We start from the raw sequence: 121,896 nt of genomic DNA on the forward strand, positions 1-121,896 counted from the left end.
GTAGCTACCTGAAGGAGAGAGGATTTGAGTTCCACCTTTTATTTGCTACTCAGAAATAAGTAAGCCGTACAAAACTCCCACTCTTTTCCCTCATTTAAATTGTAGCCACGCTCGGTCTCCCTAGGCCTGAATTTAGTTAGACTCAACATCTTACCCAGGCTAACCCCTTATTTACAGGTGAGAAAATGTAGACGTAGAGTGGTTAAAAGTTTTCACCAAAGCTGTGAGCCCTACAGCTGACCAGAGAACTGGATCTCTGAACTGTCCCCCAAGAGTTTTTTCCAAGTTGGTAGGGACCTCATTCCACAGGGATAAGTAATACCTTCTTATTCCACAAAGGGTGGTAATCTCTGTGCCTGCACTGGGAGAGGGCAGAGGTACCCGTGACCTAGGAGTGAGTGATGGGCTGACGGTGGGCGGGGCCTGGGCCTTGGGGTTAGATCAGGGCTGCAGTTCTGGCCCAGACACTTCCAACAGAGCAGACAGGTTACCTTTGCACCTCCTTTTCCTGTTGTGTAGCATAGGGATCGCGATGGTACCTGTGGGGGTTGTTGGGAAATTAAATGGGATAACATTTGTAAAGAGCCTAATGGAGTGTCTACTCTGTAATAGTAGGTATTCGATAGCGTGTACCTCTCACAACCAGTGAGAATTGGCCTTCTGGGGAAAGAATCCTTTCCTAAAATCGTGCCATCAGGTGCTGCCGAGGATTCAGTGAGATTATGTATGATATTTAGCATAGTGCTTGGCAGATGGTCACTACTCGGTACTTCATAATGGTAGCAATTACGCTGTTACAACGAAAACTGCTCATCGCTGTGGAACAAATTATACAGCTGATTAAAAACATGGACAAATCTGGTGTGCATCCAGTTTTGGAAGTCACTATTTTAAATGGCATTTCCTACCTACATTTAAAAAACTTTTAAAACCACAGTCACCGGTTTATTCATAAAGAACTGCTTAATTTTATAATTAATGTTACATTTTTCCATTTAGTCCTGGCTCTTAGTCTTTTATACTTGTAGAGTAACACCAAATTTATTCAACATTGTCATGTATGCCATTAATTCTTAAGAAAAACTTATTTTTTAGAATAGTGTAGATTTAGAGACAGTTGCAAAAATAGTATAGAATTTCCCTGTATCCTGACGTGTCCAGTTTCTCCTATCGTTAAACGTTACCGGGTACATTTGTCACAGCTAATGAAGGAATATTGATACTTTATTGCTTACTCACCTCTGAGCTTTATTCCTCTGTGTTCTTTTCCTGTTCCCAGACCCGCCCAGGACACCACATTACGTTTAGTCCCCATGTCTCCGCAGCTGCCCTGTGGCTGTTGCTCCGACTTTGTTAGAGCCCCGGCCAGGCGTTTTGCCGACTGTTCCTTCGTGTGGGTTGTCTGCTTTTGCATCATGGGTTGACTGGACTGATGGATTTTGGAGGGACGACCACGGAGGTAGTCGTGGTGTGACGGGCACTTTTTTTCTCCTCCTCTTCAAAACTGAGTCACTCAAGGCACAGCCCACACGCAAGTGGCGGGGAGTTCAGCTCCGCCACCTCGAGGAGCCTCGCAGAAATCCCGGGGCTTTTCCTCCACAGGAGAGCCGCCTCTTCTCCCGGTGTGCATTATGTAGTAAGTGTTTCTGTCCACAGGCACTCATGGGTTCATGCTTATAATCCAGGGCTGTGTCGTTTATTTTTTTGCTCAGATAGTTCCAAGCTTTGGCCAGCAGGAACTCTGCCCCTCTGTCCTTCTAGCATGCTCCCATTGTGGGTATGTGTGTGTGTGTGTGTGTGTGTGTGTGTGTGTATAGTACTTCCTCATTTGCTGGCTCCAGGCTCATATTACATCTTTTTGCCCAAGTCCTGGAGTCAATCAGCCATTTCTCCGTGGAGCCCTGGTTTTTTTATTGGAGCATAGTATTGGAAAACGAGATCTGGTTCCCAGATAAATGAGCTCTTTCTGTGCTAATGTCAGAGCAGGAATGAGAGGTTTAATGTCCAAATTGCCCTAATTGCTTTTCCCACTTTTCTTTTTATTCTCATATGCTGTATTTCCTAGATTTGTCTTTCTAATATGTGGAGTTCATCTTTTGAATGCATATGTGTGTCATAGGGCATATTTATAGTTAACTGTTTTATTTATTTACTAGAGGCCTGGTGCACGAATTCGTGCACAGGTGGTGTTCCGCCGGCCTGCCCTGATTGGGGCTGATCGTGGCCAGGGGGAGGGGCTGTGGGAGGTTGGCCACCAGCTCCGCCCCTGATTGGGGCCCAGCTGGCCGGAAGGGGGGGGGGGCTGTGGGAGGTGGGCCGGCCGCCCCCACCCCCGATTGGGATGGGGAGGCCAGTCGGGGGTGGGGCCGGCTGGGGGGAGGGACCGCGGGAGGTTGGCTGGTTGGTCCCGCCCCCTATTGGGCCAGTTGGCTGACTGCAGTGGGCTTCATAGCTACCGTTTGTTCTGATCGCTGGCTTTTTATATATGTAGATTATTTTTTGTTTATCCTTACCCGAGGATATTTTCCCGTTGATTTTTTCCCCCCCCATTGATTTTTAAGAGAGTGGAAGAAAGGGAGAGAAGGCAGAAGGGAGTGAGGGAGTCACCAAGAAACATCAATGTGAGAGAGATACATCGATTTAATAGCAATCAAACCTGCAACCCAGGTATGTGCCTTTGACTAGGAATTGAACCCATGACCCTTAGGTGTGTGGGCCAACGCTCCAACCACTGAGCCACACTTGCCAGAGCAACACTTTAAAAAAATTATTTTTATTTGAGGGGGTAGGGGAGGGAGAAAGAAAGAGAGACTGAGACATCGATTTGTTCCACTTATTCATGCATCCATTGGTTGATTCTTGTTTGTGCCCTGAGGGAGATGGAACTCTCAACCTTGGAGTGTCAGGACAGCTCTAACCCTTTCAGGTGCCTGGCCAGTTAATGCTAATTTTAAAATCCAAATTAGGAAAAAAGATAACATGAGCCAAGGAGAGTAAAACAACTCATGTGTTTGTTACAAAGTAGCTCTTCAGTTCCTTGATTTTTAAGAACGACAGGAAAGTAATTCATGATCTAAAGTGTTTTTTCCACAAATAAATTATAATTAGAATAAGGGAATTAAAAATATTCTTATTCATAAGAAGAGTAGGTAAAGGGAGATCATAATTCTTTTTTACTACCTCTAAAGTTTTACACATTTTTCTTGTTTCTCTTTAAACTCTAAGGTTTGGTATGCACTTGGCATAATATAAGACTCTTTGTGTTTCCATATTCAAATTTTCCTACCTTAGACCCATCGTTCTCTTTAGATAAGCCTCGAACAACCTTTTGAATGAATCATCACTTTTATGTTATGTTGTTTCTTTTTGAAGTATTTTTTGTTGTTGGCATTTCATTTCAAAATGCATCCACAGTGAGACCAAACTGGTGTGTATTTTCACTCCTTGCATTGAAAGGACACCCCTCACCTTTGCTCCCTGCCTCACTTCATCTGGACCACCAAGTGCATCTGGGAAGGTGGTTCATTCCATCTGATTGTCTCCTTGGACTCTGTTACACAGACCATCTAGGATTGGCTTGCAAAGCTTTGAACATAGTATAGATATACTCACACCGTTTTTGGAGGTGTAAGACTAAGAAAGCACAACTGAAAAATGTCTTATTTTTTGTCCATTTGTTTTTAGGTCCTCAACTGTTTGCAGCAAGATTGCAGAGATAGCAGAAATAATATGTCTTTCTTCTGTAACATGACTTGTGTATTTAAATTTCCAGAGCATTTCTCCCTCTCTCTCTTTTTGTTTTAGTTCTTTTTGGGTAGTCTTTTGGTTAACCAAAAGTGAAAAATAATATGAAGTCTTGAAAGTATTTTGTTACATTTATATATGGTTTTATGTTTATTTTCCGTAAGCCTTTATCTGGAAATATTTTATAAATAGCTTGCAATTATTTCTATTTCTAATGGTGAGCAACATTTTTCCATTTGGGGTAATTTTTCTCTCTATATTGGTTTTCTATCTTTATGTATTCCTTTTGTTCTCCTTAATTCAGGCTGAAAAAGTATATTTTGTGAGCAAAATAAATGACTTCCACCAGAAGGTCTAAGTCAGGCAGGCCTTATCCACTCATTTACCTACACCTTTCCAAGACACAACCTGTCAACTTCTTCTGTAAAACATGCACCTGATCACAGCATCTTGAGTGCTTCTGACCTAGAATGCCTGTGATTTTCTGTTCCCACCAGTTGAACTATATGTTTATCAAGAGTCCCTGGTTTGTCCCTATATCTGTTTAGATTTAGTATACATTTTAGTTGTAATTACATAATTGAGTAAACTAGATATAAAATCTAAAGAGGCTTGTCGTTTCTACATAAACTAATTTGGAATGCTTTGGAACGTCTATAGATAGGTCACAAAAAGAAAATTGCCATCAAATTAGGGATAGGAGAGAACTGTTAAAGTTTAGGAAGAAAAACCATACAAATCCTAAAAAATTGCTTCACAAAAGTCTTTACATTCTTGTTCTATTTTAAAGAAATAGAGAGTGGACTCTTTGGTTATGGTGTATGTGACGAAGTTGACTTGTGACTTGTTTCAGGGACTCACTGAAAGGCAAGGCTGTGTCCGTCATCAAAACAGTGATGGATTTAAACCCACTCGTAGGCTTAAAGTGAAAATAAAATGTTTAAGTTTGTATGTGTGTTGGTTATCCTATCTAATAAAAGCCTAATATGCAAATTGTCCCCTCAACTGGGAGTTCGACCAGGAATTTGACCAGGGGGCAGTGCTGGTGGTGGCAGCAGCAGTGGTGGCAGGTGCTGGGGGAAGGGAGGTGCCTTCGGCCGGCAGCCGCTAGGTCCCTACCTGTGCATGAATTTCATGCCCTGGGCCTCCAGTCTATTATAAATTAACAAACCATACCAAAGCTTAGTGGCTTAAAATAAAAGTCACTTATTATCTGTTATGATATTGAGTGGTTCTTCTGCTTCTCATGGTTTTGGCTTGGGCTCCGGGGCAGCTGGAAGGTCCAAAATAGTCTCACTGGCCAGCTGGTGAGTAGGTGGTGGCTGTCAGCTGGAGCTCCCCGAGGCTCGAGTTAGCTGGGCTGCCCTTTCTGCGGCCTCTCCACCGGGCTGGTTGGCTTTGAAGACCATGGCAGCCGCAGGGTGGTTGGACTTCTGACATGGTGGCCAGTTTCCTCGGGACTACAGAGGTGGCCTTCCTCAGGCTCAGGCCCAGAACTGGCCAGAGTCACTTTGGCTGCATTCCATTGGTTAAAGCGGTCACAGGGTCAACCTAGATTCAAGAGCAGGTGATAGTACAAAGGGTGTGAATACTAGAAAGCCTTTTTTAAATGAACGCACTACAAATTCTTGTGACATTTAATAAAGCGGCTTCTAATAAATGAAAGTGTTTACAAGCAAACTTGTAATAGTTTGATTAAAAGTTGAATTCTTACTAATAAGCATGGGAATATAGGGGTTTCAGCCCATGTTAATCTGATTCCAAAATCTTCATTCCTTAGCCCATTCCCCATTGCTGTTGTTTTGGTCAGTTGGCACCTAGGGTTGCAGTATCACTTAACATTGTCAGACATAAACCTTTCATTCTTGTAGCCTTTAAATATTACATTCTTCAAATAATTAAATGCGATTGTATTTCAATAGAACTTAGGCAATGATTAAGCCTCAGTAAGATACATTATTTACCTCTCAAGTTAATTGACTCCGCAGGTAGTTATTGGGCACAGAATCTGCACCAGGCACTGTTTCCGTCACAGGAGAAACAGACAGTGGCATGGAACTTCCAGTCAATTTGGGATCATTTCTTGTTCCTTTTCATAGGAAATCTTTTAAAAGAATATCTACCTTTGCTTTAAAAAAAGATGAATTTTAGCCCTGGCTGGTGTGGCTCAGTTGGTTGAGTGTTGTCCCGTGCACCGAAAGGTCTTTGGTTCCATTCGCGGTCAGGGCACATACCCACGTTATGGATTTGATCCCTGGTTGGGGTGTGTATGGGATGCAGCTGTTCAGTGCTTCTCAAATCCCTTACCCGCCCTCGCCCTCGCCCTCGCCCTCGCCCTCGCCCTCTCCCCCTCCTCTTCCCCCTCCCCCTCCCCTTCTCCCCTCCCTCTCTCTCTCTCCGTCCCACTTCCTCTCTCAAAAAAATTTCAATAAAAACATATTTTTTTAAAAGGATGAATTTCAGTAAAAAAACAAGAACACAAAGTCTGAGTGTCTGTCTATCCTGAAAAATAACAAGACTCACTAGGTAGGTTTGTAAAGACCCTACCCAGTGATGGCGAACCTTTTGAGCTCGGCGTGTCAGCATTTTGGAAAACCCTAACTTAACTCTGGTGCCGTGTCACATACAGAAATTTTTGGATATTTGCAACCATAGTAAAACAAAGACTTATATTTTTGATATTTATTTTATATATTTAAATGCCATTTAACAAAGAAAAATCACCCAAAAAAATGAGTACGCGTGTCATAGGTTCGCCATCACTGCCCTACACTCTGAATCAGTGCGAAAGTTTAACAGGGAATGTTGGAGAAGCTTAAGGTTTGACAGCAGCTCACCTGGAGGTTAACTGATAACTGTTCAACTTAAGGCTGATGTGAAGATGAACTGGCTGATTTATTAATTGGCACTTACACTACGAACCAACCATGCAACCTCAGCGTTAGCTAAGCTCCCTTGATTTACATTGCAGCCAGGCAAACTATACATGTTCTTACAAAAAGAAACCTTGAAACCCCACCCCTTCTACCTTCCTTCCTCTCCTTTTGTTTCCCCCCAAAGCAGAAGTCTCCCTTTAATGATTGCTTAATAGAGACTAGGTTAATGGGGAGGTGGAAGAGCAGAGAGAATCTTACCCAGGTGAGGACTGTACTGTACTTCATAAGTGCATAACATATTTTATTTGTAAGGAGCTTTTAATGAAGTTAATTTTAAGGGCTTTTGCAAAACCACAGATATTTTCAAACCCAGCTAATCCGACTTCATTTTATAGACGATCTATTTCAGTCGCCATGCGGTTTACCTGCTATGTCAGAACAGAACTATTTAACCCCCCCCCCCCCCAGCTTGAATTTTTGTCTTGTCACCACACTTTTTTTTTTAATTTGAAAACTACACCAGCCCCCCTTGGGTTAAGTTCAGGACATACTTTTCTTAGGTTTTATGTCAAGTGAATAATTCTTTAGCAAAGTTTTGTTAGAAGAGTGAAATATTGTTTTATGTGACTGTCAGAAGTTTGGTACCAGAAAGACATTTCACCTTTGTATGTTTTTAAACACAAGTAAGGCAAATGTCACAGCTAACTGATGTAGACCATGTACCACTTTCCTCATCCAAAGTAATTGGCATCCATGGAAACATTTTGGACCAGTCACCTGACCACATTAGCTCAGCTCACATGAGTTAATACCAAATGAGGTTTTGGATGCTTTTGGTTAGTTAATTGAAATGATGCAAGTTCTTTTGAACTTACCACTAGTATTTATTTTCCTAGATTTTGTGTGTAAATGGTTTTGTTTTTTTAAAAGAAGAAAGAATAAACTTTTGCTTGATTTTTCCCCTCCCACTTCTCATTATGTATTGCTTCTTAGCTAAGGCTCCCGAACTATGTTGTGTTTCTCTGGCTGTTTTTAGGATTTTTTTCTCTTCACTGGTTTTCAGCTATTTGATTATGCATAATAAAAAACTGGTAGTTTTCTTATAGTTCTGCTTGGAGTTTGTTGAGCTTCTTGGATCTGTGAGCTTAATGGTTTTCTTTAAATTGGGAAATTATTCAGCCCTTATTTCTTCACAGATTATTTTTTCTATGCCTTCCTTTCCTTGTTGTAGACGCCAGTAACATACATTACGTTGCTTCATATGGCCCATAGATTACTGATGCTCTGTTCTCTTCCAGCTGAATCTTTTTCTCTGTTTTTTTTAAGACAGTTTCTGTTGCTATGTCTTCAAGGTGACTGGTCTTTTTTCCTGCTGTGTCTAATCTGTTTTAATCCCATACAGCGTGTTTTTTTTATTTCAGGTATATTTTTCATGTCTATAGTTTCCACTTGAGTCATTCCTGGTATATTTCTTTGGGTTTTTCTCCTGGTTTGGGCCATATCTTCCTGTTTCTTTGGTAATTTTTGATAGGATGTCAGACTTTGTGAATTTAATTAATAGGGTGCTAGACTTTTCTTTTTTAAAATTCCTTTAAGTAATGTTGGCCTTTGTTCTGACATGTAATTAAGTTACTAAGTTACTTCGATGGAATGTAAGCTAATATTTCCAACAAGGTGAATACCGTCTTGACTGATTTAAGTAAATCCTAAGAAAGCTTTAAATATATAGCCTCACCTTTGTGTAATGCCTATCCTAAAATTCTTTTTAATTATGAATTATAAGTGAAGAGGCTGGCAGTACCGCATGGCAGTTTTCCTACCTCCTTTTCTGTGATGCATAATGAATAAGGAAGGATGAAATGCATTATACTTTATCTGTTTTAATGTGTTCTTATTACTGCGTTCATCGTCACTTCCATGCAATTCTTTTTTTTAACTTTGCACCAAATTTTTTTTGTTCCTATTAAATATCATTTCTTTGAAAAATAAAAGAAAAGACCTAAAATTTTATTAAATTTTTAAAAAATGTTTATTTTATTTACTGGGATGACACTGGTTAAGAAAATTATATGTTTCAGGTGTACAATTCTATAACACATCGCCTATATTTTATTGTGTTCTCTATCTCAAGTCTCCTTCCATCACCATTCAGCCCCTTTACCCTCTTTTCCCTCCCCACCCCCTTTTTCTTCTAGTAATCACCAGCCTGGCGTCTGTGTCTATGAGTGTGTTATTTTTTGCTTAATCCCGTTACCTTTTCACCCAGCCCCCCAACCCCCTTCCTCTCTGACAGGTATCAGCCTGTTCTCTGCATCTATGAGTCTGTTTCTTTTTTCTTTTTTTTAACCTTTTTCCCCCTCACCAGAGGATATGTTTATGGATTTTAGAGAGAGAGGAACGGAGAGGGGGGTGAGAGGGAGAGAGGGAGAGAGGAAACTCAACGTGAGAGAGAAACATCAGTCAGTTGCCCTTGCACATGCTATAGCTGGGGCTCAAATGCAGCCTTTTGGTGTATGGGATGACGCTTCAACCAGTTGAACTCCAGGCCAGGGCAGCAAACTTCTCTCTTCATGTCAAGCAGATGCTTAAAGAACTTGGGCTCTCAGTGGGTGGTGAGTGAGTGCAGTGATTTCTAAGGCCTGTAATATGAGTAGTAGCAATCATTTAGTGAAGCCTCATCTATTACTCCTATAATTAAGCATGCATTATTGGATTTCATCCTTCTGGTCTGGAGTCTAAGTATTTATTCTTATTTTGTAAATGTGCAATGTGGAGATTTTAAATAATTTGACCAAAGCCCACACAGCTAGTAAGCCAGACGCGCAGGATTTGACCCAAGTCCCTCACACTACAAAGTCTTTGCTGTTCATCATTCCAAAACCTGTGCTGGTAACCAATGGGAAGGAAGTGAGCGACCTTGTATCAATTATAGCACAGCGGTTCTCAACCTTCTGGCCCTTTAAATACAGTTCCTCATGTTGTGACTCAACCATAAAATTATTTTCGTTGCTACTTCATAACTGTCATGTTGCTACTCTTATGAATCGTCATGTAAATATCTGATATGCAGGATGGTCTTAGGCGACCCCTGCCAAAGGGGTCGCGGCCCACAGGTTGAGAACCACTGATTTATAGCAGGTCCTTTCATCAGCTGAGTCAGCTGTTGTGGTGCGTGTAGAAGCCATGGGTATAGAGAATTTTAAGATAATCTGTATTATATTGTTTTTTTGTATGACTTTGTGAGACTTAAATAATAGGTTAGCCTGGGGAGTAGATGCATTTAACTTATTTCTAATTTTTCTCATGGTTTACTTTGTTTTAGTTAGCTTTCAGGGTATTTCACTTGTGTGTCTTATTGTGGGTGCACATGTGTGGTATGAATACTGAAGTGTTTAGAGCAATCTTACCTGATTAAAAATCAAGTTTTGACCCATCAAAGTGATTCTTTACAGATTTCAGTACTGTAAATTTGTATATTTCTGCAGCATTTTTATGGTTGAAAGATAATTTATTTTCTGAAGTTTTGTCAGTCCAATTCAATAATAATGGTATCATACACTTTAGAGTGGTTTTTATTTTTTTCTCATGATTTTGAAATAGATTTGATTTTATATCAGGATATAAACTGCCAGGAAAATAAAACCACTGGATATTTTGGATAGTTGAGAGTTATGTTTACAAAATAGAAAACATTTTATAAAGAATACTCAGAGTGGTGTAGACTGATGATACTATGTTTGAAAGGAACGTGATGACTGATTCCTTGTAGTTTGCTGTTTGGGAATTGTATTTGTACTCAGTTTATTTTGTTAGCTTTGCAGGAATAGAACTTTATTATTATTTGAGAAGTTGGCTGGACAGAGGAGAGGCAGGAAGTGTTTGCAGAGAACAGGTTAGTGAGGAATTGCATTTGAAGGTGAAGACAAGCTCATTCCTTTTTCCTCATCCACAGCAGCCTGTCCCCCACCCCTCGCCCGCCGGGCACGGGGTGCGGTCGGGACATGGAAGGGTGGCTTGCCGTGTGATCAGGGCTGTTGGCTGGAAGTGCCTCGGCTCCCGTGTGTGCTGTGCTCTTTGCTCTTTGCTGTTTCTTCCTGAATCTGTAAGTTTTAGTTTTAAACTTGATTTATGTTAGAAAGAGTTCTACAGACAACAGAAACGGCACATGGTTTCCGCCCGCGTGGCCAGTCCTTGCTTCCTGGGAGTGCGAGAGCTCTGGTGAGCTCCACCAGCGGGGGACACAGAGCTGAGGAGCACAGCGGGCGGCTGAGAGCTCTTACCGGCAAGTTTAAGTGGCTTCCGTTCGCCTTCTGCGCCTGAATATCTTCTCTGCTGCTTGTCTTTCACAGGCCAGAGTGCACACTGGGAGATTCGGCTAGCAAGAATTCGGACTCTGACGTGGAGGACTTTTCCGATGAAACTAATACAGAGAACCTTTTTGGCGCCTCTCCCCCCAGTACACCTCGGCAGATGAAACGCCTGTCCACCAAACACCAGAGGAATAATGTAGGGAGGCCTGTCAGTCGCTCCAATTTGAAAGGTAAGTCTTGTACTTGAAAGATCCACATGAGAGGGCATGGCCCTTCTGGTACATAACTGTCCTTATTGATTGATTGATTGATTGACCGATTTATATTTCTTTATTGAAGGTATTGTAAATACCTTCTTAAATTAGTCCTCACCTGCACATACGTTTTTATTGATTTTAGAGAGAGGGAGAGAGAGAGGGAGAGGGAGAAACATTGATGTGACAGAGAAACATCAAGCAGTTGTTTCCCATATGCTCCCTGACCATTAGCTGCCTTGTTAGTAAAGGAGAAACTGAGTCTCCTCAGGTAGAAAGGTTTTTGCTGAGTAATTGCTAAAGTCATTTGTATTTTTTTGAGTACAAAGGAATACAACAGTTATGGAAGAGGCCAAGCATGGATGGATCCACATACTCATGCAGGACGGCCTCGGGCGAATGAGATAGATGGCCTTCCTGTCCTCTGCCCCTCCCAGGCTGAAGGACTAGATTCTGTCTTCCAGACATGACAGGCGCAGTGGGCCATGGGGAGGGACAGAGCCAGGCTTTCTTCCCCAGGATTCCTGGCCGCCTGCGACCTGAGTTCTCATCCGTGACAGTGCAGCTACCTTAGGACGTGGGGCCCTCCTGGCCACGCAGCGCAGCGCCTGGCTGGCACACCACCCTCATACCATGGACAGACCCTGCGCTCTTCGTTTCTCCTAGAAGCTGAGTGTTCTCTGTTTCCATTTCTTCCTTCCTCCTGGCCCTTCCTTCCTGAGGTAGATGGTCAAACCATGCCGGCCTGCTGCTTCCTGAGCCCGACTTCTCACAGCAGCCTCAGGTCACCGAAGCCTAGACATGAGAATTTCCCTGTGAATTTCAGCGAACCACTGGTCCTGAAACTGACTGTGCAGCCCCCTGGCTTTCATCCATCTGTTACTGCACAGGACAGGGTTTCACTTTCTTCTCATCTGAGAAGCTTCCCCATCGCATGTTCTCCTTGCTGGGACCAGACCCTTCCCATTCCTCTTTCTTCAGTGTCTTCCTCTCTCTTCGGCCGGACTCCCTCTCTGTCTGCCACACAGCCCCTCACAGGGGCGAGTATCCCTGTCACAGCCCCTCCTTGAGAAAGAAGGAGGGCAAGAGAAATGGGCTTGATTGTATTGGTTTGCTTGAGTAAATCATATCCAAGGAGGAATTCCTAAGTGTAACTTGTCTTTCTTTCCCTTAGGGAAGATGATTTTTTACTTTCTTTAAAACTTTATTTGCCATAGGATGTTAAACTGTCCTTATCCCCTTTGGAAATGAGAATAGCTTTCTATTGCAGTTTCTCATCTTTAAATTTAATCCTTACCCATTTTCTGAAAAGAAAATTTTCAGATGCCTGGAGAAATTCCTTATCTCAAATAGTATCATTGAAGCAGCATCTAATGAAGCAGAATTAAGACATACTTGCTTTGTGGTAGGAAAGTGAGAAGATGGCAATAGCACGTCTACTTTTTCTTCACTCGTTGGTTCATGCTATTTTAGGATAGGAGTTGCGAGCACAATTTTCCCATTTCGTAGATTGAGAGACTGAGAGAAATGTTAAATGTCTTTTGGTTCTTTTAATTTTCAGCATATGGTATGATTTTTTTTTTCTCTAATAACAGCCTGAAAATATAAGTGCATGTGAAGATCAGTTTTATTGAAAGTATTGAGAGTAACTTCATATTTAGAATAATATAATGTTGTTTATTTTTTTTAATAGAAAAAACAAATGCATTGAACCAGCCTTCACATAAAGACACTGGGAAAATCGGGGAGAAAAAGATCCGAGCGGCCATTAGGACGACAGAGCGCGATCATAAGAAAAACGTGCAGTGCTCCTTCATGTTGGACTCGGTGAGCGGCTCTCTGCCCAAAAAGCCGATTCCAGATGTGGATCTCAATAAGCCTTACCTCAGCCTCGGCTGCAGCAACGCCAAGCTTCCCGTGTCTGTGCCCATGCCGATCGCAAGAACTGCACGCCAGACTTCCAGGACCGACTGTCCAGCAGATCGCTTGAAGTTTTTTGAAACTTTACGACTTTTGCTAAAGCTTACCTCAGTCTCAAAGAAGAAGGACAGGGAGCAAAGAGGACAGGAAAATACATCTGCTTTCTCATTCAACCGGTCGAATGAGCTCATCTGGTTAGAGCTACAAGCCTGGCATGCGGGACGGACCATTAACGACCAGGACCTCTTTTTATATACAGCCCGTCAAGCCATACCAGATATTATCAACGAAATCCTTACTTTCAAAGTCAATTATGGGAGCATTGCCTGTGTTAGAAACGGAGCTGGTTGCAATGGTGCCCCGGTGGAAGGACAGTGCCCGGCCCCTCACGGAACGAGGATTGTGGGTTATCCCACTTACCATGAGCATCTCCAGCGCCAGAGGGTGTCATTTGAGCAGGTAAAGCGGATAATGGAGCTGCTAGAGTACATAGAAGCACTTTATCCATCGTTGCAGGCTCTTCAGAAGGACTATGAAAAATATGCTGCAAGGGACTTCCAGGACAGAGTGCAGGCACTCTGCTTGTGGTTAAACATCACAAAAGACTTAAATCAGAAATTAAGGATTATGGGCACTGTTTTGGGCATCCAGAACTTATCAGACATTGGCTGGCCAGTGTTTGAAATCTCTTCCCCTAGATCGTCCAAAGGCAATGAGCCAGAAGATGAGGGAGATGACACAGAAGGAGAACTGAGAGAGTTGGGAAGCAGCTCGGATGAGAGTGAAGAACAGACCTCTGAGCCAAGGGCGCCACCAACCAGGCAGCCCCTCGACAACACTTTCTGCTTCCCGCCGCAGGACGGCCCCGCCAGGCGGCTGGAGCGGCTCGAATCGGAGGAGGACGCTGTTGGCTGGGGAACGCCGGACTGCAGCACCGAGGCCGGCTGTAGCAGACATTGTCTGACTTCTATTTATCGACCATTTGTAGACAAAGCGCTGAAGCAGATGGGGCTGAGAAAGTTAATTTTGAGACTTCACAAGCTGATGGATGGTTCCTTGCAAAGGGCACGGATCGCGCTGGGAAAGAGTGACCGTCCAGTGGAGGTAGGTTTCCAGCAGGCATTCGTGTGGTCTTCTCTTTAGTGCCGTTATTAGTTGTAAATTGCAATGTATGTTGGGTTGACTATTACATCATAGTCATGATATTTTTAAGGCATAAGTGGTAGTTATCATAAATTGCAGATTTAAACATTTCTATAAAGTACTGTGATAAATGAGGAAATGGATCTATGAAAACTACAAAATTTAGGGAATTAAATATAAGGTGGTGTGTGGAGGGAAAAATGCAACCATGTAAATATAGGATGGAGAAGGACAGGCTAGGTATAAATAAAGAGGGAGGGAAGCCACAATCATGGGTGACCACAAGCCGAATATGAGTCAGTCAAAAGTCAACATGATGCTAAAATATTTTTAAATGAATACGGCATCCAAGGTCATGGATATAGTTTTTTCTCTATTCTTTGCAGTAGCTTTCTCCTTTTTTGAGTAGCATGTCCAGTTTTGGTCACTGGATGTTAAAGAGATGTGAATTGTAGAGAACTGTGAGAATGATGAAAGGAAAAAGAGTACACTGCTTGGTGAGGTTTACCATAGGTGACGCAGGTCTAAGGGAAGTCTTAATTATTGTCACATGCGTGCTTCAGTTGGTGAAGTTTTTGTGAAAGGAGTATGCCTGTTAGAGGAAGTGGTTGAAATTGGGTTTTGTACACATTTAGTTTTGACAGCTTGATATCTCAAATTCTTTGTTTGCTGCTAAGGGTGGGAGAACAGAAGGGCCGTAGTGTTGGGTATTTTTCTTCAGCGATTGTCCTGTGGTGAGGTGAGTGTGCATGTTCCTGTGGCTGAAGGCAAGAGGGCCCGGACCTATGGGATCCCTTCTGCCTGTGTGAGGTGGTGGTTCCAAATTTTAGTAGCTCTATGAACCTTTTTAAAAAACTGCAGTTTATGGCATCATCTGGAAAAATAATTTACTTTTAAACTGATGATCAGGTCATGACACTTAGGAAGAGTGGTCAAGCATTCACATAATATAGCAGGATGTTTGCAAAATGAGTCGATACTTGGTAGCTATCTGAGGTTAGTTTACTTTGAGTATTATTTTGATTAGAACTCTTAAAAATGAATCTATATTGTGATTTGCTTTGAACAGTATTTTAACTCTGAATGATTTTTATGTATAGCTTGTTTTAGAGCGCGTGAGGGTTATCCCCCCCCCCTCCCCCCATGAATAACTATTTTATAATAAGATTTTAGTATAGTGCAGGTTTCTTTCTTCTTTTTTTTAAATCCTCACCCAAGGATATTTTTCCATTGATTTTTAGAGAGAGTGGAAGAGAGGGGGAAAGACAGGAGAAACATCGATTAGTTGCCTCTTGCACGCGCCCCGACCAGGGCTTGGGCTGAGAAGAAGCCTGCAACCCAGATATGTGCTCTTGACCGGAATTGAACCCGGGACCCTTCAGTCCGCAGGCCAATGCTCTATCCACTGAGCCAAACCGGCAAAGGCATGTTACAGTGCAGGTTTCAAAGTCAGTAGAGCAAAACTAGATCTGTAGTGAGGATTTGCCACATGTTCCAGATGGGGAAGAGCTTACTCTGGTCTAGGTTTTTGCCTGGAATGTTTCAATTCCAGTGAGCAAAGTGTGGGCAAGCCAGGGTTGATGATTCATATTTATTGTGAAGCACTAGGGTTGAAGTAATATGAATGAAAAGGCTCTGGCAGTATTACCGCTTCTCTGAATCAGTGCTTCTTGGCGGAGAGGGGCAGGTGGTGTGATGGTGAGGGCTCGGGGAGGTGTGTCCAGGCTTCATAAAACTGCTTTCCATGCTGCCACCCACGTTGTCTCTCTCCCCCAGACCCTCTTTGGCAATGAGCCATCGCTACTAGCAGGAGTGCTTTGCATCCTTAGATATGTTGGAACAGGATATCATTGCATTTTGTGTTAGAATTTATGTTGAAAACACACAGTAGTAGGTAGCCATAGTTTTGGATTGCCATCAAAGTTGTGTTCCTTTGGTTTGACCAAGTGAGATTTAAATGAATATGTTATCCTTGTTGTAGAAAAAAAGAAACATACAAATTCAAAGCTTAATAAGTGTGATTAAAGATTTGTTAATTAAAATTAAAATTATCTGTACATAGTTTGCTTCACAGAAGCCCCTGTTGTTTTAAATTTTGGTTTATAAAACATTATGTTTGTCAAATAATGAAAGAGTAACCGAGTGCCAAAGTAGAAACTTTTCTGTATTGGAGATTAATCCAAATTAATAAAAGACAAGGCTCTGAAATAATTAGCTTGGTTGGAAAGAAAGACTATTTTTATTCCCATTTCAGGGACATAATTCTGTAAGGGGAGGTATAGTACATGAATACACGTACACTCCCATCTGGGTTTGTTTTGCTTAAGTGTTTTTACTAAGTATCTTGGGGAAAGATGCACAGTTTTGAAGTCAAATAACTGGATTCTATTCCTTGATGTGGCTCTTTCTCACCACATAACTTTGTAAATGACTTAATCTTTCTGATCCTAGGTCTTCACATCTGTAAAATGGGTATAATGACTTCCTACCTACCTCACAGGGTTGTTGTGAGGCTTAAAACAACATTTGTATAAATAGTAAAATACTACAGAAGTAAGTTTTGTTATAATTTTTCCTCTTTTGAAGCTAACTCTAAGTTAGTATGGGCTAGACTATTCTATATTTTTTTAAAGTACGTATTTAACCTTTATTTACCAAATAATTGTGTATTTTACGTGTGTAAATTAGTTTCAGAATTGCTCCCTAGTACCTTGTGAGGAATAAAGTTACCAACTAGAGTACAGTGTATAATTCCATTCTTTTGTCTTCAGCCTTATAGAACACAGTGTTCCAAAGTTAGTTAGGTTAGCACCTTTTTCCTTTACCCTGTTCAGTAAGGTTATGTCATACATTTATAGTGTAGTTAGATTCATTTATCTCATCTGCACTCTGTCCTGGGATTTCCCAGTGTCCCAGTTGATTTTAAACTTGCCAACTGTGTGAAGTTCACTCTTTGTGTTGTACAGACTGTGGGTTTTGTACATTTAATATGTTAAAAACCCCTAGCATATTTGAGCCATAGATTGTGATATGGTTAATTTGTGCTTCTTCCTTTTTCTTTAACTTATGAAATATATATATTTTCAGAGGAAGAGAAAGATAAAATGAAAACTTATATTTTAATGTAATATCCAAAAAAATTAGCTGTCTGACTTTGTAGATTACCATGCATATTACCTCAAATTCTAGGAGGATTTTTGGTAACTCCAACAATTTCTTTCATTTGAATGAGAACTGATTATATAATTACTAGAGGCCTGGCACACAAATTCATGCACCGGTTGGAGTCCCTAGGCATGGCCGCGATCAGGGCTGGGAGGGGCGAGGGGCCGTGGGAGGTTGGCTGCGGGAGTGCACTGACCACCAGGGGGCAGCTCCTGTGTTGAGCATCTGCCCTGTGGTGGTCAGTGTGAGTCATAGCGACTGGTGCACTGGTCGTTCGGTCATAATGGTCGCTTAGGCTTTTATATACAGGCAGTCCTTGGGTTATGTCAGACTCGACGTACGTCATTTCATGGTTACATCGCCATCTCCCATTTACAGTATTTATTTTTAAAAAAAGTTCCATCATTTCGATGTATGTACATATGTGCTTTATGTTTTTTATTACTTATTTACCACAAGTAAAGGTCAGGAATTATCTTTTAAATTTTTTATTAAATCTTTATTGTTCAGAGTATTACCGTTGTTCCTCTTTTTTCCCCCCATAGCTCCCCGCCACCCGGTTCCCACCCCACCCCATGCCCTTACCCTCCCCGCCCACTGTCCTCATCCATAGGTGTACGATTTTTGTCCAGTCTCTTCCCGCACCCCCATACCTCCTCCCCATCGAGAATTGTCAGTCCACTCCCTTTCTATGCCTCTGATTTCTCTTATTTTCACCAGTTCATTCTGTTCATCAGATTTTTTATTCACTTGATTTTTAGATTCACTTGTTGATAGATATGTATTTGTTGTTCATAATTTTTATCTTTACCTTTTTCTTCTTCTTCCTCTTCTTAAAGAATACCTTTCAGCATTTCATATAATACTGTGCTTAAGCACAAATTTGGTGGTGATGAACTCCTTTAGCTTTTTCTTATCTGTAAAGCTGTTTGTCTGACCTTCAATTCTAAATTATAGCTTTGCTAGGTAAAGTAATCTTGGTTGTAGGTTCTTGCTATTCATCACTTTGAATATTTCTTGCCACTCCCTTCTGGCCTGCATAGTTTCCATTGAGAAATCAGCTAACAGTCGTATGGGTACTCCCTTGTAGGTAACTAACTGTTTTTCTCTTGCTGCTTTTAAGATTCTCTCTTTGTCTTTTGCCCTTGGCATTTTAATTATGATGTGTCTTGGTGTGGTCCTCTTTGGATTCCTCTTGATTGGGGTTCTCTGTGCTTCCTGGACTTGTAAGTCTATTTCTTTCACCAGGTAGGGGAAGTTTTCTGTCATTATTTCTTTTTTTCTTTTTCTTTTTAAAAAAAATATATTTTATTGATTTTTTTACAGAGAGGAAGGGAGAGAGAGATAGAGAGTTAGAAACATCGATGAGAGAGAAACATCGATCAGCTGCCTCCTGCACATCTCCCACTGGGGATATGCCCGCAACCCAGGTACATGCCCCTGACCGGAATCGAACCTGGGACCCTTCAGTCCGCAAGCCGACGCTCTATCCACTGAGCCAAACCGGTTTCGGCCTGTCATTATTTCTTCAAATAGGTTTTCAATATCTTGCTCTCTCTCTTCTTCTGGCACCCCCATAATTCGGATGTTGGTACGCTTGAAGTTGTCCCAGAGGCTCCTTGCACTATCTTCATATTTTTGGATTCTTTTTTCATTTTGCTTTTCTGGTTGGGTGTTTTTTGCTTCTTTGTATTTCAAATCTTTGACTTGATTCTTAGGATCCTCTAGTCTTCTGTTGGATCTCTGTATATTCTTTATTTCAGTCAGTGTATGCTTAATTTCTAGTTGGTCCTTTTTCATATCCTTGAGGGTCTCACTAAATATCTCGGATGTTTCTAGAAGATTCTTGAGTAACCTTATAACTGTGGTTTTGAACTCTATATCCAGTATTTTGCTTTCACCCATTTCTTTCATTTGTGACTTGTTTCTTTGTCTCCACATTTTGGCTGCTTCCCTGTGTTTGTTTCTATGTACTGGGTAGCTGCTAAGTCTCCTTGAGTTGATAGAGTGGCCTTGTGTGGTTGGTGTCCTATAGGGCCCAGTGGCTCAGCTTCCCCAGTCACCTGAGTTGGATGCTCTTGATGCACCCCTTTGTGGGCTGTGTGCACAGTCTTGTTGTAGTTAACCCTTGATTGCTGTTGGTATCACTGGGAGGAATTGACCTCCAGGCCAATTGGCTGTGATGACCAGCTGTGTCTACACTGGGAGATCTATTGCGCAGAAGACATCCTTATGGGGCAGGACTTGCTTCAGTGGGGCTTAGGTGCTCATTGAGTCTGCCCCGTGATTGTGTCTCTTATGGGTCTGAGGAGTTGTAATCTGGATGGTCTCACTCTGACCACTGGGTACACTGGCTCTTGGATCTCCAAGGAGGTGCAAGGTCAGCCACTGTCTGGGGCTGCCCAGCAGGAGCTACAGAGACATCTGCAGATTCCTCCTCTTTGTATGGGGTTTGGAAGTGCCCAGACGGCCCAGCTGTGAAGCAAGGCAGGCTGCTGCTGCTGGGCCTTGGGCCTTCTTTTGGAAGCTCTGGAGCTCTCTGACCCAGCTGCAGTTTGACAAGTTTTAGGTGAAAGAACAGGCCATTCATATGCAAAAGCTGATGCGCACAGCCTGGGTGGAGTTGTAAATTGGGTGGGGCAGGGACTCTAGGAATCACCAGGGTGGAGCAAACAGCTATGGCTGCCAGTCAGCCCTGAACCGGAGAAGTCCCTGGTCCTCTGCGTCCCATGTACCCGTGCAGGAACAATGATTGCTGCGAGCACCTCTGAGAGAAAGCCACCTTCGCGTTCCTGTCCCGATGCCAGACAGTCCAGTTCCTCCCCATATGTGCCTGTGTCCCCCAGAGTCTCACCCGGAACAGGAGTTCAGAGCAAGCGGGAGCTTGTATCTCCCTCCTGGTTAAAAGAGCAGCACATCCAGGTGCCAGCACTTTCCGCACCTCTGCACCTCCTACCAGTCTCAGTGTGCCTTCTTCACCTCTCTGGTTGTGGAACTTCCACTCAGCGAGGCTTCCCGCGGTTCTGGGTGGTAGTTGTTCTGCCATTTAGTTGTGGTGTTGATGTGGTTGTGAGAGGCAGCAAGTACAGGTGCTTACCTGTGCTGCCATCTTGGTTCTCTTCTCTTTTAAACTTTTTTTTACTGTTTCACTTCATTACTGCTGTGTATATGCTCCATGTGAGTGACGTAAGTGCTTATGTAGGTACGTTCCGACTTATGGCGAAAATCACATTACATTGAACCATAAGAACGGATCTCTGACGTAACCTGAGAACTTACTGTATATAGATTGTAAGTTTAGTGGCCAATGAAATATCATTTAGGATCTAATAATAATTATGCTGATTTTTCCTGAAGAGGTTGCCTTTTATATTCAGAGTGGACAAAGGCTATAGAAACGAGGATATGCATTTATAATAAACTACCATTTAGTGAGCCTTAGCATGTGCTAGACACAGTAGCTAAATGAAGTGGCATTTTTATTTCTGTATTTTTCATATATGGAGAGTAGATAACTAGGCCCAAATCACAGAAGCTATAGATTGTTAGAGAGATTCAAACCTAGGATTTGGGGATAGCAGACTTTAAGCTATACTCATGGTTTCCAAACCTGACTGCACATGTGCATCTCCTGGAGAGCTCTGACAGATACAGATACACACAGCCGTCCTTCTGGTTGTAGGCAATTCTGAGTCTCCCAGGTAGGGTAGGAGCACTGCCATTTTTCTTTTTATTAAATATATTTTTATTGATTTCAGAGAGAAAAGGAGAGGGAGAGGGAGAGGGAGAGAGATAGAAACACCAGTGATGAGAGAGAATCATTGATAGGCTGCTTCCTGCACACCCCACACTGGGGATTGAGCCCGCAACCTGGACATATGCCCTGACTGGGAATCGAACCCTGACCTCCTGGTTTACAGGTTGATGCTCAACCACTGAACTACACTGCCTGGGCAGAGGAGCACTGGCATTTTTAACCTGCCTGCGTAGCCAGACCAATCAGCACCAGTGCAGCTGCAAGTGAGCCCACTGGGAGCAGTAGGGAGGTGACAGTATTCCCCACCTCCACTCTCACAACCAGTGCTCGTTCATGCAGTGTTTATAGGTCACTTTTTATTTGTGTCAAGCATCCCCTGTCTGATTTCATTCGTGAAGTTACATAACTTTTTAATTGAGGTGTCAAGCTAATAAGCACCTACTCGCTCATTGCCTGTAGGTTTTGTTTTTCTTAAAGAGGCACACTGATGTGTGGGCCAGTAGGAAGTAGTGCTCCGGTTTGTAGCAGAGAGCGGGTCCGTGACAGCAGCAGCAGCTCCAGACCCGTGGCGAGTGGGCACTGAATACGGACCATGTGGAGGGTCAAGGTTGCACACAGTGAGTGCTGGAGCAGGACGCGAGCCCGGGACTGGCTGCAAGGCCTTGCGCTTAGCCAGTACACATCCTGCCTCATGCAGTAGGGTCACCGCACCAACTGGAGCATCTACAGGCCTGGCCAGGAATGTGGCGCGTGTGGGAGAAAGAGGGCAAGTGGCCGTGAAGAGTGAGAAACGACGGGCACTGTGGTAAACTGAGCCGGCCAGGTGCTGTCACGTGGGCACTATGAGTCCAGTGTGTCAAACAGAACAAAAAGATCCAAATTTTCGTGTAAAATCTTCTAACTTTTAAATGCTGGCCCCTAAGTACAAAATATTTAAAGCACCGCATGGAACACTTAGAGGCAGAATACCTATTGATTGGTGATGTTTTAAGTTGAAGAAAAGTTGAGATTTTCAAATTTTGATGGCTTCAGTGTTCTCAAAAGTAGAAGGCAAGGTCTTTGAATATGGTTGGTCAGCATGATGTTGCCAGAGGTTTAAAAACAGTGGGGAAGCTCCAAACCCCATGTTTTATGGGGGGAAATACAATGGTGAGCAACATTAGGGGCCCCAGGAAACATTAAATAACAGATATTTGAGTGAGACTAGCCAGGTCAGTTTTATGAATTCTTCCTGATTTTTCTTCCAGTGTCATTCAGTATAGGTCAGGAGGAAAAATGGACAAAAGAATGTGTTGAATGCACTGGTTTTTACGTTTACACTAGAGGCCCAGTGCACGAAATTCGTGCAAGAATAGGCCTTCTTTCTCCTGGCTGCCGGTACTGGCTTCCCTCTGGGACCTGGGACCCAGGACCCAGGCTTCCCTTGCAGCCCCAGCTTCGCCTGGAAGGTCGTCCAGGAGGACGTCCGGTCTAATTAGCATATTACACTTTTATTATTATAGATAAATGGCTATCTGGTTTTATAGTCTTTTCTCGAATATTTTCTAGTTCTCAATGTAGAGGTAGTTGTGGGTAATACTATAACCTTAAATATAAGTGTTCTGACCATTTTAATAAAAAATACATGATGAAAAAGATGAACTTGATTCTATTTCTACTATTTTTTTTCCTTGACAAAAATACTGCAGTTTGGTTTTAGTTCTTGTTACGGTTTCCTAATACTTTTAGAACTTTTTGCTTTAGAAAACATTAAAATTGAAATGTTAAATTATTCTCAAGATAACTTTTCCTGTAAAATGATGGTTTTTGTAGATTTGTCAGCAAATGATAGAGAATAATAGTTTATGACTACACCCTCATGCACACTCTTTCGCCTGTGTTGAATGTTGCTACAGTTTTCTGAGTTTCCAGACCCCATGTGGGGCTCCGACTACGTGCAGCTGTCCCGGTCGCCCGCTACTTCCGAGCAGAACTGCAGCGCTGTGTCCTGGGCCGAGCTCGAGGCCATGGACTTACCCTCCTTCGAACCTGCCTTCCTGGTCCTCTGCCGGGTCCTCCTGAATGTCATCCACGAATGCCTCAAGTTGAGATTGGAGCAGAGACCTGCGGGAGAGCCGTCTCTCTTGAGTATTAAGCAGGTTTGTTTCAGAGACTGTTTACAAACATCTAGCAATCATTATATTACTCCAGAGGCTTATGATTTTTATTTTGAGGATTTTTTCTGTAATTGTTGCAAATAGTGAAAACTGAGTAGTGTTTTCAAAGCTGCTCTTTGTAGGGTGATTGAAATGTTCTTTACATGCCGTCCTCAAATACAGGGTTGCGGTGCAGCCTTCCTCTTATTCACTTCCTTGTCAAAAAGGATATAAAAGTAGGATGATGATATGACCTATATCCTATTAATATCAGTCTTTAAAGACTGGAAACTTAAAATTAGATATTTTAAGTTCTTTAAATTTAGTTTTTTCATTCCTTTTAAGCTACATGTAAACGTCTAATTTCCTCAGATTAATCTTGGGTTTGTTTGTGGATTAGTATAGTTTTTTGATAGTGAATGCCATAAACCCCTGTAGGTAAATTATGCTAAGCTATTACAAAGGTCCCATGCTCTGTGGTAAGTACATTTGAATCTTTATTATGATTAAAAGGGATGAGATTTTTCTCTTCTGTACCTTGTCTTATAATGTAAAGTAGTAGAAAAATATATCTTTCTATGGGTTTTATTTTCTATGTAAATTTCTTTGTAGGAGGGTATATTTTAGCAAATCAGTTTTTGTTTATGTGACATTTTCGCTCTGCACCCATACTTTATTTTTACTGTTTTGTTCTCATCCAATTGAGACTAAGATATTGTGTAAGAATCTGGAAAATATCTTAGGTTTTTCAGAGGTAAGGATTCGTTTGGGGAGGGGGTGTTGGAGTTCTTTGAGGATTCAAGCGGGACTGAAAATCGATACCTAACCTGGTCAGGATGTGTGAGATGACGGAGCTGTGACTGTCCCCGCAGCTGGTCCGAGAGTGTAAGGAGGTGCTGAAGGGCGGCCTTCTGATGAAGCAGTACTACCAGTTCATGCTGCACGGCGTCCGGCACGGCCTGGAGAAGGCCGACTGCAACATGGACGCCTTCGAGGAGGACCTGCAGGAGATGCTGATGGTGAGGCGCGGGGGCGTGTCCCCCAGGTCTGTCTGGCTGTGTGTGTGAGGGCTATTTTTTAACCGATTGTTTTATAACCTATTCTACTTCACTGTTTCATTGTGGGTCTGTAGCAGATGGCCCCGAAATAGAATCATAGCCTGGTCGTATTTTATTGAGCCATCTGTCATCAGCTGTATTTCTAGTACCTCGGATGCACGAGGGACCTTGCCCGGCTCTGGGTATATAGTTAACAAGTCCTACGAAACTCAGTCTGAAGAATTGGGCAAAATTGATATTCTTCCCTGAGGAGGAAGTGCTGAGGTAGCCTTGTGCCGAGATGCCAGGAAGAGTTAGGGATGGGACACCTACACTGGACGGTGAGGCAGCTGAGTCTTGAGGAGTCAGGAGTTACGTGAGGAACCTGGCACATGCACGGGATTGTAAACAACGTGAGCAGACTTACTTGTATTTCTTTCCAAAAAGAGCCCCTGGTCTCCTCCCATGCATTGTACGTACCTGTGCCTTCTAACCGCTGGACTTTTGCTCATATTATTTCTTCCTGCTCAAAACGTCCCTTCTCTTTATTTTCCCACCTGAGACTTACTTTCAAGTTTTATTTTTTTCTAGAAAGCTTATTTGACAGTTTTAACCTTTAATGGGCTTTATCTAAACCTTCTTTGAACTCTCAGCAGTTATAATTACAACTGTACTACTTAATACATAATGACACAGCAAGTCTCTGTTCTCAGGTTCCCCTAATTAGACTGAAAGCTTTACAAGCCACGGGCTATGCCTTGAAGTTCTTTTGTCTTCCGTAATGTCTGGTAGAGTCTTAATGTGCAGTAAATACATGTTAGATTCAATAGAGAGAGAGACACAGCTGATTGCATAATATGACAGGTTGATGAAATAATATAGAAAACAACCTCGCTGGTAGGTATATTGTTTTTGCAATGCTTTCATCCTTGCTTGATGCCTCACTGTGCTGCCTCAGGATGGCTCCGCACGTCCAGCTACCACCCCCTTTCTAGGCTGAGAGAAAAGAGAAGGGTAGACGGGAAAGTGTGCTTGCAGCTAAGTCCAGAGCAGGGCGCTCCTGGAAGCCCTGCCCAGCAGCTGCCCCTGGTCCGCTGGCCAGGCTGGGCTTCCACACACTCAGTGCCAGCCTCTTGAGTGGAAGGCGCGCAGGAAGACGTGACTGGGAAGGGACTGGCCACATCCGCCATGTTACGGAAATAATTTTGATTTTGAAATTGTTTCCTGGTTGTTTGGGAGAATACATAAAAGACCAGTACGTCTAAAATATGGCTGTGTTTTAAAGTACTGTGCTAGTATATTTCTTATGTCGGAAACGTCTTTATCATTGAAAATTTATGGTATAAAGCCATAAGCGAACTAATTTTTCTCTCTCTGTGGATGACTCAACAGAAGTTTAAAAAGAGAAAATGTGCTTTGCTTTGCCTAGGATTTAGTTTGAGCTTTGCTACTAATGATCTGTGTAATGCACAATTTCCCTTCGTTTCTCTCCATCGTCTCACAGATGAAGAACTAGCAATTACCATGTTTTTAAAATTGTGCCCCAAAGAGTGCTAGATGCGTAAGTGCAGGGGCATGCTTTCAGAACTGAGGAAGCCCAGACCAAATCAGTGTTTTTATGAGGAAGGAAGGAGAGAGTGGCCTTTGGATTGGCCGTCAGATTATGTTTACTTGAAGCTCACCAAAAACAGCAAAAGGAAGGAAGAGTAAAGAGAAACATTTCATGTTCAGTAAAGGAGGATACTGATCACAGTATTCACCCCCCCACCCCCCACCCCCCAAAAAGACTATTACAATTATTTACTTTAACATTTAGACTAAAATGAGGGTGACCAGATATGGAGGGCCCGTCCATTGATTAATAGCGTTGTGAATGTAGGGGTGTGGACAGTCAGGAGAGAAGCAGGGTGTCCCCGTGAGGTCCTGTTGTAGATGGCATTCTGCAGGACAGACGGGGAAGGAGAGGGACACTTCTGTGTCTGCAGCTCCCCCTCTGAGCAGGACGACTGCTGCCTGAGAGCCGGGTGGGAGGGTGAGGGCAGCAGTGATTGGCAAGACGTGATGCGGACCAAATGCGACTTCGAGGGCTGCTCTGTGCTGGTCATCTCTGACTTGAAAACCGAGGGATGTGTGCGTGCAGGCCAAGGAAGTAACTGGTGTTTGAGGCAGCAAGTCCATGTGGAAGCGGTCAACGTGCTAACTCATGCCCTGGCCTCAGAGGTAACCACGACAACACACAGAAGGTGTGATGTAGGAACATATGACAGATGTAAGGAACCATGTAAAGAGTTTAAAAGGTGTGATATTTGCCCGGCTGGTTTGGCTCAGTGGTTGTGTGTTGACCTATGAACCAGGAGGTCACAGTTCAAATCCCAGTCAGGGCACATGCCCAGGTTGCGGGCTGGATCACCGGGGTGGGGGGTGGGGGGACGTGGAGGAGACAGCCAATCAGTGATTCTCTCTCATCATGATGTTTCTGTCTCCCGTCCCTCTCCCTTCCTCTCTGAAATCAATAAAAGTATATTTAAAAAAGAAAAAGGAAAAGATTGATATTTGATAACAAGGTGTGATATTGTTAGAAGACACAAGGGAGGGCCAGACACTCACAATTAGTGTTCCCAGAGTAGCAACATTCAGCCTTTTCCATCTCATGGCACATAACTAATTACTAAAATTCCACGGCACATCAAAGGCTGTGTTATATTTTTTGCTGATCTAACAAAAAATAATAGGTATAATTTTGATTCATTCACACTGGATGGCTATTGTTGTGTTGGCTGTTGTTATTTATTTTTTTTTGACAGTCTTAAGGGAGAATAGGTTAGTGCCCCTGTCTTAATAATCAGGTATTGCATGTTTAAAAATTCTTGTGGCACACGGTTGACAATCACTGTTCTAGAAATCTCAAGGGCAAGCAAAAGAGCAGAGAGGGAGCTCCTGGGAGCTGCTCGCTTTCCGTGCTCATTTGGAGAGGATGGTGGTAGACCCATGCTTGCAGGTTCCACACACACAGCTGGGCCCAGGACTGGAGACTGATGGCGCACAGCGTGGATGGAGGAGGGCCCAGAGCACCCAAGATTCAACAGAAGACACGGCTCTGGAGATGAAGAAAAGACCTGAAACTTGCCTACTGACAGTTGTGATGGTCGCAGAAAACATTCGCTCCAGTGAGCCAAAGCCATAACCTGATGAAAATACAGGAATCCAAGACTAGAGGAGGCATCCTGTAAACACCCAGCAAAGATAATAGTCATCAGGGCGGGAGGTGGGGACAGCCAGGTTGGGCTGGCATCATATTTCTTCATCCTGGCAACAGCGCAGGGGCAGTGCAGTGGTATCGAACAGTTCTCAGGGAGAGAACGTGTGACCCAGATATTTTCTACGTAGTCAACTTACCCTTTCGTAAAAGGATCGGTAGGCGGTGATTTTTTTGTGATAGACAATTGTGAACCCGTCTTGAGAAAAACTCTTTGATAGTGAAACCCTACTAAGCAACAGGTAAGTCAAAATAAGAATTTAGGGATGGAAAAGCTTAATAGACTTATGTGACCATAAACCCCACTTCAAAAAAATTGGGTATTTTAGTTACAGATCATAATTTATATGTCATAAGCCTTGAAAAATTATAGCACAAAAATCTGGATATTGGGAAGGGATGGTGAGAAGTGTGCTCATTTCCTGTCAACATGTAAGCTACTGTCTAAAGTTAAACAAGTGAAGATCCCCGCCTCCTGCAGGAGGAGTGTCTGCAGGACATTAATCATAACATTTCTGGTTGCTATTCTTTTTAATTTTTAAAACTTGATTGTACTTTTTTCTGCATTGTGAACATTTTAGTCATTTTCTCCATAATTTGAAGGGATTGTGGATACAATGTTACACTGTGAGGGCTAAGCTACACAATTTAAGAGAAGTCCTCACTGGTAGCACAGTGCCATGCCCAGCGGCCCTCTCCCATGGCTCTCTGATGCGTAGCTTTCATGTTGACAGTTGAATGTCGTGAGTTGCCAAAGTCTGTTCTCAAATACCACCCTTTACATTTTTGTATTTTAAGGTATATTTTGATTACATGAGAAGCTGGATCCAAATGCTACAGCAGTTACCTCAAGCATCCCACAGTTTAAAAAATCTGTTAGAAGAAGAATGGAATTTCACCAAAGAAATAACCCATTACATCCGGGGAGGAGAGGCCCAGGCTGGGAAACTTTTCTGGTAGGAACCCTGGTGCTCCCGAGGGCACCCGTCTGCCTTCCTCACTCCCACTCCCAGTCTGCTGCCCAGTTCCCTTCTGTGCCCTGGAGCGTTGAGTTCCTATCTGTGTGCCCCTCTCCCAAGCTCGTTAGCTCTGAAGCAGTGGTTCTCACCAAGGTGCTTGCCCGTTCCCACCCCACCCCCACCCCTCGGGGACAGTTGGCAATGTCTGGAAGCAGCTTTGATTGTAGGACTGGGAGGTTCCACTGACATCTAGTGAGCAGAGGCCCCGGACGCTGCCAGACATCCTCCGGTGACAGGACGGCCCCCAGAACCAAAGTTATTCTCCCCAAGTGTCAGTCTTGCGGTGGAGAAGCCCTGCCTTGGGTTCATGTGACCAGGAGCAGACTCTCAGCCTCTGAGGGGGCCTGTGCGGCAGTCCTCGGGATGCTTGGCCGAGGAAGGACTCACCCCCAGCACTGCTTTGGGACTGTCACGCTGACGGCGGAATCCCTGCGAAAGGGGCATACGGTGGAGGGTTAGAAATGCAGACAGTAAGCCATCCGGGGAGTGGTCCCTGGTCTGTTGTTGTAGAAAGTGAATGTGTCTTGAGTGCAGGTACCTGATGTGGATTTGGCACATCAGTGGCCTGTGCTCACCACTGAGGTTCCCTCCCTGGGCTCCAGGCTGCTGCTGTTGGGGGCTGCCTCGCTCAGCTGCTCAGCAGCCATGTCACTGCTGTCTCCTTCCTGAGGGCCTTTGCACCAGCTCCTTGGCCTTCCCTCCCTGGGCCTTCCCTCCCTCAGCCTCCCCTCCCTGGGCAGTCCTCAGGACCTCAGCTCCCACAGAGCCATCTTCTGACCTCGAAGGTCATCGTTCGCAGCTCTATCGCCTCCATCTGTGCTCGGTATCTCGGAATCTGGCATGCACGCCTCTCCCCTAACCTCCAGTTTGTATCAAGTCTTCTCTGTGTTGTGTGTGAGCAGTGAGCGCGCTCCGTCTCAGAGCTCTCCAGTCCCTCAGCTGTGGGCCCCCTCTGTCGGGTGCTGTCCTGTGCAGATGGGCTCACCTCAGCAGCCTAAGGACACACTCCCTGCCATGGTCACCATCTCGCCATTCTTCCGCTCTCCTGTCATTCATGGCTTCTGTTTGCGTTATGTTTCCAGGCTGTCAAGCTCAGCTGAAGAAATTTTTTGAAAGGGTTACCGTTGCGTGTCACTGCCAGCCCATGCTGATTTCCCTGTGTGCGCCCTCATTCCCCTGCAGTGCTTTTGTCTGTATCTTTCACTTGACCCTGAAACTGCAGCGCAGCTTCTGGCCCTGCGCTCACGGTGTGCCTCCCGAGAAGCTCCGGGCCCTCCATTGCCCATGGGCCCGCCCCTCGGACTGTCGTGATCCTGGTTCTGATGCATCCCTTGTGTTGGCACGGCCTCTGCCTCATGTGCTGGGTCTCCCAGCCCTGACTGCTCTCATCTCTCACAGGCCCCTCACCCATGTGGCCGTCCCGCGGGAGCGGCCCAGACCCTCCCCTGCTCACGGCTCCCCGGTTCCGCTCAGCTGGGGCCTGATGTTTCCTGTTGCGTTGTTGCCGCAGCTCGGAGCTCTAGTCTCTGCTGCCCCCTTCACCCCTTGTAGTTCCCTCAGCACCATAGATGCCTTGTTAAGTGTGCGTCCGTCCGGTGGCTCCGGTGGCTCCCCTCTTACTCAGGAAAGGGAGAGCAGGTGCTTGCGGTGGCCAGTGAGGCTGCCAGTGCTTTTCGTTAAGCCGCCTCCTCCTGACTGGGCCTCCTGTGCAGCGCAGCGGCTCCCTCCCTGCCTCGCTCAGGCCGCGCAGGCTCCACGTCCCCCCTCAGCTCTCACCTGCTGTCCCTCTGCTGGGACTGCTCTCCCTCAGCCATTTTCAAGACTCGTGTGTCTGCTTCCTTTACATCTCTGTCCAGATGTAAAGTTGGAATTCCTACCCACAAGTCCTCCTTAGCTGTCTTTCCCCTTGGACTTCGCTCCATATAACGCTGACCTGTAACGCTCCGTAGTTCCCTTTTTATTCCCATTCGGTGGCGGGATAGGGTCTGTTTTGGCCGCTGCTGTGTAGTATAGAACAGATACTCAGTGTTGGTGGCGTAAGTCCGTCCTGAGCATCCTGTGCACTGCTGTGGTCGTGCCTGTTCCTCGTCGCTTCCCACTCAGGCGGGTGTCCAGCCATCCGCGGTCCTCCACACGCAGGCCTGCGCTTTCCTGTCCTGTCCCCGCCAGCTCCTTGCAGGTGGACGGTTCATCCACAGCCGTGCCTCCTGCTTTACACGTCTTCACGCTGGTGATCGTGTTTCTTGTCCTCCCTGGACACTGACTGACCCCTCTCCCCGGCCATTCTGTTCTTCTAACCCGCCCTGCCCGCGAGGCCCACTGACACCTCGCCTTCCTCCAGGTTCCACCTGCTCCTCTCATAGCTCCCCTCCCACTGACCGCCGGCCGCCCCTGGTGCTGGCCGCGCCCGGCTGCTTTCTCTGACCAGGTCCTAAGCCTCTTCCCTGAGTGTCACAGCAGCCGAGCTGCTGTTGGACTTGTACTGCACTCAGGTTTATGTATCTACTTGCATTTGCCTTTAACCCTAGTATTTAGACTTCATCCTCAGAGAGCACCATCAGCGAAATATAATATCTGATGTTTAATGACCTTGAAGAGCTAATTGTGAGGGAAAATTTAAAAACAGTTACATTTAAGGAATTCACTTTATTGCTTTATATTATTGTTTAGTTTATTAAGCTTTTTAAAAAAATCTTGTCATAGATATATATTTAAGGCCATTTTATCATTTTGGACATTTGTTTAAGAGAAAAATAACATTTGTGAGTAATTACACAGCTACTATGAAAGTAACCTAAAATTTACGGTTTATCACGAAAACCATGGTAATAGGAAAAGGTAGATACATGCACAACCAGTGTTGGCACGGTTTCGCATTAATCATGAGTTTCTACTGGAAAACTCCCGGTCGTTTTCTAAATGGTTGAAACACGAGCTGGAACATGACCCCTGGGCCCCTCGTTTAGGAGCGGTAGTGCAATGAGCACGGTCCTCCCGGCTGACTCTTGTTGCTCTTCGTCCTCAGCGACATTGCAGGGATGCTGCTGAAATCCACGGGCAGCTTCCTGGAGGTCGGCCTGCAGGAGAGCTGCGCTGAGTTCTGGACCAGTGCCGATGACAGCAGTGCTTCGGATGAAATCAGGTGATGAAATCAGTCCAAATTGTTTTGCACTTTCTGAACTTGGTAGTAGACCTAGCGGGATTGACTTCTATGCTCTTTCATATGGTCTCTAGGGATGAGTCTGTGCCGTTTCCGTTGGAAGTGAGTTCATGTAGCCTGGTGAAATGGTGTCCTTGGGGAAAGGAATAGGTAGTGTCAGTGGGTGAAAATGAGTAGAGCAGAACCCCACCCCCCCTCCCCATGTTCTGGAATGTCCTCAGCTCAGGGAGGGTGCCCCTGTGGCCGTCCTTCAGCGCCTTTCATCGACCCTTGCTGCGTTGGTATTGTTTTCATGCTCAGCGTATCCCTTCTGTGGAACTTGAAGCTGAAGGGGGTGGAATCGTGGCTCACTCACCTATTGCATTTCTTCAGTTCCGTGCAGGTGGTATTTAGACTGAATCATGTGAACTCGCTGTTTTATGGCCTGAACATCAGTCATGTAGCCGTTGTGCAGCCAGCGATCAGTCAGGGCGCGGTAGGACACACCCTCCGGCCGTGCTCGGGGGAGTGGCTTCTGTAGAGCTGAACTGTGCGCTCACCATCCAGAGCTGGTGCGAACGCAGTTTGGATTTCAGAGCCCGAGGCTGTCCTTATGCCACAGATACACAAAGTAGTTACCACCTGGATTCTCACCCGGGGGAATATTGAGTGGCTGAGAGGTGGGAGAATCCATTTGTAGGGCTTGCAGTTTTGAGAGCTAATAGGGAGGATTAAATCAAAAATGGGAACTCAAGCACTAAGGTGTGAGCTAGTGCAGAGAGTGACCCTCTGGTGGTTTTTTAGGGGTGCATCTGAACGTGGTTCAGGTGCAGTGGGCGCTGGGGCTGGCTTTTCCTGGGTCAGAGAGCCGATGGCGATAGACGGTCCATTCTCTTCCCAGTCACCGCTCAGCACCGTGGGGCTGGCAGCCTGAACTCGGCTGGGGTGGGGGTCTTGGTCTGTACACAGGAACATTGACAAACACCACATAAGACAGTGTTTTGGGTGAAGCCCGTCGTTAACCATTTACTGGCTTACCTCTGGATATGTGCCTTTTTGTGTGCTTTTTTAAAATCCTTACCCAAGGCTATGGGGTTGTTTTATTGATGTTAGAGAGAGAAAGACGGGGGAGGACATCAGTGTGAGAGAGAAACATCAACCCATTGCTTCCTGTATGCGCCCCAACCAGGGGTCGAACCCTGGACCTTTCGGTGTACGGGACAATGCTCCAGGCACCTGACTCACCCGCCAGGGTTGGATATATGCCTTTTTAGTTAGATGATGAGCTGGGAGTTAAGAGCTTGTCTCAAACTCCAGGAAATTATTGTAATGAAGTCTTAGGAAAGTTGAGCTTACTGTTGTTTGAAGGTGATGGAGTGTACCCTACTTACTTAAAGAACACAGTGCTTTCTGGAAAACGGGGGAGAAAGCTCCTGAACATCTGGAATACGTTTCCATTTATAACGCCTCCAGTTGTATGACTGTGGTCTGGAACTTGCTTCATCTTCTCTCTGCATTTCCCCGGCTGTAGCTCCTGTGCCCTCACTGTCTCCATCCCCGCAGGCGGTCTGTGGTGGAGATCAGCCGGGCCCTCAAGGAGCTCTTCCACGAGGCCCGGGAGCGAGCCTCCAAGGCACTCGGCTTCGCCAAGATGCTGAGGAAGGTGAGTGCGCGGTCCGGCTGGTTACTGTTACTTTCTTTCTTTTTCTTACGTTTAAAAAAGCCAGCTCTAAAGAAGTGTCGTTGTGTCTGTGACCCTAGGACCTGGAAATAGCTGCCGAGTTCATCCTTTCAGCCCCCATTAGAGACCTTCTGGAGGTCCTGAAATCAAAGCAGTACGTCAAAGTAAGTAGCACACGTTACATGCCAAAGGAAGTAGTCATGTGTTACATGCCAAAGTAGTCACGTGTTACACATCAAAGTAAGTAGTCACATGTTACATGCCAAAGTAAGTAGTCACGTGTTACATGTCAACGTAAGTAGTCGCGTGTTACATGTCAAAGTAAGTATTCTCATGGTATTATGTTAAAGTAAGTAGTCTGATGGTGTAATTGAAATATTTGTCTTTCTTACTTTTACTCCAAAACAGGAAAGCTTTTCTTAAAGGTCCAGAGAGTAAAACTTTTAGGCTTTGCCGGCCGCATGTTGACCCCAGTTATAGGACTATTCCATAATCTCCCCCAAATCAAGTTTTTCATACTTGACTTATTGACTTGTATTACAGATAAAATAATTAAATATTCAATATATTTATTTTATTAAATTACACATATGTGTTTAACCCCTAGAGTGCCAGGGAGCGCAATCACGCTCCTCCTGTCTTTTGCCAAAAGTGCCGGGAGCGCTATCATAATTTTTTCCCTAAACTGCTGTAAAATCAGCAAAAATGCTTAGGGAATTTTAGCATAGTTCCTAGGATATTGGTTGGCACTCAAAGGGTTAAAATAATGTATACACTATAATATATTGAATTTAAAATAGTTGTTTTTTACCCTCACAATTCAGACTTTCTACATAAATCTTCGACATCCTGGACATCACTAGAGCCTCTTTTTGAGTTTTCATCTTTTCTCCCCTTTAGGTCCTTTGAGCTGTGACATTTGGAATCTGTGTGTGATATTGTTACTAGAAATTTTATTCCACCCACGTGTATGTGACTTGTACGGCAGTCACGTGTGTGTGTGTTTCTTGTTAAAATGATCTTTAAAAGGCTCTTTAGGGTCCCTCCCCAGGAGTAGCTTGTGAACCTGCGCTGACACTTTTGCCTTTTCACCGAGTCAGGTGACGTCCTGTTTCAGACGTCATCCGCACAGACTCAGGCTTCTTTGCCGCCCGCCCGCCCCCGGCAGGCTTTGCTGTCGGGAGCGGCTTTGCTTAATAATGGCGTCACAGACCAGCACTGGTTGAGGCTGTCTCAGGCTGACCTTCCTCCTGAGGAGTCTTTCCTTTGCTGTTGAAACGGAGAAGGTCGAGGCTGCGCTGAGTGGACACAGCGTGGGGGTCTCCGCCGGTCAGTCACGGCCCCGTCACTGGCCTGAGCCGCTTGCCCCCATGGCTCTGGCTCATGCCTTTCCCACATTGCCTTCCTCAGGCCTGCTTGTCTTTTTAAGTAACATTTCTTTAATTTATGGCATTTCTTAATTCAAGGAAAAACCTTCTTCAAGTGGCTAAAATTTAACTTTATTTTTAGAGCTTTATTAAGGTATAACTGGCAAATAAAAAACTGCACCTACCTAGAGTATACACCATGGTGAGTTTGGACATAGAGACACTGCTGCAATCACCACAGTCAAGGTCATCAGGCTGTGGGTGGTCTCTTTTCCAGGTGCAGATTCCTGGCTTAGAGAACCTGCAGGTGTTTGTCCCAGACACTGTCGCCAAGGAGAAGAGTTTTATCCTGGCGTTACTTAACGCCGCCGCAGGAGGAAAGGACTGCTTAAAGGACACGGACTACGTGCTGCTGCTCGACACCCATCTCCTCCTCACCAAGCACAGCGACCCTGCAGGCGACAGCTGGGCCACGTGGGGGGCGCAGCCTGTGAAAATCGTGCCTCAGGTGGAGACGGTGGAGACCCTGAGAAGCATGCAGGTATGTCCCCTCCCAGGCCTCACACCGCCCGCCGCCTTCCCCTGACTTGAAGCAGCATTTCTTACTGAAGATACTTTTAGGAAAAATGAATCATTAGGGAACTTTGTAGCAATGCTTGTACTGAACTATTCCATCAAAGTCTATAAGTATGTTAAATTACACTGGGCTACTTGAAATATTTATATCTTTTCTGTTTCAGCCACGTCATTAGCTCTGTATAGCCATGATCTACAAGGAATTGCCTTACAAGGAATTTGTAGCTCCAGAAGTCCAAGTTCTCCAGAACCTCTGGTTTGCTGGCTGCTTGGTTTTTGTTTTTGTAGTGTAGGCTGTCGCTTGCCTACCTAGCAGGGACCCCGTCGTCTATGTAACGTGTTCACTAAAACCCTAAGACGCTCCCTCGTGTTCTCCATATTCAGTGAGGGGCAGTGGTGGTGAGTGTCATGTGCACCTGGAGCCCAGCCTGAGCAGAGCTGAGTCCCTCCTCCTGTCCCGTGACTCTGCAGACGGGTTCCTCCTCTGCGCTCCGTCTCCGGGAACGGTGCTCCGTCCACTCAGGTGTTCGAACCAGGGCGGGACAGTTACCGTCAGTCCACACAGCCCCAGGGAGCCCAGGCACTGCCAGTCAGTGACGTTCCTCCGTGTGCCGCCGTTCCCACGGTCAGGCCTCCTCTCTTTCCTGGACCACGGCAGGGACCCCAACCGCCCTTTAGCTCCTCTGCTGCAGACCTCACGTTCTCTCCCTACGCTGCTGCATTCGTTTGCTCTGGTACTTCCAGATGATCATTCTAATAAATACATCAGGTCACATCACAGATCTACTCAAACTACTTAAAAAATAAAGATAATAAGGTCTGGTTTTTCACTGTTTCATACAAGGCCCTGAGCTCATCCCACTTTTATTCTTGTGTTTTCCACCTACAGTACTGCTCCTACACACACGCACATGCACATGCACACATGCACACGCACACATGCACACACAAACAGCACCCAGAGTGTGGAGTTCCCTGGAGTTCTGGGACATTTCCGGGACATCATGTGACACCGTCCCCTGGGATTCTTCACACTGTGCTGAAGGTCCTGGCCGTCAGTGCCCACTGCAGCCCTTGCTCTTGGGAGCAGCTTTGCTGGACAGCAGCTTCCTCAGCAGGTGGCTGCTGGCCCGGGAACCCTGAGGTGGCACTGATTCCCGACGGGGTTGACTGGAACGGGGAGGCAGGAACGGGGCCTGCTGTCAGCTGTGCTTGCCTTTCCTCGCAGGTGGAGAACCTTCTACTAGTTGTCATGCAGTCTGCACAGCTCCTCATCCAGAGGAAAGCCTTCCAGCAGTCCATCGAGGGGCTCCTGACGCTGCGCCAGGAGCAGACGTCCAGCCAGCCCATCATCGCCAAGGCTCTGCAGCAGCTCAAGGTATTCCCGTCAGCGCAGCCCTAGCCGGTTTATGTATATTTGGATGTCGCCCTATAGCACAAGGGGTGTAACGGAGTATTATCCAGTTGTCCTCCCATTTGCCCTCTGCGCAGTTCACATTTCCTCATGGCTAAGCCAAAGGGCTTCTGGATCTTTCCTGGAACTGTAGAAGGGATGGAAATACGAACAGTCACATGACTCATAATGGTCACGTGGTTGATTAGCAGCAAAGGTGATACTGGAATTTAGGTCTCTTCATTCCTAGCCCAACGTTTTTGTTCCTTAGCGGCCTTTACTGGAGCTACTCCAGGTCAGTAATGTGTAGTCTAAGAGACTTGCTGACCTCATTTAACAGATAGGTCAGCCAAGATGACTAGGCAGAGCCAGTGCGGACAGGCACACAGGCCTCAGAGAGTTCACCACCAGCCAGAGCCGTGCCTGCTCTTATTTCCTGTTTTCACCACTTTCTCTGTCGTACTCCATTTATCATCCTGGTCTTGTCCACCCTTCCCCCCCCGGCCACCAGCTATGTCCTCTCTGTAGGCTGAGGCTTGGCTTGTGGTGGAAGCGGCACTGAGATGACAAGGAGTTCAATAAGCATGGGTTTCTCTCCAGCCTGCCCCGCCTGCCTCATCTTCCTCATCCCTCTGTGAACACCCCCTTCAGACGGTCACCCCACTCTAATGCCAGGGCAGGGGCTTTGTCTTTTCTTGTAGTTTGAGTCAGTGAGAGTGTAAAACTACTTAAGACACTAATTATTCTTGAGCTGAAGGGATTCGTAGCCTAAGGACTGGAGCTGCCACACTGACCACAGAGGAGGGAGAGTCCGGCTCGTAGCATCTGGGAAGAGCCGGCACGGAGGCCTTCCGGCTTGGGGGCTTTCAGAACCTGCACACTGAGAGGGCTCACAGAGGAGCGTGCGGGCACCGGTCTGGGCCAGGCTGCGGGGTGCTCACTGGATGTCAGAGTCGGGTGTGTCTGCTCGGCTGGCTCCTGGTGCGTGCAGCGGGAGGCAGTGGCGCTAAGGCTGGGCAGGTCAGGCTGGGGAGAGAGCCTCGCTTTATTTTCTAAGCCTCGGGGAGTTGTTAGGATTTAGGAGGCAGAGTCTGGGGAAGGGGTTGGTCTGGAGACCATGTGTACATAGGGGTGTGTTTCAAGGTGAGTGGGAAGGGAGCCCAATTTGGAGCACTATGGTCGTGTTGCTTAACGAGACAACAAGGCTTGAACTGTTGGTGTCCTGGGTCTGTAATTGTTTGGGGAGCTTTCCTGTGCGCTGTGGGGTGTTTCGCAGTATTCCTGACCTCTACCCAATAGATGCCAGTAGATTTTACTCCTCCTCCAGTTGTGACAACCAAAAATACCCCTAGCCATTGCCAGTGTCGCGTCGGGGGAGGGGATAAAATCTAGTTGAGAACCCTGAACTGAAGTGCAGGGGGGTGAGACGGATGGCATGACTTGGTAGCATTGTGGAGGTCATACAGAAATACACTGGGAGTTCACTCTGGAATTTGAGCAACCACCCAGGGGAAAACTACTGGCGGTTGACATGTAAAAACATTGATGCTGTAAGCATCTGTTCCAAGGCCGCATTGTCATTAGACGTTACCATTTTATGGATATGTCCCTCTTATATTTCATAAGATATCGAAGAACACTTAATACAGACAAAAATGAAAGTCATATAATTTCCTCTATTTTTGGTCTGTCCTTTTGACTAACCAAAAAAATGTGGCTGAGAAATATTGCACTGGTTTATGTCTGTGATGATGAAAGAAATCTTCCACTAAAATACATAAGTATTGTGTGATTTTCTTCTTTTTGGATTAATTATGGTTTGGGACTCTTTAGAATGATGCATTAGAACTTTGCAACAGAATAAGTGATGCCATTGACCGAGTGGACCACATGTTCACTTCAGAATTTGATGCTGAAGTCGACGAATCAGAATCTGTCACGCTGCAGCAGTACCACCGCGAGGCCATGATTCAGGGCTACAATTTTGGGTTCGAGGTAGGTACAGAGTAAGAAAAAAGACACAGTGCAATCGGCAATTGCTTTGTAACTTATAAGAAGTGTCATGAGTCTTGTATGCAAATCTGATTATTGATTGTAATCACAACTTAATCAAGAATGTCTTCTTATGCCATTGCTAAATGTTGGAAATATTGGTTTACTTTTAAACTGTCAGATAGTTGCCCAGTTTTTATTTTATGTGAACAGCTATCTACTTACATTTAAAAACCTTCTTTTAAGAGTTGTTTAATATCATAAGAGCACATTCTTAATTTAAACTATGAGTAAAACATTTGTGAAACTGCATTAAGGCATTATTTTCTAACTCTCCATGCTGTAAATTTTCATTGGATTTTTGTTTTAATTTATTTACTAAAGGCCCGATGCACAAAATTCGTGCAAGAGTAGGCCTTCCTTCCCCCAGCTGCTGGCACCAGCTTCCCTCTGGCACCCGGGACCCAGGCTTTCCTCTGGCCGCCAGCAGGCACCCAGGCCCCGGGCTTCCCTCTGGTCACTGGCAGGCACCCAGGACCCAGGCTTCCCTCGCAGCCTTGGCTTTGTCCGGAAGGACGTCTGGCCTAATTAGCATATTATGCTTTTATTATTATAGATTTTTAAAATATTTTGATTTTAGGGAGGAAGGAAGAGGGAGAGAGAGAAAGAGAAACATCCATGATGAGAGAGAATCATTGATCGGCTGCCTCCTGCACACCGCCTTCTGGGGATTGAGCCCGAAACCTGGGCATGTGCCTTTGCCTGAAATCTAACCCAGGACCCTTCAGTCTGCAGGTCAGTGCTCTATCCATTAAGCCAAACCAGCTAAGGCTGGATTTTTGTTTTTAGAAAAAAGTCATTTTAAACAGATATGGTATTATAGTGTTTAGGTATTTGTATAATCATTTTCTTCTTAACTTTGATGTAAATGAAATCTTACAGTATCATAAAGAAGTTGTTCGTCTGATGTCTGGAGAGTTTAGACAGAAGATTGGAGACAAATATATAAGCTTTGCCCGGAAATGGATGAATTATGTCCTGACTAAGTGTGAGAGTGGGAGAGGCACCAGACCCAGGTAAGGACCAGGTAGGATGTGTCCATCATAAGTTGTGTGGGATTGGTAGTACTTCCTCCTTGTACTTCATATGGGACTCTGATCAGAGAACACAAAAGGGAGCATTTTGAACTCTGCAGTGATCAGTTGTGTGTGTGTCTATATTTTTGTCTGTTTTTTAGTGTTCCCAAATGAGTTTTCTTTAAGGGAGTCCACATTCTCCCTGGACAGGCCTTCCTGATTGCTAATCTCTCCTCCCTCATGAAAGTTAAGCCGGTTATTAGAAAAAATGGAAAACAAATTGGTAACCAGTTACTTTGCTAAGAAGCCATATTGTCTTTCTTTCCCAAAACATGCTGTAAACATAGTCCCTGGCATTTATATAAAGACAGAAAATGTGTTTTGTCCTAGATAGTAATTTTCCAGTTACATCACTTTTCAGTGTTGTATAGACTAAAATTGCTATAGCATTTTCTTGGTTCTTTTGTGATTATTGACACTTTTCATTGCAGGTGGGCAACTCAAGGTTTTGACTTTCTGCAAGCCATTGAACCTGCCTTCATTTCAGCTTTACCAGAAGATGACTTCTTGGTATGGACTATTCTGAAGTTTTTTCTGTTAAAAAACAAACAAGTTGATCACTGTCTATTCTTGATTGTGTGTTTTTCATGTTGAATAGTGATTTTAAAATATGTTTAACATAATTGTCATGACAAAGCTGAGAACGGAGTTGTTAAGGCGCTGAGTCGTTAGTGGCTACTCAGCTGCAGGACCAGTGTGGCTCAGCAGCCACGCAGCGCGTTTGCAGCTGGCGCTTCTGAGTATTTGTCAGGTTCGTGTTTACTGACTGCTGACCTAGTTGCTGCTTTTTAGCAGTTTAATGAAGAACAAGGATTAGCTATTTCATTTCACTGTGTGTCATTTGAGAGCATGATATCAAATGTTAAATATTATCATTTATTCCGATAAATTCCATCAGATTGAAAAGATGTTCAGAATATAAATTTATTTAACTCCAAATAGTGGAGATGATGGCAGGTCCTCACTTGTGCACGTCATTATTAGGGTGCTGAGTGCACATCTGCTTTACTAATGAAAAGGGAATTGTACGACATTTTAAATTACGTACAGTATGTCGTTAATTCTTGTTCATACCCATTTTATTTTAAACTAACGTTGAGAACATTTACTAAGGATAGCATGTTCTTTTAAATACCTAAAGCTTAATTTGTGCTAATTATCTAAGTGAGAGAGTATTCATTCTTTCTTCTCCTTTCCCATTTCCTGTGGGTGCTAGAGTTTACAAGCCTTGATGAACGAATGCATTGGCCACGTGATAGGAAAGCCGCACAGTCCTGTTACAGGTTTGTACCTTGGTAAGACGCCAGCTGCAGCGTTAACGCTCCACCCACTGGCTCCAGCGAGCGCCTCCCTCGTCGTCGCCTGCCTTTCCCGTGATTAGAACGTCTTTTTTTTTTTTTTTTTTTTTCAAAAATATTTTTTTATTGATTTTAGAGAGGAAGGGAGAGGAAGAGAGAAAAATATCAGTGATGAGAGAGAATCATTGACTGGCTGCCTCCTGCACGCTCCCTACTGGGGATGAGCCCACAGCGCAGGCATGTGCCCTTGACCAGAATCGAACCCAGGACTCTTCAGTCCGCAGGCCGATGCTCTATCCACTGAGCGACACCGGCCACAGCTAGAGCGTCTTTAAGAATATTCAGCAAAGGGACAACGAAAGTCAGGAGTGACGTGTGCGCGTAGAGAACTCCCAGTGAGCGAGCGGTCTCCACCGGCAGGAAGATGAGCGTGCCGCACAGGCGTCAGGGCCTGCCCGCAGCACTGCTTTTGCTCACCAGCTCTCCCATCTGCTCTCCCCGGAGTCTTTTCTCTGGGAGGAGACCTGGAGGGAGGGGCTTTTGGGGCGAAGAGCCTTTCCTGTGGAGGTGGGCGAGTGTCGGGCCTGCCCGCCGTCACTGTTAACGGTTTTCTTCTCCACCACTTCCCTATGCACCCTTTTCCTGCTAATCTAGTCCGTTCCTGTTGGTTTTACTAAAAAAAAAAAAAAATCAAGTTATGCTATAATATACTTTAATTACAGTTAATGTACAGCTTTGCAATGTATGTTGAAGTTTTAAAATAAGTCTCAGAAAAGTTTGTGTCTAACCCCAGTCTTAAAATAGTAAATAAGAGCAAAACTATTTATATGTAATAAATACCCAAATAGGAAAACTTAGAAATTTTAAACAATTTGTTACACAAAATAAAGTAACTCATAAATGGTAACTTTATTGAGCAGCAGCTATATCTCAAAGGGTATTTGCTAGCTACAGAAAGGTTAGTAGACCCCACCCCCAGTTTTAATGTTTGGTTTCTTTATCTTTAAAATTTACTGAGTTTATTTATACCTCTTTTTCTCCCAAGGCTACTATGAAATGATAGTTATCGTTTACTATTTGAATATTTTATATAAAACATACTATACTCTTATCAAACTTTGGTTAAGCATATTGTCATAAATGATTTCATGGTCTCCTAAATTATTTCTCTAAGAATACATGACCAATAAATAATTCAGTAAAAATTACATCTCTAAAATATTTTATTATATAAGGAGTCATTTTGATTGTAGAAAATTACAATGTAGAAAATGTATGTAACAAATGTGGAAAATGTACATGTAGGAGAATTTGTAGTGTAGAAAGATATTACAAATCCTCAGGCAGTCGCTGTTAACGTGTGAGTCACTAATGGTTCACTCTGCCTCTCTCCAAACTGTTGGCGGGACAGTTGGCTCATAGCTCCTGTGAGTTCCAGGTGTCCTCTGTCCTCGCAGCCACGGGGGAATGGTGGGGCGGCCCTACCAGAGAGCCAGACTCCTCGCAGCCCCGTGCCCGGGGCTGCTCATTCCCCCGGGAACCTCCCCTTCTAGTGCCTAAAAGTGGGTGCTGACGAGGACTCAGTCCGACGGACACTGTCAACGGGAGTGTTCTACAGGAGGCCGCAGTCACTGGTTTTAGGTTCTTTTATTCTTAGAAATTAATGAAAGTGAGATCACATGGGCTGTCATGTTCCTTGTTGTTGTTGCTTCCCCCCCCCCGGCCACCCGGCCACCGGCCTACCCATGTAGCTTAATGGTAGCAACCTGGTACGTGACCTTCCTCATTTCTGTGCACGCACATGTTTCATTGCACAGCGTGTTCTACCGTACCTTTCTGCTCGTAACATCACACGGCATTTATAGGGGGACTCGCTTGCCGTTCACTGTGTAAAATTTGGATTACATTGAGTGTTCTTTTGCTTTTCTTTTCTTTTTTTCTTAATATATTCTATTGGTTTTTTACAGAGAGGAAGGGAGAGGGATAGAGAGTTAGAAACATCGATGAGAGAGAAACATCGATCAGCTGCCTCCTGCACACTCCCTACTGGGGATGTGCCCGCAACCCAGGTACATGCCCTTGACCGGAATCGAACCTGGGACCTTTCAGTCCGCAGGCCGACGCTCTATCCGCTGAGCCAAACCGGTTTCAGCATCTTTTGCTTTTCTTACCTGAAAGTTGTAGAAATTCCTGTGTCAACAGGTGTAGATCCAATTCATTCTTTCAGTGGCCTCATTGTCCATTATGGACAAACTGAGTCTTTCCACCATTTCCTAGTGGACACTTGCTTTGTTAGTTTTTTTTCCCATGAAAAACATCTCGATAGTTCACTGCTAGTGAAATTGAGCATCTATTTATGTTTATTGGCCATTAGGACTTTCTTTTCAGTGAAATATCACACATTTGCATCAGTTAGGTATACTTAGTCTTAAATGTTTTGCTTTATCTGTGAAGCATGTTAAACTTGTTAGTAGACCCCAGTGTGTTTCAGCAGAATGCCTCTTACCTTCATAGGAAAATATTGTAGTCATTTTTGACTCAGTAGTTACCAGTATGTTTGCAAATTAAAGATATCACCAAACGCACCAAATTGTACTTGTTGCTTTTTTTCTTTTCACCTTTGCTACTGGTGATTTATTCCATTTATTGTTGTAGTAGTTGAGATGATGAACCAGGGGTGCAAATTTCCCCAGTTTCTTAACAGTTGCTTCATTCTTGTTTTGCAAGTTTTCCCTTCAGATCGCTCCATTTGGGTACTCCTGTCTTTCCTGTGTAATGCTATTAAAAGCACACAGACAAAACCCATGAAGGGGTAGTATTTTCATTTCGGATAAAACATTTAGAATGAAACACGTAGACTAAAATTGGTAACATATAAAGAGAAAATATGACTTTAAAAAAACTAAGGAGGGTTAAAACCAAGTTAAAAGTAAGGAGAGACCGTGTTAGGGAGAAGTAGACAAAGTATAACCCGTCCATTTCTAGTTACATTTAGTTACTGGGAAAGTACAGTTGTCAGCATTTTTGTATCACTAGGGAAGGTCAGTTCTTAAAAATATTTTTTATTAAATTTTGTGTAAAATTTTACCTTCTACCAGACTGTTTAGAAGAGGAGAAAAAGAAAACCTGTTCTGAAAAAAAAAAATAAAAATAACCTCTTGGTTTGGTTTAAAGGAATGAGATAAAAGCCCTGGCACTCAGGAAAATGGCAGTGGCCGCCCACTCGGGACCTGCTGGGGTGTCCCACTGACCAGAGTCCTCTCCGAGTGCAGATGGCGTACGAGCCCTTTTCACTCGGGGATGCCGCACGTTGCCATCTGTCTGTAAAACAGGCTACATCGTTTGTTTTGCATAAGTTATGTGCATTTCGTCCGGGGATTTAAAAAATGTTTTTGATGGAGGAAAGTTGGAATGTGTCATGTAACTAAAAGTGACATTTCCCACAATATTTGTATATAATACGACTTTCTTTTAGAAAGGGTTTATTTTGGTCACCAGCAAAATTAAGTCCCATCCTGGTTCATTTACTCGCCTGGGTTGGCAGTTTTCTGTTGATCCCTTTAACATGTTGCATTTGTTGCCATTTTCACGGCAGCCATTCATCGGAACAGCCCCCGTCCTGTGAAGGTGCCGCGATGCCACAGCGACCCTCCTAACCCCCACCTCATCATCCCCACTCCGGAGGGATTCAGGTATTTGGTGCATTCTGGTCGTGTGCTTGGGGGGCCCCTTCTGCCGTGCATGCTAACACCTGAGAGCGCTGGCTGCTCACTCTTGCGCATACGATTCTCAAAGCTCCTGTCGCGTTATCTTGAAGACAATCACAGCCTTAGCTGCAAAAGAAAGAGATTGCCAATTCAAAACCGGCTCGGACCTTTCAAGATGGCTTAGTTCCTGAGCTTATTTACAACCTCAAGCTACTAAATGCTTCCCGCTTTGGAATAATTATTCCCTTTTCTCTGTGAAAAATGGCCTCAGGGAAGCACATTTGGGTGTTCATAACAAAAGAACATTCTAGAAACAACACTTAGCGTCAGTTTAGAAGTGGGAACACGTGGATGATCTTTCCAGCCTGGACTGTGAGGGTGTGTGACTCCAGGTGGACTTGCTATGTGAGCTCGGAATCGTTATTACATCCCAGTACCGACTGAACGTGGTGGCATTTCTGCATCTTCTCGCCCTGGACGATCACTTTCTAAAAGTGAATTTCACTTGTCAGTGTTTTCTAGGAGAGAGCACATCTGTTTTAAATACTGAGTTTGAAGTTAGGTGTGGGTTTTTTCTCCAAACCTAAACCTGAATCTCAGCGAGCGATGTACGTTTTGTGTTGTGAGGTGCTTTTCACTTGCCCGGTTGTATTTCTAACTGAAAACCACGTGCGCCGCTCCCTCGCCCCGTGTTCCTGACGCTCTTCTTCTCGTCTCAGCACTCGGAGCGTGCCGGACGCGCGCAGCCACGGCCCCGGTGCAGGCGGCGACTCCGCGCCACCCAGACCCAACAGCAGTGCCCATGACGCCAGGTAGTCTCCCTCTGCCAGAGCCCTGCCCCTGCCCCTCCTGTGCTGTTCCGCGCTGGCCTTGCCCTGGGTGTCCCAGGACACGGACCCGGGGTCCCTCCCCGTGGTGCGTGTGATGCTCCGGCCCTGCGGCGCCAGGACCCGCCAGCACAAGTAGATAACCTGCCTGATTTCAGTATTTCTTTGGAGCTGATATTAACCAGAAAGACCAGAGCTTCTGCCAGGAGTAACTCTAGGGAGAGTATCAGAGGAAAGAGCCTGGTCCCCGCCAGGAGGGGCGGGAGGAGTTTGGGAGCAGGGCCTGACGCAGGGATGGCTTCTATTAGTCCTTCAGGTGGTGACTCGTGTTTTTAAGAGGGTCACTTTTCTAACCAAGTTAATTTCTATGATGCTTGGTTAGTTTGCAAAGTAGAAAGTGAGTTCGTGGGGTGTGTACCTGGTGGAGACTAGGTCTTTGCCAGAGAGAACCCTCAGGTGTTTGGCAAGCTCCAGAAGATAAAACCAAGTCCTCTACCCGGAGTCTGGGAGAAGGGTCCCCGTCCTCACCTTCCAGTCAGGACGGGGATGGAGTCAGGCCCGACAGTCTGCTGGGCGATCGATGAGCAGGACCTCCGTGCGCTGTGTCGGCGGGAAGATGACCGAGTTCGCAGCTCACACAGACTAAACTGTGCTTAGACTTTGTAACAGTATAAAATTCCCATAGACATTTCCTTGTTCTCATTAAATCGTTAATATTCCTAATTTTAGCGATAAATGTCTATAACCTAAATGCCAATGTAGCTTACAGCTTAAGCAGTTAACTAAAGTTAAGTTGACTTTGAACAAGTTCCCATTTCCCCTCTTTATCTTTACGTTTAGAGCTTTTCCTGGCTAGTGTTTCCTTGTGCTTCCATGTCCCTGTGGGGCACGAGACTGTCTTGTCTCTACGTGCGTACAGAGTTACGGGGTGACGTGCCCTGAACGCAGTCACAGACGCGGAGGACGTGCCACCAGGACGAGCCTGGCCCCACTGCTGCTCCGAGTCCACACTATTTCTCCAGGACCCAGGGCGGGGAGGTGGGGGCGGCGTAAAGTCCCCCCTTTTCAGAGGCTCATGAACGGTGGCTTGAGGCATTTATAAAGGTGATAATGTGTACATTAAATGTATTTTAGTATCAAAGCTAAATGCCTTTTATGCCTTTAGTGTTAGGCCTTGGCTAGTAGATGTTTAGCATCTTATGAGTAGCATTTTGTGATTATGTCCACCCTCAGAATGATCCTTGATAGTTAGAAATTTGTAGTTAGAAAAATGGCCACCTTGCAAGGCCATTTTTCACAAAGGAATGACATTTCCTTTTTACAGTCGTGTGGACATGACAGGAGGTAGAGCAGCAAAGCCAAGTGGAGACATGTGGCCTGGGGTGGTGTTCCCTCTGCATTCCAGCCTGGCACGTGCAGTTTAACGTGTGCCTCCGCCCCTCTGCCGGGAACCTGTGGGGTGGGCCTTGGGAGACCGACCGCACATGCCCGCGAGCCGCAGTCTCCGTGCAGCCCTGGTTTGTGACTGTGCTGTGAGGCGGCAGGACGATGCCCGCGCCTCCCCGTTGGGTGCCCTGCCCGCCTGAGGTGCGGCCACAGTGCAGTGGTACTTTGCCCCACAGCGTCCATAAGTGTTTCCATGTGGTTTGGTTTTACTTAGGAAATAGTCATCTTGCTCATAAAATGTTTTACAGAGTTCTGCCTGCTGGAACTGGCCCTTACTGGTTTGCAAGAGCTGAATTGTTAATTTTTTAGGAATATTGCAAGCCAGTTGTTACACCACAGAAATTGTCAAACTCTACAACCCTCCCTGCCACCCCCTAAACTAGGTATTAAAAAGTTCCTCGGCATAACCCTTCATTTAAGTATATTTTCTTGCCTTTTATCCTGGCAAAACTCTCGGAGGATGTGGAATTGACTCATTTTGTCTCTGGGAAATCAGGAGCATAGAGGTGCTGAGTGACTTCCCATGGTGCCGGTCGTGAGCAGGGCCGGGAGCACCCGTGATTTTCCACGGAGTGGGGCCACGACTTGGAGAGGCCATGTGGCAGTAGGGGCGTCCAGTCTTCAGGCTCAGCGAGTGCTGCCCTGGGTTGCAGAGTTCAGGGGCGTCAGAAGCACTCGGGCCCAGAGCTCGTCTGTTCCGTAGACCACGTGGCTGAACCGGGTCAGCGTCTGAGAAAGAGCATAAATGCTACCATACTTCATGAGAGCACCCACTGAATACACACGACCCTTGTTCAGAAGCTGACGCCATTTTATTGTGGATGATTTGTTATTAGAATGTTCACACCTCCCTGCCTTAATTTTGGGTCTTACTCTTGATGGATTCATTCTGGATTGCTGGACAATTGACTTAACTTTCTTCCGGAAAAGCAGCAAATTAACTTGGTTCTTTGTTGTTAAGCTTCCTGCTCTTCTGCACTTTCGCTTGGCTCTTGCTTGAGAAACCTCAGGTTTCCCTGCTGCTTCCCAGCCATGCAGTGACTTTAGCACTTAAAGGGTTAAGTGCATAAATATAATTGGATGATTATTTTAAATGTTAACCAGATTAGGCTAATAATTTTATCACCCTGGGCTTAAGTTATGAGCTTTCCATACATGTCCATACTTTAGTAAATACTGTTTTGTTGTTTTTAACATAAAACCATGTCTTACGCAGTCAGGTTGTGAGGTGGTGCTGGCTGTGGGGGAGGGAAGTACAGCTCCCTCCTGCACTCCAGGGAGGGTCCCCAGGCAGCGCCCCTCCTTTGGGGCCACCAGGGCTCTGTCTGGGGCATCCTCTGTGCTGTCCTCTCCCCACTGGCGGCTGGATGTCCCCCGGGACCCCAGGCACCCTCAGCTGAGAGCCACTTGCCCTGGGAGAGTCGCAGAGCTGTCATTCTGAGTTCCGTTGAATTGATAGCTCCATTTTTAAAACGACCACAACAGGGGTTCCAGTGTCCCTGAAAACGACCGGCTGGCTTCCGTCGCAGCTGAGCTGCAGTTCAGGTCCCTGAGTCGCCACTCCAGCCCCACCGAGGAGCGAGATGGTGAGTGTGGAGGTGTCCCCGCATTCACGAGCCTCACCCTTGGTCTCCGTCCACCAATTTCTGTGTCCATGCCTTTTCCGAGGGAGGAGGGGAAGCCAGGCTTTATGAGAGGACTCAGTGCCGAGCACTTGGCTTTTTCTTTTTTTTTAATGTTTTTATTGATTTCAGAGAGGAAGGGAGAGGGAGGGAGAGATAGAAACATCAATGTTGAGAGAGAACCATTGGTTGGCAGCTGCCTCCTGCACGCCCCCTGCTGGGGATCGAGCCCCCAACCCGGGCATGTGCCCTGACTGGGAATTGAACTATGACCTCCTGGTTCAAAGGTCGACGCTCAACCACTGAGCCAGGCCAGCCGGGCTCAAGCACTCAGCTTTTTAATTTAGGTGCTTTTCTAATTTAGGTGTGTTTGTATTTTTAGGTCTCCTTTTGTTGCTTTTTAAAGAGTCATTATTTCTGATGTTTTAGTTGCCAAGCGTTCTTATCCTCTTTACAAGTGCAGAAGTGACACTGTGCTGTTGGGGTCGTGCTGGAGTTTTATTATAACACAGCCCAAGGCATCTGCCCCAGGCCTGTGGTGGCTCACGCGGGCCGCTGCTGAGCTCCTGAGCAGTGTCTGCTCAGTGTTATGCTGCTGTTACTTGTGGAAGGTTTATGGAGCTGAAGTTGTAACCCATTAACAACTTCTTAGTTTGGTGCGATTTTCTAGAATTGATTGTAGAGACAGCTTCTCACACTCACACCAAACTAGATAATCAGCAGAGAGGACAGGCTGGTGGTGACTCATCGCACTCAGCGCTCAGCCTTGCTGTCAGTAAGCGGATTTGTTCTGAGTCTTCATTTGTATGAAAAATGCTTTCTGCAGAACCGGCGTATCCAAAAGGTGATTCAAGTGGGTCGGCCCGAAGAAGTTGGGAACTTCGGACGCTGATCAGCCAGACGAAAGGTAAGAGAAAGAATGTCAAACTTTAAATGTTTCTGCACAGGGAGTGGTTTCTGAGGCAGTGCTTTAGCTTCCGGGTTGTTGGGCCTGTGTGTTAGTATTTGGGGTCTCTGTCTACAGCTGACTCCACCATTTCCTGTTGCCTTTTTTTTATCCTATATAATAAAACCCTAATATGCAAATCGACCCAACAGCAGAACGACCAGTTGCTATGACGTGCACTGACCACCAGGAGGCAGATGCAAAATGCAGGAGGTGCCCTCTGGTGGTCAGTGCACTCCCACAGGGGGAGCGCCGCTCAGCCAGAAGCCAGGCTCACGGCTGGCGAGTGCAGCAGCAGTGGCGGGAGCCTCTCCTACCTCTGCATCAGCGCTAAAGACCCCTCAGGGGATGTCTGCCTGCCAGCTTAGGCCTGCTCTCTGAGGGGGTCCCAGACTGCGAGAGGGCATAAGCCGGGCATTTCCCAAGGGGTCCTGGACTGCGAGAAGGCACAGGCCAGGCTGAGGGACACCCTCCTTCTCCACCCCCCAGTGCACGAATGTCGTGCACCGGGCCTCTTAGTATATATGTATTTTTTATTGACTTCAGAGAGGGAGAGAGAGGGAGAGAAAGAGAGAGAAACATCAATGATGAGAAGAATCATCGACTGGTTGCCTCCTGAATGCCCCTTACTAGGGATCAACCCAGGCATGTGCCGTTGACTGGAATAGAACCCGGGACCCTTCAGTCCGCAGGCTGACGCTCTGTCCACTGAGCCAAACCTGCGAGGGCCATTTTCTGTTTATTACACTAACTTACAAGCTCCTTTGGATAGGAACACGTTTTATGATTTTGTGTCTGTAAGCACTGGGACTATTCATTTTATCTGTCCTTGGGTGGGCCCTTAGCACAATTCTTTGTACATTGTGAGAATAGAGTAAGTATTTACAAAATGAGTAACTGTTCACTTTTTAGGCTAAGAAGTTGAGGGAAACTTTTATCTTACCAAGTGGTAATCAGTCCGAATTCACCAAAAGAATAAGTAGCAGAAACATCACTGCTCCGTCACTTGATGGCTCACAGAGAGCTTTCACAAGTCGTCGTCACAGCGGTGTGAGCAGCAGGCAGCATGCACCTGCTCACGCCCCATAGGCGACCAGAGTCTGAGAGGTCAGGTGTGAGCAACAGGCAGCATGCACCTGCTTGCGCCCCATAGGCGACCAGAGTCTGAGAGGTCAGGTGTGAGCGGCAGGCAGCATGCACCTGCTCGCGCCCCATAGGCGACCAGAGTCTGAGAGGTCAGGTGTGAGCGGCAGGCAGCATGCACCTGCTCACGCCCCATAGGCGACCAGAGTCTGAGAGGTCAGGGTGAGAGGCAGGCAGCATGCACCTGCTTGCGCCCCATAGGCGACCAGAGTCTGAGAGGTCAGGTGTGAGCAACAGGCAGCATGCACCTGCTTGCGCCCCATAGGCGACCAGAGTCTGAGAGGTCAGGTGTGAGCGGCAGGCAGCATGCACCTGCTCGCGCCCCATAGGCGACCAGAGTCTGAGAGGTCAGGTGTGAGCGGCAGGGAGCGGAGCACACTGCCCGCAGTCCCCGCCAGTCCTCTTCCCGCACAGCACCCCTTGGAAAGTGGGTGGCTGGTCAGAGAGTAGCTGTCCACCACCCACGGCCAGAGCAGCCAGGAGGGTTCCTGGAGGCCTGAGCTGCCCTGGAAGGGCTGGCCAGTCCGCAGCAAGCCAGAGAAGTACAAAGGAGAAACACACCTGGAGGCCACCCGAGGGGGCTCGGGCGTAGCTGTCAGTGGAGGTGACATTGAAGGCGAGGGGAGGTCCGGTCATTGTGGGCTCGGCCTGGTGCAGCGGGGGTGGAAGCCTCTGGAACCGCTTGTGTGACGGGGAGTGGGAGGTGGGAGAAGGAAGACGTGGAGGGGGGTTCACCTGAACTGGAGGGAGGGAGACTGGTGAGAGTAATTGCAGTGACGCAGTGTAAGACGTAAGGTAGGACTAAGTAAGGTGGGACTTAGAAAAGGAATGGAAACAAGAAGCAACTGTGGTGCAACAGCGACAGGCCTGGGCAGGTCGGGTGGGTGTAGAGGGCGTGGGGGAGACGGGGGGGGGGGGGTAGGGGGTGAGGGGGAGACGTGGCGGGAGCGGGCGGCGGGGCGGAGGTCTCTGCAGTGGCTCACGTACAGTGGCTGCAGTAGTTCCCACGGATACCAGGTCTTCGTGATGATTTTCAAACAGATACTTGGAGGTCTTGAGAGAGTTTCCGTTCACGTTGACATATTCACAACTGAGAATCTTGAGAAATGTTTTACTCTAAAAAAAAGCCTTTCCCAGAACTGCCTGACAGCGGAGTCCCTGCCGCAGCTGGGAAAGCTCGTTCATTTCCGAGAGATAAAGGGCCAGGACCTGTGATTTTAGGGAATGATGGTGTTGAGACACTGTAATTGAACATACAAATACTCGGGGCTTTCCCACCCCAAATGGACCCTCCTCGTCCCAGTCCCCAGGGACCTGTCCTCCTGCCGCCACCAGGCTCCTAGCTAGTGAGCGGCAGCACGACAAGTGCTGCAGGGAGATGAGCAGAAGCCGTGCTTTCCACGCTGTGCGTGTCACCCACCAGTGGGTTGTGAAGTCAGAGTCAAAAATAGCCTGGAGTAACAGTGGTGACGTTTATGAAGCTGCTGCTTTAGATTCCACGTGTGTGAAAGAGACGTCTCGCTGTAAGTTGTGATAAAATAAGTTGCAGAAATAGAGGTGTGGAGCCTGATGGGGAAATGGAGAATCATAGGAGCCAGAATTTACTGCGTTTTCCTGAATTTCAGTCAGTGGGCCAGTGCTTTCCATGCGTGATTACATTAGTATCGATCCCTTCAGTTCACGGATCAGGAATTTGACGTGTAGAGAAGTCCAGTGAGTTGCCCTCTGTCAGACCCCGAGCACACGGGAGGCGGGGCCCTATTCCGGCGTCTGCCCCTCCCAAAGGAGAGAACGAACCCCCTCACCCGAGGGGGCTTCCAAGGGAGGTGCAGCACTGCTGAGCAGCGCTGCGGGCTCCCCAGTCCTGGGTGGAGGAAAGCGTGAGCAGAGGCCTGGGCGAGAAGCAGCTGGGTGCTCCCTGAGGGTCTGCAGTGTGACTCGGAGGCTGTGGCCGGAGAAAGGGCAGTGGCCCAACCCGGTGAGCTGGGGCAGAGGCTGGGTCCACATTGTGCAGACTGGAGTCCATCAGAGGGCTTTGCACTTGTGATCAACAGGTGTGATGACCCGGGAAGTAAGTTTACATAGGAAGGTCACATGATCGGATTTTAGTTTTTGGTAAGATCATTGTGGCCAACGAGAGTGGATTGGAGAGAAGAGAGACTGAGGCAGGAGATGGTCACAGCAGTAGTCTGACCACCAGCCTCGGGAGGTGGCTTGTCTTGACGGGCTGTGTCTCGTGTGCATGGGGGTGGTGGGGGGTTGCTCGGGGCTGTTAGACCGAGCTGGGCCGTGCGTCCCTGCGCAGCTGTGCTGTGAGCAGTGCCAGGGCACATGGCTCTGATTTTCTGGTGATTTGCTGGAAGTGGATTTGATGATAGTGACTGTGACTCTGAGTGGGCGGCTCTCCCTGCAGACACCGCTTCTAAACAAGGGCCCATGGAAGCCATCCAGAAGTCCGTCCGGCTGTTTGAAGAAAAGCGGTACCGAGAGATGAGGAGGAAGAACATCATTGGTCAAGTGTGTGATACCCCCAAATCGTACGATAACGTCATGCATGTTGGCCTGCGGAAGGTGACCTTCAAGTGGCAAAGAGGAAACAAAATTGGTAAGGACACTGAAGAACATGGCACGTTTCCTCCGTTAGAATAGCAGTGGCCACACTTCAGGGCAGGACACGCTTGTGGCGGCCCTTTTCTCACACGTGCGGCAGGTGCGGCGTGCCTTTCACGGAGGGCACCGGGGGCTTTTTTCCCTTCGTTTGTAAAATGTGCCCTGAGCAGTACAAAATGCGGTTTAGGAAGACGTTAAACGCTTCATTAAATGGCTAGTTTTGCTTGTGCTCCCAAAGGTGCCAGTGGGGAGCGGCATAGCTGTGCCCATTTGCCGTCGTCTGTGTTCTCTCTTACCCCACGCACATATGATTGAAGAGAAACGGGATCTAATACGGACAGGACAGCCTTTTCTAAAACGGCCTGACTCGTTTCCTGGGGAGAGGAGGTGGTGGTGGTGGTGGTGGGAGAGAAGGAGCCTGCCTGTCCCTCAGGTCCTCCTACTTCCATGCATTTACCTGCCGAGCATCTGGGTTTGAAGAGGAAGCACAGCTGCGGGCCAGGCCTCCTGCAGGGCCACGACCAGGGTGCGTGGCGCTCGCCTTCAGGCCTCTGCGGGATTTACCAAAGGCAGTTGCAGTCTGTCTACAGACATTTACGGGAAGCCGTGAAGGGCTGGCCTGGGACCTCAGTTACTAGGGATGTGCACACCTCGCGGGGGGTCTCACAGTCGTCGCTTCCGTGAGCACAGTTAGGGGCTGTGAACAGCTCCGATTTGGGGAAGGTGAGTCCTGTTGGCGCGCGAACACGGCCTGGCGTGACCGAGAGCTGCCTGTGTGTTCCCTTCACAGGAGAAGGGCAGTATGGGAAGGTCTACACCTGCATCAGCGTTGACACGGGCGAGCTGATGGCCATGAAGGAGGTAAGTGGCCCTCGGCCTGCTTATCTGACGCCTCTGGGTGGAGATTTGGTAAAAAGCGTGTGTTTCTGACAGGTTCGTGCGTAGCGCTGGCTTCACTGGGGTGCTGGGTCGTCCACAGCTGCTCTTAGCGCTTGTGCTGTGGGGCCAGCAGGGCACTGAGGTGACGGAGCGAGGAGGTCGGGCCAGGGAGTGAGCAGGAGCACGGCAGGTCTCCCCTGCTGGGCCGTGCCGCACGCGGGGGGGCGGGGGGGGGGGGTGCAGCATTTCACAGGGTCTTTGGGGAGAAGATAACATTTGTGATCACCTTCAGAAATGACAGCATCTTCTCAGCTGGGGGTCAAGGGGCACAACCAGGGGAAACCTGAGGATGGGCCCTCAGGGAAACCAAGGCTGTTGTCACCGAGGGGAGGCCTCATAGCTCAGAAGTGGGGGCAGTGGCAGAAGAGGCTGGGGCGTCCTGCCTGTTGACACCCCCTCTCTGGGGCACCTAATGCACTTCTCTGCCCAGCCTGGCACCTCCCACTGGGCTTGTAGCCTCCTTCCAGCCTCCTGGTGCCAACCTCGAAGGGCAGAATCTGCCTTAGTTTTGCATCTTGCCCGCAACCTGACACCGGTGTTTGCTCGCTGACTGTTGAGGGTTTTGTGCATTCAGTCTGCAGTTGTGAAACGGTTCCATTAGCTGTCGCCTCACCAGATATTCTGAAGTGGGCGCGCTTCATTCCTTTGGGAAACCTCGGAGAGAGAGCCTGGGAGTGAAGTCGCCGACCCCGGCATGGTCCTGGGGTCGGGACAGTGAGCGTGTCTGTTGCCCATGCTTAACGTTGCCTGTGCTCGTTTGCGACCGCACCCTCAGTAATCGGCAGCTTGCCTCTCACAGATCCGGTTTCAGCCCAACGACCACAAGACGATCAAGGAAACCGCAGACGAGTTGAAGATATTCGAGGGCATCAAGCACCCCAACCTGGTGCGCTACTTTGGAGTGGAGCTGCACAGGGTAGGCGGCTTCGAGCACCGTGTGGCGCAGCCGGGGGGCTGGGAGGCCTGTCTACATCACAGGCCTTCTCATTGCAGAGTCGCTTTCCTAGTTACCAGGAAATCTCATGTGTTACCATTGCTGCCTTCTCTCTGACACGAGAGCAGTTCTTCCCGAAGTGTAAGTTGTAGCCTGTAGTGCACCTGACAGTAGCCAGCGCCCAGCACCATCCGCCAGCGCAGGTTCTCCGAAAGGCCTCCCCGCTCCTTCCTCTCCTCCTCCGGCTGCGGCACTCAGGGCGTCTTTAAGCGGCAGCACTTCGTCTTGTGTGTGTTCAGGAGCCGTGTGAAGTGAGAGAAGTTCCAGCCGCGGTGTGGTTTTCCTCCGTGTTTAGAAACAACAGAGGGAGAGGAGTGGAGCCTCGGGTGGATGAGGAGTGGGCAGGGAAGTTGGGTGTCGGTGATTTTTGAGGTTTCACACAGATTCCTATGTGAAGAGGATGCATTTCAGTACTTGCTAATGTAGGATCGGCAGCCCTGCTGGCCCCTTTCTGAGATTACATGGCGGCTTCATTTTGGCGGATGTGGACGTGGATCCCTGTGACTTGGAGGTGCAATTCCAGACAGAGGCGCAGGCACTGCTGTCGGGGACGAGTTAGGGGCAGGACGACGAGTGTGCAGTCCATCAGACAGAGACGCCTGTGGCGCTGTCCGACCTGCACTGTGCGTGTGCCCACGCGCTGCGTTCGTTGCCACAGGAGGAGATGTACATCTTCATGGAGTACTGCGACGAGGGCACGCTGGAGGAGGTGTCCCGGCTGGGCCTGCAGGAGCACGTCATCCGGCTCTACTCCAAGCAGATCGCCGTGGCCATCAACGTGCTGCATGAGCACGGCATAGTGCACCGCGACATCAAAGGTAAGCCTGGTGCCGTGCCCGCCTGTCTCGGTATTTGAATGTCGCGAGTGCAGCGTGGCCGTGAGTCAGAAACGCTGAGCCGGTCGTGATGAGCAGCCCCGTGTGTGGCTGCTTGCTGACTCGGGCGGCTCATCCCAGCTTCGTCCAGAGAGCGCTGTGAGGGCTGACCGCTCACACTGGTGGATGTAATGCGTTCCCCGGGCACAGGGAGCAGCCATGCGTCTGCCTCAGGGCATGTGCCTGTCACATCATGGCCCTGACCTGTGTGTCAGGGCATCTTGGGGATAATAAAGCAACAAATCGCTTCTGTCTCTAATGGCCCTTGGCTGAGGGTCCCGTCCTGTCGTATAGTCTGAGGCTAGTGTGAACACGCTCACTCCAGCGCTGGCTGACTCCCCCCGGGTGTGGGTGAGGCACCGACGCTCCCGGTGCTGCTCTCCCTGCTCCCTGCGCACGCGATCTCCACCTGGCTCTGTGCCAGGTCCCGACATTACCCATTTCCAGTTGTGCCATAAATATCCTCAGCCTCTGTCCACTGTCATGAAGTAGAACCTTCATGTCGTTGGCAATGGCCATGTGCCGAGTGGACCAGCTCCGGAATGACCGCGTCAGCACGGGGCGGGGGGGTCATCCCCCACGGGCCACCTGCACGGGGAGCACCCAGGCCACGAGGATTGGCTAAGACCACAGCCCTCGCACCGCTGCTTCTCTAACCCAAGTGGCTGCGTTGCTTTGCCAAGGTGGTGTCCCAGGACCCGGAGAGCAGAAATGCAGGCTTGAGTGGAGCGGTGAGACGTTGTAGCAAAGGCCCAGCAGCCCCAGGACGGGGGGCCCAACGGGAGACAGTTACAGACGATCTTTTCCGTCACCGGCTAAGATCCGTGCAGTGTGGCCGCGTCAGGCCATGAGGACAGTGTGGGTGCAGCTCTCGTCTCACATGGTTACCCGATCCAGGAGCTGCTGCTTGTGTACAACTCTCACTTTCAGGGCTGCCACCTCAGGCCTGTGTTTTCTCAGTAACGTCTCCACGTAGCTCTGGGGTTTTAGTGTTGGGATCTGTGCACGTATTTCAGCTCAGAAAGTATTGGTCACAGAATCTGCACTGATGGTAAAACTGCTTTGTTTTGTGTTGATGATGCTTGTGAATAAAGCTTAAAACCCTTGTAGGCTTACATTTTGTTCATAGTTTCCTAACCTTTCTATCACTTAGCTTGTAGTCTAGGTAACCATATCACCTATAAAATTATTCTTCCTTAGGTGCCAATATCTTCCTTACCTCCTCGGGGCTGATCAAGCTGGGAGACTTCGGGTGCTCAGTGAAGCTTAAAAACAACGCCCAGACCATGCCTGGGGAAGTGAACAGCACGCTGGGGACCGCAGGTGGGCCTGGCTGTTTGTCTCTGCACAGACTCCTCCCCGCCTGGTGCTTGGGCACCGGGCCTTCCCGTTGCCTCTTGTCAGCATTGACCTGGACAGCAGGGACCACACCCGCAGACACCCGGCCTCCTGAAAGCACTGTCAGGCGGAGAAGTCACGGTTCCCCGGGAGTCAGAGGAGGGGGCCTTTTGCCCCTTCACACTGGGCGTATTAAAAGTATTCTAGTCAAAACAATATTACATGTCAATGGTAATTACTTGTTTTAATCATTTAGTATCACAAACTTCTGCATCCTCCGTTGCAGGTTAAATTTTATATTTTCATTGTGAATACAATTTATCTGAAAATGTATGCATTCAAAAACTCTTTCAGAAGATAATTCATCCCCTGAAAATGTCTATTCAAGAAATTGGTGTGAAATTCCTATTTTCAAGTTTCCGTTTCCTAGTATGTAACTGGGGGAAGTTCCCCCACCACATACTGTTGTTTTTCCATGTGGAATGTATGAGGTTGCCTGGTTGATAAGCCATTCCTATCATCACGTCTGTGACTTTCACAGCGTACATGGCTCCTGAAGTCATCACTCGTGCGAAGGGAGAAGGTCACGGGCGTGCGGCCGACATCTGGAGCCTTGGGTGTGTTGTCATAGAGATGGTGACTGGCAAGGTAAGCAGAGCCCCCTGGAGGGGAAATTGCGGGGCACCTTGTTATATTATCATTAGAAATACTGCTCTTGTCAAGTAGAGTAAGGTTAAGACAGGTGACGACCAGGAATCAAATACAAGGTCTATCACTTAGAGAACTCTTAGAAGTGAACAAAAGCATAAAACCTGAGTTAGAACATGGGGAAGTAAGCAGATACAGAAAGAAACATGAAGTGGAAAACTCCCGTCCACACAAAACTGGCACATAAATCAACTTTATTCATAGTCGCCCAGGCTTAGAAGCAGCCAAGGCCCCGTCAGCCCGTAAGTGGATAAACACACTGGTGGTTGTGCAGCGGAGTATAATCCAGCGGTAAAAATGCCCTGTCGCGCGGTGGAGCGGTGTGGAGGAGCCTCCATAGCGGGTTGCTGGTGCAGGCGGCCACCACGAAGGCCAAGGCCGCACACCACCCAGGCAGGAACCAGGGTGTGTGTGGGCGCAGGAGGGGCAGACAGGCTCAGCGCCAGGGTGGCTAGGGCAGTGGAACTCCTGCGTGGTACTGTATCTGAAAATCCATCTTCTCGGGAAGATACATTAATGAGCATTCACAAATGTATAAAGATATTGTGTGTGTGTGGCATTATTTGTAAAACAAAGAAGTTAGAGACCTCTTAAGTGTTAATAGGAAATTAAATCAATGTACAGCTATACCTTGCAGCTGCTGAAAAAGACCACACAAAATGCTTAATAAATATTCGCTGATATTATTTCTGTATCTTTAACATAGAAGATGGCCGTGCCCGGCCAGTGCGCTCAGTGGATTGAGCACGGTGGGTTGTGCGTTGTCCCATGAACCAGGAGGTCACCAGTTGATTCCCGGTCAGGGCACATGCCCGAGTTATGGGCCTGAGTCCCAGTAGGGGGCGTGCAGGAGGCAGCTGATTGATATTTCTCTCAACAATGATTCTGTCTCTCCCTTGCTCTCTGAAGTCAATTTAAAATAAATGTTAAAAAATAAAGAAAAGCCCTAACCGGTGTGGCTCTGTGGATAGAGCATCAGCCTGCGGACTCAAGGGTCCCAGGTTCGATTCCGGTCAAGGGCATGTACCTTGGTTGTGGGCACATCCCCAGTAGGGAGTGTGCAGGAGGCAGCTGATCGATGTTTCTCTCTCATCGATGTTTCTAACTCTCTATCCCCTCCCTTCCTCTCTGTAAAAAAATCAATAAAATACATTTTTAAAAAAATAAGGAAAAGAAATACGGCCATGATACTTGTTACGTTAGTCCAGCCATACATCAGAGAAAGAGGGAGTTCTCACATGTCACAGTCAACAGTGCTACACAAATAAGGATGACATAATAGGCTTGTTTCTCCCCTGAATCTCATTTTTCCTGTGACCATAATAAAGTAAGCTTTGCAGTAACAGCATTTGAGGCTCATTATTCAGCAAGGTAGCATATTAAAAACATCTCTAACGATAACTGTTGGATTCTGGTTTATTGACATTTTCATTTCACTTTATGTATTGCATTTTTTACTTGCATGATGATGGCATCTCGATGATGCTGGATGGACAGCACATGGGGAGGCAGCCTGTGTCCGCCCTGCTGTGCAAATCGTTTCACTGGACCATGGCCGCGCCCCTCATGTACATGTGGTCTGAGGCTGCTTTCCTGCTGCGATGGGAGAATTGGATGGTGACAGAGACCATGGGGCCAAAAGCTAAAATATTTACTATTAAGTATTAGACCCTTTAAGTAAGTTTGCCAGCTCCTGATGTATATAGGGTGTCCCCTGAAATGTATATGCACACTGAGTAGTTATAAAAGTGGTGTTTGTAAACGTGCATTTCATTTTCAAAATTGAGCTCAGCTGTTAAGGTCTGTTCACACTTGTTGGAGGACACTGCATGTGGAGATGCCTAAACAAAGATGGAGAATTTGCCCTTTTTTATGACCATGTAGTACTCAAACCTGACTTTTTTTCTCTTTCTAGAGGCCTTGGCATGAATATGAACACAACTTTCAGATCATGTATAAAGTGGGCATGGGGCACAAGCCCCCGATCCCTGAGCGGCTGAGCCTGGAGGGAAAGGACTTCCTCTCCCACTGCCTGGAGAGCGAGCCGCGGCTGCGCTGGACGGCCAGCCAGCTCCTCGACCACTCCTTCGTCAAGGTGCGCCTGCCCCACGGCTCCCCACGTGCTCCCTTTCTGCCTGCAGCTGGCTCTTAAACAGGAAATGCCTGCATCTGATGGAAGGGGGCGCTCAGTTACGCCTGGGAGTCCTGTGTATGGCTTTTTCTGGAACGTGTTCATGTGGCTCTCCTGCTTGATCCATTTTGGTGGTGGTAGAGATGCCCTTGGACTGTGAAGGGCGCTGGAGCTGGGTGGGCGACAGTGCCCCCTGCTGAGCGTGTGGTCTGCCTGAGAACAGGTTAGCAGCGGCTGAGGAGTAGAGGCTCGAGCAACGCGGACGTCCGTGCTGTGGTCACGGTGTGGCCCTGTGGTAGGGTCAGGCCATCCCGGTGTCCCTCTAGCATGCGGTGTGAGCTGCGTGGGAAGGCCTGGCCAGGCACTCTGGTTCCTTAACCTCGCTCACCCTGGGCAGCTCTGGAATGGGGTGGGGGTGGTAGACGGAGGGGGAGAGGCGGGGCAGGCACCTGCCGGGAACTGGGGAGGGAGTGGGTGCTGACAGCACAGGATGCGAACGACACAGCGGGGCAGGGCCGAGGAGGAAGGCAGTTCGTCGCCGCTGTGACCTACTGAATAGAGAGGGAGAGCTGGGCAGGGCGCTGCTGGCAGAGCTCACGGGTTGGGCGTGGAGGTCAGGTGTTATCAGCGATGTTGGAGCTGAAACGGCCATGAAACTCCGAGTGTGACGGTGTGTGCAGGGAAGGAGCTAGGGTGGCTCTCAGACGGGCTGGGTCCCGGGGGTAGGAACTCACCAGGGTAGGTACAGAGGCTGCTGCTGAGGTCAGGGAGGTGATGGCTGCTCTTGGGAGATGAGGTTTGAGGTGTGTGGGAGCACCTGCTTGGGGATTCAGTGAGGCCTCGGGTATTTGGAGCTGGCACCCGAGAGAAGGGAGACAGATGGTGCTGGGAGAGCGCTGAGGGCGGGATGGAGCCCAGGAGGAAGCCCGGGAGGGCCTGCCCCCCAGGGAGCTTCTGATGCAGAGGGAGGTGCCTCGGTGCCCTCCTCCTCCTCAGGGTGAGCGAGGCTACAGACCCACACGTGCCCGGTGAACAAGGCTAAGGACCCACGGGTGCCCTCCTGGGGGTGAGCGAGGCTAAGGAACAGGAGCTGGGCCTGCTGTTGGGCTTTGTAACTAAAGAACGTGCTGCTTCACTGAGACGTGTAGCACCGCCCCGGCTGACCTGCTGCTCTAAGCACGTCCTTCAGAGCGGTCAGTGGCCAGTCCTGGGGCAGTGACAGCACCCGGTCCGTGTCCGGAGCCCCCTCACCAGGTGCCGCGGGGCACAGGGCGCGTCTGCCTGTGGTCTCGTTGGAGCGCGCTGGGCTCAGCTCTCTCCTGCCTTCCTGCAGGTTTGCACCGATGAGGAATGACGCGAAGCCGCCGTGGCTGGTGTGCGCTCGGAAGACGTCATCGCTACTGTATGTAACATTTACATGAAGGCTGTGCCGGGAGAGCGCGGCCTCCCGCCTCCGGCTGGGCTGCTCCTGCGGGGTCAACCTGGCGCGGGGCCTCCTGAGTGACAGTGTCCACGAGGAAAGACGCTCCATGTTAAGTGCCATTTCTACTGTACACGGACCGCCGCCTCGTCCCCGCTCTTCGGGGACGGACTCGGGACGTCTGTAGTGCGCTGACCGCCCTGGTTCCGAGCAGGTCGCGGTCCCTGGTCCTGGCCTGTTCTCGTCTGTCGAGTGCACTGACTGAACCTGCCCTGTGGGCGGCGGCGGCGGCTACAGGTCTGTCAGCAAAAGGCTGATGAATGAAATTGAAGAAAAAGGCTTTTTTTTCAATAAATGGTTTATTTTAGGAAAGCGCAGCTGCCTTATCTTTTCTAAGCTTGTCAGCCTCAAGGCCAGTGAGCCCTGGCACAGGGCTCGCTCTGCCCGTGTCCCTGGGCGGGCGGTGGGCACCGCGGGGTCCTGCAGGGGAGGGCCGTGCCCCGCCAGGGGCGGAGAGGGAGCGGGTCTGGGACCATCTTACATCCACCAGCGAGCTGCACCTCGCACGTGGGGAGTCCAGCCGGCACCTTGGAGAAGCGGGGCTCACCTGCCGGGTGCGGAGCAGTGCCTCTGCCCCTCCTCCCTCGTCTCACACAGCCGATGATTGGGAAGCCCCTGCGCCCCGCAGTCTGATTTGCTTGGGGACCAGCCAGGAGAAGCCAGGGCTGCCAGGCCCTTTCTGTGTCCATGACATCAGCTGCTGCTGGCCTGGCTGCACAATTGTCCCAGGATTTTACGTCGAAGTCCCTGTTTTCAGATCCACTTATGACTATTTGAAACACACTAATGTGTTTAATGTGTTTTTTTAATTTTTGAAACATCCGTAGCTACTTTTACAAGGTTCTGCATGCATTTGTTTAGAGAATATAGCGGCTGTTCCAGCATGACTCCTCTTATGAACAGGTGTGTTCTCTCTACAGACGTAAACTAGAGGGTAGACTAGCCCAGTGGTCGGCAAACTGCGACCCTTGAGTGTGGCTCTTCCACAAAATGCCACGTGCGGGCGTGCACCGTACAGTGCGATAGAAACTTTGTGGCCACACTCAAGGGGCCAAAGAGCCGCATGTGGCTCGCGAGCCGCAGTTTCCCGACCGCTGGGCTAGCCCACAGGTGCGCAGCTCCGTGCTCCCAGGCGGACGCTTGCCCGTCTCAGGTGGCTGGTGTTTTGAATGAAGTCACTAGAGGAAGTGCCTGAAACCCTGCCCCCAAGCTGCATCGCAGTCACACTGTGTGCTGGTCTCTGCCTCACTGGGTGTCCGCAGGGCTGACCTGAGCTGAGACATGGTTAGACACCGTGTCTGCCTGACCGCGTGGAAGGATGGAGGGGTCTGTGTACGCACCACAGAGGAGCCACACACTTGAATGCTTTTTTTGGAGGCATAATTTAATCATCTTCCCTACAGCGCCTTGGCTCTACCTGGCAATCGGCTACAGAAAACAGCACCAAAGGATGAAAGGGACTCCCCTCCCTGCCCTCCCCCTGCACCAGACACCGCGGCACGCTCACAGGACAGGGCTGGCAGGCAGCCTCGCACCCTCACCTCGTGTTCTTCAGCACGCACGCACGCACGCACGCACGCACAGGGAAAGAGAACCGGAACCCACTACTGCACACGGGGAAGGACGTCTTCTGCCCCATCCGGGGGCGTGAGAACAGGCCCCGCCCCCCAGCAGGGACTCCCCCAGCGCCCTCGCTGGGTCGCACCAGGAGGGACAGCGCCCACCCGCTCCCCAAGGTCCGCTCTGGACGGAGCGTGTCCTGAGTCAGTCCCTCTGTCTCTGCTTGCTGTCCATGTTGCCGTAGGCGGAGCCTTTGTCGATCTCCGTCACACCGATCATCCATCGAACCCCCATGGAAGCTGCAGGGGAAGGGCAGGGTGTGAGGAGGCTGCGGGGACTCCGCCGCTGTCCGCACACCTGTTGGCACCAGCAGAGCTGACTGGTTCGGGAGCACAGCGCCGGCTGGACCAAGTGCCACAGAGGGACCGCCGGGCTGTGTTGGCCGAGGGTCTGAGCCTCCACATGAGATCAGGTGGCAAGCCTGGCCCTGCACGTGGGCTTCCGGAAGGCACAAGAGTCTGGTGACTCAGGGTGGGACTGGGGGGCACCCTTCAGGGGAGCTTAGTAAGGCCCATACTGGAGCCTGGAGAGTGGGAGCTCACACATAGAGTGCCCGGCACCTCCCCATTGCCTGGGGGCAAGTATTAGAGCCGTGAACAGGCAGAGTTCCACCCGCCCTCCCCCCCCCCCCCCAAAGCTTTTCCTCGGCCGCAGGACTGGCCCACAGAGGAAGTGGAGGAGCCCAGGGGAGCCTGTGTCCAAGGGAGCTGGGAGCTGGGACCACCAGGCTGTCCGGCCCAGAGGCCGTGTCCCCGCGCCTGAGGCAGCCACGCCTCCCTAACCCCGGGGCTCGGTGGATGGGGCCTGGAGTTGCGTTTTCCCTGGCAGCCTGCAGGCTGCGCCCCTCAAGCACCCCACACCCACTGAGCTGTCCCCCCTCAACCTGCACCGCCAGCCGCTTACCCACAAAGAAGACGAGGACAAAGCCGGCCAGCGTCAGGGAGGACCCGCTGCTGACCATGCTGACGAGGAAGCGGAAGAAGGGGTAGAGCAGCAGCGAGGCCCAGAAGAGCCAGTTGAGCAGCGTCCAGGGCCGCCTCGAGGGCACCATGGGCGTCTCGGGGAAGGTGCCCGTCCGGTAGTACTCCTCCTGGAAGGCGTCCTGGGGACAGAGAGGGACCTGAGTGCTCTGCTGACACCTCCGGCTCCTGCAGGCCCCCGAGGCCCGCTCCCAGGGGCCCGTGGACGCATGGGCTGGGACAGAAGGCTCCTGCAGGCACCTAATGGGCTGTACCTCCCCACGGTGCCACCTGGAGCTCGTCACCGAGTCCAGGCTGGCCCCCGTCCATCCTGCTCTGCTCCCTGCTGCCTACCCGACCTGGGCAGGTGACCAGGCTGCGGCCCCGGCCGCTGGGCAGGAATGCCATCCTCATGGGTGGGTGGGGAAGGAGAACCGGCCCTCCGTGACCCGCGGAAGAGGGTGGGGTGCCGACCTGTGTCCCACACCGGGAGCCGCAGCCCCGCCCCAGGACGCCTACTGCGCCTCGCCTCCCTGCTCGGGGCTCCACGGGGCGCGGAGGAGAGACCCCGCGGGAGAACCAGTGGGAGGACGGTGCCGAGGACGGTGCCCAGGCCGGCACCGCGGCTTTGCTGCTGGGCCTCCCTCCTCCCTCCTCCCTCAGCGTCTAGTGACTGTGACTCCAGGCGCCACAAAGGCCCACAGGCTCCTGCGGGCCTTGAGCAGATGCCCATCAGACGGCCCACCGGGATCAACGCCTGGAGTTCCGCGTCCGCGTCCCAATGCCCCGCTGTGCGCGCAGCCTGGAGTGGGCCCAGCAGCGCCCGAGGATGGCGGCCCGCAGCGAGAGGCGTGGGCCCACGGCGGTGCCCGCAGGTGAGCGAGCAGCGCACCCAGAGCCACAGCTGAGAGCAGGACTGAGGCTCCGGGCGCCGCCACCCAGGGTGCCCGCAGCCGGGAGAGCGAGGGCCAGCAACAACCATGGGGTCCCGTCTCTCATTATCCGTGTTCCCTAAGCCCGCAGCTCGTTCAATGTCCTCGGGGCCCCGGGCTGGCACGGTGGGTGCCCGCGCCCACCTGCCCTGGAAGTCCCGGTTCTCTAAGAGCCGAGGCTTCTGGGAAACGCTTCCCTCGACTTCAGGACCTGGGTGTTTCCTTTAACGACTTGAGACAGAGATGGCTGAGGTGCATGGTACTCTCTCCTTTCCCAGTCGGGGTGCGGCATCAGGGGTAATGTGTCCTTCACCACTCAGCGTCATTGTGGGGGAACCCCTGCCCTCTCCCCGGGAGATCAGGGCCTCCCTCCGCGCCTTCCCAGCCCGGCGAGCAGCCGTGGGAAGTGGGGAGTCCTCGGGAAATCAAGTCATCGAGCACTTACAGGACAAGGGGCTCCTGTGCCGAGAGCCCCTCCCCGCCAGGACTGGCCGCCTAGACAGGTCTTACCAGGCGGTGACAGTGAGGTGTGGGAGGCCCCTCATGCCACTGCCCTGCCAAAACACGGGGGGTTTTCCTCAGCCCAGGGGGGGCCCCCAGGAGCCTGGTAACTAGGTGGAGGGTACAAAGGGCTGAGGTGTCCCCCTAGAGCTCATAAGCTAAAGCCTAACCCCTGAGGTGATGGTTTTAGGAGGTGGGGCCTTTGGGGGTGCACCCTTAGGATTGGGGCTAGCGCCCTTATCAAGGAGACCTCAGGGAGCTCCCTCCCTCCCTCTGTGAGGACGAGGGCCAGGGCCAGAGTCAGACGGTGGCTGATGGCACCCTGAGCGCGGACTCCTGCCCACCCAGCCTCCACACGCTGAGCAGTGAATTCCAGTTGACACGTCTCTGACCCCCGGCCCCGCTCTGCACCCCTCCCAGAGCCGCTCGACACACCCCAAGGCAGCGGAGCTGGCCTTCACCCACTGTCATTTTCACCATTAGCGGCTCGCTTCCAATCCCTTCGCAAGCCAGCCTGCAGCCCAGGAGGTGCTGTCAGAAAGGAGACGTGGAACTGGGAAGGCTCTGGGGAAAGGTGTGCGGCTAAGGACACCAAGGCTGCAGGGAACGTTTATGAACAGGTATTTGAGCCAAACGGAGGGCGTGCCGGAAGCAGGAGCTCTGCAGACAGAGCAAGGCCCCAGGACGGCAGTGGGCGCTCAGTGCGCTGGGCGGAGGGGGAGGGGGACGGTCTGGAGGCGGAGGCAGGTGGGATGGGTTACGGGATAGTTAACAAGATCAGGTGCTCTCAGGGCGGTTTATTCCAAAGGCGTGTAGACCTAGATGCACAGAACAATGAACGGGCTTGCTTACGGCCCGAGGGCCTTGCACTAGAGTCGGAGGTTTGGGCGTGACCGCCACGACCTGCCCATTAGGATTTGTGAGGCCACCCTGAGGTCGCGCCACAGAACCCTTCTCCGTCCCCAGGTGGGTCTCGGTTTACAGGTCCCCAGGTGCTGACCTGGGAATGGCTTTGGTCCCTAAGGATCACGTCGGGGTGTGAACGGCTTCTTAGAGCCCACCCCCCTCAGCCAGCAGGAGCCCCAAATGCCAGCCAGTAGTCAAACCTCCATTCTGGAATGCCTCCCTTCTCGAAAAGTTATGTCCTCAACCAAGTGATTCATGGGAAAATGTCTTGGTTGTCGAACAGAACTTCAGTTCTTGATCCAACAGCCTTTTTATGCTGATACCTGTGCGATCAGTCACTCGTCTCAGGCAACAAAGGAGAGAATGTGCGGTTAGGGTTAGGGTTAGGACTAGGACTAGGGCTAGGGTTAAGCTTAGAACTAGGGTTAGGGCTAGGGTTAGACTTAGGGATAAGACTAGGGTTAGGGTTAGGTTTAGAGCTAGGGTTGGAGCTAGGGCTAGGGTTAGGGCATAGGACTAGGGTTAGGGTTAGGTCTAGGACTAGGGTTAGGATATGGTTAGTGCTAGGGTTAGGTTTAGGGTTAGGGCTAGGTTTAACATTAGGTCTAGGGTTAGGATTAGGGTTAGGTTTAGGGCTAGGACTAGGGTTAGGTTTAGGGTTATGGTTGGGGCCAGGGCTAAACCTTGAGGTGTTATCTCAGGAAATTGTGCCTCGATATCGGTGGGCTGATGGAGAGCCCTCTCCCGCCTCAGCACAGGTGTGCGCTGGAGAACAGTCCCCTTTGCCCGATGTTGTTGGGGCTGCATCTGCCGTGGGTTTGTATTTGTGGCTCTTTACAAAAGGATTCATTTCATGGGCCTTTTCTGAGTGCATTTTTCTAACAGTGACATTTTCTCTGCCGCCAACTGATTCAACTGGAAAACAGCAGCAGGAACACACTGCCCTGTGCGGGAGCCAGAGGGAAAGGATGGCTCCCCATTCCTGCCGGACCCAGGCGGGCCTTGGAGTCGTGTTAAAAACCTGGCCCTCACCCTCTGGTCTGAAGCCGCTGCCCTGGAAATGCGACTCCAAGTCACCCCCTGGAGGAATCGGAGCTCGAGGCCCCGGTGCCCGGGTGCCATGCTGGTGACAGGTGTGCCCAGACCCCAAGCGGAGAAGAGACCAACACGGCGAGAGCTGGGACCGGCGGCTGAAAGGCACCTGGGAAAGTCACGCCCTTGGGGCACGCGGAAGTGACTTCATGCAGGGATGGTTGGGACCTTCATTCCAAACCCGAGCTACACGTGTCTGCGGAACCTGGTGGCGCAACCTGGACCCACACCCTGCAGCACGCTCCGACCAGGATGGCAGTTCTCATCTCCGGTGGCGGAGCCCCCGGGGCCCCACGCGATGTCTTCTCATGAGGAGCCGGGGGAAAGGCAGCAGACGCCGGGCCTGCCTTCCTAGCGTGAGGACGTCCGAATCCATGGGATTCTAGATAGTGAGCTGGTTTGGGCTGAAAGTGTAGGATGGATCAGAACTCCGTGTTTGCTGGGTGGTGAGACTTGGTCATAAAAATGCCTTCCTCACCCAGCGTGGGGTGTGCAGGAGGCAGCTGATCAATGATTCTCATCATCGATGTCTCTATCTCTCTCTCCCTCTCCCTTCTTTTAAAAAAAAACACCAAAAATCTTGTTTGACAAGAAACCAATGGATTTATATTGTAAAAAACATATTTGCCTTCCTCACCAGGTAGAAGCTGGCTCTTCACCTCCCGTGAGTCGGAGCAGTTTGGACAAGAATGATCAGACTCCCTCTGCCCTGTGCTCGAAGGAGAGAGAGCCGTGGAAGGAAAAGGAAAGTGGGGGGCCCTGGGGAGCTGGAGCACGATGGAGGGACCTACAGAGATCACACCCGCCACAGTGACCCCCGGTGCTTCCTGCTTATTCGGCGGCGCTGGGAGACCAGACTGTGGGCCCGGGCGCCCCGGGATCGTGCACTGCTCATGGGACACCTCGCCCCCAGGACAACAGACAAGGGCCGTCGGGGCCAGTACGTCCCTTCCTGTCCACTGCACCCAGAACATGCGCCCTTCTGTCCGTGACGCCCCCCAAGGAAGTGTCTGCTGTGCTCTGTCCCTGCTGCTAAGCTGGGGTCCGAGACCTCAGCCAATGGCAAAGCTCGCCACCACCACCAACTCCCAGGGGACCCCGTGCACCCACGGGGCACCCACTGAGCACCCCCGTGCACCCACAGCACAGCTAGAAATGGGGGCTGGGCCCCCCAGTACTGACCTTCTCCTGGTACAGCCTGTGCAGCCAGGCCGAGCACTGGTCCTCGTCCTCTGGGACCTGCTCCAGGGGGATCCGCCTGCAAGGAGGAGAGGAGAGCTGGGCCCGCGCCCGCACGGCTGCAGTGACGGGGTGTCCCTGGGCTCCCACACAGGGAGCTGAGGCCGGGAAGGGGTTCCCCAGCTGCTGGGAAATGGGAAGGGCATCCACATCCATTCTGGGGACACACCGGCCAGAAGGCAGTCATGGCCTTGGGAGGATGACCAGGGGACGGGGCCTCTCCACCCCCCACCCCCACCCCCCACCCCCACCCCCACCCCCGCGAGGGCGCACGGCCTCAGGTTCCACAGGAGCCCACCCGGGCCACACAGAAGCGGGCCGACTGCGCTGTCCGCCAGGGACCAGCGTGATGCCACCAGCAGGGCATCTCCCATAAAACGAGGCCCAGGGCTCGGGGAGCTATGGGGCAGACTCTGTATGGTTCTGCTGCTACAAGGACATGTGTCTGGGGGCACGAATGCTTCCGGGGAGAAACCGGGATTCCCAGCCGCAGGGCTCAGGAGCCCCCCGCCCCCCCGCTGGTGCTGGCAGGGGCTGGGTGCAGCGCGGACACGCTCCATCATTTCTAACTAAGGGGCCTGCAGAGCAAGGAGGTGAGTGTTCACGCACGAGGGCCTTCCCAGAGGGCGGATGGTGCGAAGGGGCTGCTTCCCCCTCACTCCTGCGCCCCCCTCCGAGATGGCCCCCCTCCGAGATGGGCCCCCCTCCGAGATGGCCCCCTCCGAGATGGCCCCCCTCTGAGATGGCCCCCCTCCGAGATGGCCCCCCTCCGAGATGGCTCACATCCTGCAGGGGGTTCCCTCAGCCCCGGCCCTGCTGGCCCAAGTGCAGGTGCTGAAGGGACTAGACCAGTGATGGCGAACCTATGACACGCGTGTCAGAGGTGACACGTGGACTCATTTTTTTGGTTGATTTTTCTTTGTTAAATGGCACTTAAATATATAAAATAAATATCAAAAATATAAGTCTTTGTTTTACTATGGTTGCAAAGATCAAAACATTTCTATATGTGACACGGCACCAGAGTTAAGTTAGGGTTTTTCAAAACGCTGACATGCCGAGCTCAAAAGGTTCGCCGTCACTGGACTAGGGGGACAGGCCTCGCCTCAACACTGGGAGGCCTCCTCTGGGGGGGGAGGGGGGGTTGCTGCTCGCCCCCTCCCCCTCCTAGGACTTCCCACTAGGTGATAAGGGGGCGGTCCCCTGCAGGGTTTACAAAGGAATCAGCCCTAATGGTGATGCTTCTTCCCCATTAAGGGGGAACCGGAGTGGCTCTGAGATAGAAAACGGTTTAACTGAGGCTGTGGGTCCATCAGGAAAGAGAGCTTTTCCTGCAGCCGGTGTGTGTGTGTGTTGGGGGGGAAGGGCTCAAGCTCTGCGCTTCTCCGGCCTGTGCCATGAGCATCCGTGAGGCCGTGAAGCGATAACCTTGTTCTACAAAACCTGGCTGGTCTCCAGCTGTGGCGGTGCAGACCTTCGGGGACTACAATCTGCCGCTAAAACCCTGTCCCCGAGCCGCACCCCCCGGGGTCACCACGTGGGGCCTCAACATGTGAATCACACGGCTGCGTCTTCATTGTTTCCGCTAATCCTGCCGAGGTGGCAGGCGCGGCCGGGCCCCTCTGCAAGCTGCTCAGAGGCGACTGCGCTGGTGTCTGAACCCTGGGCTCCGCACACACGTGAGAGGCCACGGCATGTGCACGTGTGTGTGTCTGTGTGCACAGTGGACACATCCTCCAGGAGGGGCTCCACAAAACAACCCTCACACTCGTCTCCCAACGGCTGTGAATGCTGGTGTCCGTTTGTCCGGCCTGAGCTGCACGGCCAGGGCTGGCGAGGGAGGACCAGCGGGGAGCCCTGGCCGGCACTGACAGCGGGACAGGGGGGTGTCCCGTGAGGGCATCATGTGACTGCGGCCGGGGACACGTTGGGTCCAGCACAGGCTGCGGACCAGGGGGCATCAGGCCAGTCCCAGAAGGGGAAGCAGGGCCCCGGTCGCCGGGATCCGCTGGCCTCGGGTGGACGTGGTCTTCCCTGGAAGGGGCGTGGCCACTTACCGGACATACATGTCGGCGTGGTATTTCTTGCCGTTCAGGACGCCCAGCAGGGTGGGGTTTTCATTGTTTCTGAAATTGAGTGTACAGTCATATACAGCTGAAACTATAAAAAATAAAACAAATACAGAGCAGTATATAGCGTGTGAGCCCAGGTTTGTTGCGCAGACACACACACGGGAAACAGTGAGCGGAGCGCGAGCGGGTTAAGGCGGGGCGCGGCCGCGGCTCCTCTGCGCCTTCCTGTCCGGCCACAGCGCAGTGTGACCGCGTGTCCCGTGTTGGAGCCCGAAAGGCACCCTGAGACTCGGCGATGGAAACCGGAACGCTCCCGGGGGTCGGATAGTGCCGAGCCGTGGCCCCCCCCCCCGGAGGCGCGCCCCACCGGCCCCGCGCGTGGCAGCGGGAGAGGAACCAGCGAAGGGGCTCCCTGAGGGCGTGCTGAGCCGGGGCGAGGGCAGCTCAGCCCCCAGGAGTCTCCCCGGGAAGGCGGGCAGCTCTGCGTGAAGGAATTGAACTGCGGCCCCTCGACACTTGGCTGAGAAGCAAACAAGAACGGGATTTTAAATGCCCTGCTGTCCACACCCCGCCGCCCGGCCCTGGCCCTGAGCAGCTGGGGGCGTCGTGGGGTGCAGAGGAGGCCTGAGGACCAGGCCAAAGAGCGAGGCCGTGTGGACAGAGCCACGTTCAATCGGCTGCGTCTCTCCCTCCGGTCAGTGCCCAGCCTGACCCGCACACAGCCGAGCGGCCCAGGTCCCCGCGGAGACCAGGGGCAGGGTTTTTTGGGTTTTTGGGGGGCGGGGGCGGCTGGTGCATGGCAGGAAAGAATGGGGTTCCTAACCTGAGGGGCGGGCTGAGCAGGAGGCAGGAAGCTGTGACAAGGCTGGGCCATCACGCTACTTCCCTCTTATTCTCACCGAGCGGGGCTGAGGCCCAAACTCAGGTGACCAGTCACCGTGCATCCTCGGGGCAGCAGGTACCGGCAGAGGAGCAGGAAACGCAAAGCAAAACAACCACCTGGGCCCCGGCTGGTGTTGCTCAGTGGATAGAGCACCGGCCTGCGGACTGAAGGGTCCCGGGTTTGATTCCAGTCCAGGGCACATGCCCGGGTTGTGGGCTCAACCCCCAGTAGGGGACGTGCAGGAAGCAGCCGATCAATGATTCCCTCTCATCATGGATGTTTCTCTCTCTCTTCCCCTTTCCCTTCCTCTCTGAAATAAAAAAAAAAGGAAAACCCCCCAAAAACCACCACCTGGTCTAACCAGGCAGACAGGGTGTGGGCCACACCGGACCCAAGGGCGGACCCAGGACTCCCCACGGCCACGGCCTTGCAGTACTGGTGCCCAGCAGTGGAGGGCAGTGTTGCCTCAGAGTGTGTGTGAGGGGGGGGGGGAGAGAGAGAGAGAGAGAGAGAGAGAGAGAGAGAGAGAGAGAAAGAGAGAGAGAGAGACTGTGTGCTCAGGCATGCAGGCAGCGGCCACACCGCCCACACCAGGTGCCTGGTCCCTGGCCACCAGGGAGGTGCCGTCCCTGTCCCCTCCCCTCCCACCGGCCGTGAGCTGGAGGCCTGGCCAAGGGCGCGGCTGTGCCTGTGGAGTGCGGGCGGTTCCCTCGCAGGGTGGGAGGGGGTCGGAGCTTCCTTACCTACATTTCTCAGGCTCCGCACGGTGACGGCGAAGCCCTTGGTGCGCGGCAGCAGGTGGTGCTTGAGGCTGGGCAGCCCGTTGGCCTGGGCCACCTGCATGCTGATCCGGTGCTTCTGCTCCGTGAAGCGCGTGCCCTCGCAGTGGATCAGGAACTGAGGGGACAGCCGCACACGGGCCGGTCACTCCCGTCCGCAGGCCCACGCCCCGTCCCACACTGTCACACGCAGGGACCCGGGTCACTCCCGTCCGCAGGCCCACGCCCCGTCCCACGCGGTCACACGCAGGGACCCGGGCCACTCCCGTCCGCAGGCCCACGCCCCGTCCCACGCGGTCACACGCAGGGACCCGGGCCACTCCCGTCCGCAGGCCCACGCCCCGTCCCACACTGTCACACGCAGGGACCCGGGTCACTCCCGTCCACAGGCCCACGCCCCCAGCCCACGTGGTCACACGCAGGGACCTGGGTCACACCCGTCCCACAGTCACACCCCCCCCACCCCATCCCATGCAGAGTCACACGCAGGGACCCAGAAGGCTTTGGGCATGGCCAGAGGGGGTGGCCTGGCAACTGTCTCCACCTGTCCTCAGGGTGAACCCAGAGTCGGCCACCCTCCGCTGACAGCTCAGGGCAGGACACCTGGCTGCCGGTGTGTGTGTGTGTGTGTGTGTGTGTGTGTGAGAGAGAGAGAGAGAGAGAGAGAGAGAGAGAGAGAGAGAGAGCATTCTAAGTGTGTGTGAGAGAGACAATAGTATGATGAGTGTGTGTATGTGTGTGTGTGTATGAGAGAGAGAGAGCCGGGGAGAGAGAGAGAAAGATGGAGAGGGAGAGGGGCAGAGGGGGAGGGGGGGGAGAGAGAGAGAGAGAGAGAGAGAGAGAGAGAGAGAGAGAATCCTGAGTGTGTGCGACAATGGCATCCCGGGTTTTCTTGCCACACAGCAAGTTCAGATGAAGGACAGAGGTGTCGTGCGCACAGTGGGGCGGGCAGCGTGCGCACAGTGGGGCGGGCAGCGTGCGCACAGTGGGGCGGGCAGCAGGCGGGCGGCCGGGCAGGTGTGGGACACGCCGGGCTGCTCGCTCAGGCTGCTGGGCGCGGGGCGGCGCGGGGCCCACGTACGAAGTACTTCTCGGGGTAGTCGCGGAGGTGCAGCAGGCTCTGCGAGACGGTCTTGCGGTCCTGCTCCCACTTGCGCGTGCAGAACACCATCTCGGTGAAGTACCACATCCAGCCGATGATGGGCACGTAGGCCAGCTCCTTCTTGGCCAGCACCTTGGAGCCCTGAAACCGAGGGCCAGGTCAGGGAGGGGAGCGGCTAGAGAAGGAGGCGTGGCCACTCGCCCCCAGGGCCGCAGGGGACAGCCCAGAGCACGGGGGGCACGGAGCCCCCGCCCGCCGTGGGCTGGAGGTCCAGGCTGTGCTGGCTGCCCGGGGAGCTGGGGGGGGGGGGGGCGCGTGTGGAGCAGGCCCAGGGACCGGCAGGAACCCTGAGGGCCTGGAGGCCACGGCCAAGGGTCCGCAGTGATCGCCCAGTCCCCGCTCGCTGAGCGCATCAGGAGCCGTGACCTCACTCCCCAGCCGGGCCGCCCTGCAGGGCCCACGCTGCCCACGCTCCCAGCCCGGGCCGGGCCGGAGTGAACCTGGGACCAGGTCCCGCGGGGCTGCGGAGTCAGCAGGACGGCCCGGCCCGAGGCCGCACCTCCAGGCGGGAGGCGCCTCTGAGGCTGGACCTCGGCGTCCGTCAGTCCCGGGTGCACCAGGTTCCGCTGTTCCTACAAACCCGCGAGGCGTCTGAGTGGGGACCCCCGGGAGGCTTGGAGGCGTGAGGCCTCACAGGCAGCCCGGGGTGTGGCCGGCGGCCTCCACGCTGGCCGGGGCCTGCCTGCGGGCACTCGCGCCGTGGGCGCACACGTGGCTCACACGCGTCCTCACACAGAATGAGGCCCGTCGGTAACCCGCGGCCGTGGGGTGGGCCCTGAGTGCTTCCTCCCTCTCCTGCCCTAGAGGGAGCCGGACGCCAGGACCAGGGACGCCAGGAGGGCCAGGTCTGAGGGCAGACGCACAGGTCCCCACAGGTCCGTGGGTGAGCCTGGGGGCAGCCCCCACGCCCGGTGAGCCGCGGGGTGAGGGGAGGCGGCCGGACTCAACGGTGAGACGCCTGCCAGGACCCGGGGCCGGGCCTGGAGTCAGGCCATGTTTGGGGCTTGCCCTACAGCCACTGATCAGGGATCCTGGTGGCTTCTCCCAAGATCTTAAAAAACAGCCCAGCGGCCCCGGGTCAACCAGCCACACCTCCTGGGGAAACACTGACAAAGCTACCGTGTGGAGTGCTCACCACTCACGGCCCCGCGCCCCTCAGAGGCCGGCGAACGGGATCTGCGGGGACCTTCTGGCCTCAGGCACGTTACTGGGGCAGAAGGACAGGCAAGCAGGCCGCTCAGCTTCCAACATCTGGACCCCCTGCACGCACATGGCGTTTGCTGGGCACTTCCCTGACCTGCTCCCAGAGCCCACAGGTCATCACACCGACAGGAGGGAGCAGTCGGTGTTTTCTCAGAGATCACGGCCGAGCCCTGGTCCCACCGTGAAATGCCAGGGGACAGACCGCCAGGCCCACGCGGCCCTGGGTGCTTACAGAAAAGCCCACGCCCAAGAGTGTCTGCAAATGCCAGTTGCTTCCTGGAAACCCCTCCCTCTCGGCCGCTCCCTTGGAGACGAAGAAGGCCGGTCAGGGGCCTCCACCTCCTCGGAAAGGAAAAGAAGTCCCCCCCACCCCCACCCCCACCCCGCAGAGAATCAGAGAATCACAGCCTCACATGCTAGTCCTACAGGAGGGGAGTCAGGTGATCTGTTTGAAGGTCACCTGAGACAGAGGCACTGCTGAGCCCCGAATAAAGGTGATGCCCAGGTTGCAGGCTCCATCCCTCGTGTGGGGCGTGCAGGAGGCAGCCGATCAATGGTTCTCTCATCATTGATGATTCTATTCTCTCTCCCTCTCCCTTCCTCTCTGACATCAATAAAAATATATTTTAAAAAGACTATGAAATGTTGCTATGCTGGTGTGGCTCAGTTGGTTGCGTGTTGTCCCGTGAAACAGGAGGTTGCTGGTTCGATTCCTGTTCAGGGCACATGCCCCGGTTCAGGCTTGATCCCCAGTGTGGGGTGTGTAGCAGGCAGCGGATTGACGTTTTTTTCTCTCTCTCTCAAATCAATAAAAACGTATTTTAAAAATAAAGAATATGAAGTGGCATCAAACCAGAGGACTTCAAGCCCAAATCCGCTGAGTGGCGGTGTGATCCTGAGCAGGAGATCTGAACTTCGCGTTGCAGAAAGGTGGGTGTGTCCTGCCTACTCGTGCCTGTGTCTGGAGGCTGAAATCAACAGCCTGTGATCCACGGCCTACCACAGTCACCACGGATCGATATTACAGGAGGAAGGGCCTCTTCGTTCAAAAGGAAAAACCTTCGGTTAAAAGCAGCGCCTCCAGCCGAACCCGTTAATGCTGCTGCAAATTCTGCACAACCGATAACCAAAGGCAAGTCAGGGTGCGACCGAGAGACATGTGTCAGGAAGGCAAGCGGGCGTCCAACTTACCCCCAGAACCCCGAAGCGCTCGGCCAGGCTCCAGCCGCAGAGAAAGTCGATCTCAAACTTGTGGTTCAGAACCACGATGGCGTTTTCCTTCCCGAACGTGGGGTAGGCCTGGGGGTCCGTGTAGATGACGCATTCCGTGCCCGACCACCACTCCAGCAGCATCACCAGCTCTGCAACAAACCACAAGGCAGACGCTGACCCCACGCACCTCTGCGGCCCAGGCCGCTCTGCGGGAGCCACTGCTGGGGCCAGGCTTCGGATCAGCCCCCGGACCCGTCCCCGGGAGGGCCCAGAAGCAGAAGGAAGAACGAGGATGCTCCAGGACAGTCTCCAGGGCAGGAGAGGAGCGTTGAAAAGACAAGGCACTTGCATGTCTTGATTAAGTTCCTTGGGAAAAATAAATCAGAAAGCCCAACCCCATCAGAATTCATGCCTGCTTACAGAGCTCCGAGAGGCAGCCTGAAATGATGTACGGAATTCTTAACACGCCAGGAGAGGACTGATGGGATCCTTATAAACGCCATCAGAGAACACGGAGCACCCAAGCTTTCTCCCGGCCCAGGCCAGGCCATGCCCCTGCGTCACACGCTCCCCAGGGCCCTTCGTAGCGCCTATCCCAGCCCGGGATGCAGCCTGAGAGTGTGTCCCTGCTGCCGACAATCCCAGCAGGCAGGGACTGTGCTGCATGGTCCCCTAACCCAGCTCAATTCCAGGACCCAGCATGGCGCTCTCAACACACCCGGGACCTACTGTGCGCAGGCGGGGACCTACTGTGTGCAGGCGTGATGCCAGGGACTGGGAGTGATAGCAGATGAAACATCAGGCTTCTACCCTTCTTGGGCTGCTGTGCAGGGACAGGAGACACCTGTCCCAGGACGGATGGGTGCTGAGTGTCAGACACATCCCAGCTGCAGCCCGGTGTGTCGCTCGCTGGCCGGAGACCTTCGGCCTGTTTCCCTGTCCCCTCCGCGTCCATCCTGGACTGTAAGTAGGGTCAGGAGGAGCTTGGAGAGATGCCGTGGGTGTTAGAGGGGGTTGTGCAGAGACGCTGCCTGCAGCAGGCGGCCACTGAGCAGCCGCCTGGGGTTCATAGCAGCGAAGGCTGTGGTCCCGAAGGGGCCGGGGAGGGTGGAAAGACAGACCCACAGAGGCACAGGGCGGCTTCTGCAGCAGAGGGAGGGGTGGCTTCCCAAAGAAGCCAGCGAGCTGTCCTTGCACCCACAGCACAGTGTGCCTTCTGGAAAGGCCTCTCTGGCTGAAGGGGTGTGTGTGTGGGTGGGGGGAGGGGGGGCGGTATAACGTGAAGATGGGAGGAGCTGCGCAGAAGCAGGGTGGTCCCTGGGGAGGCACTGCAGGGCCCTGGATGCAGGGATGTTACTGGGACCAGGAGACAGTGGAGGGCCTGGCTCCTCACTCATCTCAGTAGGCTGTGAGCGGCCCCCTCAACACAAGGTTTTAACTGTTTTTTTTTCACCAAATTTATACACACACAAGCACACACACACAGAGTCACACTGTCCGGAACTATGTAGAGCAGTGGTTCTCAACCTTCCTAATGCCGCGACCCTTTAATACAGCTCCTCATGTTGTGGTGACCCCCAACCATAAAATTATTTTCGTTGCTACTTCATAACTGTAATGTTGCTACTGTTGTGAATCGTAATGTAAATATCTGATATGCAGGATGTATTTTCATTGTTACAAGTTGAACATAATTAAAGCATAGTGATTAATCACAAAAACAACATGTAATTATACATGTGTTTTCCGATGTTCTTAGGTGACCCCTGTGAAGGGGTCGCGACCCACAGGTTGAGAACCGCTGATATAGAGGGAAAAGGTGAAATTCCTCCTGTGCCTTTGTCTCCTGTTCCTTAGGGAGCGCAGAACTACATTTCCCAGAATCCCCTGTGCTTGGTTCCGGGTAAGGGGGCCCGCAGGGACAATCCTGCGCTCAGGCGCACACGTGGTTGCGGATCCACCGCCTCGGGGGCAGCGGACTCACAGGTGCCCAGGCTTCGGCGGCCTTTCGATGCCTGTCCGCTCTCATGGACATTCCCGTGACCACAAAGGCAGGCAGGGCGGACACCCTAGGTTTTAACCCAGCCCCCCCCCCCCCCGCGCCGCCATTATATTCCGACCCAGACCCCAGAATGGACGTGTCAGCATTTGTTCAAAGCAGGACGGAGTTGCTGGGGACACAGGAGAGAGGGAGTGGCTGCCCCACTTCCCACACGAATGTGAAATCTCAGGGTTTAAAGGCGGCAGAGAGCACACCCACTGCGTCCGCCCCACATCAGATCTGGCGAGAACCTCACAGAAACCGGTTCCTCCCCTCCCCTCCCCTCCCCTCCCTGCAGCCCTGACCCCTAACTTACCAGCGCCCTCCACCCGCTCCAGCCCCAGCCCACACGGCGGCCAGGGCCCCTGCTGTCTCCCCAGAGCTGTGTGTGCAGTGAGCCCTTCCCAACAGACAAGACTTGTGCCCCACATCTCCCCGATACAACACAGCAAGTTTGAAACCCTTTGTCCCGTTGAAAAATGCTCAGCTTTTGCCCATGTGGCTGCTCCCTGAGGAGGAGGCCAGGAGCCAGCAGAGGGGTTCTCCCCGCTCAGCTCCCTGGCTGCTGCCTCCTTTGAGACTCCGGACGGTTCCCAGTTATTTCAGGTCAAGGCCTGGGAGGGCGTGTAGGCAGTCCCAGCTGCTGCTGCATTCCAGGGCAAGGAAGGACCAAACCCCGTGGCTGGAAGACCTGGCCTGATGTAGAGATTAGTCCTGGTGGCATCCTGCTGTGCTGGTTAGCTAAGAGCATTACACACAGCAAACACACATCAGCGAGCCGACCGAACACGGGTGGGGGCGGGAGAGGCACACCGACTCCTGTTTGTAGAGGAGGAGGGAACGGTAACATCAGCATCCCCTGAGCTCGCTCACCGCTGGGAGAGCAGCTGTCTATCCCCATTTTACAGATGAGGATGTGGTCACACTGAGGCTGCGGCGGCCCCTTCACTGGGAAGCGGGTGTGCTGGGCCCTGAACCCAGACAGGGGACACTTGAGCCCACAAGCAAGCTTCAAAGTTACAAAGACATGAAGAACCACAATTATATGGGGGGCGGGGGGGGGGGGCACTGGGAGGGAGGAGGGAGAAGAGGAATCACACAGGTGGACCCGAGCCCAGCCCCTCCCCTGGAAGACAAAGACACTCAAAGGTTTGTTGTAACTATTCAATGTGTAAACTATTCCAAGTGTTTAAACACGGGCCTGGCTTGGACCCAGCGCTTTTCTGCTCCCGACACGACTGCTGCTGCTAACATAGCTGTGACAGCACAAGAAAAGATTAAGGGACAGAGAGACACAGCCAAGAAAGAACTAAGAGACACCCTGGTGAGTCCACTTCTGGCCCCACCTCTTGTCCCCCCCAGGCCTGCCCTGTCCTCGCCCCGACTTCTCCAGGCGCAGCGTATGGGAAGCTGGGCTCCATTCTGGCCTGGGTCCCAGGGTTCACGCTTCCTCAACACCCAGCAAGATCTCAGACCACAGCACCCCTCCTTCCCACCAAACCTTCCCCCAAGTGTCGGCTCCTCACAGCGGACAGGACTGCGGACCCCGCTCCCTCTGGGCCCTGCGGGCAGGAGCGCCTGCGAGAACTCGGGTCAGGTGGGGAGACCAGGTTCCTGCAGAAAAGACCCCGAGGCCCTGCGTGTAAACACGTGCCAGCCGCCAGGCTCCCCAGCTGCAGAGATGCAACAAAGGAAAATGGTATTTTCATAATTAACTTTATCTGATTTTAATAATTACATGATCACATATATAATGATGTCATCTCTACCATAAGTATATATAATTATGTATTTAAAATAGCTTTTTATAATGTAACTTTCCACCCATAATTATTTAGGTTAAGAATTAAATCTCGTCCTCAAAACACTCCTAAATGCAACAATAGGAAGTTTCTGGCTCAGGAACACAGCCTCCGCCTGCACTGGTCCTGCACCTGCAGGCCGTCCCAGGCCCAAGCGCCCACCTGGCCCTCGGGCCGGCACAGAAATCGGAATAAGAACCGGACATCGGACACTTCGTGGCAGCTCTGCCCCCAGCTGGTGTCCCCAGGGCCGCCCCCAGGAGCCTGGGAGACACTGCCGGGCGTGGAGTTAAATAACCAGCTGCATCTCTACCGTCCCAGCGCTCATGCGGAGTCTGGGGATCCTGACTCAGACCCGCTGCCCGCTGGCCCCCACCTCGGGGATGTGGAGGCAGCCAGGCCATCCTTGGCTGGGGGGGGAGGGGTCCTCTGCGCCCGCCCAGACTGGCCAGGCCAAGCGCTTCTCACTTCTCCATACCCCACGCCCACCCAACCCCTCCAGGCCACGCCCACCTTCCGACCACGCCCGTCTTCCAGGCGCCTTACCAGCCCAGTTCCCTGAAATCTTAGATCCAAGGGCCGGTACACCGTCTTTTTCGCCTCCTGACTGCGCTGTGCGCACGCGGGCACTGGCCTGTCCTTTATTCTGGGCGCTTTCCCCTTACTTTACCGGCCCGCCTGTGCCTTTTGGCCACAACCTGGCTTTGGCGCTTTCTTTCTGACACCCAGTTGTAGGGCAACACTCCACCCACCAGAGTCCTCCCAGCGTCCCCACTCACATGCCCGGGTCGCCCGCCGACACTGAGCAGGGAGCCCAGGGCCCGACACGGGGACATCTGTGCAGTTACCATGTCATGGCCACCCGGGGACACGTCTACAAAGGCTCCTGGGGCCCGAGTGGGAGAGCGTGGAAAGCCCCCCTGTTCGCCTGGACTGGCCCCCCCATCAGCCCTCAGGACCAAGGGCCTCAGGAAGACAAGGGCCTGGTCAGCGTCAGAGAAGGAAGCCTGGGCGCTGCTGGCCCCAGAGACGGCGTTGGCCAAAGAGAGACACCATCTGGGCCTCACTGCGTCTCAGCTCCAGGCCCAGAGACGCGGCAACACCAGAGAAGCCGGCCTGGCGGCCTCAGGACCCGCCGCACTGACAGCTACCCCTTCCCCAGCGCTGACCGGCCAGCGACCACGGCCTGACCTGGATCCAGCTCCCGTGGCCCCATGATTAACGGTTTCCCCCTGTGAAACCACCCCTGCCTGGGCGTGGGCCCTTCCTAAAAGTCAGCCTAACTTTCTTCACTGCAAAACCCCGTCCGAGTCTTCGCGGGCTCTGACGCACGCTCGCAAATGGACCCCTTTAGTCCGGTAGCACCCAGAGGCTGGGCCCTGAACCTCGCCCCTACTGGGGATGTGCCTGCAACCAAGGTACATGCCCTTGACCAGAATCGAACCTGGGACCCTTCAGTCCCCAGGCTGATGCTCTATCCACTGAGCCAAACCAGTCAGGGCCCATTACATTTTTTAAATTTTATTTTTAAAGCAACATTAAGAAATTACTAGTCTCTTTAGGAACATTTAAAGCAAAGTTTAAAATCTACTTAATATAAATACTGGCTCTAACTTTTCATCTACTTAATGTCTTCTCTCATCTTCCCCTCATTGGAGTATAATTGTAATTCAAATTCATGGCTCGGAGAAATACATACAGTGTGAGTGTGAAAAGGATGGGAGCAGTAAGATGCTCACACACACACAACTCCCAGAGTAACTTTCAGGGCCAGGAAGGTGCAGGAGCAACGGTCCTGGGATTGTGTTTTTAAAAACCTTTTCTTGACATGAGACCTGGCTTCCTTCCCTCGGCCCCGAGCCCACGGGCGCTCCAGAACCAGACGGACATCTCCACCAGAGCGACTCTCACTTGTCGAGGGCGATGTACACGGTTTACTCTGCTCGACTTGGGATGAGCGAGGTCACCCGATGGGTCTGAAACTCCCCAACACCAGCTGGTTCAAGCGCAACTTCTTACTCGTGTTTCCCACGAGGTAACACCCTGTGCCCCTTGGGTTGCCGGAGAGAATACGAAGGGCTGGGTGGCCTCTGAATGTCAGATAAACTGCAAATCATTCCTTGGCCCAAGTCCGCCTCACCCGGCACCAAGTGAAAGGCTCGCTAAAGCAGGCACGTGCATTTCTGACACGCACCTCCCCAAAGTCTACTGGCTGCTGGTGTGAAATCCAATGTAACTGGGAGCCTGGATTTGTGTTGGCGGAGCCTGGCAGTCTGAGCCCTCATGGACTGGCCGTCGCCATGGCAACAGACACTGCTGTGGCTCTGGGAAGGCAGCGGGAAGGGGAAGGGCCGGGCTCTGAGTCAGGGCTGAGCAGCAGCGGGGACAGGTCTGCGGGTCCCTCGGACAGTCACCGCCTGTGACCCCGACAGCCGCCTGGAGGACGGGCGCTCCCCCCCCAATCCGCAGATGACCAAACGGAAGCGAGTGGCTCTCCCACGGTCACTCCGACCCCGCGAGCAGGTTTACAGGCTGAGCCGCCGCCACCTGGAATGTGTTGTTGGCGTCCCTGCTCTGTGCCCTGCCAGCCTCATGAACGTGCAGGGCGCGTGTCTCAGAACCCTGGCAAAGGTTCAGGAACAGGCCCGTGCCTCAGCTACATCCCAGTCTTTCTTTTAATATATTTTCATGGATTTCAGAGAGGGAGAGGGAGAGAGAGAGACAGAAACATCAATGATCAGAGACAATCATTGATCGGCTGCCTCCTGCACACCCCTTACTGGGGATCGATCCTGCAACCAGGCATGCGCCCTGAACCAGAATCAAACCTGGGACCCTTCAGTCCGCAGGCTGACGCTCTATCCACTGAGCCAGACCGGCTGGGGCATATCTCACTCTTTCAAAGGCCCCTGGGAAGCCATCTTCCTGGGGTTTGCTGAGCTTCCTCGGATCAGGAGTGAAGCCAGTGAGTGGGCGCAGGACTGGTCACTGAACCCCAAAGGCTTGGCAGCTGGAAGCACCGAGGCCAAGAATGCGAGGCCCTGGCACCTGTGCGGCGTCCTCGGTAATCCCTGCACAGCTAACTGCTGTGCCTGAGGCGGACGCAGGGGCTGGGAGCCCAGCGCTGGTGCAGGGTGGCAGTGGGCACGTGGGGAGGCGGCTGGCCCCGGCGGGGGGAGGGGCAGTGGAAGGGTACGAATGCATTTCTACCCTGCACACTGATGCAGAAGAGTTTTGTGTTACTAATTCCTAATTTTAAAAGCGGGTAAGTAGCCCTAGCCGGTCTGGCTCAGTGGATAGAGCGCCGGCCTGTGGACTGAAGGGTCCCAGGTTCAATTCCAGGTTACAGGCTGGATCCCCAGTAGGAGGTGAGCAGGAAGGAGCCGATCAATGGTTCTCTCTCACATTGATGGGGGGTGGCTTGGGGTGGCAAGGAGCCTGACCCTGTGCATGTCTAACTCATGGGGCGATGCTGGGGCTGACTTCAGGACAGTATACACAGGGAGGAGGGAGGCTGACAGGTGACAGAAGGCAGGGCGGCCGGGATGGGAAGGGTGGAGGGAGGAACGCCGTGGGTGAGGCCCCAGGTTTCACAGGCACTTCACACCCCAGACCCCGTGCTGCCGACACTGTCCACGGAGGGTGCAGACCAGGGGCGGGCAGACTTTCTGACCCGAGGGCCACAATGGGTTCTTAAACTGGACCGGAGGCCGGAACAGAAGCATGGATGGAGTGTTTGTGTGAACTAATATACATTCAAAGTAAACATCATTACATAAAAGGGTACGGTCTTTTTTTTCAATAGTTTTATTCATTTCAAACGGGCCGTAGTTTGCCCACGGCTGGTGCAGACAGACGCCGAGGGTAAGGACAGACAGACGCCCAGGATGCGGACAGACGCCAAGGGCTGCAGAGAAAGCACCTGCTCTCTTTGGCGGAAGGACTTGGGGGCGGGGATGGGGGGCCTAGACAGACAGACAACTTTCAGACATGAAGGGCCGACTCCCGCCCCACCCCGCTCCCTGTCAGCAGAAGCTGGTGAGGACACACCCTCGGCTGCAGGGAGGCACCAGCCTGCCCTCCCCACTGGACGGGTCTGAGAGGACTGACTGGGGAGCTGGCACTGCCACCGACCCAGTGGCCATGGGCCACTCCCTGTGACAAGGCGCCGGCCTCCCAGCTGCGGTGGGCAGTGAGGGCCTGGGGGGGGGGTGCCACCCATGCCCAGCAGTGACGAGGCACCGCCCTCCACCCTCGGCCTCACAGAAAACCTGCTAACACGGGGGTAATGGGATCCCGAGACACCTGGGCCCCCGACTCACAAGACGAACCGGGAAACGAGTGCGCACCGGGGCGGGGGGCGGGGCGGGGGTGCAAGGGGGGGGCACTGCAGTGAGCGAGGACCGGCCCCGGGCCGCCTGACGGGGGCCGAGGTACCACCAGCACCGCCCCACCCGCCTGACAGCAGACACACCTGCCGGTGATGACGTAGAGCCTCAGCCAACAGACAGGGGGTTCGGGGCGGATGGGGAGCCGGGGACTCGGACGCAAAGGCAGGACGAGAGAAACCGCCGCCTGAACGAGAGGAGGCGGCGGGAGCCGCACAACAGACACCAGGGTGCGGACAGACACCCAGGGTGCGGACGGACACCCAGGGTGCGGACGGACACCAGGGTGCGGACGGACACCCAGGGTGCGGACGGACACCAGGGTGTGGACGGACACCCAGGGTGCGGACGGACACCAGGGTGTGGACGGACACCCAGGGTGCGGACAGACACCAGGGTGCGGACGGACACCCAGGGTGCGGACGGACACCAGGGTGTGGACGGACACCCAGGGTGCGGACGGACACCAGGGTGCGGACGGACACCAGGGTGCGGACGGACACCCAGGGTGCGGACGGACACCCAGGGTGTGGTGCAGCAGCCCGGACCCCGCGCCCAGCACACGAAGCCATTCCAGCCTGTCCCCCCCTCCCCCCGGGCAGCCGTGAACGCAGGTCCTGGTTGCCCAGCACATCCTGCGGGCGGAGGTGCGGCTCCTCTGCAGACCGGGAGCCATCAGCGAGCCTGGAACCCCTGCGGGCGGAGCGGCCAACGCGCCTCTTGCTGCTGGATCGCGGCCGTGGACCGCCACGCAGGGCGGCGCCTCCTGGCCCGGGCGCTGGCTGTGCCCATCGGCTCCTCGCACGGCCGGTGTGGCCAGCTGCCAGGTTTCTTCCTTCCCATGGCCATTCTGGCACCAGGCCGCGCCGGGCCGTGCGGGGACCCGGCCAACACCTCCAGTGGGACGAGGCGACGGCTCGGCCCGCTGACACGCGTGTGAACTCCACACAGGAGCCCTGGAACCCACTCACGTCCAGGGCTGGGGGGGAGGGGGGTGGAGAGGTGACCATAACAACCAACGTGGACTTTACTAGCAGATAAGTCAGTGCGTTAGAAAGTGATCGTCCGCTGGTCAAAAGAGAGGGTAGAGACTGAAGGGGCGGGAGAGGGCGGGGTCGAAGGTGGGGCACGGGAGGTGGAGAGTCACCGAGAGCAAAGATGGGGACCCACTGGGAGAGTGGGGAGCCTCGCAGCAGGGGTGAGGGGCAGGCATGGACCTGAGCACGGGTTGAGGGTGACAGAGCCAGTCTGCGCCTTGGTCGGGGGCTGCGGGCTGGGACCTGGATTTCTCGTCCAGGGGTGCCCTGAGGGTTCCCCTCTTCTGAACCGGACAAGAGGGAGAGGAACGAGAATGGAGCCCACTCATCGCTTCCTGGCTGTACCCTCGCCCCCTCCCAACCCCAGTCGTTTGTTCACTGTGAACTGGGTTCCAATTCGAGTAAGAAACTGCCAGAATCAGTTGCAAAACAGATCTTCTGACAACTAAGCAGTTAATAGCTCAGCCGCTCTCTGCGTGTGAACACCAGCCACACACGCCAGCAAACACCCTCCCTGGCCTAGAGTGGACTCCTCGAGATTCAGACAAATCCCTGGAGGTGCCCCGGGGCAGCCCTCACACGCGTCCAGGGATTTCATCTCTGTGGCTCTGGTGACTTCCCGCCCTTCTGCCCTGAACTCCTCTGTCCTCAGCAGCTGGGTGCCCCCCCGCCCCCCGCGCACACACACACACACACACACACACACACTGCTGTACACAAATGGACACACACACGTCAACAGTGTCAGCATCTGCAGATTTAAGGGCTTTTTTCCCCCCAACTCTCAAAAACTCAAGACAAAATCCAGTAAGGTGTACAACAACTCCTATCGTCACTGGCCACATCTGAGATCGCTTAAACCAACACTGACAAAAAGCGCTAGCCATGGGCACCGTGGCTGCGGAGTTCATCTCTTAGACTTTCACGATTCATAGCTACAGCGAGAAAACAAACAAACAAACAAACGAGAAAAGCTGGAAAATAATTCTATGTGCTCCACACGAACCTACTTGGTGCTGACAGGTCAGGTAAAGAATGCTTTGCCAGACGTTACAATAGGATCAAATAGTAAGTAGAATCCCACCAATTGATACTTTGTAACAATTCAGAGGCCGGGATGAAATGTGTGGCGGCCCCACAGCAAGAATTAATCATCAGACGAAACGCTGTCATCAGAGCCGCCCCTGGGGACACAAGCGAAGGCCACTGCATCACCCCGTGGCCTCGGTGCCCTTTCCTGGGAGACACACATCCCCCCACCCCACCCCCGCATCGCCTAGGAAACGGAGATGCACGCCGATGGAGATGATGGGCAGCCCATCCATCAGCTTGAAGCCTGGTGATGAGGCCAAGGAGAGGCATTCCTCATCCAGGTGGAAATCTACCCTGAGCTGAGCTCCCTCCCCCGGAGGCCGCTGAGCGGAAGGCGCGGAGGGTGGGGAAAGCCGCTGAGGGGAGACTGGGGTGCCAGTGCCTGCGGGGACATGCGGTTCAGTGAACATTCACTGAGAACGATGCCTGGGGCTGAGTGGAATCCAAGGGCCTTGCACTGTTGCACTGTTGGAATGTGCTTTTCATGATGTTGGGGTGCCGGTGAGGAGGCACCAGGGGGCTCCAAACACCCCCCCCACACAGGATGGAAGCCTTTGCCAGCACCTGCCTGGGTGGAGGCCCAGCCAGGCCTGTGCTAACCCAACACGAAGGTGCCTGCTGCCTCCGACCTGTCCTGTCGCTAATCCGCCTCTGGCTGGAGAAATGGGAGCAGAATCTGGTCCTGTCGGTTAGAGAGGGGGGCTGGGCTGCTGGGACCCACGGCACAGGAACAGCCACACACCCACGGGCATCCCAGTGCGGCCGGAGGGACAACCACTCGACGTGGCACATGAAGCTTCCAGTGGGAAATGACTCACACCCTGGCCCCTGACGGGGATGACGGTTCGGCCTGCTGCCTCCCTCCCCTCCTGTGCCAGCCACGCCCCCCCGCGCCCCCCCGCTCAGCTGCGCCCCTCTCCCCGCTCCCCCCCCACCCCCCGCCAGGCCACAATGGCCCACTTGGAACGCCCCGGTCAGGGCAAGGCCAACTGCCCGCTCCCGGCGAGGCCCCTGCTCCCACGTGGCCTGTTCCTGGTAGTGGTGGCCTCATGCTTCCATTCATCCGGCCGTTAGAGAGAGGGCGCCCGCTCCCCGGGACAGAGCTGGCTGCTGGCTGCAGAGGGTGGCCCTGATGAAACGGCGCTGCCCGGGGAGTTTGTGTTCCTGGCAGAGACCGATGCCAGGGCGCAGGGAGGGAGGGGAGAGCTCTGCGGGGTTGGAGCGGCTTTATACACGGCGAAGGCCCATCGTCACGGACATCGGGTCCCCAGCACAGCCCATCAGAGGTCCACGCTGTGCACTCATCCCCTGAAGGGACGGTCCCCTCTTCATTCCACGAAAATGACCGTAAGCCTCACTCCCATTGTCTGGACACGGGGACAGGCGTTCCCACGTTCCCACCCTGCCCGCGATGCCGTGGCTGGCTGGCTGCCACCCACGTGATTACGGGGGAGCACAACAGTGACCTCCAGCCCAGCCGCGTGGCTCAGCGGCTGAGGATCGACCTATGAACCAGGAGGTCACAGTTGAATTCCCGCTCAGGGCACATGCCGGGTTGTGGGCTCGATCCCCAGCAGGGGGCAGGCAGGAGGCAGTCGATCAATGATTCTCTCTCATCATTGATGTTTCCATCTCTCTCCCTCTCCCTTCCCCTCTGAAGTCAATAACAACATTTTAAGAAAAAGAAAATGACCTCCAAATGCAACGCCGGCCAGACACACCCACCCTCTAACTAATGGTCCCCAATGGGGGGCGATGTGATGTTTAAGGGGGCGATTCGAGAATGAGTTATGGCTCCAGCAGCCTCATATACAGCATATAAATATATATTGTGACACGCTTATGCATTTCGGTTCTCTATTCTATGTTTTGAAACTTTATTTCCTATTTTTCATATCACTTCCTATTATTATTTTAACAATTTCTTCCTCAGGACTTCAACTGTCCTTCCGTTCTTTTATTTTTCTCTCTCATGGACGCCATGTCCTTTGGAAGCTTGTTTAGGCCAAGTTAGCGGCCTGTTAGGCGTCCTCCCCGTGAAGAGGAGCTCACTTTTTGAATAAGAATTGTATGTCGGGGGGGGGGGGGGGGGTCAGGATTTTGGAGACGCTTACAGGGCGTGGCCACAAACAGGCTGGAACCACTGCTCTGAACAAAACCTCCCGGAGAAATTACTGTTGACTCGATACCAACTGCTCCTTCTTTCCACTGAGAACCAGCAGCCACGGAGGCCACACTGACACACGGGTGCTCAGCTGTGGCGTTCACTCAGAGGGCGTGCAAGCCAACAGGTCGCCTTACAGTCTGTCACAAACTCCCCCTGCCCCCCAGTACCCACTGCCTGCTCTCCGAACCCACAGGCCACATGGTCGCCAGGCGGGCCTCCTGGCAGACTCCGGTTCCTGACCTTCTGGCCAATCCAAGTGCTCGTTTTCTTTCCCAAAGTCTGTATCCTGTGGTTTCAGCACAGCCTCTCATCTCCCTCCCTCGGCCCCTCTCCCTCCGGCGGAAGCAAGCCTCGGGCCCTGTCTGTCTGTCTGTCTCTCTCTGAAACAAGCCGGTGTCCTCCTGCCCAACTGCGGGCCACCTCACAGCAGGCCCCGTGCCCGCTCCCAGCCCGGACGGCGGGCGCCCGGCTTCCTGCCTCCCTGACCTTTCTCACATGGAGTCTTCTTTTTCTTGATTTCAGGGAGGAAGGGAGAGGGAGAGAGAAACACCAGTGATGAGAGAGACTCATGGACCGGCTGCCACCTGCACGGGCAGGAGGGATTGAGCCCAAACCCGGGCGTGCGCCACACCTGGCCCCGTGCAGCCACAGCGGCCACCTGCGCGTTCAGAGCGACTGCCATTGACTCCCTCGGTGACAGACGGCAGAGCGGAGCCTCGGCCGCCGAGCGGGCAGGCCCGGCGGGAAGCCAGCGCCGCAGCCAGACGCAGCTTCCTCACGGGGACACCGGGCCCCACACGGGACCCGACACCCTGACACCCCGACACCCCGACACCCCGGTCAACGCCACGGGGAGCCGCTGCCTGGAGCTGCCCGGGTGAGAAGGGTCACCCCCTCCGGCTCCGGATGCAGCTGCGGAGCTGAGGGGAGGGGAGGGGAGGGGAGGCACCAAGGCCCCGCTGGGGTTTGCTTCCTTCAGAACCAGCTGGGGCCTGGGGCAGACTGCCCTCCCCCCCTGCCTGTCTCTGGCCTGGGCGGCCGAGAAGGAACACCTCACAGCGTGCGTCACCCTCGGTCCCGCTGGACCCGAGAGAACCTGTGCACAGGGAAGGGGACATCTGTGCGGTCTGTACCTTCTGCTTCGGAGCGTGGCTCTGCGGAACCTGGCTTCCCTCGCTCCAAAGGTGCTACCTGAGTTCTAGCTCCCGCGTCCAACACCCAAACCCCGGGCGAAGGCGGAGGCCCTCAAATGCATTTCACAATGGATGAGAGAGAGAGAGAGAGAGAGAGAGAGAGAGAATTTTTGTTCCACTTATTGATGCATTCACGGTTGATTCTTGTACGTGCCCTGACCGAGGATCGAACCTACAACCTTGTGTATCAGGCCGATGCTCTAACCAACTGGGCTACCCGGCCAGGGCCCAAATGTTTTTTGATTATTTAAATAAATAAAAAAATATATGCACCTTTAGCACATGCAAATTTTGCACACATAAAAATTTGTTTTATGTAACTTATAAACTATATCCGGTGTCCTTTATCGCACCATCTGTGTGATAAAAGAAACATAAATGAGAACCTCACCTTCCGATACCCTACCGGCCCCTCTCGTTTGCCTCCGGGGCACCCCCCCCCCCCACCCCCCGGCTCTGAAGACCACAATTGTCTTAGGAAGTCACAAGACACCAAAGTCAAACTTATAACCTGACTTGAAAGTCGTAACTCAAGTCACAGGTGAAATTTAATGCTTAAAAAAACAAATGGGCACCTTGGCTGAGAAGTAATTTATTTATAAACCTTGCCAACAGCTAAGATGCCCTGTGCAAGGCAGGTCCCCCTCAGACAGCGTTCCCTAAGCCCGCTGCGGCTTCGCTGCGCCCACAGCACTTGAAGGTCAGTGGTTAAGCTCCCTTGTCAACGATAAGGCCCTTCCTTGTATGAAGGATCCCACATATTCCTTCGACTAGGAGTCAAGCATTTACTTGCATCTGTATATACACAGGGATTTAAGAAGCACAAACCGGTTCTTATTCACAACAAACAAGCAGGTTGTGCCACACCTGTTACTCTCGTCACAGACGTTTACAAGGCCCAGCGCCCTACCTGTCACTCTCACTGAATCAGCTGCAATTGATGAGGCCGCGTGGACACGAGTGCGCTTCCCCCCCCAGGCCCGCCCGCCACACGGCCAGCACATCTCTGTGATCAGACCTCAATCCCAGGACTTTTATCCCCTAAACACACAACAAAGTGTGGGCACAAAGGCGAATTTGTTTTTGGGGGTTTGTGCGTGTGCGTGTGCGTGTGTATGTGTGTGTGTGTGTGTGTTTTAAATATATACATTTTTATTGATTTCAGAGAGGAAGGGAGAGGGAGATAGAGAAACATCAATGAGAGAGAATCGTTGACTGGCTGCCACCTGCACACCTCCTCCTGGGGATCAAGCCCTGACCAGGAATTGAACCCATGACCTCCTGGTTCATAGATTGACGCTCAACCACTGAGCCACACCGGCTGGGCCAAAGGGTGAATTTGTAACAAGCTTCGTGTGGAAGAGGCCGCAAAGAAAATGCCAGATTCTAATTAAATCGCTGCTAATCTTCCTGGTATTTCATATATATATATGTGCATATATATATATATATATTTTTAATTGATTTCAGAGAAGAAGGGAGAGAGAGAGAGAGAGAGAGAGAGATCAATGATGAGAGAGAATCATTGATTGGCTGCCTCCTGCATGCCTCCCACTGGGGATCGAGCCCACAACCCGGACATGTGCCCTGACCAGGAACCAGACCATGACCTCCTCGTTCATAGGTCAACGCTTAACCACTGAGCCATGCTGGCCGGGCCAATGTTTTTTTAAGCCCACAGCGTCAGAGGGGAAGGGGAACAATCAGGCCAGTCCTGCCGCCTTTCCCTAGAGATAAGGAAACAACTCTGCCCCAGGGAGAGGTAATGGACTCCTCCCCAGGCCTCTGTGCCCACCTCCCTCCTCCTCCCTCCTCCTCCCTCCTCCTCCCTCCTCCTCCCTCCTCCTCCCCAGCCCAGGCCCGCTGCCCTGCCTGCCTCCTTCGCGCGCTGAGCCAGCCTGCCAGCCTTTCTGCCCACACGTCCAGGCAGGATGGAATGAAGCAACCCTTCAACCACCGAGCCGTCCGGATCGAATGTGCTTTCACATTGCCATTCATGTTCGGGGTCTCGCCTTTAGATGAAAAGCGCTCCCTGCTCGGGGTCGTGCTGGAACCACGCTGTCCTCACGGCCCTCGGACCCACCTGGCACAGCACCAGGCTCCTCACAAACCTCTGAGGCGAAAGGATGCTGGCCCGGCTCCGAGGGCCAGGGTGTGCGGCCGCGTCTCCAGGAGGTCTGCTCGGCCTCGCTCCCGAGAACATCAGCTGCAGACGGTGAGCGCTGCTGACTGTCTAGTGTTCGCACCGTCAGGCCCCGGAAGTCAGACCCCAGCGGAGTTTGCACCTGAACGTGGAGGGAGGCGGAGAGTGGGGGCAACCGAAGGGCCGCAGCTCCGACTCCCGGCTCACAGCGCGCATCTCATGGGGGTCAGCGCCCAGCCCTGCTTCCCACCCAGTGGGTCTCGTGGTCGTTATGGGACGCTCCGGGGACATAGAGAGAGGAGAGAGAGGGGAGGCGGTCCCGCCGTCTCACACAGGCTGGGGCACCCGCAAGGGAGGACCTGGGAAAGCAGGGGGCGAGCTGCCAAGGGCGGGACTCATTGCAGTGAGGCGCCCCTACTTCAGCCCCGGATGCATCACCCCCACTTCTACCCATGCCTTTCCCCAGGGCCTTCCCTTCCCTCCTCAGATGGCGAGAGAATGGCGCTGCTCAGCTCGGCCCACCGGCGGCAGCGGCCCTCCGGGCAGCAGGCACAGCGCCATGGCAGGCCCCCGATGGACGTGCGAGGGGCGTGCTCCGGCCTCTGGGCAGAGGGACTGCGGCCCTCCAAGCCCTCTGCGCGGGGCAGTGCCCGAGTCTCGGAGGGTGAGTCCTGGAGTTGCATTTGGGCCGATGAGTCATTTAATGTGCGACGGACGAACCACACTTTGTTTTCTGGATTTGTTACCCACCTCAACTCCCAGCAGGAGCAGGGGGGCTAGAGCGCCCCCAGAACACGGACATGCCCTGCCTGGTGTCCGGGAGGGTGGCCTGGTGTGTGCCCACTCCCTCCCCGAAGCACAGCACGGCTCACACGCGGGCACTCCCGGCCGGAACCCCGCCTCTTGCGGCCTGACTGCAGACAGGACCCCGGCTTCTAACCCGTGTTTGAGACCTGGAGGGGCTGTGACAGCGCCAAGAGCCTTTCCCACGGCGGACTGGGAGTCTTCGAGGGGCGTGCGCACGGCATGAGTGCAGGTTCGCCGACGGTGCAGTCGGCTGGGCTTTGTGGGTTTACCTTCGTTTAAACAGACGCCTACAGCCGGAGCGCGAGGAGACGCTGAAATTACAAGGTGAGAGACAACCGCCTCCTTCCCGATTACGCCAACCCTTCCCGCTGCGGGGACAATTCGGGAGCAGCCGTCGCCGCGGCCCTGCTCTGACGGGCCGTCCCTTCTCTACTCCACGGCAGACACCGAGTCCTGGAGGCCGTGGCAGAGGGAAGCCTGTGACAGGGACCTGTGACCGAATGCGTGATTTTTTTTCCTGTTATATTTTTATTGATTTCAGAGAGGAAGGCAGAGGGAGAGAGAGAGAAACATTAATGATGAGAGAGAATCATTGATTGGCTGCCTTCTGCACACCGCCCTCTGGGGATCGAGCCCGCAACCTGGGCACATGCCTTTGGCCAGAATCGAACCAGGACCCTTCAGTCCACAGGCCGGTGCTCTATCCACTGAGCCAAGTCGGCTAGGGGATCCTCTTTCATCACTGATGTTTTTCTCTCTCTCCCTCTCCCTCTCCCTTCCTCTCTGAAATCAATAAAAATATATATTTTTTAAAAAAGAATAAGGAAAAAAAAAAAAAAGAATAAGGATGTTCCTATCATTCTTTCCCCTCACAAGTGAGTGTTTTGAGGTTCAAAAATAATGGATTGGATCCATATTAATCCATCTGGACAACTATACACAGCTTTTATTGTCTTGATTCAAATTCAGGTTGGACTGCTTCATCTAAAGCAGCGGTTCTCAACCTGTGGGTCGCGACCTCTTTGGCGGTCGAATGACCCTTTCACAGGGGTCACCTAAGACCATCCTGCATATCAGATATTTACATGATGATTCATAACAGTAGCAACATTACAGTTAGGAAGTAGCAACAAAAATAATTTTATGGTTGGGTCACAACATGAGGAGCTGTATTTAAAGGGCCAGAAGGTTGAGAACCACTGGTCTAAAGGGTTTCAGAATGACAGCAATTCTTGGCATAATCTAAGGTTGCAAAGATTGTTAAGTGGCTTTATTTGAAAGAGCTCATATTTTCAAATACATACACACCCATATATGTAGTTGCTACCGATGCACTGCATTTTCTACTGTGGAGAACAGGTAAAGATTTAAGGTCCATCAACTATAAAACCCATCGCTTGACTCCCCATTATTCTGATCCGTCTTTTTCATGTTCATTTTTGAAATTCAGGCTACTTGAATTAGTCATGTTTTAATAGTCCAGTATAATCAAGCACGAGTGAGCACGTGCGCATGCACACACACACACACACACACAGGAAAGCATATAAAACAGGGGAAATCTGAACACAGTTGGTGGATTGTGTCACTGCTAATTTTTTTGTTGGGATACTGTACTGTGGTATTGAAGACGTTATCATTGGGGAAAGTGGCTGAAGGGCACACAGGATCTCTCGATATTATTTCTTACAACTGCGTGAAAATCTACAATCATCTGTATATATAAAAGGCTAATATGCAAAGTGTCCCCTCAGGAGTTCATCCGGGAGCTTGATCACTCACTATGACATGCACTGACCACCAGGGGGCGGTATGGAACAAAGGAAGGGCCGGCTGGCAGCTGGGAAAGGAAGGCCCTGATTGTTGGCCAGGCTTAGGGACCCTATCCGTGCATGAATTTCGTGCACCAGGCCTCTAGTTTCAAAATACGAAGTTAAAGTAAAGCAAGAAAGAGAACAATATATTAAATTGCCATTTCGCTTTGTGTGTTTGCATCATCTATCTACACACAGCAGACACTCGCCTGCACCCACACACACACACAAGACCCATGTGTTTCCACATACATGCATTTCTGTGGGGACAACTAAGGCATCATCGACACTGATGCCTCCTCAGGAGGAAATCTGGAGAAACACGGAACGCACCTTGACTCTTCGTAGGGTACCTCTGCACCTGCTGCATGGTGTGCTATTGGAGTCGCTCATTCAAAAACCAATATGCTAAGAGCGAGGACAAAATAGACAACTTCAAGCCACATCCAAACAAACAGAAACAAATATATATGTAGCATAGCACGCAGTGCGAGCCCGGGGAGCCGGTAAGAGCCCGATTCGCCCAGCCGGCCACAGAGAGAGGCAGAGAGAGGACGGGAGAGGAGAGAGGCAGGGAGAGGAGAGAGAACGGGAGAGGAGAGAGGCAGGGAGGGGAGAGAGGCAGGGAGAGGAGCAAGCGCTTACGGCTGGAGACGCAATAGGACAGCCGGCAGTTGAGCCTGCGGAAGAGCTGCTTGTCGACAGGCCAGAGCAGGAGCGTGCAGAGCTGCAGGGCGTTGACGATGAGCCCCGAGGCGATGAACACGTAGCAGAAGACCAGATGGCACAGGAACTGCGACTTCAGCAGCCCCACGAGGTCCATGGCGGAGGCGCCTCTGGACAGCCGGCCCGCGGGGCGTCCTCCCGGAAGGCGAGCAGGCCGGGCTCCGGAGCGTCTAGAGACAAGCCAGTGGAGACGTCAGGGGCGTTGTATGTGCTTTTCTGTTCTAAGGCGCGTTTTAAGGGTTCTTAGGAAGGAGGGGAGAGGAAGCGGGGAGAGAACCATAATCGATGCACCCCCTCGGGGAGTGAGCCTGCGGCCCGGCATGTGCCCGGACCAGGAATCGAGCCAGGGACTCCTGGTTCCCGGGTCCACGCGTAGCCACTGAGCCACACCCGCTGGCGCTGTGTGCTCTAATAGTCAAGGGGAGACAAAAAGAAAAAAAGCCTCTTAAAAAACAGACTCTGGCGACAACATGCCCTGTGCGTTAGCTGACTTGTCCTTGTTTAGCGCCTTAGTGTGGGCACAGCCGCAGCCTTTCAGAACCGGAGCCCCTTGAGCTGCCCCGACACCCTGAGCGGGGGGCGCGGCTGTCACCTGGGAGGGGACGGAGACCCCGAGAGGCTGAGCCACGTGGCGGGTCCACAGCTCCACCACCGAGCAGTGGCCCAGCCCTGGGCTCCCTGCCCTCAGCCCCGCCAGCTCCCTCACCAGCGGGGCTCTCACAGCCGTGCCCACATCTCTGGGGTGCCCCCAGCTGCCGTCTCTGCCTGAATAACACTCTCCCCACACCCTCACCTCCCAGCTCTCACCTCATGCCCAGCTCTCAGCTCCTCCTGGCAAGACCTCCCTGAGTTCACACCGGCTCTGGGTGAGGTCACGGGGTGACCCTGGGGGCTCCACCTCCCCAGCCCCTGGACTAGGGTGCAGTGCGCACCCTCCACCCTTCACCCCCACCCGCTGTCACGCTCCAAGCACACGGTTATCTGGAGGACCAGGGGGTCTCCCCAGCTCTGGGCACAGGCTCTCCTCGGAGTCTCAGGTAGGAAGTAAGCTGAGGGCGTGCTCAGCCCCTGGAGAGCTGGCCCTGGGACCAGCCCCGCCGCTGGGCCCCTCAGAAGCCCTCCCAGCCTCTCTGGAGGTTTGGCATTTGCTTCCCCACAAAGGCAGGCCGCTTAGCCCTTAGCCCTGGCAGCCAGGTGCGTTTTGGTGTTGGCGTTCTGGAAGGAAGGCAGAATGACCCCGGCCCAAAACAAACAGGAGGACGTGTCCTCAGCCCTCAGCCCTCACCGTCTCGGGGACCAGCTCTAACTGAGTCGTCCCCGGTTAAAAACCGCCCTCCGCTGGCCTGGCCGGAGCCCGTATGCCACTAGCTGATTCCACGTTTTATGGAGCAGCCGTCTGGCCGACGCCCTGGACAGTACAAGATGCCATTTGAGCAGCCCCACTCCGCACGAGTCTTAAGTTACACTCGACTTCTTCATTCTGTCCTCGAGCTACCACCCTGCGTCTCGCTCTGATTTCAGGACGAGGAAAATAAAGGCGTCTGCGTTTCTACGGAGGAGCTGGTTCTGAGCAGCGTCTAGAGAAAACCCGATTCTAAAGGGCTCTTCTGCCTCACGCAGGGCGACCTCGGAGGAAAACGGACGGACACAGGGACAGCCCGCACCCTTTCCCCGCCGGGAGGAATGGGGGGTGGGGGAGAACTGGACGGGGGGCTCCGAAGGCCGGGCCCGGCTCCCGCATCTACAGGATGGAAAGCGCTAGACACCACGTGATCGAACAGTCACCATGTGGCCGGATCAGACACGGAGTGATTTACACACCTGACCTCATGACCTGCCCAACCCCACGGGGGGAGGATGGTTACCCGTTTCATAGACGGGGAAACTGAGGTTCCGACAAGGTCACATGCCAAGGTCAAATGGTGAGTGGACGTCTGGGACCCAAGCTCATCACTCGGCCACTATGACGCTGATGGTGACACGGCCGCCGAGGCCGCCAGGCTTCACGGGAGCTGGGCTTGGTTTGCCAACTCACGGCCCATTTCTCACTGTTGCCGAGCGACTGTCCTGCTTCCAGGCCCCATCACGCCCTCCTTCAGGGTAGACTGCCCCCTCTCCCAACCCCAGGCCAGCTCCCCCACAGCCCTGGGGTCCCGGGGTCTCGGGGTGCAGAGAGCTGCCTCAGTGTGCGCGTCTGCAGTCTCGGGGAGCCCCCCGCTCCTCGTTTCCACCAGCCATGAGCGCATGAACTATTTCCTAAGACGCTCGGTGGGAAGACATGTTTCAGTTACGTTCAAGCGTGGAAGTTTCCCAAAACTTTTCCCAAGTCCTGACACAAACCCACCAGCACGGAACCGGAACCTGACATGCTGCGAGGACAATTCACCTTCCAGGGGGAAGCGCCCACATGTCCGCTGCCGGGAGCGCATCCAGGGAGCGAGACCTTCACGTGCGGGAGGAGACAGGGTGGACGGGAATCGAAATCATTGCTATGATCTCCGCCACCATCACTGTCACGCGGGGTAGTGGCCCTCTGCTCCAACACACCTGTGAAGGTTGGAAACCCATGGAGGTCGCTGTCCCCATAGGTCTATCAGGTGGGGAAGGGGCCTGAGACCGCTTGGGCATATACTGTAGGAGATCTGGCCTCAGGCAGGCCCCTAACAGCTTCCTCCTCTGTCCCAGGAGCCCCTGACAGCCCCTCCTCTGTCCCAGGAGCCCCTGACAACAGTCCGCCCCCTGGAGGTGGTGGGAGAGTTCAAAGTGGTCAGGGTACCACAGGCCCTGCTGGGCAGATGCTGACCTCTGACCCATGGGTGGGCACATGGCACCCACCCCTGGGGTGCATGCCAGGGACTGGAGCTTGGAGGCAGCACTCTGCCGAGCCCACTGAGCGGGTGGTGCCCGAGGGTCCACTCAGAGCGGCCAATGAGAGGGACACGCAGCGGCCTTTCCTTCTCTCCCGTGTCTGCCCCAGCGACTGGCTCTTCACGCGGCTGGTCCCTCGCCATCCTCCTCCCACTGACCCTGGAGTTCTGAGAGCCTCCTGCCAGCCCAGCTTCCTGGGAGGGTGTGGGGACGTTGGGCGATCGATACGGCCAGATTTTAAAACTTTCATTTCTTTGATTTTCATAAAGGGATGCCAATGGGCCCGGGCCATTTCCCCGACTTGATTCATGCCTAATGGACGCGGAGAGAGAGTTATTAGAAAACAAATGCACTTAAATGCTTTCCGGGCATGAATCATTGATGGAGGCCAGGACTGCTGGGGTAAAGCCCAAAATAAGCTGACTTCCAGTACCCTTGTTTGGGGGGGGGGGGGGGGGGGCGGGGGAGCGGACCGCAGACACTGCAGCGCTCGGGGAGGAAGGATGCTTCTGGGGTCACGAGGACTGACTGTTCCTGAAAAGTTTCATAATGACAGCAGTGCTGGGATCAGGCAGGCCCGCGCCTGCTTCCCGACTTTAATCCGAGCTCAGGGAGAGGGGCCGGTCTGAGCAGCGAGCCTCGGCTTCTGCGGCAGCCGCAGGGACAGCTATTCTGGGACTCATGCGAGCGCGCATTAATTCACCGTGACTGTATTCATCCATCGCCTGTCCACGAAGCTACCCAGTCGGCCATTCAGTTAAAAATTCATTGGGCCTGGCCGGTGTGGCTCAGTGGTTGAGCATCCACCTAGGAACCAAGCGGCCACGGGTTCAAACAAATCCCGGTCAGGGCACATGCCCGGGTTGCAGGCTCAATCCCAGTCGGGGGCATGTAGGAGGCAGCCGATCAATGATTCCCTCTCATCATTGATGTGTCTTTATCTCTCTCCCTCTCCTTTCCTCTCTGAAATCAATAAAAAAAATATACTTTTTAAAAAGATCCAAACCGCCGAAACCGATTTGGCTCAGTGGATAGAGCGTCAGCCTGCGGACTGAAGGGTCCTGGGTTCGATTCCAGTCAGGGGCATGTACCTTGGTTGTGGGCACATCCCCAATGGGAGATGTGCAGGAGGCAGCTGATCGATGTTTCTCTCTCGTCGATGTTTCTGACTCTCTATCCCTCTCCCTTCCTCTCTGTAAAAAAAATCAATAAAATATATATAAAAGAAAAAAAAAGATCCAAATCATTAAAAAAATATCCAAAGCATTTGTTTTCTAATAACTCTCTCTCCGCGTCCATTAGGCATGAATCAAGTTGGGGAAATGGCCCGGGCCCATTGGCATCCCTTTATGAAAATCAAAGAAATGAAAGATTTAAAATCTGGCCGTATTGATCGCCCAACGTCCCCACACCCTCCCAGGAAGCCGGGGCCGGCAGCAGCAGGCTCTCAGAACTCCAGGGGCACTGGGAGGAGGATGGACAGGGACCAGCCGCGTGAAGAGCCAGTCGCTGGGGCAGACACGGGAGAGAAGGAAAGGCCGCTGCGTGTCCCCTCTCATTAAAAATAAAAAAGTCATTGGCTCTTACTTACTGCTACAGCTTGCCTCACACCACTGCAGTGGACTTCTGAAAGGGACCCCGGGGATGCTCAGAGCCGCTAGTGATGTGGAGAGCTCCATGGCCCCTGAACCACAGCCCTTCCCGGGAAGTATTTCCAGGCCCCAGAACTCCTCCCACTTCTTCCAAGATAAATCGGTGCTCGATAAATATTGATTCAAGCTGAATCTCTAGATCCCCAGATACATGTCATTTCCACACCAACAACTCTGAGTTGTCAGGAACAGTCTACAGAAGTGACAGCGTGAGCTGACAACATCCCGGGTTTCCTCCCACTCCAGTGCGCACGGGGCAGCGGAGGCAACCGTTTCTTCTCCCTGCGAAGGCCATGCAGGTAAGCCCGCACGACCCCTCTGACCCGCCACAGGGCGTGGCCCAGCCCGGCGCCCTCGCCCACCAGCACAGAAACCGCAGGAGGCAGTACACCCGACGGACAGGGAAACAACCAAAACGAAAGCAGAGTCCCACTTAAACCCCAACAGGGAGCTCCGACGTCGGCCGGGGAATGGAGTCAACATTTTCTTCCCCTTTAACACAGCGGTTCTCCACCTCCCTAACGCCGCGACCCTTTCATACAGCTCCTCATGCCGTGGTGACCCCCAATTTCATTGTTACAAACTGAACATAATGAAAGCATAGTGATTCATCACAAAAACAATATGTAATTATAGAAGTGTTTTCCGATGGTCTTAGGCGACCCCTGTGAAAGGGTCGTTCGACCCCCAAAGGGGTTGCAACCCACAGGTTGAGAACCGCTGCTTTAACACAAAGAATTTCCTATTAAAATACAAATCTGGTAGAAGTAAAGGAAACGATACTCACTAAGCCACGGATATTTTTAAAGGTAATTTCCCCCCATGATAACAGCATTTCACGTTCATTATATAAAAGTTGTAAAGTTCCTACCCCGGCTGGTGTGGCTCAGTGGGTGAGCCGACCTGTGAACCAGGAGGTCACGGTTCGATTCCGGCCAGGGCACATGCCTGGGTTGCGGGCTTGATCCCCAGTAGGGGGCGTGCAGGAGGCAGCCAATTGATGTTCTAGCTCTCTCTCTCTCACCCTTCCTCTCTCTGAAATTAATAAAAACAAATTTTGGGGAGGGAAAAGGTTGTAAGATTCTAAAATGTAGCAATGTCAGTGCCTGTTACAGCAAATGACATTGGGCTGTCTTCTTGGTCTCTGGTGAGTGCACGGCTTTTTCTTTTTCACCAGCAAAGCCACTGCGGACTTTTTACTTTTAAATATAGGTGAGCTCTTATATGAGATCAATGTCAACGTCCTTTCTTAACCTTCAGTGAGAGCCTCTTCCATGTCCACACCACAATGCAAACGCCCCAGCCGTCACGCTGGTGTGCCACAGTCATTACATCACTGCCGCATCGCAGCATATTTCGGCTTTTTTTCTTTTTTAATATAAGTAATGCAATGAGTAACTATTTGAGGCATAAAGCTTTATTTTTCTTTTCGATATTCGGGTTATGCCTTTAGAATAAATTCCCAGATACAGGATTCCTGGGTTCAAGGGACAAACATTTTAAGGCACCTGGTAAATGTTGCCAACTCGCTCTCCAAAGGCCTGTAGCTCTTTACGCCCTCACCAGCAATCTACAGAAATATCCCTCGCAGCACAAGCAGGCCAGAATTCACATTAACAGCACAAAAACCAGGATAACTTCATATGTCAGAAGTCGTGTCCCGTTGCTTGATTTTGCATTTTTGGGGTAGTGGGTGAAGCTGGATATTTTTTAAACAGTCATTGAACTACTGCTTTCTCCTTATCTTTTATCTCTCTATAAGTATTTATTTATCTATAAAAAGACCTATCTTTTTATCTGTCCTTCACTATCTCTTGCCTACAGATTTTCATTCCTGTTCATTTAGACCAGTGGTTCTCAACCTTCCTAATGCCGAGACCCTTGAATACAGTTCCTCATGTTGTGGTGACCCCCAACCATAAAATTATTTTCATTGCTACTTCATAACTGTAACTTTGCTACTGTTATGAATCGTCATGTAAATATCTGATATGCAGGATGTATTTTCATTGTTACGAATTGAACATCATTAAAGCATAGTGATTAATCACAAAAACAGTATGTAATTATATATGTGTTTTCCGATGGTCTTAGGCGACCCCTGTGAAAGGGTCGTTCGGCCCCCAGGTTGAGAACCGCTGATTTAGCGTGACCACCTTTTGCATCTGGTTCACTTTTATGTTTAGCTTCTTGGAGTTTTGGATCCGTAGGCAGAGCTGTGGTTTCATTTATAAAGTTCAGGAAGGTCTTCTTTCTACCCTTGCTGCTGCTTCCACGTCTCGCGTCCAGTCTTTCCATACGTAACTATGTGGTCCGCCTGGCATTAATTCTGGCTCTGATGCTTCAGGGGAATCAAATGGATCTATTTCCAAAAACTCACCCAGCTGTATCCAAGACATTTACTGAAAAACCCTTCCCGACTCCATCAGTTCACACTACAGTTTCGCACGGTCAGTACCAACCAGCACACTTTAGCCGCGCATTTTATCAATGAAACACTGGCATCGGGGCGCAGGGGGCCAGCCCCTTCGTGCCGTGATGAGGGACAAGGCAAGCTGCCCGAGAGCGCTGGGCTCGCCCTCCTCGGGCCCCCCCCCCTCCCCCCCGCCCCGCCCGGCTCCTCTGCGGCAGCGAAGGGTTCGCCTGCATTACCCACCGGCCCTTCCCAGGCTGGCCATGGAGCCCAGCGCCCACGGAGCCCAGCGTCCACGGAGCCCAGCGCCCACGGAGCCCAGCGCCCATGGAGCCCAGCGCCACGCGACCCGGGCAGCGAGAGGGGCCGCTCTCCCTCTCACGCGTCCCCACGCTCCAGGGCCTCGCGAGCTCTGACTCTGCAGAAACCGGCCCAGAGGATGGCCCGGCGGGAGGAAGCAAGCCGAGGGGGAGAAGTTCCGACTTTCCGGAGGATGGCGCCAAAAGCCAAGAAGGAAGCCCCTGTCCGCCCAGAGCCGGAGCCAAAGCCAAGGCTGGAAGGAAAGAAGGCAGCGTGAGGGGGCCCAGCCACAGAACACAGATCCGCACACCACACCTTCCGGGGCCCACACATCTGGGAAGAGCGCCCCCAGGAGAAACAGGCCTGACCACCGCCACCAAATCCCCGGCCGCCAGGTCAGCCGGGACGCAGGCGGGAGACAGCACGACACTGAGCTCCTTGTGGTGTCAAGGCCAACAAGCACCAGCCCAGTGGTCGGCAAACTCATCGGTCCACAGAGCCAAACAGCAACAGGACAACGACTGAAATGTCTTTTGAGAGCCACATTTTTTAAACTTAAACTATATAGGTAGGCACATTGTTATTAACTTAATTAGGGTACTCCTAAGGCTTAGGAAGAGCCACACTCAAGGGGCCAAAGAGCCGCATGCGGCTCGCGAGCCGCAGTTTGCCGACCACGGCACCACGTCAAACAGGCTGTGAAGAAGCTCTGTGACCTTGAGGTGGCCAAGGCCAAGGTCACACCCTGGTCAGGCCTGATGGCGAGAAGAAGGCGTGTGTTCGCCTGCCTCCTGACGACGATGCTGTGGATGTTGCCCACAGAACTGGGACCATGTACACTGATGCCAACTGCCTAATTCTACATATAAAAATGTTACCCTGTAAGAAAGGGGGGGCATATTATGGACCAGAGAGCAGGCACGGAAGCCTGGGGGTGGCAGGGCGCCTCGGCCGCCTTCCTAGGGTGCATCCGAGGGCCGGGGCCAGAGCTCCCACAGGACCCACAGGACAGGACGCCGACCCAGGAGGCCCGGACACGGGACACCGAGGCCGGAGGGGCAGCGGGCAGGGCCCAGTGCCGGCCCCGGGGCCGGAGAATTCCCCTTCCCACCAGGTTTGTTTGGCGGTTGCTGCTGGCGACAGTAAACAGTCCACCCCGAGGGTTCCTCAGCATGGAGGACTTCCTTGACACTCCATGGGGTCTGTGTGTCTTGAGTCAACCAGACTGTGGTTTTGCCTCTGCTTTTAGGTTAGGCCAGGGGTCCGCAAACTTTTTAAACAGGGGGCCCGTTCACTGTCCCTCAGACCGTTGGAGGGCCGGACTATAGTTTTAAAAAAACTATGAACACATTCCTATGCACACTGCACATATCTTATTTTGAAGTAAAAAAACAAAACGGGAACAAATACAGTATTGGTATTTGCATGTGGCCCGCGGGCCGTAGTTTGAGGACCCCTGATTAGGAGCTGCATCCGTGTCGGAGGCGAGCGTATCCTACATGAATTAGAAAGTTAGGAGTCATTACAAGTGAATACATAGGAAATGACGATGAAATATTAAAAGGAAGCCTGGGCAATTCTGCTCTTTCTAAAAATTCTTCTCGGAGTCGACATTCAGATTGGAAGAGAGAGCCATAGGAGGGCCAGGAGGGCCGGCGATGGGGACGTCGGTGCAGTGACAGACAGATGCTTGTCATACACAGAGTCACCAAAGACGTGTCCGTATGAGCCCACTTTTACAAGACAAAACAGTCAGCGGTTCTCTGTGCTCAGGAAGTATTCTGGATGCTGACTCATGGAGCTTTTATTCTACCAAGTGTTTACCACTTGGGTAATATATTTAGCTTTTTAAGAAAAAGTTCAAATTTTTACAGTGTTTCCGATTACTTAAGCATGCGAACATATAGGACTTGATACTGACAGTCCTCTGATGTATCAGTGAACCCATTTTACAGGTAAAGAATGAATGGCAGCTCGGGGAAGCTCTATGACTCGAATGGTTTGGCCGCTAATCTGTTTGGTCCGTCCTTCTCTGAGCCTGTTTCCTCGTCTAGCGTTCCCATCAGTCCTGCCTCACAAAACTGCTAAGGGTGAAAAATAGGACAACTGATCTGAAATACTACCAATGATGAAATTAAAGTGACAGATATGTAGGTCAGTTCACTGGCTGTCTTTTCCCCTGGCTTTGCTCTCTACATCCCTGCCCCCCTTCTGTTCACAGTAAGAAGTAACTAAGTGTCAGGGAATTTGGGGAGCACCCATCCTTACAAAACCTCGAGGTGAGAAGTATGGCTTAGCAGGTGGTTCACTGCTGGGGGACGTACCCCTTTAACCCTTGATCTAAGCTTTAGCCCAACAGTAAGTTCATTCTCAAAGGTCAGTAAGTACTGACTCGAATCAGAGAACAAGAAACGGGCTCATTGCCGAAAGCACATGCGTTCTGGATTAGGTAACACCCTTCACAGGACTTCCTGGTTTCTAAGAAAGCAAATCCCAGCAGAGTGGAGAGTTCTGGAAACACATGCTTCAAAAAAGCCAGTGCCCGGAGCTGCTCAGAAGCAGGCACACGCCCGCCGGCAGACCACGTCTCCCTGTCCCGAGGGAGGGACAGGCCGCCCCCGCTGCACACGCTAAGCCACGGGCACACGAACGAGGTCAGGACACTCGGGCTCCCGCAGTGTCCGAGATCAAGCCCCAAAGACATGAAAACGGAAGTCCACGCTCACCCCTGTATGTGAACGCGGACAGCAGCATTACTCATAGCCGCTGAGAGATGGGGAACAGCCCGTGTCCGAGAACTCTCCATACCTGGGATATTACTCAGCCACAGAGAAGCACGAATTACTGTACATTCTACAACACGGGAAGCTGCCTAATTGCCTTCTCCAGCGGAGAGGTGTGGACAAGGGACCCGGAAGGCTGGTGACCCTTGAGCCCCGGCAAAGGTCAGAGCTACGCACCCACTGTTTAGCGGAGACAATGGTAGCTGAAGCAACTTCCCTACCAGATAGTCATGTACATCCTTACTGATAAGACAGTCTGCCTGTTACTGAACTTGCCTAAGGGCTATGGGTGGATCCCAAACTCAATCAGAGGATGGCAAGGCCTGAGCACGAGCGGAGTCCATCCTCTTGGGATGGGCTCTTGCCTGGCCCCCCAATATTTCCAAATTATTTCTTGTCTCGTCTCTTTCATGTGCGTGCGCCCCCTCTTCCAGATCCTGAACCCCGAGCCATGCGGGATGTGGGGGAACATACACAAATCTCAGAAACATGACACCGAGTGAGAGAAGCCAGGCCCCGAGGCCCCCCACTGTGTGACCCTGTGGACTGGAATGCCAGGAGCGGGCCCACCTAGAGGAAGCAGAGTAGCGGCTGTCCCACGGGAGGGGCAGGGAGGGGCTGGGCGCTGACGGCCTAGAAGGGTGGGTTTCTTTTGGGGTCAGGAAAATATCCTAAAAGTAGAAAGTGGAGGTGCTTGCACAGCTCTGAATAGGAACATACTACAAGTCATTAAACTGTATACTTTCAGTGGGAGAACTTTATGGTGTGTGATTATACCTCATAACATTGTTTAAAAAAACCAAGTCGTGGGCCGACAGAAGATCAGGTGTGAGCAGGGCCGGCTGGCAGTCCCCGGGGCTGGACGCACACACGGGCACGGCTCCTGGGAGTGGCTGAGGCCCCGCGATGGGAGGAGGCCGAGGGCCATGCCAGCGCAGGAGCAGGCCCTCTCCCCTCGCCAGCCGGGAGCCGAGTGGGACGGCAGTGTCCGCGCGGTGACGGCAGGGCCACCAGGACGCTGTGGGGCCTCCCAGCTGCTGGTCTGATCTCCCTGGGACTGGGGCCTGAGGTAGGAGGGGCCGTGAGAGCAGCCTGTGGACAAAGGCTCTGGGATACTTGGCAGGGAGCCCGAGGAGCCGAGGGAAAGCAGCCCGGCGTCCACGCCGCCACCTGGGATGACCAGGCCCTGCGCCGAGGACCAGAGGAAACCTGGGGGGCTCAGACGTGTCTCCCCTCACAGAGGCTGCCTTTGGTTCCAGACCACGCTCTTCCGGGACTTCCTAGTTTCCAAGAAAGTGAGTCTGGCCCTGGCCGGTGTGGCTCAGTGGATAGAGTGTCAGCCCGAGGACTGAAGGGTCCCGGGTTCGATTTCGGTCAAGGGCACATGCCTGGGTTGCGGGCTCCATCCCCAGTAGGGGGCGCGCAGGAGGCAGCCGATCAATGATTCTGTCTCATCATTGATGTTTCTCTCTTTCTCCCTCCCCCTTCCTCTTTGAAATCAATAAAATATATGAAAAAAGAAAAAGAAAGCGAGTCTACTGGTGTTGCATTCCTCTCGGGTCCTGAGCGCGACTGCTTGCTTCTGCTCACTCCTCCCGAGGCACCCACAGAAGTGCAGGGCCACACTGGCTCCAGCAGGCCCCCCAGGGTGACGTTCAGGTGACATTTCAGGACTCAAAGGCGCAGGAGAAATGACCCGGGAGCTGCAGAAGCAGCCGCCCCTCGACGGCCACGGGAGCAGAGCTCCGAGAACCGGCGGGAGCAGAGCTGCGCCCAGCGGGAGGGCGTCTGTGCCTCCCGCACCCCAGGGGCCAGCGGGCCCGCACGCAGCAGATGCTGACGGAGGGAGTTTGTGAATGAAAGCTGGTGGCCGGCCAGAAGCGTCATTTAGTTAATGAAATCAGCGGGGAGATAAATAATTGAAGGGAAAGCAATGGGTCCATTGGTTTGGCAACATCAGAATGTTCACGTTTCCTGAGTGTAAAACAAACGAGCCAGCAAGACAGGCGTTCAACCCCTTACTAGTGTAGCATAGTGAGACACTAGGGAAATCTCAGGACAAGGAACAGGGAAACTGAGGCAGGTGGTGAAACAGCAGTTTGCAGCCACCTAGTAAACCCATCTTCCCTAAACCAAGGACACTTGGGAGTAAATGGTTTGCTCTTCTCCTCCCCAGCAGAGGGTGAGTAGCTTAAACACCCCCTCCGGAGACAGACAGCAGAAGTCCAGTCAGTGCCTGTTGTGCCACCGCCCAGGACAGATTAAGAGAATAAATCTCATTTTGGAACATCAGCATAAAACTGATGAATATTCTACTAATCCTCCCCTAAGTGCCCAGCCCGGGGCCCTGCACCCCGATCCCAGCCCAGAGCCCAGCCCAGAGCCCAGCCCGGAGCCCAGCTGGGCAGGGAGGCTCGAGCTCCCGAAGGCACGTCCTCTGGGGCCCGTGAAGCAGGAGCAGAGCTGCTCCAGACCCGACCGCCTTCAAGACAAATGGCAGTCCGGGCGTTTGGGAGACCAGCAGCGGGAAAGGGGGAGGAAGTCCCCGTCTGGCTAAAATGGAAGCCCGTATGAATAATTGAAATAATCAGGCACATTTAAAGTCTCTCTCTGTTTCCCGACTTGGACTTTAAACCTATTATTTCTCTAGAAATGGAGGCCAAATGAGGATTTTAGTGACAGCAAGGCTTCCAGTACGTCGTCGGGTCTCCATAACCTCTTCCATTTCCACAGGATGCGGGCGGGGTGGGGGGGGGGGGGAGCGGGGGTTAGAGACAGAATCCCTGCACATTTATAAGTGATGGAAGGTCCTTTCACCCTGAAGGGCCCGGAGAAAATTCGGGAAGGAATGTGTCGCACCAGAAGGCGAGAGTCTAGCTCTTTTTTTAAAATAGATTATTTATTTTTATTTTTTTAAAATATATTTCATTGATTTTTTACAGAGAGGAAGGGAGAGAGATAGAGAGCCAGAAACATCCATGAGAGAGAAACATTGATCAGCTGCCTTCTGCACGCCCCCCCAGTGGGGATGTGCCCGCAACCAAGGTACATGCCCTTGACCGGAATTGAACTTGGGACCCCTGAGTCCACAGGCCAACGCTCTACCCACTGAACCACACCGGTTCAGTGAGAGTCTAGCTCTTTACAGACCAGAGGCCCAGGCTGGGCTCGGAGCAGGTATTCCTGGCCCAGTGGCTGCGTGAGAACTCGTCAGGGGCAGAACAGAATATGGGGGGCCAGCCATCAGCTATAAGAAATGTTAACCACGCTGCGAACCGCATTGTTTTGCTCTGATTAAAGGAAGGACGTTCTAACCTGGCTGGGAGTTGTACACCCTTCCCTCCCCCACCCCTACCCCCAGCCCGGGAGCAGCCCATCCCAGAGCCGCCTACTCTCATGGAAAGATTAACAACCCTGTTGCCCAAACAAAGGAGTCCCGCCCACATTGCCTGAAACCATTAAGCCCATTCTAACTCCTCTAGCCGACCTTCCCCTGTCGGCTCTGTCCTTCTACCCAACGGGAGCAGCCGCTGATGGGGGTGCAGCACAGATGTCTGTGGGTGACCGGCTGCTCCCCCACGCTGCCAGCAGGCCTGGAATAAACAAACGCTCAGAGGTGACTCAACCCTGTCTCTGCTGAATTGGCTCAAGGAGTGACAGGCGGCTCAGGCCCATCGGTTGTCTGGTTTCCAGATAAGCCAATCTGTGCCTCAGTTTCAGGTCAGATAAGAAGATAATTCACGTCCCACTGGGCTGGAGTCCCCACGAAATGAGATAAGACCAATGAGATAAGCCAGCTGCGCTCTCAGCACGGGCGGTGCTGAGGGAAAGGCACCTCAGCACCATTAGCATCGAAGGCATAAACGATTTCCCTCCAAAGCGAATGCCAGTGAGCGAGCCGCAAGGAGAGCGTGACAGAGAAGTACCCCAGGCGGCCGGCGGCCTCGCGGCCAGTGACCTGAGGCTGCGCTCCAGCTCCTAGTTCAGTTCTCAGGTCCCCCGCCCAGGTCGGCTCGCTCCTCCCCAGACTCTAAAAATGCTCCATTGGGGTCTGTCTCATCCCCAGCAGAACGGCCTGGCTCCTCTGTGCCCGGGGCGTGGCCCACCGCAGGCTGGTGTGGGATTGCGGAGGGCATGCGGTGAGGGTTCTGGAACTGCAGGGAAGTTGGAAGCACAGGCCTGCCCGGCTCATGCCCACAAGCTGGCCCTGGAGGGGAGAAGCCAGCTGACAAGAGTTGGCCACCCGGCCACCCGGCACCAGGCCGCCCAGCCACCTGGCACAGGGACACCTGGAGTGCACCAGCCTTGGGCTGGGAGGGGCCTTACCTTAGCTGGGGCCTAGGCTGGTCCCAGGACCTGCAGGGAAGCGCCGTCTCCTCCCAGTGAGAAGCAATGGAGACAGAGGGAGGGTGAGTGCTGAGGCCAGGGAGTCTCTGTGGGAGCTGGGTGTGGAGCCCCGGAAGCTGGGACTCCATTCGCGGGGGGGTGTGGGCTCTCACCTCTTTCTGTAGATGCTAATCCCTTCCACGGAGGGAGGGGCGGTCCTCCTGGGAGAGGAGGAGGGGCAGGCGGGCCTTGGAGTTCTGGATGGCCAGTGGGTGCGGGGCCACCACCCGCCCCGCCCAGCAGGCTCCAGGCGACCTGGGTTACAAGGTGACTCCCCAGGCAGGTTTGGCCCCAAGTCCCAGCGCTTCTGCTTGCGTAGCTGCCCTTTGCTGGTTCCATGACTCCCAGCTCCTGTCTCTTTACGAGTGTAAATGCCTGACTTGCCCCTTTGGTTGGACGGGTCTCTGTAACCCTGGTGAGGGCACGCCCATCCTGGGGTGGTCTGCTGGGATGGGGGGGGGGGGCGACCTGCCGGATTGCAGGGCAGCGGGAGTCCCTAAGGCAGAGGTTGGGGGTGGGAGGGGGAGCCCTCCAGGGGGCATTTGGCAATGTCTGCAGCATCGGGGCTTGGGGGGACGCTCCTGGCGTCTGGCAGAGAGAGGCAAGGATGCTGCTAAATATCCCACAATGCACAGGGCAGCGCCGGCCATGAATGATCATTTGGCCCCAAATGTCAACAGGGTCAAGACCGAGAATTTGCCCGACAAGAACGTCACCGGGGAGGACCTGGCTGGAGGCCCCGGAGGCAGATCTGACCGTGACCTCTCTCCTTTCAGGGCTGGGGCAGGCCAGGCGCAGCCACAGTGCGAGGAGGGCCCACGCCAGGGCAGTCGTTAAGATGGAGTGAGGCAGACGGCACCTAGAGAGAGGGACGCTTATGGAGGATGACTGGGACGGAGGGAGAGGTCAGGACCCGGGCCAGGCATTCGGGGCAGCACGAGGGTTATGCACATCCGGGAAGGCCTGGCCACCTCTCCTGGCTGCCTCCCTCCCGGGGCCAGAGAGGGAAGCAGAGGGAGGAGCCAGGACCTCTGACACCTGGAAGGAGGAGGGTTTCGGTGATGCAGTGACTGCCTGTGGACCAGGGTAGCGGCCGGGTGGGGTGGGGCATGGGGTCTGGGCAGACTCTAACATTTCACCAGCCTGGTAACCTCTGGCTGCAGGGAGGTGCCGGCTCGGGGGAGCTGGTGAGGGTGGGAAAGACCACACACAGCCCGGTGCATCCTCGCTCCCGTTTGCCTCCCAGGATTGGTCTAAGGTGAGCACTGGCCGTCTGCTCAGACAACCCTGCCTTTAACCTGGAAGTACATGCTGACGACCAACAAGAGGAAAGAAAGCCCCTGAGCCTCCACCACAGCCGTGGGGATCCTGAGAGCGGCCCCCAAGAGCAACCTCTCAGCCAAGTTCAACCCTCGGGTCAAGGCAGGCGGGAGACCAGTTCACATGTAATTGACGGGCTGTCTCGCCCCAGGCCTTTCCCTGCCCGCCACGTGCCCAGGGGCTAAGCCACAGGGAAACAGCCCGAGCCAGAGCGGCGGCTCCCGAGCTCTGCTCCGTCTCCCCGAGTCCCGGGCGCTGCTCTCTCGGCCAGTGTTCCTGTGCGTTTAAAGGCTGGGGAGAGGCGGCGTTTAAGGGGAGATCTACATGGCAGTAGCTGCTGTCAGTCCAGAGACATGTACTGCACGTCTGCTGTGTGCAGGCCTGTGTGGGCCTGTGCGGGCCCTGGGGATGGACGGACGAAAGGACGTCTGGGTTCAGATGTCAGCCCTGGTCCTCATGGCGACAGGGAGGGGGGTGGGGAGGACCCTTCTCTAATCTTTACTCCCTTTATCTGTAGATGTAACGTGATCATCGCCTGTGCCCGCTCCGTTTGTTAGGACGGAGTGAATGAATCGATGCACAGTCTCAGCCTGGCACCCAGGAGGCCCTCGGCGAGCGGGGCCTGTGCTGGTCCTCATGTCCCTCGGGGGCGGCTGGTCACCTGACTCTGTGGCTCCGGCAGGTGACCTGTCATCGCCCAGACCCCGGAATAACTCCTGCAGGAATTCCAGCGTCCGGTTTCAAACTACCACAAAGTTCAAAAAGCGCCTCTTCTTTCTCGGACCCTGCACAGAAGTGACCATGAAGTCGCTGCGAGGCAGGACTCCAGCTCAGAGGGGAGATCTGGTCAACCCGAGTCTCTGGGCAGCTTCCTGCCTCAGGGAGAAGCCATCTCCTCTGAGAGCCAAATGACGAAGGAGGAGGAGGAGGGGAACCTGCCAACTTCTCCCGGATCCTGCAGCCGGGCCAGCAGAGGCGGGCGGCGCTCCAGATGGACTTGGCCACGCTGCCCACGGAACTTCCACACGGAAGGCAGGCGCGATGTGAGCAAACAATCGCACCCAGAGGCGCCCAGACCTCAGGAAACACAAACAGGAAGTAGGGCAGCAAGGTCGCGACCTTTGGGATTCGGGGTCATTCACTGAGAGTGTGGAAAGCTCCTTGGTTTTGTGGGAATGAGGCATCGACGGGAGGTGTGATGGGAACTCCGGCTCTAGGCTCTAAGCGGCAGGAAGATGTCTAGGGAGCCCATGGGCCGGACACAGGGGGAGTTGCCCTTTGAGAGGCTGCACCTGGAGGTCAGCGGGAGGGGAGTCCACAAGGGACTCGCCAGGAGAGACCCCCTCGCGCGGCCTGCACAAGCCTCTGCACGCTCTTGCCCTCTGTCCCCAGCATCAGAAACCCCGCTTCTTCCCTTCGTTCATCCGCAAATGTTTACTGACGCCGGCCAGAAACTCAGCCAACGGGGAAGATATAAGAAAATTACAAGACGCACAAGTCAACTGCTAACCACTCTCTCCCTCTCTGCCCAGCACAATCCAGGTGCCGAATTGCTCCATAATAAAACAAGCACCCAGTGCCATTAGCCATAAGCACCTCTGTCAAAAATAGCACCCCTGACCTAAGGGGCTGTGTCTGCCTGCTAGGGCCTGGGGCTCTTTTAGGGAAGAAATGGTTTCTCTCCCACTTGTTTCTATATCCGTAACATATAGTGCCCGACACATGACACGCAACATATTTTGAGTGAAAAAATGAATGGTGGACAGATGATGAGTGTATGTATGGCTGCATGTATTTTTGAATGAATGAATGAATGAATGAATGAGTGTGACTGAAAGGTAGGACTGAGGGTCAGAGGAAGTAGAGCAAACCAGATGGGAGTAACGGAATGAAGGCCAAATGAAAACACGTAGGAAATCTTTATGGAGCAAGAGTGCGTCTTAAAAATAGAGGAAGGAGGGTTGGATAGATTGTTCCATGACAATGTTCACCAGAAATGGTTCTTATTTTAAAACATTTCCTCTTATTCAGTCATTAAAACAAAGATCAGCCAGTCACGGTTTCCCCCTTAAAATCTTTCAGTTAGTTGAAAACAGTTGCTATTTATTTGTTATTGATTGATGAGAGAGAGAGAGAGAGAGAGAGAGAGAGAGAGAGAGAGAGAGTGATTTGTTGTTCTACTCATTGATGCGCTCATTGGTTGATTCTTGTTTGTGCCCTGGTGGGGGAATTGAACCCGCAACCTTGGGGTATCAGGACGACGCTCTGACTGAGCTACCTGGACAGGCCCCAAACAGTAGCTATTTGCACTGTACCTGTTTGTACTCACAATGTGGCCACAGCACCCGGCAAGTCACAAATGCACCGTAAATCTTGTTAAGCCTCCTCTTTCCCCCATCCGCACCTGAAGCCAAGTTTCAGATCCCACAGATTCCCACGGGTTCCCACGGGTTCCGTGCAGGGCAGATGACGGAATCGGAGTGCCAGGCTCCGGGCAGTGGCAATGACTCTGAGGCTTGATCACATTTCTCTAAACATTTCGGTGTCAGAAACCATTCAGAACTGTGAACACACATCTTCCTTACCCATCAGACCTTCTTTTCAGAGCACAGCGGATCCCACAAAACGCAACAGGTTTGCCGCACGCTCATCGGAGCCCCCACAATCCCCCGCGACGGCGACGGTCCATGTGATTAGAATGAGCTGTGGGCACGTGTGAGGTTTTCCCAGATTCCTTCCTCGTTTCGAGTCTGACTTGAGCACAGCCTTCACTTCGTGAGCTTCCGCTCGATCTGGGTCAGGAAGGGCTGTGCCTCCTGCTCACACGTCTTTCTCCTACCGACCCGGCTTGTTCGGCTTCAAACAACCTTCTGTCCCTGAATCTGTATCCACTAGTCCTTCCCACCAGCGGACAGCGTTCCCGCCCTATTCCCACAGGAAAGACAGCCTTCCCCTTGAACTGGACCGGGTCCATCTCTTAGCACCCAGCCCTGCCCCTGGGGCCCCGCCGCCTCCTTGGGGGGGGGGGGGGGGGCGGTCCGCCTCCTCCCCTTCAGACCTTCAGCACCTCCCGTCCCACTCCTCTCCCTCTTGGTGCTGCCAAGGGTCAGGAAGCCCCAATTCCGGACGCCATTAATGCCGGGGTTCTTGCCCCAGCATCTAGAAGGGTTCAGGAATCTGGAGAAGGGGCCGTGCGTAACTTAAAGGGTCCAGAGACGAAATATAATTTCGAAAGGCATTGGGGGTCAGAGGAGGCTAGCTAAAAGGAGCTAAGTTCTCCTCCTCTCAGGACCCCATGCTTTTTATTAACACAACTTGTCCTGAGGCGAGGTGCAGATATACACTTCAAAGCGTCAGGTTTCCTATACAGAGTCCATGGTCAGAATGAGGGAATTAGCCTACGGCTGTTCCGGTGTTTGGCCAGTAGGAGGCAATAACATGTAGATTAAGGTGCCCTGAGCCGTCTGGCAGCAAACAATCATCCCTTTTCAGGTTTGGGAAAATGCCCTCAGCCATTCCCAACAGGGGACAACATATATGACTCAGCCCTTGTTGAGTCCTCAAGTTCCATCAACCTTTCGATGAAACTCTTGCAATTATGACCTGCTGGAACTGGCTTCCGGCATCTCCCCAGTCCCTAGCCTCCTCCTCCTTCTTCCCCTCCTCCCCTCCTCCTCCTCCTCCTCCTCCTCCTCCTCCTCCTCCCCTCCTCCTCCTCCTCCTCCTCCTCCTTCCCCTCCTCCTCCTCCTCCTCCTTCTTCCCCTCCTCCCCTCCTCCTCCTCCTCCTCCTCCTTCTTCTCCTCCTCCTCCTCCCCTCCTCCTCCTCCTCCTTCTTCCCCTCCTCCCCTCCTCCTCCTCCTCCTCCTCCTCCTCCTCCTCCTCCTCCTCTTCCTCCTTCCCCTCCTCCTCCTCCTCCTCCTCCTCCTCCTTCCCCTCCTCCACTCTGTGGGCATGTACGGGTGTCCTCAGGCCTAGCTGGTGGATTTAAATGTGAGAGCACAGACCCAGCTTCCATTTGCTTCACAAAGGTCACCGCACCCGGTCCGAGCCCGCAGACAGTGGGACCCGCTGCTAGGGCGACCGGCCCCACTGCAGAAGCGGTGTCCGTGGCGGCCCCTCCGGGCGAGCCTAGCTGTGCCTCTGCAGCCCCTGCCTGCCCCAGGTCAAGGCCAAGGAGCACTGTTAGCCTCCGCTCTGCGGCTCCAGGACGGATGTTATTTCTATGCCTGGCTGTGCTTCCAGAGGATCCCTGGCTCTCTCCGAGGGCTCCGTCCCACGGCTCTTGTTAGCTCGGTTCCAGGGTCTGGACACCCAACAGCGCCCCCGTCCGGGCTTCCACCCCAACCCTGCCCACCTGTGAGCGCCGCGGGTGTGTGCGTCTCCCGAGGGCCAGTGACGGGCACACGGCTGTGGGCATCCAGGACCCGCCGGCCCTGGCACGCGCCCTCAGAGCGAGGCGAGTCCTGTGCACGCTGTGCGCTTTCTCCCTCTAACTCGCTCTCTGCCTCCCCCACCCCCCCTTAGTCCTGCTCAGCCCCGCCCGGCCGGTCAGCCCCATTCAGGTAACTCCCGGCCGGCCGCGGGCGCGCTGCCCAGTTTAAAATCCCAAGTGACGACAGGGTTAGACAGGCTCTGGGCACGCAGACCCTCCTGGAGCCCGCCTGCCCCGTGAGGGTCGCTGTGAGGCCCTCGTGGTGCTTCGCCTCCAGGAGCAGGGGGCCCTGTGCGGCCCGCGGCCTGCACTGATCTTTCCCACCGCAGCTGATGGTCAGAGCCGAGGGCGAGCCGAGAGCCGCTCTGGGCCGGGGAAATGCCTGGTAACGGGCAGCGCTCTCTTCATGGACGTTCCTGGATGTGCGAATAAAACGCCAGTTCCTCTCCCCACCTGCAATAGGCCCAGCGGCCCGTCTTTCCAATGCACACGTAATTTCATTCTAATCACATTAATGCTGCTTATTACTCGACGAGACTCACCCTCATGTTTCATATTTTTCCTGCACATCAATTCTTTATCTCCCCATTGAGGGTATTAACAAGGTTCAGTAGTTTTAACAGGATTTCCGATTTGCCCCTGTTGTCCCTACACACACACACACACACACACACACACACACACACACACCTACACCACCTGACACACACCTACACACACTTATACACACGCCTATACACATGTACACACACACCTACACACACAGCTATACATATACCCACTCACCTATACACACACACACACCTACACCACCCCAGACACCCATAAACACCTACACACATACACACACATCTACACACACCCATACACATGCCCACACACACACCTATACACATACTCACTCACCTATACACACACACACACCTACACCACCCCAGACACTCACACACACCTACACACACATCTATACACATACCCGCTCACCTATACACACACACACACACACTCTCACACTCTGAAACGCACCGCCCGCACCTGGGCCCTCGCCTCACCACACTTTCTTTCCAGGAGGAGCTGGGCCAGCACCGCAGGGGGGGACCCTCTCCCAAAGCTGAAGGCGAAGGCGCAGGCCTGCACCCTCACTTGGGAGTGGGAGGCGGGGGGTGGGGGTGGGGGACCCGCCCAAGGCGCACGCTGACCTCCCTTGTTCCCCTCAGGTGGTTGAACTTGGACTTGATGCTAATAGGTTCAGCCTGGAGCAAAGAGCTCCTCTGGATACTGAGGCTCTGGGACGCTGAGCAGAGGGTAGCATGTCCAGGGCTGATCCACCGCCTCCTAAAAGTTCCTCCAGGCCCACCCCCACCCCATGAGGAAGCGCGTCTCCCCGCCCAGGGCTGATCACAGCACGGCCCGGTCCTGAGACCCGCTCCCTTCCTACAGGGACCCAGGTGGGGAGCCTCGCCCAGCCCAGAGCGGCCCTTCCATTCCTCGACAGGACAGAGACGCACAGCCACAATCAGGTAAATAAAGCGGCGGCTCGCACCGTCTCCTTGACAACTCCCCTCCCCCGCCCGCTGTGACAGGGAAAAACCAAAGCCCGGCGAGGAGGGGCGGCGGGGCCCAGCCGAGCGGCTCCGGGAAACGCGCATCAATCACTGCAGGGCGCTCGGGTAGTATTTTTGTGGTTGCCATAGAAACGCCAGGGAGGGCAGACCGTGTTGCGGGACACAAAAGAGGCCCCTCCGCACCGGGAGCCCTCTCCCCGCTCCATCTCCCGCAGGACGCATGCTGGCGGCCGCGGGGGTCGGCGCGGCGGGGCGGGGCGGGGCGGGGCGCGGAGCCCGGGCAGCGGCGGGCATCCTCGCCGGGCGAGGAGGGCGCGCCCCGCGGGGCACAAAGGGCCGGTCCGGGCGCCGCGCAGCCCCTCCGCCTTCCGCGCTGCCCTCCACGTCCCCGCGGCCGCCTCACTTCCTCTCCTCCCTCCACGTCCCCGTCCCACCTACCCTTCCACGGGTGTCAGGAAACCAGCCAGGAGGGGAGGGTGGCCGGGGGGCCCCCCGCGCAGGGGAGCGGCGCCCGGACGCACGTACCTGCCTCCTGCAGCCCCTGCAGCCCTGCAGCCCGGCACGTGGACTCGGCGGCCGACGGGAGGCAGCGGCGCGCGCGGGGACGGCCACCACTTTCTGGGCTGCAACCAGCCGGCGCTGGGCAGAAAGGCGAGGCTCCACCCCCGGGGTGGGCCCTTCGGGGGAAAGTGGTCCTCGCTGACGTCTCTCCCCACCCATGTCACTTCCTTTTAAAGCTACAATCGCGCCGCTTCGGAGGGAGGAGGCGCCGGGAAGCGTGAGTCACCGGCCGCCTCCAATGAGGGCGCGGGGGCCCCTCGGCTCGCGTTTGAATCGCAGGCCGGAGAAGCTGCCAGAACCCGAGACAAAGCGCGCGGGGTGGCCTTCCTTTTCCGGCCCGTCTCCCCGATCCTGTGGCACCCCGACCCCGAAGGGCGCCCCCGAGCTCAGCCCCGACGGACGCCAGCCGGGAAGCGGCCCCACACCGCCCCGGTTCGCGCAGCCTGGACGGGACCGGTGTGCGTGGAACGCCCGCGCTGGCCATGCCCTCCCCTGGGCGCCGGGCTGCACGGAGGCTGCGCTCCACTCCGAAGAGCCAGCCAGACACCGTCCGCCAAACTCCGCGGGAAACGGAGCTGTGGGTGGAAGAACCGGGGCGAGCGCTTGGAGACGCGGCTCTCCCTGCAGAGCGCACGCGGCCCTCCCAGGCAGGGCGTTCCAGAGGGTCCCGCGGGCCTTGACAGCGAAACAGTGTCTCCACGGCTCTGAAACTCCGGAAATGCCAGGCCGCTAACGCTCCTTAAAAGTAATTTCCATCTCCAGATAGGCCAGGTGTGTGCCCGGCAAATGTTCGCCATGGCAACCAGGGTCCCAAATGATGCCTGAGTGCGAGCATGCGTCCCTGTGCTCACCTTTGTTCTGTAGATGCTCAGTCTCCAGGGGGAATTGAGTGCCCCGAACAGCTAGGACACCTTGCAGAGCTGTTAGAGCTATAAAAGTGCAGCACCCCAAACACCACCAAAACACCAAAAAGCCATGCAAAGGTGTCTCAAAGTCCCTCTCAAAAGAGTTAGACTGTGCAATTGAATTTTGAATGGAAACTTTCTTCAGAATCCGCAAGTCACTTACATTTGTGCTATATTTATTACAACTACCGTCCATGATTTCAGTGGAAACAATCTGATACTAAAATTGCTGACAACTGCAAGTCTTATTCCCATCTCAATGCTATGTCTTTATTCCATTCTGGTTGTAATTATTGTTGCATTGTCATTGCTACAGTAGCGCTTCGCCTGTGCAGATGATGTGGCTCACAGGCTCCGCTATCTCGGAAATGCAGCCGAGAGATCTGGGAGGAAAGAATGACTACTTCTAAAAATTTAAAGTGCAAGTACCCCATTCATGGATTAACGTCTGCGGACTTTGCTCAGCGTGCCATTTAGCATCTAACTGCATTTTAGATGCCCTTACTTAGCTGTTCCTTCTTAAACAAGGAGCTGTGGACAATTCTCACAATTCAGTTCAACGAATACTGGTATTTGAGATTCCGTACTAGCGGCTGAAGACGGGAAGGGAAAACCTTGCCCGAGACGCTCAAAGGCTCAGGAGAAATGGACACGGACAACAGGGAAATGAGAGCATGAGTGTGGGCAGGGGGCGTGGGGGGAGGTTGGGGGTTAATGGGAAACGAGGACACATTTGTAATACCTTAACCAATAAAGAAATTTTTAAAAAAAAGGCTCAGGAGACCCACCTGCAGGCTGGGAGGTCTGCTGTAGGGAGGCCACCCTGAAGTCTGTACGAAGTTGGGAGGTGGTCTGAGGAGTGGGGAGGAGGAAGTGAGGGCGCTGTCCGCATGGCTCCTGAGCTCACAGCAAACTGCAGGGAGATGGCAAGAAATGAATGCTCATAACAAGAGATTTAAGAGGAGATAAGAGGCCAGGCCGGTAACATGAAAGGAGACACAAAAAGCCAATTAAACAACCATAACAAACACGTGACCGCACACACCAACACCAGCAGAAAGGTGGAGAGGGCGCGTCTCTGCTTCTCCACTGGCCGAGCAGCCAGAAAGCTGCACCGTCCCGGTCCAGGGGGTGCCCTGCAGTGCCGCCTCCTTGCTGGCTGGTCCCAGGGAGCGGGGACACGGTAGGACGCGGGGCTGCTTCGAGGAGACGACGGGAACGTGTAAATAATAAAGCTGATTTCATATTTGGGCTGTAATCTTGCATTAACTAGTTGTATATTTCAACCAGCTCTAGCCGAGCCTTTCAAAGGTGTCATACGTTTGTTTCCATGACCAGCGGGCCCTTACAGATAGGGCAGCGGTTCTCAACCTGTGGGTCGCGACCCCTTTGGGGGTCCAACGACCCTTTCACAGGGGTCGCCTAAGACCATCGGAAAACACATATAATTACATATTGTTTTTGGGTTTAATCACTGTGCTTTAATTATGTTCAATATATAACTGAAAATACACCCTGCGTATCAGATATTTACATTACGATTCATAACAGTAGCAAAAGTCCCTCTGGGCTGACTGCAGAAAGATCCCTTCTTCAGCTTCTGTTTCTGCACAAACTCAGAAACTGGAGTGAAGCTGACACTCCTGGGGGAACATCCGAGGCCCTCGGTCCCCTGGCCCTGCCTCTCTCCTCTCTCCCACAAGTGCCAGCTCTTGGTGTCAATGCCCGCAAGCCCAGGCCATGCTTCCTGCTCCCTCGCCTCGCCCAGCCTTTGAGACGGCTGCCACCTCCCCCAGGGTCCTCGCCCTCTCCCTGGGAGAGCGCCTGGGCCTGCCCGTATTGACACCGTATCGATGCACGTGGCGTCACATCGGTTGTGTTTATACGTCCATTCCCCGTAGCTGGTGAGGACGGGTCTTCCTGGCGTGACCGTGACAGCTGCGTCCCCTGTGCCAGGCACGTGCCGCTGCTTCCACTCCCACTCACAGCGGCTTCGTGCAGGCTCCGCCTTGTCCGTGGGCTCATATATTATAAACACACGCAGGAAGCGTTCAACTCGCCGTGAGATCACCGCCTCGCGTCGTTGGCGGGGTCTTTCCCAGCCTTCGCTCCTGTGCAGGCGCAGTTTTAACTATAATCACGGTCTGTAGAAAGTTCCACCATCTTTTCCTTCACACCCTTAACGGACTTCCTTATCAGACGTGTCGTAATGACCTTCTCGGTGGTTTCCAGACAGCCCCGGTCTGTGCTCAGCCTTGCTCACGCCTGCCTGCTCAATAGCGCTTCTCCCTGCGGCCCAGTCCCCAGCCCCCAGCCCCCAGTCCCCAGTCCACAGGCGTCCCCTCACCCCGCACTCTGTACCAGATACCACCCTCCCCCCCTTACACACCAGCATCGGGCGCTAGGGGCAAGTCCTTCCTCAGGAGGTGGCAGCAGCCCCGAGGCGGGGCGGGGGGCGGGGGGGGGGGGGGCTGCGCAGACCGCATGGCTCCCCCCTGCGTCTGCATTACACAACGTGGAGCAGCCCTTCCTCCTCCGGGCGCTGCTCCCACAGTCCCTCCGAGCGCACAGCGCGGGGCTCGCGTCCACGTCAGCATCGTGGGCTAAAGCCTTAAGAAATGTTTTGCAAGCGTCACAGCTTTAAGCAACGCCAGCTTTCCTTGGCGAGCGCCACCTGTGCAGTCCGAGCTCGTTCGGCGTCTCTTCCTCTTGGTACCATTGGCGGGGTTTTGTGTGAGAGCACAGCCCGGCCTTGGTGTCCGACGTTTCTTCTAGGATCTCAAGGCTTCAAATCTGTTTTTTTAAAAATATTTTTTATGGATTTCAGAGAGGAAGGGAGAGGAAGAGAGAGAGAGAGAAACATCAATGATGAGAGAGAATCATGGACCGGCTGCCTCCTGCACACCCCACCCTGGGCATCGAGCCCGCCACCTGGGCACGCGCCCTTGACTGGAATCGAACCTGGGACCCTTCAGT

General features: G+C 52.7%; 2 protein-coding genes across 3 annotated transcripts; one reads left to right on the forward strand and one right to left on the reverse strand.

Moving 5' to 3' along the window:
* Positions 1-10,975: 10,975 nt before the first annotated feature.
* On the forward strand, positions 10,976-62,279 carry MAP3K4 (mitogen-activated protein kinase kinase kinase 4). Its single transcript, XM_081094585.1, has 26 exons — positions 10,976-11,160; positions 12,878-14,208; positions 23,065-23,307; positions 24,177-24,323; positions 28,396-28,553; positions 31,642-31,758; positions 33,319-33,418; positions 33,517-33,600; positions 35,081-35,344; positions 36,608-36,757; positions 38,606-38,767; positions 39,707-39,840; positions 40,332-40,410; positions 41,117-41,195; positions 44,794-44,890; positions 45,625-45,717; positions 48,664-48,764; positions 49,627-49,707; positions 53,303-53,494; positions 54,290-54,360; positions 55,238-55,354; positions 56,091-56,250; positions 57,508-57,630; positions 58,187-58,293; positions 60,269-60,448; positions 61,818-62,279. The coding sequence occupies exons 1-26, from the start codon at positions 11,091-11,093 to the stop codon at positions 61,836-61,838; spliced, it is 4,461 nt and encodes a 1,486-aa protein (XP_080950711.1). The 5' UTR covers positions 10,976-11,090; the 3' UTR covers positions 61,839-62,279.
* A 1,057-nt stretch (positions 62,280-63,336) lies between these two features.
* Positions 63,337-118,155, reverse strand: AGPAT4 (1-acylglycerol-3-phosphate O-acyltransferase 4). 2 transcript variants are annotated; one of them, XM_081094586.1, is made up of 9 exons: positions 117,980-118,155; positions 95,654-95,904; positions 76,504-76,673; positions 74,029-74,190; positions 72,912-73,065; positions 71,271-71,373; positions 69,157-69,232; positions 64,488-64,686; positions 63,337-63,823 (listed from the first exon to the last, which is right to left on the reverse strand). In XM_081094586.1, exons 2-9 carry the CDS (start codon positions 95,829-95,831, stop codon positions 63,729-63,731), a joined length of 1,137 nt encoding a protein of 378 aa, XP_080950712.1. In that variant the 5' UTR covers positions 95,832-95,904; positions 117,980-118,155; the 3' UTR covers positions 63,337-63,728. The 2 variants fall into 2 exon arrangements, with proteins under 2 accessions (XP_080950712.1, XP_080950713.1); XM_081094587.1 differs by having other exon boundaries at positions 117,893-117,984.
* Positions 118,156-121,896: the final 3,741 nt, after the last annotated feature.

This window comes from Myotis nattereri (assembly GCF_964212035.1).
Source record: "Myotis nattereri genome assembly, chromosome: 6".
NCBI classification, from domain to species: Eukaryota; Metazoa; Chordata; class Mammalia; order Chiroptera; family Vespertilionidae; genus Myotis; species Myotis nattereri.

Bases quoted from the DNA above. Each gene is read 5' to 3' on its own strand.
- MAP3K4 (XM_081094585.1), top strand. From the start codon at position 11,091: ATGAAACGCCTGTCCACCAAACACCAGAGGAATAATGTAGGGAGGCCT. The intron at 28,554-31,641 runs GTAGGAACCCTG...CTTCGTCCTCAG, and splicing joins CAGGCTGGGAAACTTTTCTG to CGACATTGCAGGGATGCTGC. The intron at 36,758-38,605 runs GTATTCCCGTCA...GGGACTCTTTAG, and splicing joins AGGCTCTGCAGCAGCTCAAG to AATGATGCATTAGAACTTTG.
- AGPAT4 (XM_081094586.1), bottom strand. From the start codon at position 95,831: ATGGACCTCGTGGGGCTGCTGAAGTCGCAGTTCCTGTGCCATCTGGTC. The intron at 71,374-72,911 runs GTAAGGAAGCTC...TATTTTTTATAG, and splicing joins GCGGAGCCTGAGAAATGTAG to TTTCAGCTGTATATGACTGT. The intron at 63,824-64,487 runs GTAAGCGGCTGG...CTTCCCCTGCAG, and splicing joins TGTCCTCGTCTTCTTTGTGG to CTTCCATGGGGGTTCGATGG.